Source organism: Thermobia domestica, chromosome 12 (genome assembly GCF_964235325.1).
Source record: "Thermobia domestica chromosome 12, izTheDome1.hap1.1, whole genome shotgun sequence".
NCBI classification, from domain to species: domain Eukaryota; kingdom Metazoa; phylum Arthropoda; class Insecta; order Zygentoma; family Lepismatidae; genus Thermobia; species Thermobia domestica.
Genome location: NC_137465.1, coordinates 149,580,563 through 149,724,741, shown reverse-complemented (window position 1 = coordinate 149,724,741; position 144,179 = coordinate 149,580,563). Strand labels below are relative to the sequence as shown.

General features: G+C 35.4%; 1 pseudogene across 1 annotated transcript; it reads left to right on the top strand.

Moving 5' to 3' along the window:
• Positions 1-39,210: 39,210 nt before the first annotated feature.
• On the top strand, positions 39,211-142,351 carry LOC145666731 (hexosaminidase D pseudogene; annotated as a pseudogene). Its single transcript, XR_014127810.1, has 2 exons — positions 39,211-39,457; positions 139,103-142,351. The product of XR_014127810.1 is annotated as a hexosaminidase D pseudogene (transcript).
• Positions 142,352-144,179: the final 1,828 nt, after the last annotated feature.

The window sequence follows — 144,179 nt, the reverse complement described above, 5'->3', positions numbered from 1 at the left end:
CGTCTAACAAGCCATCAATGAGGATTTTTAGTACAAATACGGAAGTACTAGCAAACTTCAAAGGTTCCATGCTTCTCGTCTCCTAGAATCGGTGCCCATGACTCTAGTCCCTAGTATTGTATCAGAGAAACAAATACGTCATAATAGGTTTTTTTTTTTTTTTTTTTTTTTTTACTTATGACTGAGCAAGCTTTCAAATGTCGGTATATGTTTATGGATTTTACATATCTACAATGGTGGACCCATGGGGAGGTCACCTCCCTCTCTCCTCAGATTCTTTTTCTTCTAAACTTAGTTGGTTCTGCGGCACACAGTCATATGTCTTCCTAACAACCCCTAAATATGGTAAAGACGTTGGCATCGTTGTAGAGGTTGCCTACTTTCTAAGTTACAGTTTTATATATATCGAGTGTTTTAAAAATTGCGCCCACGGACCACAGTGCCTTATTCTTCAGGTAAAATTAAAGTGAAAATGTTATATGATGTTATACTCTCCGGGCTCCCCTTCAGCTGCTACGGGGTATAACCAAACGGTTATAATAGTGATGCTATCTATTTTTTAAAATACTGACCCCCTCATCGCAAAATTTCGAATCACCTTGTATAACTTCTGTACATATTGCTAACGCTTACTGTATTAATCTTTATATTCTAAATATAAATCTTCGTTTCAATCTAAATACGGAAATTTTAGTAATTAGTAGGATTTCGAAATTTGTACATTATTATTTTTTTTTCAATTTATTAATTATTTCCTCATATGCCCTTGCCATATATGGGCATCTCAATTACGAAACCATGATTTATGCATTGAGTTTCAAGGTAAATCACATTTCAAGAACCAGATGTAAATTTCCTCGAATTATTTGCCAATATCGTATCAGATAGGATACTCATAAATTCCTCAACCCGATGAGATACCAATATTTTGACTAAAACCAGTTTGATCCAGTTTATATTATTTTTTTATCCGATTTTATTCCGCTACATGCGAAAATTCTGTTCTACGATTGGCAACTTGGCCTAACCTCAGTAGTTAGCGCATTACCGATAGCGTCTTTTTGCTTTGATGCTTCAGAGAAGCAGATGTATGCAGTTCATGCTCCTAAAATTTTGGACATAATAAAGGAATACGAAGAAACCAGGTAACGTAGATTTAACACAAATAAGAAATTAAATATCCAGTGACAATTTTGGACCAACAAATTTCAAGGATAAATACAGATTTGCAGCAGGAGCTCAATTAAAAATTTCAATATCTGCTGACTAGCCGCCATCTTTAGGGAGAGTAGCTATGGAGCAATAGGTGCTGGAAAGCAGTGAGAGTTTTATTCTATAAGTGATCGGTGAAACATTTTCGGAGATTCTAGCCCCTCGGTGAATCTTCCCTCCCTTTTTTCTGATTTATTTTTCTGATTTGTGAGGTAACCTAGGTTGTTAGTTAGCTTTGTGTCTTTGTGTGTTAGATAGGATAATGGCGGTACTTAGTTTGTTCTTTTGCGTTACGATAATGTTCAAAATGTACATGTAAAACCTTTCTTGGGGAGCTCCTTGCTCACTACACCGATAGGTCAATTAATTTATTTTTCGAGGGATCCTTTCACCTCAGGAAAGGACCCCGACTAAGTTTCGGAATGAATTTACTTTCAGAAAATGTGGAGTTTTGGAATACAAAGATTTGGATCTTTTAGTTCTTCCCTTTTCCCCACAAGAGCCAAAATAGTAAAAATGATTATTTAAGTTCAATAGTGAATTTACCCAATTAGTTCATGACACGTAGGTTTCCCTTTTTCGTGTGTAGATATATTCATGTGCATTTATATACATGTTGTAGTTAGTATTTCAGTGTGGATGTTGAGTAAAAGTGTGAAGATATGATTATTAGCAAAATACTTATATATTTAGTTCACAAAATTTTCATCTCTGTGTATAGAGTGCTTTACTGTGTGTGAATTTATATAGTTCTGAGAAATTTGGTAAAATTTCCCTTTTTTCCCCTTTCGGGAAAATGTGAATTTCTTCAATTTTCATACAATATGAACAACTAATTAATTGACTTTTCAACTAGGTATGGTTCATATCTCTGCTTTATTTACAACATGTATTATAGTCAGTTAAAGTGAATGTTAGGTCTCCACGAAAACTTTTGGCGTTGGAAATAGGCTATCCAATATGGCGGGCATAGTCACCAAACCCGATGCGGGATATTTTGGGACTTTTTCTGAATTACTGAATAGAGTATCATGATCATTTTAGGAAAGCTTTCGGATTGTTTTATTGTTTCTTCTCCATACAATGTTGTAGTAAAAATCCACAACTCAACTTTTCACTTCTCTGTTCTGAAAAATTTTCCAGAATTTCCCTTCTTTTCCCCTTTCGGGAGAGCGTAAATTTCTTCAATTTTCATACAATACGAACAACTAATTAAATATCTTTTCAAAGAGGTATAGTTCATATCTCTGCTGTGTTTAAAACTTGTATCGTATTATAGTCGGTTAAAGTGAATGCTAGATCTCCGCGAAAACGTTTGGCATTGGAAATAGGCTATCCAATATGGCGGCCATAGTGACCAAACCCGACGCGGGATTTTTTGGGGTTTTCCTCTGAGTTACTGAATAGAGTATCATGATCATTTTAAAAAAGGTTTCGGCTTTTTTTTTTTTTTTTTTTTTTTAATGTCCGGGTTTTGCCCTTTTTCGGTCTAATTGCATTGAACTATTGTTGCTTATACCTGATTTTTACTTAAGAACGAAAGTGAAGTTAAAACACCCATATTTATCCAAATAGTAGTTATTATTAACGTCGTTCAGTTAAGGTATATACATAAACCCGATATAGATGCTACTGATTTTGTGTTACAAATCTCGTATTAATCTACCGTAAATAGTAGTATGTGAATTCAAACTTTACGTTCATGCTTAACAGCGAACAGCTGATAGCTAGTAGTTTTAAGGGTGGATGTTAGTGATTGTTTTGAAATCGTAGTCGTCAATCCAGAAATTGTCTGTGTGTGTGTGTTGGTAATTTGTCTGTACCTGTAAGGATATATCGCAGTATGATCACAAAGTTAATACACTAAATTTTCCGTATTATTATGTAAATTGTAAATAATTATTAACAGTACGTTCCGTGAACAGGCAGTTATAGTCATGTTGTGGATTAAGAGTTCCTAATTGGTTGTCCTATAAAGAACCGACAATTACGAATCCTATGTAACATAGCTACGAGTAGTAGTTACTCAAATAAAGTGCATAAATAAGTGTGAAACGTATTGATGCGCTGAGCATTCATAAGTCTTAAGTTGATAGGTGTCTTGGGGATGTACCCCCTTAGATATATAAATAATTGTATAATGATTGAAGTGTTGATTGATTGTTGATATCTATATGATTTGTTACATTATTCGTTTTATATGTATTTGCAATAATATATTTCACTATTTTATTCTGTTTTGATGTAAAACTTGTATTTTGTAACTGAAGCTTGTGCTCATTGTCCAGAAGGCAGGGGTGGATCCAGGACCGACTTCTGGCAGGGCGGTAGGTTGTAATACTGCTACTTAGAGCAACTTTTAAAAGCTCCAAACTCTGGGATGGATTTTATTTATATATAAAATAAGAAATTTTCCTCCTAGATCGTCCCGTTCGCCGCTCCTGAATCCACCCTGCCTAAAGGCTATTCGCTCTTCTCAAATGTCCCTTTGTGTTCACTAGAGCATACATATCAGGAATAAATTAGAAATATTCACTAAAATTACATTATTCATTTTATTGTGTTATTTTTAAATTCATTATTGTGCTTTCTAAAAAGTAGCGCTTCTACAGCTTTTATAAACAATACACCCCTGTAAATAATATTTGAAATAGGAATTATGTCCAACAGAGTAGAATAAGACAAGATATCGAACTATTCACTAGATTATTCAAAATATGCCGAAGTACTCTAATTCTTCATTTTTCGAATGTATCAATTAGTGATGGTGGCTTTTAAAAAAGTTTTGAAAACTTTCTAAAAGCATTTTTTTAAATTTCTTTCTTTTTTCAAAACGACTTCGATTTTCTATTAAATTTTATTACTTCTTCCTTAACTTATTTGAAATGAATACTACAGAACAAAAAAAAAAAAAAAAAAAAAGATATCATCTTCGGTAAAAATGACAGTGGTTTCCGTGAAAATCCAAAACTCTTTGGGAAAAATCGAAAACAGTTTTGGTGGAAAATCGAACCTACATATTTTCGAAGAAAACCTAAACTAGTTTTGGTGGAAATCCGAACTGATTTTGAAGAAAACAGAAATATCGCTTTTTGTAGAAACCGGTTTCCAATTTTTATATTTAAAAAAACGTCTCTTCCCATCCCAAGTACCAATAGAGCTATAGTTTTACTAATGCTCGAATTTCTGACACATTACATACACATTTTTCTTGTAACTATAAAAAAATACGGTTTTTAGTACAATTAATGTATATTTGAATCATATTTTAGGTTTTGGTCATATTTGGTACAGAAGTGATATAAAAGCAGTGATGCCAACCTAAAACGTTATAAAATCCCGTTTCGAGAGGCAGAATTTCTCAATTTACTCTTGAATTTCCCATCCTCTACACAATTTATAAAATATGAAAAGTGAACCTACTGTATGTCATTCACTTTCTTCAATATATGAGTGAATTCAGACCTTCTATGTAAATCAAACAATTTATGAATAAGTAATTAGGTGAGAGAATTGAGAATGCTGACGAAAAGAATTACATTTTGTTGTTAGAATTTAGTATTTGCATCAAGTATTTGTGTCGCAATCTTCGATAGATCATAGTGAAAATAGTTTAGACAAACTCCATTCTTCAGTAATTTTGTGTGGAACAGTTTGGAAAATGGTTGTTTCTCGTTTGGTATTTTTCTATATACCAGAGTTGTTAAGTTCTATTTCGCTTATTTTTTGGGATTCTCAAGTGACTGTATATAGAAAGTGGGTGCATTCACTTTCATACTAGTGTGCATTTTACTTTACAATTATCAAGAATTTCACGTTTATTGAAGAATCATTAGTTCACTAACTACCCACAAAAAATTTTGCTTCCATCGATGAAGTAAATGTATGAAATATCCCATATATATTACCATTTTCTAAGAAAATTCCCTTTATCCCTATTTGAGAAATTAATGTAAAATAAATCTCACAAAATGGTATTTTCCGCACATATTAGCATCATTGCATAAAAGCATATTTTGGTTATATTTTTGGCGAATTTAACTTATTACTCACAAATATATTTGTCACTATTAGCAACGAGGAGAGAGCTATTCAATTTTGTATTTATAGAGAAAGCAATACGCTTCAGAGCTTAAGAATATTTACTCAAGACAAAATAAGTATATTTATTTTTATGGGTCATTCTGTGATATTATAGGTGATATTCTACTATTCTTAGGACATGAATGCAAGCATATTTTCAAAGATTTTAGGTCATAGAAGTCTGAGTTTAGAATCATTATCCCGTAGAAGATCATTAGTAAATGCAGTTACTTAGTAAAACAGTTTTCAGACTGTGAGGGACTTTTAGCAAAATACAAAGATGGCTAATGTATACATAAATATGTCGGTTCTACTTTGAATTTCAAAAAACTTACTTCTTCTTTTAGGATATTTTTCTTGCGAAACGAAAGTTTTTTGGGGGGCTCAGAAGAAAGAGGACGATGGTATTGATCCACTTTGATACATATAAAACCCCTTTCCGCCTCGCTCGCTTTTAATTTGGAAGCTACAATCTAGAAACAGTGGAATACAAATGGGAGAATTTCCGCACCGAAACGCAAAAACAGCTGCCTCTGATAGGAAGGGGTGAAGGGAGAAAGAGATCGCGTTTCTCAAACCTTTGACATAACGCGTCTTTCTCTCCGTTTGTGTGAGCTGCCGTAACGTCGCTTTGGAAACAAGGACGCTTGTGTTTGTGTGTAACAAACAAGAGAAAAAAAAGGACGAAGGAAAGCTACCTTTACAATGGCATCAAAGGGATCGAGTGCGTTTCATTTCGCCCTTGATGCACGCCTGGAGAGGAATGTTCTTGGTCTCAAATGGGAGTTTTACTGGAGCTTTCTTCTCTGACATGGCAGCGCTCCATGTAAGTTGATGATGGTACAGAGAGAGAAACAAAAATGTTCTGTAATACTACAATATTAAGGAAACGAAAACACTATTGGGTTTCTTTAAATAACAGAAAAAAGAAAAACAATGCAAGCTTCATCTGATATTACCTTTGACTTTCTGTTCTACAAGGTGATCCGTAATTGTAGGTATACCATACAGACGCTATTCAGATCAGGCAGAAATACTACTTCAGCGTTAGAAAGCGATCATAAATCTAATCTCTAATTGTTATTATTTTAGACCTTTAGAACTCAAATAATTCTATAATATAATTTAGAATTATATGAACCAAAGATGATTTATTTGAAGGTTAGTTTAGCGTACCTTTCAGCAGTGAGGCTATATGAGACGTGGGCCTACAGCTTAACGTGGAATTCGAACCGCAATCTCCCACGCCATCGCGTCCAAAGATGAGACATGTTACCAATTGATAGATCTCAGTGTCAGTGAGTGGAACAAAATGGCATGTGTTGTAACTCATGCGTAGTTTTCGAAAAAAAAATAGAAAAATTAATTATTTTGTAAATCTAAAAATTGATGCTGAACGAGAATCACGGCGCTTATTAAGAGTCTTCACTACAGTGTAATTAAACTACCGCTAATTTTAGAGTTTTTTCTGTGATATCTTCAAAACAAATAAAAATATTCTAAAAGCAGGAACGTAGTGAACCAGACAACGCGATTTTGGATGTGATACCGTTATCAAATTCATCTATCTGCTTTCCATTTGAAACTGTAGATAGATTTAGCATTGTTTGCGGATTCTGTAAATAGCGGCATACCAAAAGCAGATAGGTGAATTGTGGTAAAGATATCACATGCAACATCGTATTGTCTAGTGCACTACGCTTTTGCTTTTCGAATATTTTTTATTTCTTTTGAAGATATTACAGAAAAACTCTAAAATTAGCGGTAATTTAATTTCATGTAGTGAAGACCCTTAAGAATAGGCTGAAACTGTCATGTATACCCTAACGAAGCTCTTCATTATGACTCTAACAAAACGGACAGTACGTGGTAGAGTTAATGTGATATTACCCAAAATCATAATTAACTATGAAACTTTAATTTCTGTTTGTTAACTATTGTCAAAGAACAAAACATTTCGTCGCTTTATATAAGCCAATAGATCTCTCTCAAATATCGTGATTCACGAAACACACTGCTAGAGAGCCGTAGCCTGGGAGGACGAGCGTTTGCCCCAGGCACTGATAGGACGAGGCCGCCGAAAGAGCAAGAAAAAAGAAAAAGTGTTGGAAATGAATAAACGACGCGTCGCCCCGAAAAAGTATTGGCGAGCCATTAAATCAATATGTCAGTTTCCTTTTTTTTTTTTTTTTTTTTTTTTTTTTTTTTTTTTTTTTTTTTTTTTTGCTCGCTACGCTTGCAATCCAAACGTTTCAGTAAGTCAGAACAAGTTTTTACCTATTACTTAAAGAAAGTTATTATATATGATTTCTTAATGACGATGTGATATATACATGCAGGAGCATTTTCAGTCAGAAACGGTCAAACTCTGAAACACATATTTGGCGTTTTGATGGTGATGAGATCGGTTAGTTAATCCCTCTTCTCTGCCGAATCGGATTAATCATGACAGTGAGAACGAGTCGTCTCGTTTCGCCTAACCAAATTATCTGACACTTTTATGACGGATAAATGATAAGATTTGTGTCATCCATTTTAGGTGATCCTCGTTTGGCCTAATCCTCGTTACACCTAAAATGGCGGACAACAAGAAAAAATCGTGGAAATTCAATTAGAGGGAAATTATACGAGAAAATTCCCTAGTATATAAAGAATTAAGTAATGTAAAATATAAATTATTAAAATTGATATTATATTAACTATTTTCGAGGAGTTAGGATTACCTAAACTCCTTTATGTATTTACCATGTCCATGTATATATATATATATATATATCAATATGTTCTCTACCAATCCAAACGGTTTGTGGTATGGATTCCAAATCTTAAGAATAGATTACATCTCAGCTTCATTCTTCTATTGAAGCCAGGAGTAGTACAACTTCCGGTTTCAATATTAATTCCTAAATAATAAAAATCGTTAGAGATAGCGAGAAATCGTTTTTGATGAGAATTCTGTTTTCGATAAACAGGTTGCATGTCTCATATTCAGTGGCGTAGCAGCTGCCCGCAGTGCGGGAGGGGGCCCGAGGTATAGAGGGCCCCAAGTCTTGCGATAAATAAAGATTTAAATTAAAGAAGTAGAACTTCAACCTTACTTCCACCAAATAATTCCACTTGCAAATATTTGTTTGTATTTGTGTGTACATCGTGATTTCCAAGCCACAAAGACTTCTCGGTTTCGGAAAAAAAAAATCATCAACAAGTACGTTGAACTTTAGTTCAGTTTCGCAGCAGAAGAATGTTCTTTTGTTCCTCCCTCTTCAAGATTTTGGCCTTTGGGGCCCCCAACTGACTGTCGATTCGCTTTATGTACACATGTATTGCTAGCAGGCCATGATCAGTTAAAACTGTTGCACACTAAATTTGTTATAAATCACTTGAAAGCCGGCCTGATGAAAAGCCCGAATAACGGGCGAAAATCCCTCGAAAAATTACCCAAGTAATTATCCTTTCCATTCGGCAATCACTCTCTCCTTAGTTGTCAAACGGGTTGCATAACATGAGTTACACTCAATAACATCTTTCCCCTGTACAAATTTTACAATCTACCTCCCCTTGTAGGTTTGGCCGAAGGGCATATTATTATTGTCACCATAACTATCGGTTTTACAACTAGGGCCCCTTCTCTATACTTTGCGGGGGGGGGGAGGCGCAAAAGTGTGCTACGCCACTGCTCATATTATCACTCTATTGCTGCTGGAAGTTGCAAATATATTTCCGGTTTCAATATTGAATCTACATAATTTGGAAATCTACAGTAGTTTAACAATATGAAAAGAAACTCACATGTTTTGAATAGAAAATTAAGTAATATTATATTTCATATGAACGAGGAGTTTACATTAACATTTTATACAATGTGTAACTAAATAACTGATACAACACATGGCTTGGGAAATGACAACCTTTAGATAACAATATTCCAGATTTGGTCTATTGCAATGTTGGAAATAAATTATTGTATTTTATTTATTTAGTTTCATGTATGTATTGTGCCGGTCCTGTGCCATTAGTTGTAGCTCAGAATTATCTCTAAAATACTCATTAAATAAATGCAACAAGTTGGGGATAAAACTGATGCACAACACGGTACTTAACTGCAAAGTTATGATTGAATTTAAATAAAATTCAAATGTTTCTATTTTGAAAATGACTAGTTGTAGGAAAGGTAAAAGAAAGAGAAAGGTTTTAACTAAGAGATAAAGGAATGAGCACTAGCCTGATATTCCAGCGAGACTGGTGTCGTCCTGGTCATCTGAACGATGAATGTTTTTCTCTGGAGGAATTCTGAAAATGCTGGAATCAATCAACATCTGGATCTCTATCCTGATGATCTGCTAGGGGACGTCGAATTCTCTCTTGATGATGTGCCTTCTACGATGTACTTTTTCACCTTCATGTCACTACTCAGATGTCAAACTCAAATGCGTCTGCGACGATAAACTAACAGAATGGTACACGGGACACGGAGTCGGTCATCCTCCAATGGTGGGGTGTGCTTGCCTCCGACAATCCTGCACCTTCCTAAACTTCGTAGCGAATAACCCTTATCGATATGTCCTCTGTGGTTGTGTTTGGCTGTAAAGTCCTGAGTCTGGCATTCAGAGAACGGTGAAATACCAAGTTATGCGGAAGGGAATGTGGAAATCAAGAAGGAAACTAGTGTTTATTAACAATTTCAAAAGCGAGAATTAACAAATGTATGATTACAAAAGCTGTCTGGAAATGTACAACATTAATAAAAGTTTTTTTTTTATTCCGTTGGATTTTAAAGAATTCATAATACTGTCGAAGATAATCGTAAAAATATAATAATTGAATTTGGCGAATTAAGTTAAGAGTTCATCTCACAGTCATATCACGGCTACTTCACAGTATGACACTGTAAAAGGAAAGTGACATTTAGAAGGAATTTTGGGTGCCAACTACAATAAGAGATCAAAGTATAAATATTTTCATAATTTTGATTACTACACCGAACACCAGCAAACTTTAGCCCAGATAGCAAGCCAACTGAATAAGGGATTCAGTCGGATAATTAGTAGACAACATTCGCTTCACCGTATGGACATTCGCTCCACCGAAACTGACACCCCACGGGGTTACTTGTCATTGCGGTTAGTGTCTTACATTGGCAACAGAATGTCGTGACTGGACCTAAAAACAAGTAGCATGAAAAGATGAGTCTCGATTTCAACCTCATTATGCTGATGGTGATCTACAATTTGGCGCCAGCCCCACGAAATCGTGGATCCAGCATGTCAGGTTGGAACTGTACGAGATAATGGGTACTCCATGTTGATTTGGAGTGTTTTTCTGTAAGCAATGTTTTGGACCTTTGGTCCATGCACGATGCACCCCTATTGTATCGAAGTATGAAGATCTCCAGAGTCAACTACATTCTTTATTTATTTCTGTCATACGAGTGGAAATGGATTGTACCAGCAGGACAACCACCCTCGTAACAGATCCCGGTTGGCTACCACCAGTTTGGAGGAGTACTCCACTTCTTCCTGCTCAAATAACCAGCGAGAAGCCCGGAATTCAATTTCATTGTACATCAATGGGATGATCTGATCAGAAACTTATGCTATGGAAGTTCCCGGTAGTATGCGAAATGAGTGGAAATTCAACTCAAAAGTTGTAATTTCAAAAGTAATAATAAGAATTGGCATGTTTTCTTCTTTCTTCGTTAGTAACGCAATGTTTGGATTGTGGAATTATCCAAAGAGCAACTTGCCAGCGGAGCGATTTGTCACAAATCACTCATTTTGATCACAGTTGCCCATTGTTAAGTTATGAGCAAATTTAGGGATCTTTTGTCAGATCTAGCTCGAAATATTTACAAATTTCATATGAATTAAAATTAGAATAGAATCACAATAGGGTCTCTTATAATGCATTAACAGTTTCAAAAAAGCATTGAAACCGGAATGAAATCCTCTGAAAGATAAGCAAAACCTACAATAAAATAATTTTTGCATTCACATAAGGACGAAACAAATAGAAATATAAAATCCAAGTGATATTTCCATTTATACTCACACAAACTATATTTCCTTTAACATATCGATTAGCAGTACCATTTGACAATATCAGATATTTGGGAACAAACTGTAAACTAAAAGTTTGTCTTGAACAGCACTCATCTTTAAACGAAATTAATAACATGGTGGAACTTATTTTCTGTTTCCTCTCTCTCTCAAATATAGTCACTATACACGCTGTGTGGGAATTAATATTCTCAAAATGGAGCGGGAATTAGGAATTAGATTTCATGGGCTGTCGGCATCTAAGGCCATTTAGCCCGTCACGTATACGTCCATCAGCGAGCACATTATCCGAGAAAGGGAAGGAAGGAAGCGGCCTAGGACCATTATGTTAGGTACTATCCCGGCATTTGCTTGGTGTGAGTGAGGGAAACCCAGGAAAAATGTCACTCAAGATGGCTGGCCTGAAAAAGCTCTTACACTCTTTTCGACCGAATGTCCCCACCGAGAATTGAACCCGGGATCGTTCACAAAATGAAACACAATTGTCAAAACATTTTTCCGAAAGCAAATACTCGTATTATAAATTAGTTATGGGAGAACTAATTTGTATTTCTCAGTTCTTCACATAGTAGGGAATATTTTTTTGAAAAACTTTTCACCAGTTTTGTTTCCACGATGTTTTTTATAGTCCACCATTTTAGGCAAAACGAGGATCCTGATTTCGCCTGAAATGGCGGACACATATCTTTTATCTATCATAAAAGTGTCAGATAATTGGTTAGGCGAAACGACAATTAGGCCAAACGATGCAATACCCGGTGAGAATGAAGACATGAAAGTGACAAGGAAAGGACATGAACGTGTCATCCGCACATGCCAATCAACCTAGTCCATTCGATAAACATAACAAATGTGTTTATGCCCCCCCCCAAAAAAAATAAGTGCCATGGATAACGGAGTAAGTCCCTGGGGGAGCTCCTCCGTGGCTAAGCGGTTAGCGTACGCACCTTTGGCGTGGGAGACCCGGGTTCGATTCCCGGCGGGAGCTCAGGTGGTTCGGATTCCACGTTAATCAGTAGGTCCACGTCTCATATAGCCACGCTGCTGAAAGGGACGCTAAACTAAAATCAACAACAACAACAATAAGTCCTTGGGGCCTATTAACCCTGTTAGTATAAAGAAAATCGTAAACTTGCAGTGAAATAGCTATTGCATAAACACTGTTCATTGGAAAGTCATGGTTTATAGTTCTTTCTCTTCAGCATGAAACGCGCTTTCCAGAGGTGGGCCCATAACGTACTTGATCAGAGAAAATTGGGAGAATGTCGTGAAAATTCCCTCCAGAAATCCCTTCCAAGCTCCCATCAACTTTGATCCCGACTGGAGTAGCCCTGGGTTAAAACACAAAATTCAAATGTATCTCTAAAAATACTATAGAAGATAAGAAATGAGTGTACCAAGGTTTGTTTTCATAGGCGGAATATGTATGAGGGGAAAGGTTGTATATCAATACGCTCTGTACATACAAAACCGAACCTATGACCTGACCTATAAAGAGAACATAATATAAAAAATATATAAATGGAGTATTATTTATCCTGATATCAAGAATTATACCACATTCTCTGTAAAATGAAGCAAGAATTTCAATAGTTATCACGCATATTGTTCCATGACATGTGGAGAGGGAAATTGGGGACAAACTGCAAAAAATTCATCCAAAATAGTCCTATTGTGAAATTGTGCGTCCTCTGAAGCGACACCGAAGTCGGTAGGAGTCAGGGTGCGAATTACAGGACATTTTAAGGGGAGATAAAGTGCATACCCGAGAAAGTTAACATGGGAAGCTCAAAACTTATGGGAGACATCCAATTCTTCAGAGGGGAATTTCCCCCTCATCCCTGCTGGTAAGTCGCACACTGGTAGGAGTATACAATTAAAATATACCTTGAAAAATACTATGAGGTATACGGATAGGAAGTATATCCTTAAAACAAGGGAGAAGATTTAATATGAGACCGTAAGAACGGAATAGAGAACAAAAGGACATATCTGTTTGTGTTTCTTAAATATTTTATGAAAATTCACTGCTTTTGATAAAATATATTCATATTGGTAAAAGTAGGTGAAAATGTCCAATTAAAAATTAAAAAAAGAAAAAAAAGTTTTCGATCTATTCTTCAATGCACAGCATAGTATATACACACAATAGTGTATGCACAGCACAACACAGTATATTTTATTTATGCTTAACATCTGAAAAGACCAGAGTCTAGTTTCAATTTATAGAAAAGTTTACATAGCGAGAAAAAATGAAAAAGTTGTGGTCTGTTCTGTACACAAAAACTAAAAGTGTATGTTTCTTCTTAGTAGTGATTGTCCGTGAAACAAATGTTCCAGTCGGAGGCATTACGTCGAAAAGCAATTCAAGCGGAGAGGTCAAGCTAAAATAATTTTTATTCCGAAGACATAGCAGTGCATCTGGAACAGAGGGAAAGGTGCTTAGTGTATATGTGGCGGTTTTTTTCTTATTTATCTTTCTTTCATCCGAGAGCTAGTAGACCAAAGCTGAATACGGTTCTTAAACCCAAAGCGTCGATGGAGAATTTACGTGACCGAAACCTTTCATGGAACTTTGACGTCGACTAACCATGACTCTGGCGTGCAATAATCAATTCTTTTTTTTTTTTTTTTTTTTTTTTTAATGTTTTCTAAGGCTTCATTTTTACACTTCTCGTGTTGTTAGGAGTCCAGGTTATATATTTCCTTTGATATTGCTTGAACGAAATGGTTAATGGTCCAGTTCTGAAACTAAAACGGAAAATTTATGTTGCATTGTCGAAACAGAATAATGTTATTACGGTTATCAGTTGAAATGATTTCTTAAGTGTTTTATGTTTTACTCGTTCCGTATCATCGTCTATTTCAATTCAGATCAGCTTTGTTGTGTTCTTCGTTTTCTTCTAAAGTTTTTCCCACGAACTCATTTTAGCTTACTGAATAGCAAGACAGACTATGACCTCCGCAAGATAGATTATATGAATTGGCATTATTTGCTGCTGTTTGACAGGAGTCTCTCGTTCAAATCGACTTTATTCACAGAAACAAAGAATAGCAAAATGTTTTGCGTAACGTGAGTTTGTTCAAAATTACACTATTCGTCCGTTATTCATTTTGTCCTGGAATATCAAGGACAAGGCTACTATATATACGAGGGGCGTCCATTAAGTTATCTACCTAGGCAGGAAGGGCGGAGCATAATATCGCCTGACACGCACGCGAAGGTCAATGTGATGAACCCCGCTTCGCAATTTGAGGTCAGTCGGAGCAACCAGTGGCCGTGAACAGAGTTTTTGTGTTACGCCAAGTAGCGAATGTTTGTGTGACGCCCCAAATAATGGACTTGCAGAAGTTTGAGCACCACTCGGTCATCAAGTTTCTCACTAAAGAAGGGAAGGAACGAAAGGAGATCCACCCGCGACTCCGGGATGCAGCACCGCTGTTTTTTGTCGGACAACGAGGTCCAACACGCTGTTTCCCAGTGGTTTGCAGTTCATGACAAAGATTATTTTTTCTCTGAGATTTCTTCGCTGCCCACAAAGTGACGACGGTGCATAGGCCTTCCTTCCTGTCTAGGTAAATAACTTATTAGATGTCCCTCGTGTAACTACGGGTTCAACCGAATTCATCCGACTTGGATCACACTTTAGCATTCATCTACTAGATGGTAGACTTTGACCTAATATACAAGTGTACGAAATGTTGGAGTATGGAAATCGTAAAATTTTCGCATAATAATTTTAGTAAAGATTTGTTTTAAGAAATCAATGAAGGAAAAATATTATCCATAATTGGGAAAGTAATTACTAGTTTTAAAATAAAATTAATTCTTCTCACGATACTATGACATAAAATACATCTTAAATGTAATTTTGAATAGTATGTCGCTTAAAATAAGCTCCTGGCCCCTTACAGCTTCCGACCCACGTGTTAGCGCCTATTCTGATGATATACATCAGTAATTACGTACTGCACAAATGGGCGAATTCTGACGCCTGTCAGTGACTCACATTTTCATTCTTTAAAACAGCGTTTCTCAAACTGTTTTCAAGTAGGGACTATTTTTATTATTCAGAATTTTCTCCAGATTAGTTTTGCTTATGAGACAAAAAAAAATCTCTTCTCGTCTCGAAAATGAGACGAGAGTCGAGATGAGAAATACATTTTAAAATTCGAGGCAAGACAAGATATTTCATGAGTCTCGTGGACAACACTAGTTCACCAAATCGTATCAGATCTCAAACACTGTTTTGGTGTTGCATGATTCGTTGCGTAAGAACTATGAATTGTTAAAGTAATTGTATGAACAGAACGAAGAGCATTTATGAACGATTAAAGATACACAAGCCATTAGACAATAATAAATCTGGTTTAAATACTATATCACATCCTTCGCAAATCTCTCTTGACTCTGAAGTATTCTGACAACTCCTAGAACGGGGTAGAAATTCTGTACATTAATTTACGAAACGAGATCAGATAAAATCTAAATGACACGTGAAAGAATTATTCGGGAATCTAGACAAAATTGACGAGACGAGATAAAAAAAAAAAAAAAACATTATGTCTCATTTCGTCTCGTCCTGTCTCGTAAGCAACACTTATGGACTAGGGATGGCCAGAACCGGTTCCTAGTGGAACCGGTTTTCGGGTCTGAACGGATCCGGTTCTAGAAGATCCGGTTTTCGGATCCAGGTCTGGAACCGGTTTTTCGGATCCAGATCTAGAACCGGTTTTTCGGACCCAGGTCTAGAACCGGTTCTTCGGATCCAGGTCTGGAACCGGTTCTGAAACAGAACCGGTTCCTCGCGGAACCGGTTCCGCTGGAACCGAAACTTTGTGACCATCCCTTCGCTAAACCCGAGCTGCTGGCAAGCTGTGAACAGTATGCTAGATGAAATGGTGGAAGCGACAGGCAGGCGCCCAGGCGGCGGCAGCTTGTCTTATTTGGCTAAATAAACTGGGTAACTGGCAAACTCATTGGTTAAACAGGCAAACTGGCCAACTCATTTGGCTAAACACCCACTGGTGGAGCAAAGTTTTTTTTCTGGGGGCACAAGCGTGTCTGGGCGAGGAAGGCACAAGCGCATGGTCCTCTTTGCATTATTTTTGAAGGTGATCTTTATGCCTCATTTACGGGTCTTTGGGGGCTTTCGGATCCAGGTCTGGAACCGGTTCCTAAGATCCGGTTCTGGAACCGGGTTTTCAGATCCAGATCTGGAACCGGTTCCTAAGATCCGGTTCTGGAACCGTGTTTTCGGATCCAGGTATGGAACCGGTTCCTAAGATCCTGTTCTGGAACCGGGTTTTCGGATCCAGGTCCGGAACCGGTTCCAGAACCGGTTCTGAAAATCGGATCTCCAAGTACCGGTTCCTTGCGGAACCGGTTCCGCGGGAACCGGAACTTTGTGGCCATCCCTATTATGGACCACCTTACTCTTGACCTCTTTGAAAACATCTTTTTTTTTGGCGGGAAAATATGTTAATATCAGTATAGGGCTACCTGTATTTTTCACAATAGTATCAGTACCGGATTTACGTATGAGCTAAACAAGCTACAGCTTAGGGCCCTCATTTTCTGGGGGGAGGGGGCAAAAATTCATAAAAGAAAAGTGGATGTACATTTCCAAACTATAGGATAAAAACAAGTTATAGAATTTACATACATCAACAATATTGTGCGTTGTGTAGACCTCTATGATGTAAATAACGGGGACCCTCCTTCTAGCCTACTAACAGAAATATCATTAATTTGCTCATTTCTGCACATACGGTACTTACGTTCTTCATGGACTGGTTGCATGGCAACATATAATATACAGCTGCATACTGCAGTGCAAACAATTTGTCATTAACGTAGGATAGCTAGACATATATATAGGGTCCCATTACCTTCAATAGCTTAGGACGTCATCAAATCTAAAGACAGCACTGAATAACATTAATAAAAATATACTGTAATTTTACCTATATTGGATTAATAGAAGAAAAATTATTTTTTTAAAGATAATCATTATTTAATAATAATATATATTACTAACTTATTTAAAATGTATATTTGCTGATAGTAATTATAATACTTGTAAATTGGATATTTAGTGTAGGGCCACCATTTTACCAGATCAGAGAGTTCAGTTCATAAAACGAAAGCCATAAATGGCTATTTTGGGTATGATCTTAGTTTAACATCATTATTTACAGAATTTTTTCTTTCTTTACTGTTACATCGTGTGAAGATTTTCAAAATAAGAAATTTGTGGAAAGCGTTTTAAACGTTCTTCCTGTCCAATTCTAGCAACCCCAATAAGTGTTATACACATAGCTACAATGAAATTTTAGTTAATTTATAAAGAACTGAGGATCATGCTACAAGTAAAAAAGTGTCCACGCTTGGATAAATTTTCAGTTGCACTTTATATACTAACTAACCTTTGGCTGGCTAGGGGCTCCGACCCCAGACCCTCGCGTTTGCTCGGCCTAAGGCCTCGCATTTCTTACATATTAACCTTCGCATCAACAGTGAAGTTCGTGCATTTGCTCTTCATATTTCCTGAATTTGACCAGCTGGGGGCTTCGCCCCCACACCCCGGCCTTTGCTCGCCCTACGGCCTCGCACCTATTAAGCCCACAATTCCACTGAATTTTAGGTTTCTTTTCCTATTTCAACTATCTAAATGATAAGATTCTGTATCCCAAGAAAACGCCTATTTAAATAACATGGGAATTTCTTCTTTCCCCTTTAGACCCCTTAAAATTAAAAGTATTCACTTTTGGCAATTTTCCAGTAGGTTTGTCCCGGAAGGCTACAATCATGCCAACTTTCATCATTCTAATCCTGCCGGAAGTGTCCAAACATTTTGGAGTGTAGAAGACGTCCCATATAAATAACATGGAAAAGATTTTTCAGTATCCCATAAAACCGATAACGAAAATGTACAAGCATACCGAATTTTAAGTTTGTATTCCAATTCCAAGTACCTAAATTATGAGATTACAGGTCCTAAAAAAATAAATATATAAATAAATAAAAAATAAAATAAAAGCCCATTTAAATAACATGAGGAATTATTTCATCTCCCCTTTAGACAAACTAAAAATTAAAAATATTAACTTTTGGCAATTTTCCTGTCTGTTAGTTCCGGAAAGCTACAATTATACCAAGTTTCAACTTTTCACGTCAACCAGAAGTATCCTTTTAATTTATGTCAGTTCATGTAGTTTTATAGTTAGAATTGTACTCTTTAGGCTAAAGTAGACGGTGAAAGTGAATGATTGTAAATGATTGTAATGAAAGTGAATGATTGTAAAAAGAATTGATGCAATAAGAATATGGGAGGGGGGCAGGAGAACCCTATTAAACCTGTGGACAGGATGTTGTCCACCACAAACTCAAGTGACCTGAGATTGAACCAGGGCCTACTTTCATTAGAAAGGAACTCTCTACCACTAAGCCACCGTGCTCCGGATACTTCTTGAGTTATATTTAGACTCTTCCTCGTATGTCACTTTGTCTCCTTTGCAGATTGTGCTAGGGATAAGGATTGATACCTGCCGTTTAATCGGAACTTTAATTTTAGTTATGGATATCATTTATGCAAGACCTTATGCGCATAATGAACATTCGGCTAACGGCTTATCCCTGGGCTAAACGACGGATGCTACGAGAGAGACTCTTGTTGAAGGAGCTTAACATTCGTCCATGATGTTATCTTCGTCCGTGCCTACATTATTTTGGTTTCTTTAGCTAAATTCAATGTTTACTTAGATTTTACAAGCAGTTTCCTCACGGTAACATGGTTGGTCTCTGTTATGTTGGAAGAGCTTGAAATACCCTCGTGCTTTACTCTTATGCTATTAACATTTCTCCACTCCTTGACAGTGCCAGTGTCAGTATCACTTGAATTACGTTGCCTACAACAAAGGAAGGCCAATTACAACATCGGTTTGATTAGTTGGGTATAACTCGAATCACCAAAATACGTTCAAATTTCAATGTTCTTTCATAGTGAAACGAACCCAGGACCTATGCACCAAAGGCGTGCGGTCGACATTAGAGCAAAACCAAGTATAGCATTGAACACATGACAGAATTTCCTATCGAAGTGAGATTCATAATCTGTGGTGAGATTTAAAACGTGGGTTCCTGTCAGCACGGCATGGCTCGTCCTCAGGTTGCGGATCGAGAAGGCCTCTAGATATAGAGATTAGCTGCGAATATACTGAATAAGCAGTCGCGGACAGATGACTAGGAGTGGTCCTCCAGCTTGGGGGTTTGGGTAAGGCTAAAAACCTCATCCTGTAAAAAAAAAAAAAAAAGAAAAGAAAAGAAAAGAAAAAAAAACTTGTTCAGAAACATTTACAATGTAGCTATAATGGAAGAAAGTAGAAACGCTTTCAAAGTCTTGACTGGAAGACCAATCGGAAAATGACCATTAGAAAGACCTAGGCGCAGATGGGAGGACAATATTAAGATGGATTTCGCAGAGATAGGAATACAAAGTAGAAACTGGATCCAATTGGCTAATGATAGAAGTCAGTGGAGAGCTTATGTGAACGCGGCATTGAACCTACTGGTTCCATAGGCCATAAAGTTAGTTAGTTAGTTAGTTTAGTGGTGAAATTTAAAAATGCACTTAAATTCCAGATTAACTTCAAGATAATAGCCCTATTCCTTAGTGTCTATGAGCCTATTACAAATACAGGTTGGTGCAGTGAAATAGAAGTTTTGAATCTAGGATTATCAAGACTGTAGCGTCAATATTTGTTCGGAACAGATGAGACACCATTAAGAAGGTTTTGCCATTTAGTAATGACAAAACATTGGAGTTGTGTGCAAGGTGTGTTCACTTTAAAACATTTGACAAGAACTGTGATACTCCATGGGCTCCAAGATTCACTGAGCTCAGTGAGCACAGCGTTCTCCTGTAATGGTACCATATCTCAAAGACAAAGTCGGAGGCACATGTCTTGTAACTATCGCTGAACTGACAAGGGAGTTAGCGCAAGTTGCGATCGCAATTGCAGTTGAGTTGTGGTTTGTATGAATATCTTTGGGGTACTTAATACAAACATGTGTAAACTAAGTGCCATCGCAAATTACATTGTACTTACGACGACGCGATATTCCGCTCACAGTGGAATACCGAACATGATGTCGTGACGTAAGTAACTGTATTCATCGTAAACAGTGTTCCTCTAGCTAATGTATCTAGTAGATATATGCAGTGTATGCTATGGTGGATACTCGCCTTGCCGTCCTTGTCTGATTGTGTAGAACTTATAGATGATCCAAAACCTGACGAAAAGTTGTTACAAAGTGATGGAAGCCAGCCGTCTGCTTATGTGCCAAGCCCACCGAAGAGCAAGAAGCGGACTGATATATCTTTTGAAAAGGCAAAGGAGATTATTTCATTCCAAGATTCTCGGAAAACTAAGCGATTAAGCTTCAATACAGTACAGAAATGGTATCGTATGGTGCAAAACATACATCATCTACGATACCGACGTCACATGGTAGAGAGAGGGAAGGCAAGCCAGCTCTCAAAACTACACGTACCTGGCGATTATGTAGCTGAAAAATTCAGGTTAGCGGCGAGAACTGTTCCAGGCGCTAATGTTCACGACACCGATATTCGTGCGTGGGATTTGGAAAATGCCCGAGAAATAGAACTGACCCGATTCACTAGATCTATCCATGGGCATGGCTGAATTGCAAGGTTTAAACAAAGACACCGTCTTGCCTTACGGGCAATAACAAAATGTGTAACCACTAAAGCCTGGAATATAGATTATGACGCTCATGAAAGATGTGAAGCGTTTCGCAAGGAGAAAATTTCCTTAATGAACACTATATAACGTATTCAAATTTATAATACCGATCAAAGTAGTATACGGAAGGAACTTCACTCTGATTTCAAGGGAGAGAAGTCGGTAATAAGTTCGGTGCGGAGTGATTATTCGACAACTCATTCTTACACCATCAAACCCGTTACGTCGGCAAGTGGATACGTGATTCCAAAGATGCTGGTAATTTACAAGCAACCTAGAGGTCAGTTTGGAGTGCGAATAGTGCAACACATGCTGAAACTGCAAAATCTGGTTCAAGCTGCTTCGAAGTCCGGCCGAAACAAATCCTGACGCAATGCTTTCAAGATGTCTACATCTCATATGCTGCGAAGTTTTCTTCTGTTTGATTCACTCGGGACATATCGTGACAGGGCTCATATTGATGCTACCCGACCACAAAATATGGTGTATACAGTCAAGACCATCTCTCCTGGGTGCAGACTTTACATTCAGCCACTTGATGTGCTATTCTTCCGACAGTTCAAGGCGCTGCTGAAGCGGGTTGGAGATCAAATTATCCTTCACGACTATCAGTTCACATCATCGTAGAGGGATTCAATTTCGTTGATCATATGTATTCTACATAATCAGTTCTGTTCTCCAGTCTTCGCAGACTTTGTTCAGTACTCGTAGACTATAGGTGGATATGATGACTTCGAACCAGAAAAGTTTAGAACATAGCTCGAATGTATTTTTGATGTTCAAACGCAGTGCGACTGCAGTGCTTAATGCAGACATTCATGAGGTGTTCCTACTGTGATAAGCAACTCTGTTTCCGGCATTTTATACTCTGTGCTCATGTTCATCCTCGTAATCTTTTGCCCAAAGCTACCAACAACCATTTTTTGAACTCGGTGACCGAAGATGAGGATGATTCTAAAGTGCAGTGTAATTGTCGATGGCAAATATTGTGCGTATATTTGTACTGAACATGTAACCCTCTTACATGCATACCAAAACTTTGTTGCAATTGCGATCGCAACTTGCGCTAACTGCCTTGTGAGAAGGAAGATTGAAGAAGAAATCGCTTGCATTCCTCGAAACATGATATGCCGAGCAGTCTAGAGGTTTCAGTACGCTGAGATGGAACACATCATTCCGATGTTGTCGTCCAGAAATAAAGTCACACGTAACCGCGAAACTTAATGCCAATTTAAATGGCATACTCTGTACTGTATTTCCGTCTTTAAATTCGTTTTTCCTGTCTTTATTAGTGCAGTTTACATCCATTGAAATTTTTCAGTTTCCCTGCGCCATCCTGTACATACGTGGGGTCTTTATTCCTTTGATCCACTTACCGTTGAGTGGAATAAACAAAGTTTGGTACAGACATTAGTCCTTCTCTCCAATGTCCACACACTCTTCTAATCGCTTTATGCACTTGTGGAAACCTTGTTTGTAGAAGTCCGCATATTATTCCAGAATCCTTACTCAACCGCAGAAAACGTTTCATCGTATTTGATATGCTTTCCCTTCAAAAATGATTTCATGATGAGGAAGATGAAAGTCAGATGGTGCAAGGTCAGGGAAGTGCGGAAAATGGAGAAGGAGTTCATTCCTGCAGAATCATGCTTCTATCTGGGCGACATACGAGTTTAAACTGGAGCGTTGTCTTGAAGGATATGGACACCTTTGGTCAGCATTATACGCCTTTTGATTTTAATAGAATCCTGTAATATATGCAGCAGTAAAGAATAGTATGTCCCTGCAATTATGGTACCCCTTGCCAGGAAATCCATCATCACTACTTCATGCTGGTCCCAAACAATTTTCAGCATGACCTTTCCCGCTGATTGTTAGGCTTTCTTTGGAGTTGGTGACTAAGTATGGTTCCATTGCTTTGACTAAGTCTTAGTCTCTGGGTCATAATGATAGACCCATTTTTCACCTTGACTTATTAATCTGCCAAAAAAAAAAAAAAAGTCCTCCTGGTTTTCGTGGTACAGAGTCAAAAGTTCTTGGGAGAAAGTGACTCGTTTGTAATTTTGAAAAAAGTGTCAGTAGCCAGAAAACCCATTAAGTAGACATAGATTTGTAAATGCGCATGGATTGTTGTTTCCACATACCCCACAGTTATTTTGTCATCTTCAGCTAGTTGGCGAATATTTAAGCAGCTACCCTTCAAGATGGCAACTTTCCTTTGCTCAATGGTATTTTCCTCTTGTCCAATGGTGTTTTCATTAATGGTGGACTGAGGTTGCCTGTAATAAGAGACGTTTCTATAGAAACTTGACGAACTTGAAGATGCAAGTGATTCGCATCATATGATGGGGCTTCCTTTTCATAAGGCTCTTTCATCTCGATGTGTGGCCTCTCAATTTCAGAAACTTGGTCCCCGCTTGGAATTCAATTGAACACATCTTCACACTTTCGTTCAGTTTGGTGCCTGTAACACAGAAGATATTAGGAGTTAAAAATGAAATATTTGCCATAACTTAGAGAGATTTGCATCAATACAGCTGTAAAATTTCATTATTCTACAATAAGTACAAGTAGGTCAGGCGAAACCTTTGATGCATATCCCATATACTGTCCGATTTGCTCAATTGCGTTTCTTTACTATTATTATTATTTTAAATTTATGTATTACCACACTTTCGGACTACTCTTTTTATATTTAAAGAGAATGTCTGAAGTTAAGTTTTTCTCCATTCCGAAAGTGAGACCTTGAAAACATTTCATTCTTTGCAGTTGAGGGTATTGTGAATTCTAGATAAATACGTTGGATGAGCTTTTAAATGTTTTGAATAAGTCAGTGTCTTCTTCTGATTTGTGTTTCTGGGTTCATTTTTATAATAATATTCTGCTTCTTTCAAAAATCTAGAGTAGATATGAACATATTTACATTGTTCAGGACACTTGTCAGGAAATTCTGATTTCATATCCTAACTTCCAAGTAAGTATATACTTCCACTTTCCAATATAAGTTTGTCGCCTTTAATTCTTGTGATGCCCATAACTCATGATGTGGTAACATATCTCGAGACACCTTGTGCACCTGAAAAGAAAACGACAAATTATTATTTGTTGTTCGAAACAAATGTAGAAGGTTGGTGCAGGCAGATGTTGGTTCAAAGATCCACAACCTCATCAAGGTCTCCACCGTCTGTGAGGGCCTACTTTTGACTGGTGAGGGACATCAGATCATATGCACCATACAATCTTACGCCAGAGAACCAGACAGATTCTAGCAAATTCCTTGATATATCACTCAGCTTGCTTTAATGCCAAAGATTTTGCTGCGATACTTTATCAAGTAACTTGCTGGTGGATGATGATGAGATGAAGGGTGGGAAGAATTCTAACAAATTCCTTGGTATTTCACGACGCAAACCCCTTGGTATTCTTTCAATCCCAAAGGTTTTGCTGCGATACTCTACCAAAGAATTTGTTATTAAAAAATAAAAAGAGAAGGACAGTGAAGGTGAAATAAAGGCTGCTAATGTGTGTGTAGAGAAATGATGGTGATCAAGAAATAAGAAAATTTTCAAGAAAGTGTTCTATGTGAGTAATTAAGAAAATAGAAAGAAATGAATGAAATGTTGCTATGGTTATAAAAGAATATTATTGCAACAATTCTCTTTTTTTCCTAATGTTAAATATTCTTTTCTCATAATTGTTGATATATTTTTCCGTAATTGTCATCAATCAACTCAATGATTTAATTAAAACATGTTTGGAAGTTGGAACAATAGGTGGTTTATCTTGGTGTTAGTAGCAAAACCGAAGCAAACAACATCACTGAAACGGGCAAATTTATTTCGGTTCATGCCATTATTTTTCAACGAAAATGTCTTTTTATTTATGTCTTTGTGTTTGTAATTTATTCTTGTTGCAGTAAATCACGATTACACTTGTGCGACATGCGAGTTGTACCTCTTTAGATTTATGTTGGTGTTTTGTTCCTTTCGCCAAATATTTCTAATATTAAGGTGCTACCAAAAGTTTTCATGTAATTCTGCGAAACAGGAATTGGTGAACTTTGCAACGTTGCACACTGATAAGGTATTCTGAGAAACAGGATTCTGCAAAACAGAAAGTAACCGGAATAAATATAGCAAAAGAGGGATTAGTTTTTCACTCTTCAGTTGCTTTGCCTCAGGCAATCTGCTGACGAAATGCAACAAACGTCCAGTAAGAAGAAATTTACAAAATAAAAAACGCAAGTGCCGAGCGCAAAAAGTAAGTTTCATGAGTACTTCGAAGTTGTTCCGGAAAGTGGGGGAGCATTCCTGTGGGTTATGCAAACTATGCAAAAATAAATAAATAAATAAATAAATAAATAAAATGTCGAAGAATAAAGTGGCAATGAAAATGAAAAACAGAAACACTTCAGGACTGGAAAAACATCTTTTATCAGTGCATAAGAACGGAGCGCAGGAACTATTTGCATTCAAGCAGCAGCAAACTCAAAATATTGGAGATTTTTTATACCTGGTTTGATTATAATCGTTAGTATTTTAATTTTTTCTCTCTTGGCCAAAATTGCTAAACATATCATCATCATCGTAGCTATTCTGCTATTATTGGCAGGTCACTTGCTCCTACTGAGAAGCTTCGATGAACGGTGGTCCTTAGCTACTCACTTCGTCTTGTAGCAATTTTCTGTTTTAATTGCTTCCTTCAACTACAGTCTCTTTCACTCACTCACTCTCTTTCCTTCCACCATATTCTCTAGCATCTTCCTCAATAAAATTCCTCCTCAGCCAATGTCCCAATCCACTTCCTTTTCTTCATTACATCTAAAATTCTTCTTTTCTCCGCTATTGTTACTATTTCAAACACCTTTTCATTCGTTTTCCGTTCAACCCAGCTACATCTCTCCTTTTTTCTCCATGCTCACGTTTCAAAAGCTTCCATTTTTTCATCGCTTTTGCATAATGTCCATGTTTCTACCCCATAGAGTACATACTGGAATCAGTAAAACAAAATCTCAATATTTAATTGGAAGTTCCTTCAATGCAAAGACTAGCTAATCGAGGTTGAAAAAAAAAAAAGTTGACGCCTGTAGAGTATAAAAATAATTTTGCAATGCATAGTATTTCAGTAATCTGTGCCGTCTTGATTTTCTTCCATGCGTCTCAGGGGTAGCCTCCCCAGTTTAAAAACCAGTGTAATATTGGATCTGTTAAAAAGTATAAAAAGATTACGAAACGCTGTGATTTATCTGTCATTTTTTGAGGCATTGATTTGTTCAGCGTTCTAAAGTTAGTATTAAAAAGTGCAATTAGAAATGTATCCAAGCGTGGGCACTTTTTACTACTCGCATGATCGTTAGTTCTTTTAAACGAAATCCACTGCGCTTTCAGAACAGGTGTTGCTAACACTGTTGAACTTTCTAACTGAAACATTTTTCTCGTAAAACGTTAAACTTTTAGCTCTAGAAAACCCTCTGCGTCCACCGGTTTGCATTATTTTCTTTCCTATCGAATGACCTGATTTTAGTTGATTTTTGATTATTTTTTTTTTCAGGCTTTTCTCTTCAGATGCAGTAATTCAATATTTTGTTGTTATTATAATGGTGGAAACAAAAAGATGGAATGTATTGTTATCTCTACATTAAAATTAAAATATTTTGAAAAGGACCGAAAAAAAGCCGTGGAAAAAACTTCTTTTTTTAAAATAAATATTCTTAAAACGGTCCAGAATTTATTGAATTAGGTGAATCTGTATAATATCGTTTTCTGGAAAACATTAAATCCAAATAAAAAAATCTTGAAAATTTTTAGATGGGTGTAAATTTTTAGACTTTTGACCATTGGCTCATTATGAGAACAATAGAACGCATAATTAAACATGAACTGGACCTAAGGAAAATTTCTTCTAGCTGTTTTCCACGAATGCCTAATGACGTTCAAAAAGAGACGAAAGTTTGATCAAATGTTGCAAATTTGACATGCTTCAGAAGAGAGGGACGCAATTTGTTGAAAAATGTTGTGACAATGGATGGATCACATACTCCATTATTCAATCCAGAAACAGAAAGGCAGTTGATGTTGTGGAAATACACTGATTCACCCTCCCATTTAAAAAAGAAATCTTCAAGTGGAGTCCAACGAAAAGATCTGGAAATGCCCGGGAGTACTATTGTCCCATCCTGCTCCAAAGGTTATACAATTGCAGACGAATATTTTCATACCCTTTTGGATACAGAATTTTCGCCAAAATTGACTGAGAAACAACTACAAATAGCAAATTTCAATTTCATCCTCCACATGGACAACACATCGTCACACTGTGCTACTGGGTTGATCTTATTCTTGGCTGATCACGGTACTGAATTTCTGTCACACCTATCTTACTCATTAGATTTAGCCCCGTGTGACTTCTGATTCTTTCCAAATTTCTAGGATTCTCTTCGTCGACGCCATTTTGCCAGTAGATGATCCCTGGGAAGCTATTATCCAGTATCTGAGACATATCCTCAAAGGTGACTAAGCCATATGCTACGTAAAATGAACTGTGTGTCAATAAAAATTGAGAGTTTGTTGAGAAGTAGACACATACTATTTGTCTGTATTTCCTAATTCTTGGAATTTAGAACGAAACGGCACGTACTTTTGGTGTGTGCCTCGTATAATTTTTAATCTTAGCGGAGACTAATTTCACCGCTAAATCTTGATTGATTTTAATCCCCAAAACAACGAATTACGGAAAAGAGTCAAAGAAAATGTACGAGGGCTATTTTTTTCAACCTCCGATGGAGCATAGCACACATACACATACAAAGTGTGAATCACATTTTTTTTTAAAACCAAAAGTCAAGCACAATTACAGTTACTTCCTCACATAGTCATCATAAAGATTAAGGCATTTGTCATATCGATGAACGAGCTTTCCAATACTCTCTTCATAAACGGTTACTGCCAGCGTATGGAGATAGGTCTTCACAACATTTTAAAGTTGGTACGAAAGTGCTATCCTCCCACACCTTGTTTCAGTAGCCGAAAAAGATGAAAGTCACTAGGCGCTAGATCTGGGCTGTATGCCGGGTCTGGAACACTTCCCACTGAAACTGAGCAAGCAGCTGCCTGGTTACGTCAGCAGCTGCGGTTTCCCGATTACATCATGCCCCTTCTTTTGTTTTTGTATGGCTCGCCGCAGGTTACGTAATGTCTGGCAGTACACATTTGCAGTGATCGTAGTCCCTGGCTCCATAACTCCACAAGACCTATCTCCATACGCTGGAGCAACCGTTTATGAAGAGGGTATTGGAAAGCTCGTTCATCGATATGACAAATGCCTTAATCTATATGGTGACTATGAGGAAAAGTAACTGTAATTGTGCTTGACTTTTGGTAAACAACTGAGTTTGTGATTCACATTTTTGTGTGTGTGTATGTATGTTATGCTTCATCAGAGGTTGAAAAGACAGCTCTCGTACATTATATTGTATCAAACCGAATGAAGTTTAGAAAATTTATCGTTGAAATCTAAAAGAAATCGAAGGGAGGAGGCTAGGAGGGAAAATCCATTACTTTATTCTTCACTGATTTCCACTCCCTGTAGAAGTAATGATCGGGAAGCCTCAAATAAAATGAACGACATATTATGCCAAAATCAAATATTTATTACGAAAATTACCGTGGAACATATTTTTTTTAAACATAGCGGTAAGGTTAATTCACACTTTCATTTTTGGTAGATTTTAACACCATGTTTGGGGAGAGAATATTCACAATAGCATACAGAAAATAAACACTAAATTTTGCACAATCGATTTTTTGTGTGTGGTTTATATTGGTAAATTGTCTTGCAGATATAGTATGTAAAATTGTAATATGGGGTTGATTTTTACCTCCCTTATACTTCATGGACTGCAACACCAAACAATAGAGTCTTTTTTTTCTGCAAGTGGTAGGAAAGCATATACCGAGTTTCATCAAAATTGTATCGAAACGAAAAATCCCAGTCGAGCCGAATAGTAAAAGTTTGCCAACACCTGCTTCAATGAAGCATATACCAAACATGTATTAGGCTACATCGAATTTTTTGTTATCCATTAGCTTGTATTGTTTATCTCATCAATTTGACACGTGAGATTTCTGGTTATGGGATATAATAAAACAGCAAGTGTATACGAGTAAAGTTAGCGACATCAATGACCTCAAGGACCGGTATGGGATGTAACGGTGCGTGATGTATGAGATCCATTCTCCGCGAAATTTGTATATGGGTTTTAAATGGTACTGCTAATCACTATATATTTTTTTAAGTGTTAAACATAATGGCGAACAGATTGAGTCCGTCATAATAAATTTTCTATCACATTTGATGAATAGTAAATTATTAATATTTAAGTGGTAACATAATTTTGACTCACCCTGTATTTCGGTATAATTTTTCCTTTGTTTGGATGATGTTCCGATTGATGTTCAACATATTGGTGTAGTTGTTAAGAAATCAGGCCGCTTTTCATTCCTTTACACTGTAAGACATGAAGACACGGCGTGAAAATTGCTCCGAAGTGCTCGCATTGGCCCTTAAAAAGTGTAATGATGCTAGCTGAGAGTGACAGACGGTTATAAATTAAAAGTTATAGAGGGATAGCTGAGTGCTAAAATATAATTATAACCCATCACTAAGCTAAATGGCTGAAAGAGTTGAGCCTCGAAACCATTAAATGTCAGCATTTTTTTTTTTTTTTTTAATGGGAAGCCACATATTCCGCTGAAAAATAATGGAAACGTGCAATAGTAAGCTAAAAGTAACAGCTGACTGTAACAAAAATAAATACATCTCAACTTAAATGACTTATTTTGCGTGAAAAATTCAACATCTATTTGACAATAACACCTCAACACAATTAGCCAAAAGTAAGTCTGATTATTTTAGTGTAAATGTGATTGATTAATAAATGTTTTCTTTTTTGTGTTTCTATGTATTACGTATCTGGTAAATTTCAGCAGACGACAAGACTGTGAACTAATTTCGTTGTTTACATGTGACAGACATAATGGGGGCATTCAAAACACAAATATATCAAGTTCAATTACCAACGTTGTAAGAAAAAAAACAGATATAAAGTTTGTACGGTACGTTTAAGTACATGAAAAAGTTTACTCCCTTTTTAACATTATAAAAGAGCTATTTACAATATCTGAACATCAAGCTCTGAAAGGAGCTTTAGATGGAGATCTTAAAGATGAAATATATACAAAGGGTCAAAAAAGTGGACTTGATTCCTTGTGCAATGAACTGAGCCACATGGACTATTGTCAGAGATGTCTGAAATTTTCTTACACGTGCACAGTGGCGTAGGGAAGGGGGGCCCGGAGGGCCGCCCCCCCAAAGAGGTCCGACAATGTACTTAGGTACTTTGATGTTTGCAATGTTTTATATATTTTTATGTTTATATATTTTTTTGTTTGTAACTTTACTATATGTACTTATAACAGCACTTGCCCCCCCCCCCCAAACACACATCCTGGCTACGCTACTGCACGTGCATAATAAGTTTACGAAAAAAAATGAAAGGATAAGCTATATCTAACCAAATTGTTGTGAAAACAGTCCTGTGCATGCTTTAAGCAGTTTTAAATTGAATATGTACAATCATTTAATACGGAATCAAACCAAATATTCCAGTCTTGGGAAGTAACGTAACGTAATGTTTCCTAGTAACGCGTTACATTCTTTTCAAAGTAACTTAAACGGTAACGCGTTACAAATTTTTAAATAACGTACCTAGTTTGCGTTACTTTTTGTGTTACATTTCGGATGAGTAACTTCAATATAAGTATATTTTTTTGGGAAAAAATGTGTATTTCCTGTAAGCAAATTTCTCAGAATGGAGCCATGGAGCATGAACTATTATATGTCAGTGATCGACAATCAGCCACCGACCACAGAGGTACAGATAAGATTTTAGTGCCACTTGCTATTTTTGGAAGATGAGTACAGCTTCAGGGAAATCATCTGATGCAACCACCTGGAAGATTTTTGTCATAGATTTTGATAGTTCCAAATCAATACATTCAGTGAGTAAATTGCGAGTATAATGGTAGTCTAGTTTACTTTGGTTGTTGTAGTTTTTATAAAGATGGAGAACGAAAATATTTTACCTTTCGAACATTTGAAAACATACTTTTTCTTAAAAGCTAAGGGTGATAGTGGACAGAATTTAAGGGTAAAATGACTGAAGTGCCCCAGCGAGAAATATTTATCAACAGCCAGAAATTCATCCACAAATTTGAGGAAATATCGTGCTCTTAATGTAATTATATTAATACTTTCTTCAATACTTCATTCTTATGTAGTACTATTCTATTTATACTTACTTAGACTTTAAAACTTGCATTTTTTTGGGGAAAGAGTTTCAATTGCAACGAAGTAAGAAAAGAATATAAAATTTCATTTTTCTCAAGACATTAAATAAAGAAATGTATATTGAGTATAGGTGAAGTAGGAGGTTGATTCGTTATCATCACAATAATATATTGATTTTCTATGAACTCTTTCAACTCGAATAATTAGGTTTTAAATGAGTCAATGAAACGTAAAAACTTCGATATAAAAAAAAATTGTACTGTTTTACAGGATATGAATATCCTTATAAATCAATAATTAAAACTCATGGTTAATATAAATACTTTTTTTTTTACTTTTCAAAAACTTTTTTTTGTCAACAATCATATTTACACTATTCTACAGTAACTACAAATAGTGCAACACACACACTGTAAAAATCCTACACTTTTTGTACGAGTTAACTGCAATGACTTTTAATCACTTCTTTTACATGTATATATGTGTGCAACAGAAGTGCAAATTGTGTACTAAATGTGTGAGAAATGTGCAGAAATTTCCAAGGGTGCATGAACATTTCTCACACATTCGCACTTCACACTCCTCCTGTTGCACACATATATACATGTAAAAGAAGTGATGAAAGGTCGTTACAGTTTTCACGTACAAAAGGTGAACATTTTTTTTTTTTTTTTTACAGTGCATTATAATATAGCGCATTGTTTATACTTGCTATCTATATGTTTGATGTGTACTGTGGATATGACATAATTTACGATATACAGTAAGGAGTTAATATGAATAAATTGTGACTGATGAGCAGGCCTACTTTATTGCTAGAAAATAGTTTGCTGATGGTATGTGATATTGGAGTTCTTTCAGATCAGTTTGCATATCCTAGAGTTCAGTTAATTATGGAGTTTAGAACAACTAGCTTTGAAAAGCATGCATCAATTTTAGAGTTACTGGTAAGTTTTGATTCACCTTCAGTTCATGTGTTCTTATTTTATTACTTGTAGTTTAATGCTTCTCTATATTTTGTACTTTTAATTTTGCATAACATTATTATTATTATTATTATTATTATTATTATTATTATTATTATTATTATATAATTAGTTTAATAAATAATAATAATAAGCAAACTTTTTCTAATGCAGTGTAGCATATTTTAGTCAGTGTTAAATTATAAGAAAGTGTTAATATAGTTGTCAAGTAAGAACTTGTTCTTGCATGTACATAAAGAGATTCACAATAAAGTTCGCGAACCATATCAAATTTCCAATAAAGTTAGCATGAAAGAATATAGAAGCGCTGCTATTATCAACCTACACTTCGAAACATTTAAGATAATTGGGGAAAATCAGAATGTGCAATACTACTACTACTACTACTACTACTACTACTACTACTACTACTACTACTACTACTACTACTACTACTAATAATAATAATAATAATAATAATAATAATAAAGTGAAACCTCTACTAACAGACACCTCTATAAAGCGGACACCTCCCGTAACGGACACATTTTGTAATCCTCACTGTCATAGGAAAAATACATATTGGGAAACTCTCTAAAGCGGACACTCTCTAGTACGGACACGGACAGTCTTTTTTGTCGTTTATATGTATTATTTACCTCCGTATTACGGACACTTTCTCAAGAAATAAGTTGAAAAGTATTGTAAAAATACATTTTTAGTAATTCATACATGTGTCACCAAGAAAGCATTGGACAATATTTTGTCTCCTCAACTGTCTGCTCAGCAACCCAGACCCAACCTTTCTCTGTTTAACAACACTTTTATGTACTTTGTTTGCATTCCACTCCTACCCAACCTGTTTTAGACACAAAAGTGATTGACATTTGCCCGCCGTTTAAGATGACACGTTATTCAACTGTCCCGCTGAAATATCTAACCAAGAAGACAAGTTGGGTATTTCTTGCCCGTAGGTACGCATATTGTCTCAAAAACTACACTACTGGACTGCAATTAACCCACAAATTAAAGCGACATACTGAAAGCGTAGTAAGTAGTGATAAGTGTAAAGTCCAGAAAACTACAACATCTTATTTCCAAGTTCTACCTCGAACATAAGAGTATTGGATGGGGGAAGATGATGCAGGTACCGTAACATTTCGGTAATATTCGTCAATACATGATTCATGCAAAAACATCTTTTCTAATTGAATAGTATCGTGTTTACTAATTTACGTAACAAAATATTGAAACCTCTTTAAGACGGATACCTCTCTATAGCGGACAATTTTTGATTCCCCACGGCTGTCCGCTTTAGAGAGGTTTCACTGTAATAATAATACTGGTGCTAGTAGTAGTAGTAGTAGTAGGCAAAATTGATTTTATTTTTTACATAGTCTATTTATAACGACTCACCAAGGGTAGTCGTCAACCTGGTTCGTCTAAGTAAGATATACAAATATTGAGTGGTAGTATTTGTTTGCATGTAAAAATTATCTTTAATAATTATATAGCATTATTCTCACCTTTTCTATTAGAATGATAACGTCGATGAACGTTGCTAAAATGGTTTATTAGCTGATATACTTTATAATATATTTTCCTTCAAACTGTCAAGCACACAAACTTGCTGACTAGGTATCCATAAACATTTACATAGCAACAACTATCCCATAATAATATCTTACATATCTTAAAAACATTCTTCTTCTGTTATTATTAAATTAACATTCTATGAAGTATAGTGCATATGTATGAGCACTTTCTGCCCAAGGTACAGGTAATTATTAACCTATCCAAAGTATTTTGTTATATATTCGAACTTTCGGACCTAAAACTAACGCGTTAGTAACGCGTTACATTTTAAGGGAAAGTAAAGTAACTTGTAACGCGTTACATTTTTGCAAGTAATTTACCCAACACTGAAATATCCAACCATCTAGATGGATGCGAACTTAATTGCTCTGTATTAAAATAATAATAATGATAATAATCTACTATAAAAAAGTATCAAGATTAGTACTTCTAGTTCTCCAGCATTAATTAAGAAAGTATTAATATTAATATTAAGTAAATGTAATTAGTAAAGATTCCAAGAAAATACGAATAGTATATACATGTAATGTGTTCGTGGGTATGTCTGTATTGTAACTATTCCATATGTCTACAATATAGGAAATAAAAAGACAAAATTAAAAAAAAAAAAAACACGATCTGGTATAAATAATTGAGAGTCAGACTAATAATTAAAAAAAAAAATGCCCAACTTCAACTGCCGAAGGAAGAAAACGAAAAGAGTGAAGAGAAATATAATGAGAGAGATTAAAAATGCAGTAGCAACGGCAAAGAGAGCGCAAATGTAGGCGACATCACATAAAAAAAACTCTTGTCCTTCCACTCGTCTAGTGACCAGCCCTGGGTCGCTTTCGTGCACAGAATTCCGAACCCAATTGCCAATGGGAGAAATTAGAAATTTGAACTCATTACGGTGATTCGGATTCCTCCTTAAATTGTAGGTTTATATCTTACATACACTCGGTGCTAAAAAGGGACACCAATCTCTAGCCAATAACAACCAACACTTCTACAGTATAGGGTTTTTCTTCTTAATAGAATTTCACTAAAGATCCAAGTTCGATTCCCGTTGGAAACTCATATATTTCGAATCACATGTTAACTCGTAGGTTCACATCTATATAGCCTCGGTGTTACAAGGGACGCTTAGCTTCAAACAACCAAGAAATTCACTTGTTTATTTAAATGGTCATTGCGTTTTGTATGTTTGCTTTGTTTCAGTGAATAACAGCTTCTCAGTTATATAACCAATATACTTCAATATACATTTGTGTGATGTTCTTTTTCCGAACTGAACATCGACATTGGTGTGCAATGATTACATTATTTATCCACATACTTTTCAAATGTTTGCAAAAAAAAAAAAAAAAAAAAATCGCTCCCATGTAAATGTAATCTGGCATTGAAAATGCTAATGCATGGGTAACCGCAACTCACTGGAAGTGAAGAGCAACGGCACAGATTCAAACTCAATCTGTATGATGTGCGCATCTAATTTGCTAGTCTTTCTCATCCTCTCTTTTTCTCTTGCAAAGCACAATCCATTATACCTTATTAACAATTCCAGCTGGAGTTCAGTTTCCAGTATTAAGGAGCAGATTACCTTTTCACATTTCGCCCGAAACTCTAGATCCTACTTTCGGGCAGATTCTCCGCTTGAATTCCTAATAGAGTACGACTCGTGGGTTGAACGGATTCTGAATGTAAAATAAGGTTTCCCCGTCGGAAATCCAATCAGGAATCCTTTGTGGACCCATAGTCATTGAGTGTACTCACATAACAAAAGCGAAAAGACACACACAAGATTGTTCTCCTGATTTTGCCGAGTTAACGTCATTTTATAAGATCAAATGAGAAGAACACAAAAGAAAGAAAGAAAAAGGTACCGGTACCGACTCTTCCTAATATAATTTTCTTTATATCCGATTTCACTTTTTAGACATAGAACACATATGAAAATCTTCCAATAACTGTTTTCATTAGTTTTCATTAGAACTGATATATTATGAAGGCGCGTTTCCTCTGTGACGTTTGCTCGTCGAAAGATCGGCGGCATTCAAAAAAGCGTCATCCTTAGAAATACCACTATGTATTTGCCTCACCATTAGGAGTGTGTGTCGTCATTAAGAGAACAACAGTAGACACATTGATTGATTGATTTATTGATAGGGATTTAATGGTGACGTCAGCAACGGGGCTATTTGTTCCCGTCACGATATAAACACACATGCCGAAAATAAAAGTAAAAAAAAAATCAACATATCAAAATACTACTGAAAAAGAAAAGGAAATGAAATGAAATCTTTTAGGTTTACGTCCCACGAATATGCCGGCTAGGCTAAAGATGACCGTGATGATGATAAATGAATGAAATGGTGGAATGAAGGAACTGTGAGGAAACTGGAGAACCCCGAGGAAACCCATGCACATAGTGTTTGTCCAGTACAAAGTTCACTGGGTGCGAGCTGGGATCGATCCAGGGACCACATGCACCAGAGGTAAACACTCTACCACTGAGTCACTACGGCCTACTGCTGACAAAGAGAAGTAAAAAACGAAAGAGATAAAATAATGAATATAAGAGAATAATAAATATAAAACAATAAATAGTAAATATAAAACAACTGTAAGTAGTAAGATAGAAAAACACAAATAAATAGTGAACATAGAATAACAATAAATATTAATAATGATCACAATCGAGAAATACATAACTAACAATAAATAGTAAAAAACAATAAAAATCAGAATTAAAAAATATAATCCAGCAACAATAAATACACGAGGAAAAGGCTAAAAATCTCAAAAGAACGTGAGCAATGTTAGAAACGTGCACAAAAGAGAGGACACGCTCAACAATAGCAATATCATTGCCCAATGCACAATCAAGTGTAAGTGACAGTCCGTCATGCTCTCCGAGTTCTGAGTATTCAGGACATTCGACAAGAATGTGCCGAATACTCAATGGGAGAATACATTCCTCACAATACGGACCATTCAAACCACGCAGCAAATAATCATAAGTCAGATGAGACTGTCCCATACGTAAAAGCGTTAGGAGGACTTCGTCTCAACAATGAGAGCGAGCGGATGTATACCATTCTCGAAGGCATGGTTTAACTGCGTGAAGTTTATTTTCATTTGTTTGAACAGTGGACATGACCTGCTGTTTAACAGTGGGATAGGTTGGAATTACTGAGGTTTTTTTTTTCCTCAATTACATCTTGATCGCCCTCCACAGACACTAATTAACTGAAACATTCCTGTCGGAGATGCTTGTCCCCCTAAAAGAAAAAGAAAAAAATGAAAACATGTTTAGTGATTTAAAAAATAGTAAGTCTATTGTCAAATTCACTCAAAGAATTGAAACATTTGCTTTACATTAGCTAACCGAAGCAGGAACAAAGAGGTGCTAATATTTAAAAAAAAGAAAGAAAAAGAAAAGAAAGAAAGAAAGAAAGAAAGAAAGAAAAGAAACTTTTTCTGCCTCGGAAATTTTGGACTTCTTAAAATATTTCAGTTTTAGTAGGTAAAACTATCTCATTTTCATTAAAATAATTCAAGAATCAAATAAAATTGGTCATTCGATACGAATTCAAAAAGCCAAATTGTTGGACGCAGAAAGTTCTCTAGCTCAACGAATCGTTTGAAAAGCTACAAGATTAACGTCCAAAGACAAAAATGTTTAGCAAAAAGTTTAACAGTGTTAACAATAACTATTCTGAAAACATCATAGATTTCGTGAAACAAAATTAAAATTTAAAATTTATGAATAAGCTAAAATTTCAGTTTGCAATACATTTTCGGAGCTAAAGCACATTTATATAGGGGAATATGCAGAGTATACTTGAGATAGTTAAAGTTCAAAGGGAGGATGAAACTGAAAACGCTATGCATAAGTTTATTATTTCAAACATATTGATACGATATAAATACGATATAACACTGAACTAAGCATTAGTGGTTTAAACTTAGTATACTGAACTTCTATTATGTTCTAATAGAACATCTGAAACTCTGAATAAAGTGTTCCCAAATGAAAAATAATATATAAGCGAAATTTTGTACCAAAGCAAGATTTGTTTTGTATCTGTTATTTTGGGTAATAGTACATTTTTCTCCCTAGCTTGTGAGTTTGAATTTAGCAACCAATAGAACACATATGACAAGATGAATAACTTTTAAGCACTTTATAAGATGGGTAGGCAACAGAAGCGACGCCTGTGATATGTTGGATTGCATAACTTACTCTTCCTAGCAATCAATGCAAGGCTAGTTTGAAAATTAATCATGATAGAAATCCCGGATGAACATAGAACTCATAAGTACTGAATGTCTTAAAAGCACATTTTAAATGTAGTATCAACTACAGGAAAACATAGCTGGTACTTGAATAAGAAAATCATACAAATCTTCCTTCCAAGTGGTTTCAAAAGTCGACCTTTTATGAAAAAACTTCATCCCTCCATTTTTTTTTCTCAGCAAAATATAGATGTTATTTGTATTAATCTTAACAAATGCTTATCCTTCGACTTCTTGGCTCGAATGCTTTTACACAATAGCGTCATTTCGGATTTTACAAAGAGGGGGGCAGGGGAGCACAAGATTCTCCACCGACGTAAGATCTTCATGATTTCTATTAGAATATTAATATATAGTTTATTAAAAAGCCTGAGCCCTTAATTCAAACTCAGGAGGGGAATTGATTCCTTCCTCCCTTCCGCAAATGATGCCCCTGCTTTTATATCCTAAATCATGCTTATGTTTTCAAGTATTTAGTTCTATTTTGTTCCCCAAGTGTTTCGTGATGAATATGTGCTGAAACCCCAAAAAGTTTGTGAACCGCTCCACTAGATAATAATACTAAATGAACAGTTGCTGATAGAAAACGTATATGTTAAAAAATAAATAAATAAATAAATAAATTTAGAGTTGCGTACTCGTATGCCAGTATATTTCCCTTTTACTACATTGCTTTATTTTCTCCATTCTATGTTGTAAATTGTGAACTTGGAGCGCTCGTAGAAAGAGAGCAAAATAAATTGTAACGACTGTGAACTGAGGAAAGGAAGTGAAAAAGAGTGGGGTTAAAAATTTAGCTGGATGTTCGTTCGTTCGGGTTTTGCCTGCATCAACAGCGGATTGCTCTTCTTTGTAGTTGCATCTTGTCACAGTGCGTGGCGCTGGCATCGTTTATATTACAAGTTAATGCCACTGCAGAGTGCTAGTCGGTTTCGTCTGGGTTTCTCGCGAAGGAGCAACCGGTGCAGAGCGAAGAAGTGTTTCCACAACTGTATTTTGTTACTGTTCGTGCGTAAACATCTCATAAAAGATATTTGTCTCCTGAAACTTAACTAACAAGTGTGAGAAATTTTAACCAGATACTTTTAGAAGACAAACAAAGGATCAACGTTTCACAATGGACAAACGGAAATACAAGTTTAAGTGGTGGTATGTAATTACACTTTGTGTTAATTAATATATTAGTTTGAATAGTTTTAAAAGAAAGGAAAAACGGATGAGTCTTGTTTTTCTAATCATTAACCAATAAAAAGAAGATCGTAATTATGTTCAATCCTTAGTTTAACACCTAATATTTATGGTCTGTAGATTACACGTGAAAAGTCATAAGATAATGTGAGAAAAAATATAAAAATCCCGAAAAAGGACGCACGCATACGATATTGTTCATTGCAAATTTTCATACCTTATAATAGGATCTGTGATCATTTGGAAAGAATGCTGGTACACTATATGGTTTTCAGAATGTGTTACTATAACATTTATTTTTGCAAGAATTAAAGTATCACTGAATGGTAGGTGATTAACTCCAAAATATTAAAATAATGTCGTAGTTTTTTTTTAAAAAAAGAAAAAAGTGTGTTCGTTTGTTTTTTAAGAAGTGTATTTATTTTCGACCTATCACTAAATCGAAACTTTTTCTAAATTTTTGGAGTTACGATGATTCAATAATAGAGCGTTCACCGCTAGTGCTAGAAGTCTCTGGTTCAATGCCAGGCCATGTTAGTTTGTGGTGGACAACAGCGTGTCCGTGAGGTTTCTCTGGATTATCCCGTTTTCTCCCACATTATCATTCCACCAATTCTTTTATAGTCATTCATTTTCATTAACTACCCATCTCATTTGACCTACAGAGAATAATTGTAGGATGTAAAACTAAAAGAGATTTTATTTTATTTTATTTAAAATATAGAGATAAATTCCATGTTTGACAGTATTCACCAGACTTGCAGATTTGTATTATGGCTCCTTTCGCACATTTCAAACGTTGTTGTTAACAATAAAGCAAACGAGGTAAATTATAATTTATTTCTGCATTCTATCTTTTTTTCCAAATGTGAATGCAACTTAGAAGGAAATAACTAAACGATCCAAACTTTATTTTAATTGATTAAGCAACATCGAGTACTATGCAGGGTGGTTCTATTTTTATACTTTAGGGTTATAACTAAATGACAATTCCGAATATATATGAATATTACATTGGAGTTAACAGATACATAGGGTTAATGACAATTCTGTTAAGAAATAAAGGATTTATAGATCTCTAAAGATTTTGAGCGTACAAAAGAATTACAGGAAGAGGACTTTTTTCTTGATTTTAGTAGTACATTTCGAGTATACAATTATTATGAATACAAGATTGTGTTATCGACTCTCGATTGTGTTATCGGTGTTCAGAAACTACTTGATTTAAGAAGTGACGAACTCTGAACTAGAAAACGAAAGACAATTGTGTGCAAACGCAATGTGCTCACCATGCATCACTCAATTTAATACCCGTTACTTGTATGGCCATGTGGTACGTCAGAATTATAGTTTACTAAAGTAATTTTTACTAGTGCTTAACGTAGGCATTATGTTTCTTCTGTTTTCCTTGTCCAAATTATTCCTTTTATATTAGGGGAAAAAATGCATCTCAAAAACGATCATTTGTTGACTCTGCTATTTCTTGTCCGATACAAAATTTTGAGTTGTCCTTACCAGGTATTAAGGTACTTATCTTAATGTATCAAGTTGCTTGTTGCCTGATTACATTACTTTTTATTTCTTTCTGGATGTATACGTATTTAAGTAATTCACGTAAAACTATAAAGGTGAAGTTTGATTACTGTGGTTCTTCAGAGAACAATTTTTCATCGCTCGTAGATTATAGGGCCTTTTCAAGAGTTTTCAAATATACAATAATTTTGGCTAATAACAATCTTAACTTACAATATATTCATGCATCATAACTACGTATATCATTATTTATTCGTGAAACGCAGTGGTTCTCAAACTTTCCGATAATACGGACCCCCTGTTCATTCGGAAAGTGATCTGCGGACTCCCTTGCAATGCTATCTGAAATTGCACATGGTAAGTTATTAAAAATATACTAATTAGAATTACCACTGACAAGAAAAATAATTAAATAAGTATTTATTGCAAAGATACATGATTGTTTCTTAATGACCGTTTCAATTGAAAATGCAGTAACTTTCAAGACTGAAAATTTTATATATATATATATATATATATATATTCATGATATATATAAGGTTCAACTGTTTCCTTATTTTAGCCATTTTATGAGTTAATAAATGGGAAATTCAAACTTTGTATAAGTTGTCTCTCTTAAAAACTGAATTTTCGAAAGCATGAGATATGTGTCCAATGCATTTTAATGACGAGTTTATACTGTATACCGAGTTTTATCTTCCTAACTCGAGTAGGGTGGCCAGATTCTGACAAAGCGAAAAGTAGAACATAAATATGATAGTTTACTGCGTCGGTAATATGTATGTCCTTATTTCATTTAGCATTAACCTTAAGTTAATTATTCATTTTTGTTTTTTTAAAAATATATTCAACAAAAGTATTGAAGCAACTCAACATTACACCTGATGAAACCATTTAAAACAATTTGATGGAATAACATTGAAGAGTTACTTTAATGGAAAAGGAAACTTAAGTATGTTGAAACATAAAATTTTAATGAAACATGAAAATAATTGGTAACAGTTTAGAGATGGGGGGAAGAGGGGCAAAACTGGCAAAAAAAAAAAAAAAAAAAAGAGAGAATGATTTACACGAGAAGTGAGTGAATAGTGCTGACTGGCAATTGATGTTTGAGTAAAGGGTAATGAAAATGTTAACTAATTATCTGTAGATTACCGAGCTTGAACTTTATAGTGATTTATGTGGGAAAAGAATGTACAGTAAACTATTCGTAACGGAGACAGAAAGCAACGTGCCACGCAGGGCTCTAACTCGCCTTCATTCGCTAACAATCGCTCGGCAATACTATGTGAATTAAATATTGGTAACCTAACCTAACCTAATTTAACGTATGGAGCCATAAAACGATCGAATCTGAGTAGAATATCGCAAAAAAAAAAAAAAAAAAAAGTAGGTGAAAAAGCTCATCGCTAAACAAAGGCCAAATGAGGTAAATAATCTTTTGAAGAGTGCTGAAAATCACAATGGTCTATCATTCAGGAAAAGAGTGTATCTGATTAAAAATATTCTGAATAAAGAATGAAACATTGAAGTATTGCAAATAAGTTAACTCAGGACATTTTAAAAAAGAAGGATATTTCTCGATTTTCTATGCGTCGTCGCTACACGCAGAACAGCTCTTTGAAAAACAGTATTTTTCTGCAAAAATCAGTACGTCTGGTCACCCTAAACTTGAGGGGCGCCCTGAAATGCTTTACTTCGAAATCAAACATATAATAATTGAAATATTTGGAAGATTGAACATTCAACTACTACCAACAGCACGAGTGACTTTGGTTGCCTAAAAACAAAGTGAAAGGATACTGCAGTGATAGCTGAACAACCTTCTTCTTCATTTTGTTTATAGTACGTCAGACGCCAGCTTTCCTTAATCACACAGTAAATTGTCCTTTATTTTGTTCCTCAACACTTACTGTTCCCTTTCATTGCAATATTGGGAACAAACTTGAAATATACAAGCTTAATAATAATAATAATAATAATAAAATAATAATAATAATAATAATAATAATAATAAGAAGAAGAAGAAGAAGAAGAAGAAGAAGAAGAAGAAAATATGGAAATGTCGGAAAGTTACAGTAGGACCAATCAATATGTCACCTACTGGAATCGTCCCTAAAACTACTGTGACGCAACTTGAGCAGATAAACGCAAAACATCTTGTAACAAACCTCCAAAAATCGGTAATACTTGACATCTGTATTACCTATAGGAAGTTCATTGGAGAAGAAGAACTCTTCAAATAATCTGCACTTGCCAGAGACGAACTTCAGATTATTAGCTGAAACCGGTTTAAACCGAGATGCAGCCCCAATAATAATAATAAGATTGCGGCGTGCCAAAACGCTGACTGAATGTAAGAACTATGAGATTTTTTTCTTCTTTAAAAACCTACTTATGCGCAAGTAATTTAACGCTTTCAATTTTGTTTTTCTTTCCTGTAGAGTGTTAAGAAAGTTTTTTTTTTTTTAATTCTTAAATTTGTTTGTAAGATATGGTAATGAAATGATTTTGAAATTTTCGTAAACTTCCATACAAAAACTTTTTTTTTTTTTTTTTTTGTCTGGCAACAAAGACTATGTTCTTGTTGCCATGTAGCATTTCAAACTTTTAGAATGGAGTTCTTAAACGAATAAGGTCTCTGAAGATTCTTTCTCTCTCATTCTTTTTCTTTTTAGCATTTTAAAACCTTTTTTTGCTCACTTTAAATGACAAAACAAAACTTTTTTTTAAAAAATAATACTCGCGTGCTTCGGGTGCTTGTGCAAAGTCAAAAAAATATATTTTTGTGACAAAATTGAACTTAAAGTTTAAGCATATTCGTGGTTTCTTGAGATGTCAGAGAATGAACAAGTTCATAACGTCGGTGCTGCAAATCTGAGTATCATTATACCCCTATACACATCCACTGATAACTTAAAATTCAAAAATGAAGTTTTGTGAGCTAACGCCCTTTGCAGAAGCATTCGAGAATGACTAAAACTCGGCAGGTCGCACTTCCGTATAGCAAAGATCGTCGGTAAGCTGACATAACGACGTATCTAACTTTTTAAACGAAATTGAATTACGCCTACTTTCTGAGCCTCTAATAGCCTTAATCATCTAAGAAAACGACGAGTCTGAGTTGCAAACAACAATGAAAGTTTTCCTTATGAAAGCTACTGTCATAATACTTTGACAAACGTATAGAAAATCGATTTTCTTCTCTCATGAAAAGTTAAAAAATTTAGGTATGTCGTTACGTCAACCGACCGATGATGTATGTTAGTTTTGTTCATTTCATTAAAATAAATTTTTAAAATAGTGATTACATCCTAAAGTTTTTCGGGTTAGATCCGCAGTGAGATAGTAAGACTCGAATAAAACACCGAGTACGGTACTGATCCTATGTTACGCGACAGACCCTATTTTGTACCGTCTCGATGCAGATCTAGCACTAGATATTTTAACACACTAGATGAAACATATCTTGGTACCCCTGTTTTGATGATATTATATATATATATTTTTTTTATTTAAGAAAAAGAATAAAATTTTCTCCTGGCCTGACATAAGTTAAAGTCATTTCGATTTCGATCACGCTTGGTAAGCTTTAATACTTTTACAAAGCTTGTAATGATTGTTCGCCATATTAATAGTATAAACACCGGAAGAAAAAAAACCTGCGTCGCCCCTAAAGTTTGCCACCTAGCTGCCTCCCTAAAGTAGCTGCCTAGCTCGTCTATATGGACGAGCCGCTTTGCCTCGGTGTTTGATATGGCACTGTCAAAATAATTAAACCCTACAGTGATGTTACGGTTAAAATCGACGCTTGACCTTACGAACGGAAGGGTATTTACATTTTGTGCCTTTAACTTAGATTCTCAAGACATCCTCTTTAAGTTGAAAAAGTTCCAACTTGAATATGGCAAATAAGGGCCTAGCGGAATAAGCATGTGAAAACTGCCCCCAACCATATCTGCACCAAATTTACAGTATCGATTAATATTTATGAGAAACTTAGTTTCCAAAAGTTTCAGCCCCCAAGCGCTTTTGGAGGGGAGCTAGGAGGGGGGGAAGGAAAATTGAAATTATTTTTTTCTCTCCTGAACGGCTGAACCGATTTGCATGGAAAAAAAAAAGACGTTAGGTGTTCTCAACAAGAGAAAAGTCGGAAAATTTTGGGAGTTGAAAATTGAAGTCAAAAAATTTTTTGAAATTTTCAAAAAAAAAAAAAAAATGTGGAAGACTAACTGGAACACCCACAATTTTTTGCCAGTTTTGTCTTGAGAGGGTCCCTAACAACATATATGTTTTAAAATTTTGTTTGCAAGTGTACCTCATAGTGATAAAAGGCAAATGTACATGGGTCAGCATCTATGTCGTATACGTATGATACACACTGTACACCATTAGGATAACCAATACCTTTGAATGGGGGAGGGGAATGAAGTTGTTATAACATTGGAATCTTATGATAACAAGTATTTTTTTGTCTTAATGGTAATTAGTCTCTGAAGATGAAGGGGGTTCTCGACCCTGTTCGCACCTTCCTTGGCTACGCCACTGCTTTACATCAACTGAAATTATACACCCCGCACTTTCTGTTAATTTTGCATATAGTCAATGTTCTGTGATATATATAGATCTTTATTTAGTAATTGTTCTTGTTTTGTAACAGTTGGTTAATAATATGCCTGTTGTTAACAGGTGTTTATGTGTTTAGTTTGTTTCGATGGTATTACTATATTTGTGTGTTTAATATGATCAAATAAAGAATGAATTAAAAGAAATTAATCCTCATCACTGTTTTCGTCAACTACTGGAACAATTTCGGTTTTCGTGAACAGAACTGTTGGCTTCTGTTCTCACGTTTCTGCTATTGTGTATTATTTATCATATGCGAGATACTTATCGAAAATCATTCGACCAGCTGAAATACTAAGTAAAATGTTCACGAAAACCGAAATTGTTCCAGTAGTTTACAAAAACAGTGATGAGAATTAATTTCTTTTAATTCATTCTTTATTTGATCATAGTAAACCCAGTTACAAAACAAGAACAATTACTAAACAAAGATCGATATGTATCACAGAACATTGATTATGTGCAAAATTAATACAAAAATGCGGGAATGTATAATTTCAGTTGATGTACAGCAGTGGCGTAGCCAAGAGAGGTGCGAACAGGGTCGAGAACCCCATTCATCTTCAGAGACTAATTACCATTAAGACAAAAAATACTTGTTATCATAAGATTCCAATGTTATAACAACTTCATTCCCCCCCCCATTCAAAGGTATTGGTTATCCTAGTGGTGTACAGTGTATATTATATGTATACCACATAGATGCTGACCTATGTACATTTGCCCTTTTTTTTCACTATGAGGTACACTTGTAAACAAAATAAAAAATATATGTTGTTAGGGACCCTCTCAAGACAAAACTGAAAAAAATTGTGGGTGTCCCGTTTAGTCTTCCACTTTATTTATTTATTTATTTATTTATTTATTTATTTATTTATTTTTTTTTTGAAAATTAAAAAAAAAATTGACTTCAATTTTCAACCCCAAAAAATATATTCCGACTTTTCTCTTGTTGAGAACACCTAACGTCTTTTTTTTTTCATGCAAATCGGTTCAGCCGTTCAGGAGAGAAAAAAATAATTTCAATTTTCCTTCCCCCCTCCAAAAGCGCTTGGGGGGCTGAAACTTTTGGAATCTGAGTTTCTCATAAATGTTAATCGATACTGTAAATTTGGTGCAGATATGGTTGGGGGCAGTTTTCACATGCTTATTCCGCTAGGTCCTTTAGAGGTTTTGTCATTTCAAACATTACACCACAAAAGCCACTACGACGCATTGATGTCGGAAGCATCTGAAACGGAAAGTAACTATCACGTAGGTAAATCGAAAGCATGTAAAGAAGAGCAGTCACCACGTTGTAGTAGGTCGGCACTGAGTGTCAATTGATGGAGACACGGTGAGGGCACTCATGTCTAGTAAGAAGGGTCCATGGTTCGATTCCAGACCATGCGAATAAGTGATACGATGATTAGTTCCTTTCTCGCACATGTCAGTGAATATTTCGTCGATAGAACTCTTTGGTTTCATATAATGTGAATTTTTTAAAAGAAATTAAATATATATTTAGATTGCTGTAGAATTGACTTATTAAACTTCAGTTACAGTTAGGGATAATTAAGTTTTATTGCTAGGTAGATATGTAAAGTTGGCGTTTTATTATCTTGATAAGTTCTAAATGGTTACCTAGCGCAGCACTTTGCAAATAGTGTTGCTCATGAGGTGAGAAACAAATTGTCTCGTCTCGATTCTGAAAGAATTCTTTCTCCTCTCGTCTCGATTCTCGAGAAAGTTTGTCTCATCTCGTCACACCTTGTAAATTATGTACAAAACTTGTACCTTGATTCTTTTTGCTTAGTCTCATCTAGAATTTATCAGAGTCAGATAGATCCACGAAGCATGCGATAGAATATTATATAATATTTATTACTGGAACATGTGTAATTACTTACATATCTTTTAACGCGGATGATTACATTTTTTATGTGTTGACAATCACTTTATCAGTTTGAATCATCTATCAATAAAACAGTGTTTGATATCTAAAAGTTGGGAATAGTCGTGAAATTTTTCGTCTCGTCTCGTTTTCGAAACGGAAATCGAAGACAAGATGAGAAATTTTTCAATACTTCTAGTAGTCAGTACTTCTTCGCAAGATATATGTACAAGTCCACTAAAATAAGCTTTCTCGCGGTTAAATGGACAGAGAATAACTTAGGTGGTAAAGCGGGACGTTACAATCCATTCTGAGTAACAACCAAAGGATTTAATGAATATATAGTATGCATTATTAAATCGAGAGAACAGACAGAACATGCCTGTACGCTTGCATGAAAATTATACATAAATATTTATAATTTTATATGGAATTCTCTGAATAACTTAGGATGGGAAGATGATCTAAATATGGATTAGATCTCAAGTAAGTGCATAAAATAAATTCGGATGAAACAAGGTAGTCGCCAATGGTATGCTTTTATTTTTGTTTAGAAGTTTGCGCGTCGCTGTTAGAAGTATGCGTGTTACCGTTGAGAGAAGTCAAACAATAGTAAATACAATCTGCTATTTATCACTGTATTTTTGATACAAGTACAGTACATAAATAAATAATATGTTTCAGTAGAATACGAACTATCAATTACTATTGGCAATGAATGAGATATTTTATTTTTGATGATTTTCTCGAAAACTACGCATGATAATTTATTTCAAGCATCTCATTTTGTTTAATTCAATATGTCTATCAATTGATACGTATAACCTTTGGACAATATAATAGTTAAACAAAAAAATTAATATTTCAAAACTAACCATAATTTTTGAGCTATAATTTATTGACTATATTGTGTACTGTTGTGTTGCTAAACTCATAATGAAGAGCTGGATGAAATTATATTTTATCATCCGCTACTTAGTAAGTAACGTGGTTATCGTGCAATATACATTTTTAAATTGACAATAATGTGTTTTTTTCTTGCCTTTCTCGGGAACTTTGCATAAAGATTTATATTCACTCATATCATTTTATTAGTTCGGTTAGGTATGTGCATAATCTTTGGACATCTTTGTTTTTAGCTTATATCATCTTTGGACGTCTTTGTTTTTAGCGTGTATCTCATCATTGGATGTCTTTATTTTTAGCATATATCTCATCTTTGAACGTCTTTGTTCTTTTTAAGCACATATCTCATCTTTGGATGTCTTCATTTTTCTCTAAACGATAATAGTATTTATAAAATTTTATTTTAGTTAATTTTGTACTTTGTAAAATAATCTCCACATTCAGCGAAATATTATGAAATGATTAGTTTAACGTTACAGATAGTGTTCTTTATACTGTAGGATGATGAATGAAAGTAAAAATTATTACGGAAGAAATTGTGAAATGAAAATGTGTAAGCAAACGGAAGCTCGAAAAAGCCTCACAGAAATTATGTTATTCACCAAAACCTCACATAGCATTTTCAAACTTTTAATTTCGAATTGGTAATAGTATACAGTCGTAACTGTACATATAGATTTGGTTTCATATTCCTCTAAATCATTTAATTCTTTTGGTGACAAATACATTTTTTAGTTTAATTATAAAAATATGAATATCTAGTGACTCGGTTTCGATCAGCAACAAACAATTAGTTGTATTTATATTCTATTTCGAGGATCAAAAGAGCTGGTTGTTGCTCGATGTTTTTCTGTTAGAATGTAAACTGCAGAATCTTGAAACGAGACACTGGAATAAAATGCCTAGAGTATCACATGAATATTGAATAAATGGTACGGGAAACTGTTCTAAATTCGTTTCTTATTAAATCATGCCATACCATAGTTATTAGTTATTTTGAAATATGAACACAATTGCCTGAAAGCCGTTTTTGAGACAATTTTTGATAAACAAATTCAACCAAAGAGTTAATTATCCACGTGGTCTTCTTCAGGTAAAATGACTTATCTCATATCGTAGGATTGTTAGTTTTTTTTTTTTTTTTTTTTTTTAAGGAACTATGAACAAAGTCGCCTGGGTCGTTTTCGACAAAATTGAGGTTGATTCGAGACTCGTCTAACGAATTTGAAATTTTACGGGATAGTTTTACAGTTTTTGTTCACGTTTTACACATCATATTGTATAATTTAGATTGCTTGTGGTCCCATGTACTGTTGCAAATTACAAATGTAATGTATAAAACATAATATGGAGACTAAAATGGAAAAAAAGGAAAATAATCTCTCCTGTAAAATTTAAAATTTGCTATATGATCCCTTATCCACACTCACATCAACCATTCCATAATTCGATTAGAACTTGCCTCTAAGAGTAAATTACCCATTCGTTTTATTTTTATTACTTTTTAAAGAAAAAAAAATTATATAAATAAATGTACCATGTTATTAGTGATGATGCTGAGATATAAACAAAATCCTTAGAGGCATTTCTGATTTTCACTTTCATTCTCCAGTAAATTACCCTTACTTTCTGGGAGTATGAGTGAAAAATTAATGAATTCCACTGGAGAATCTTATAAAACTCTTAAGTTTAAAATTTGATCCAAACTCTATGCCTTATAGGCTAGTGTACATACTTTAGGACGGACAAACAGACGTCTAAAAATTATTTTTTCTACCATGCATTGCGGCTTTGAAACGTATAATACAGTCGAAATCTTCAATTCGATTTTCTTAGCGTTTACCATAATTTCTTCTCTCCTAGAGCAAAGAAAGAAAGAAAACTGAAAGATATGTTGAATTTAATATCCGACGGTTTGTGATCTTTACTATAAAGGAGATGGATGATTGGTTAATGTGAATTATTTTGAAAAATGTAGTGAAATGTGAATGTTGGAGGAAATGAAAGAACCGTGAAAACACCCTCAGAGACGATTTTGTCCCTCATTAACTTGTATTGCCTGGGATTGAATCAGAGATCTTTGGACTAGAAGTGACTGCCCGACCACTGTTCCATCAAGACTCCATACGAATACTGAAATATCAGTGTATTTACTATAACAGAACATGAATCTGAAGAAATTGTTGTGTATACTCTATTCATTTTCTATACAAACAACTAGAGATAGTGATAATTTGGTAGTTTCCATCCATTACATACAGAAAGAACTACACATTTATGCATTGTAAAATTATTGTGATAAACATTTTTATTTTCAGAACAACTATAATGTTTGTTCATCCAGTTAAGGCATAACAAAATAATATACTGTATATTAACAAAACCATTTGCACTATGACACAGCCAATATATTCTAAGGAGTTAAAAATATACAGAAAGCTAATATATTGGAAAAGAATGTTTACATTTTTAAAAAAATGAAATATCTCAGTTTTATGTCCCACGGTTGTGCCTTCTTGGTTAAAGTAGATGGATGATTAATTAAAGTGAATCAATACGGAAGAAACTGGTGGAATGAGAATGCAGGAGGATGGGTAAAATTTAAGACAATCTACGAACAAAATGTTGTCCACGACAAACTCACTAGGTTTGGGGTCGAACCAGAGATCCCTTATATCATAGGTGAAGGCTCTACTAATAAGCCATTCACCCTGGCTCCATTAGCATTTAAAGTTGTTAAAACCGTTAGCAGTTTTATTTTGTATTGAATATTTATAGTTTTCAGTTCGTCAAAAATAAACAGAATAAAATCTCTATAATATTCGTAGAAGAAGTGTTAAAAATAAGAACTTTCGTCTATTTCAGAATTAGTATTTACGTATGGCCAGATAGCCCCCACTTCAGAAAATTGAAACAATGACTAGGTCATTCGTTTGTACTACGTTTGTACCGTTTGTACCGAAAATATTTTTGTTTGTACCATTTTCCTTATAGGGTTTCTTGAGAGGTCAACTGGGGGGCTATCTTGGCGCTAGGGATGCGCACGAGACGAGTCGAGACAGGATTTTCGCGACAAAATTCGAGTCGAGACACGGCTCTTCCAATAGAGAAATATACATTTTTCGAGTCGAGACATCACTTTCACAGCACATTTTCGAGACGAGACAGCCACAAATCTTGTCTCGTGCGCATCCCTACTTGGCGCCAAGGTAGCCCTCCCGTATCGCAGCACAAAACATTGAAATACACCATTCGAAAGCAAATCGTTTGTACCGAAAAAAAGTTTTGTTTGTACCCTGATAGTTTACGAGAAAGAGGAGATGACATTTGGGGGGCTATCTTGACGCCAAGATAGCCCCCCCCCCCAGTTGACCTCTCAAGTAACCCTATAAGGAAAATGGTACAAACAAAAATATTTTCGGTACAAACGTAGTACAAACGAATGACCTAGTCATTGTTTCAATTTTTTAAAGTATGTGTGGGGCGGAGTATCTTGCCATACGTTTAGTATTTACAAGTAATTCTTTTTTCGCATGTTGTACTTCATTATCTTTTAATAGCACAGATATGTGATCACGATAATAAATGAATGGTTTTAAAACTGAATATTTAAAAATTACTTTGCGTGATTGCGTGTGTCACCTATCTGATTAAGGTGCTCAACACAAGAGTTTCATGCGTTTAGCAGTTGTAAAAGAAATTCTAATGTCGAAGAGCCTGTTTCTTGTAATATATTGTATGTACGTACAAATAAATTTTGCATAGTAATGGAGGACTAACAGTTCAATACTTATTAGTGAAGTTAGTGAAGTTAGTCTGTGTTATTTTGAGCAAAGGCAATGATGTTTATCAGGTTCTAAACTTATGAATATTTTATATGCTGAGGAAAAAGTATTGAATGAAACACAACTAATATTCAATATATCCATAGTAAAACATTTTTGTTATTCTAGTACTACGTGATCTGCTTGTAATAAAATAAATAGATATTTGCAATATTTACTATAAGTCCAGTAATTTTCAACTGAGTGCTCTGTGGCGTCACAGTCCTGTGCTCACATGCTCATTAAACCACACAGAACGAACAAGGAGCATGCACCAAATCTGTACATGAAAAATGCATTGGAGACAGGCAAAGAATAATGTTGATGGCTTTGCAGATACTCGTGAATCCACAATTACTAGTACACTACCAACACTTGTTTTATGCCACTCCCCTCCCCTTCCTCGATCCCTCCCCATACGTCATACATCAGCCAGTTGGAAAGGGCTGATCTAGTCGAATCTTAATAACAGGTATAGTATCGTAATTCTATTAATGAATAATGAATACCTAAATCATTATAAGTAGATTATTTAAAGAAAGACTAATCTAATTTTGTATACGGTACATCAGAAGAGTACTAGTCAAAAGATATCAAAGGTTTCCTTTCTCATCATTCTGCAAATGATCAAAAGTTCTTGAAGTCATGAAATCAGCGCTCGCGAGTTCGAAACTCATGCTCACTCGAACTCAACCTCACGAAATGAAAGTGATCTCGAAATGATATTGTTAGTGAGTGGGCAAGTGAAGGTAGTTCAAGCCAGTTCCGATTTTTTAAAAATACGTCCCTGCCAAATATCAGTAACTTCTGTGAAAAAAAAAAGTGTCGTGTTGATAAACGTTGCTGTACTTTTTCCTTAATGCTTAAGAAATAGTGTTTGGGATTGAAATAGGTTAACGATTGGATATTAATTCAAAATCCAACCCCAATACTTTCACTTAAATGGCATAATTAATATTTCATACTAATTCCTAATGTTTTTTCCTTCTGTTCACTACTTGTATTATACGAGGAGAAAGATTTGATTTAAATGAAAAAATCGATTTAAATAAAAAAAATCACAAAAATGTTTTTTTAATCATGATTTTTTCCACCCTGAATAAAATTATTTCTTCGTCAAATGTAATAGACATTTTAATGTTTCCCAATTTTGAATTTTGAACGATAAAATATTAAAAAATGTTCAGGGGTTTCTTCATCTAAACTCAAATTTAAAACACATAAGTCTAAATGTAAAGGTATACGTACTTATCTAAAAACAACTAAAACATACATTGGTGCATACAGCAGGTGACAGTGCGATATATTTTCCCTTAGAATTTCTACAATCAACTGTTTATTTATATCTTCCAGCACCGTTATATTAGTACTACGTTACAAGTAGTCTGTGTACAACTGTTAGTGGCATTTACGTCACTGTTAGCAGTATGGATGTCACCGTTAGGAATGCAATGTGATATACGGAAAACTGTTAGATGTCAGACATCCTGCAACGATATGATGTAACATCTAAGGGCAGTGCGTACGTAGCATATGGATAAACGTATAATCCATACTGATTTCTGTAGTAAGCAAGAGGATACCGTATATTTGTACAATATACCGCTGTCCGGAGAACGGATTTTTCTCAGTGTGATAGACCTCTATAGGCTATGTACTAATTTGTCTTAGCTAAGAAGAAATTAAAGCTTAAGAGTTGATTATAAACTATAGTTAATGCTCATCAACCATAATAGTAAGGTGGTGTAATCTTAATAGTCCCATGATGCAGAACTTGATGTGAGGATATACTTCAATATGAGTTTCACCTTACTGCGTGACTTAATTTTTGTTCAACATCAATTTTTAGGTTTACAAATTACGCATGAGTTTTTTCACTTATCCACATCATTTGGTTCAGCCCAATAAGATCTATAGGATGCTGTATGTCTCATTTTGGTCATTTTTTCCTGATAAACGATAATGATACAGTAGAATTTTTTAAAGCCAAGTTAAATATAAATTAAAAAAATATTTTTGCTGGTGTTAGATGTTGCCTCTTTGATTAAATACTTATTTATGTCACAATGTCACTTTCGTAGCTCAGATTATAGAATTCTGTTTAGTCATTGAATAACAGAACTTACGCTACCCATCTTTATTTCTTTTCTTGTCTGGTACACGAAAGAATTTCTTCTCGTACTGCACACAATTTTCCGTCTTAAGTTAATTATTCATTTGGAATAATCCGTCCTGCTTTGCCTACAAAGCATAAAATATATTCTTCGTTAAACTAAAGTAGTGACTTGCAGCCTGGGCAGCGTGAAACTACAGCAAGATGAAAGAGATATGGTCTAATAAAATATATGTTACATAGGTTAAAAATGATGAGAGATAATCACATATTTATTAATGCATATCCACACGTATAATACAGGGGTAATGGCGAAAGGCATAATGGAATTTACGGATTTATAACGGGAGGCTCCTGGTAAAATTTAACAATATTATTAGCTTATAACGAAAAAAAATGGAATATTCCATTGCATACTTAATGGAATAAAGACCTCCCTTAGTCTAAAAGTATCACTAGCTCTTAAATTTTAATTTCTATTAAACTAAAATATCGTACAAATATAATGTATATTAGTCAAGCTAAACAAAATAACATACTTAAAGACATATTCTTATGCGTAGTTTTCGAGAAAATTAAAAAAAACGAATTTTTGTGGGGCAAAAATTTATGTCGTAAGTTGCCAATAATTACTGACAGTTTATTTTGCTGGAATAAATTGTTATCTGTTTGCATGATGTATATGTAGCAAATTACACTGCTACCTAGAAGATTGTTATTTGCCTTTTCTTAACGATGACACGTTAGCAAGTAAGTAAGACACACATATTCTTTACACAAATACTACTTGCAAATATATATTGGAAACTTATGAACTGAAAATTCAACTTCCCTCCTATTGGTAAACTCAAATTAATTGAAATAAGATATTGAATGTTACATGATTATGTGCTGCAGGCTAACGGAGTTGGGTGATAAATGTAAATGATTGATCACGGAATAAGAAATTGAGAATAGATTTGGGTGGGAGAAGGGTGTAATCAAGGAATCCAGAGAAAACCGAAGTCCAACCTCACAAATTCACATGAGCTGACATCGAGTCAACGAACTTTTCTATCAGAAGTGAACAATATACCAGTAACTCATCGTACCCGGTACTAATTGAAAGTTTCTTTTAGCACTTCAGCTCCTTCTGAAAGAACAAAATCTAGCAGCCATAGGAACATAATAAAAATTAAATGAAATCTTCATCCCACTGTTATGCCGGCGTGGCTATACGAGATGGTGATGATGAGAAATGAATGAAATGGTGGAATGAAGAAAGTGGGAGGAAACGGAAGAACCTGAGAAAACCCACGCACACGGTGTTTGTCCACCACAAAGCTCACTTGGCGCGAGCTGAAATTGAACCAAAGACTCCATGCAGCAGAGGTGAACACTCTACCACTGAGCCGCCGCGGCCCCTTAGGAACCTAATAATCATATAGTAATTAGTTCTAGGCCGTACATATTGATTATTACGTACTCGATGGAAACAAAGACGTTAGATACTGAAAGAGAGAAAAGTGAAATGGCGCATTTCAAATACTACTTGACATTATTTTAAAGGAGTACTTAACGTTATTTTTATGTTTGAGTTCCTCTTTGGAATATGATACATCTATCTACTTTATTTATGACATAACGGAACGAAAGTGGATGATGGCTCTCAGTTTCGTCATCCATTTTCAACATCACTAGCTCATAAACAACACATAAAGGCGTGCATATGAAGTGCCTAAACTCATCTTGTATACATTAGAAGTCTGTCTGTGTGTATGTTTAAAATTAAGAGTTGTTTCAACGTCAATATAGGTATTTGAAGACCATAACTTCTGCGCAGGAAAAATCGTTTCAAAAATTAAAGTTTATATTTGTTTTTATATTTTTTGTGCTTAATAACTTCAATTTATTTTAGTTTGTCTGTCTTTTTTTATTACTTAGATAATATCCTGAACACATTAAACTTGTAATTTATGATAGATCTATTTCTACCAGAAACTTCCATAAGGAAATCAATGATTAATATAATAAATTATTTTAATACGTATCCATTTAACCTCCACTAGTACAGCTACATTAATGTATATGTCGCTTCCATTGAACTACTCTGCCATTTAAAAAAAAAAAAATACCCGAGATAAATATCGTTCCAAATGTTCATGATCTATTTTAAACCAAAGCTCTTAGGGTCTAATCCATACTAGAAGAGTCTTCATCCCGGCGAAATTAAAATACCGCTAATTTTACAGTAATTAGTGATATCTTCAAATAGATAAAAGATAATAGAAATGTGGAACAAGAGCGCCCTAGACAATATTATTTTACATAAGAAACCGTTATCACAACTCACTTATCTGCTTTTGATTTCGAGCCATTTTGAAAATCGGCATTTATTTTCGCGTTTCTAAACAGCTGAAAACGGAAAGCCACTAGGTGACTTGTGATAACGGTATTTCTCTCAAAATAATATTGTCTAGGGCGCTCTTGTTCCATATTTCAATTATCTTTTATCTATTTGAAGATATCACATAATTACTGTAAAATTAGCAGTATTTTAATTTCGCCGGGATGAAGACTCTTAAGGTCAAAGGAACCATTTTGAAAAATATATTTCAAACAGAAGTTTGTTACTTTATCGTGAACATTACGAATCCGCATTTAAAAATAATCACAATCCAGTGTAATAAGCAATTGATTTCCGGTTTGAATGTTACCACTTGCTGCTTATTCTTGGTAAGTGTGATTTGAAAGATCATATTCTTGTTTCGAGACTGTGTTCAACATGATCTGAATGAAAACCTTCATCATCCATATATGTAGAGGTAACATTGGCATATTTTATGAACCTCCATTGGACGACCTCTTCACAGTGGACGTTTTGAAAATATATCCATTAAATGTTATTTATTTAACTTACACTAAAATACAAATGCTGAGCAAAGCAACGTTTCATTATAAAATAATAAACTTATAAATGTGACAGTTTCGGATATCTAACATATCCTTCTTCAGATACTCGAAAATAAATGAAAATGCACACACACACACACACACACACACACACACAAATATATATATATATATATATATATATATATATATATATATATATATATATATATATATATATATATATATATATATATATATATATATATATATAGGTCTATAGTCATTGTTAAGAATTTTTAAATTCTTTTAACTGACATATATAACAGAAAACACGGACAATTCTGAACGCTGATTGGCTGATCAATAAAGAATCATCCAATCATAATAGAAGTTGATCAAATTGAAACTAAACGTTGCTTTGCTCAGCATTTGTATCTTAGTGAAAGTTATTGAATATAGCAAAGCTAGTATGAATCAGTTAGTTATTTATATAGTCGCTTTGATGCTGTCTACAGATGTCGCGCTCTCCCACAATAAACTAATAACTTATTTATAAATAAAATAAAGTACAATAATGATGTTAATATCTCTTTATCCACAATAAGTTATAATTCCTTTAAGAACAGCGCTATGTTATTGGGCAATGGAGTACGTGCAAGAAAATCATAACTTTTAGTTGAATAATTTCTCACTGATTCTTCACTCAGAAAAATGAAAACGTACAAAATGTAGACTCATTCCAATATTCAGAGGAATTCTTGTGGTATTTGTACGTAGAAAGGAATGTCTTAACCTCATATACCCCTTAAGTCAACCATGTGTTTAAAAAAATCGACATATCAAAAGTTTAGAGACTAGAATCTACCTTAACTATCCTTTAGTTCTTTGTTCGTTTGTTTGCTTGTTTCTGAAGTAATTGAAATTAATTTCACAAGGACAGTATATGGCGTACGTTCTCAAGTGAAATCATCTGATTTTCATCAAACTTCAGCACCGAGGCTATACGAGACGTTAAGGTGAAGTCCGAACCACACTGTAATACGTTCAATGTTCTCCAACCGGGAATCACACCTAGGGCCCAGTGTACCGAATACGCGATCGCACTAGCCACTAAACCAATGAGTATGACATATCCGTTACATTGTTCCAGCAGGTTTTTTTTTTCTTTTTGTCTCTGGCAATTCAAGTACTAATATGAGCAAAGTAGATTTTTAAAAATAAATTAAACAAACATAAAGGAATGAAACAAAATATTGCTATTGAATGAACAAGTTAGTGGACAGAGTTTGCAATACTTCTGTTTGTCATATCCAGTCACGTCTCACGTCACTTAAAAGGAAATGAAAGGTAGGGTAGAAAATATAGGGTCTAGCCTGATATATCTTCGAAACGAAAAAAAAAAATGTGCCATGATCTTTTTTGGAAAGAATTGAAGATCAGTTGAATAAAGAACAGTTCTTATCAGTTGATACTTGTTAGTTCAACACAAATGACAATTTTCGGGTTTCAGAGCTTTATACAGCCATTCTCGCAGTGGTGGAAACCTCTATTTTCTGCTGTTATCTGTATTCTGAAAATGATGTTAGTTATCACACACAAAAAATCTACGTAATGAGATATCTAACATCAAGTCTCCATTTGAATATGAAGACATGACCACAATACTCACGCACACTGCAAGTCTTGATGCGTCTTCCATCTCCTTATCTTGGTATGTAATATCACGAACAAAGTGAATTCCATTTCTGTCCAAATAATTCACTGTTTTATCAGCAGAAAGGGCAAGAAATTTCCAGAATTACAATGTTATGTCTGCAAAACAACTTTAGTGGTGGTCAAATGAAGATGCAATATGAATTAGAACTATTAATGAATTTCCGCTTTGTTTTATCCGGTGTGGTTGGTGTATGTTGTTTTTTGCCATCTAGTGGAAACATTGGCAACATTCCAAGCTAAGCTTCATTTGCGCGTATGAGAGTTTTGAAACATAAAGTAAAGGAGATGTATATAACCGTAACAAAATTATAACAGAAACAATGATATTCGTGTATCCAACATATAAAGTGGATATGTGGATATGCGTTGGTATCGACGGTTAAGCAAATTTCATTTGATAGCAACGTTTTACAATAATTCCATTTTTAATTAACCTTATTTTGCTCCATTAAAGAATTCTAATCAATTTGGTGAGAAAATATCGAACTTCGCATATTGAACGAATTTTGTGTACTATGTGGGTATCAGGGTGTGTAAAGCGAAATCAAAATTTTAAAGACACCAACGAATCCAGAAGGAGCGTTGAAGGCGGAATCTATCGAAATATGAAATCCAAGTTTGCATTAAAATAAAATGTGAAAAAACAGGAATAAATAGAATATTCTAACAAAAAAATCACAGATTTCGTCAGATTTTCGATAAGGAGAAGTTTCTTCTAATCGCGTTGAAAAACATATACATCTTACCTTTGGAGTCTCACAATCCATCCCTATCTCTTTCCTATGACATAAGAATATATATCCAGCTTGTTCATGAAAGGAAGAATCATATGTTCACTACTTTGAGGATTGTCGTGATCTCGCGATCAACCCAAGGAAGTAGAGCCAGAAATATTCATACTTTACACGTTTTAGTCTGAGCTTCCTCGTGATTGAGCAGTTAACGTAAGCCCTTTTGGGGTGGAAGTCCCGGGTTCGATTCCCAGCGGGAGCTCATGTGGTTCGGGTCTCACGTTAAGCTGAAAGGGACACTAAGCCCAAAATCAAATCAACAGGTTCTGATTTGGTTCTGAGCATGCTTGTGTCACACAGACTAGTTGTAATATAAAAATGGAATGAATAAACGCCACTATCACTTGGAATTAATAGTGCCTTCTTTATATATTATTAGGGATTGCCAGTTTGTCTCTAATCGAGAGATCTTAGAGTTTAAATAACTTTAAGATTATCAAGCAACTTAAATTTTCTGTGGTTTAGATGTACCATTACACGGAATAATTAGTTCATGTATTTGGAATCTTCTACGAGAGGATACCTTCTTTGATATCAAAGAACAACACTCGATTTTTAGTGAAATGTAAACTTTGAAACATCGTATATGTACTGAATAAGTTAATATCCTGTATTTCTGTGAATTTGTATTGTATATCCAACATTTTTATCAAACTTTTCAGGTATAAATCAACGAAAGTAAGTCTTTTAATCTAATTTATATCCAGGTCCATTGGCGAATCAACGATTTTTGTAGTTTTCTCATACACGTGTGTTTTCTGATATTACATATAGGAACTTTACAAGTGAGCTTATAAGGTCTTTCAATTTCAACAAAGTCATATTATACATACAAGTTTTTATGAGTATCATAATGATATACTAATGATCGATGTCATCTTCATTTCAATGACTTCTTTGCTATCTTGCAATCAAGGGTCCAGCTTAAGATGGTTATCTGCAAAAATGTTATAGGTATATTTAACAATACAAGCTACTTTAATCGTTTTAACTATTCATCAAGATAAGATTCCAGTGCAGTTGCACCACCGATTGTTACGGCTTTTATGTGAAAGATACCTGGTTTGATTTAAGGCCGTATAAGTATGTTTTGGGTAATATCGTGCCCGTGGGTTTTATTAAGGTTCTCCCGTCTCCTGATTCCTTCCAATTCTTTCATAATCGTTCACTTTCATTACTCATTTGTCTTCCTTAGCTTAAAGATAATAATAGTGGGATGCTAAATTAGAAATCTCATTTCATTTCTCACGCTTTTCAAAATACTACAGAGGTCAAAGAATAATACCAAAATTTGTCTGAGCAGTTTTTCTCTCGTAAATATAAGCGGATAGAGTAAATCACCAAATCAGTCATGACATCATACACTTTAATTGACGAATTGAGAAAGAACGTAGACCATCTAAAGAAACAAAGAAGACATAAAATTAGTTTATTAAGCTTAAGTAGAGTCTTACACTTTGTAGAAAATCACACAGATAAGTTAAACAAAGTAGTGTTACCGATGAGACGAGAATTTTTTTTCTTCTAGTCACTACAACAAGGCGAGAGACGAGAAGGGAAATTTCTCGAGTCCCGTGGGCAACACTAGCTCACACAAGTCTCAGATTTTGCACACTGTTTTTAGTGTTATATGATTCATAGTATAAAACCCATATATATATAAAATGGTTGTAGATCATAAAGAAGAGTATTAATCAACGATTAAGAATTTACAAAAAAAAGAATGCTTTTACCGATTTCCTCGAAAACTGCGCATAAGGATTTACACTGGGCCATATCATTTTGTTCAGCTTAATAAGATATATCGAGTGACATATGTATCAACTTTGGGTGTTTTTTTTTTTTTTTTGTTTAAAAACATCCCTCAAAAATACTTGTTGATACACGTGTATCTCCTATCGTTAAAAAATAAGTGTTCATATCAATCATGACGTGTTATGCTTACAGACAAACAGAAAGAGCAAAGAGTAAAGAAAACACACACACACATACATTAATTAGTTTACTGTCTTTCACTTACCAGAAAATGACACACTTAACTCACAAACAGTATTGCGTCATAGTTAGAACCACGTGTGTTACAAAGAATAGATACTATTTGCTTCTTAATAATGTATTTTTTGAACATTCAGTGCATAAATAAATAAGTACAATATTTATCAGTAGAGATAACACTACAATTTATTAATGACAACGACCGACATATTTTTAGTGCCGTAATCATTAATTTTTCTTTATTTTCTCGAATACTTCATATGGAAATTCTCTCCCCCCAACAATGTCGTTTTATTCAGCTTGATGTCTGTCACCTATCGGTTTCTCTATGTCTCATTGTTGCACAAGCTCCTAGTTAAACAAAATTTATAATTTTGGTGCTAATTACAATTTCGGGCTATATCTGATCAATCATACTCTGTAGTCTCATTGCTTGTGTTCATAGTGAAAACCTTGATAAGAGTACACTTATCATTAAAATGGATCACACGAAGTTAAATTGTACGAGGGCTGCTCTATATATTTCTGGCCTAATAATGAAAATACGAATATTTATCAACGAAAATGGTTTTATTGTTTTTCAAAATATTCTCCATCAAGATTTATACACTTTTGCATGCGCTCAAACCAATTTTCGAAGCACTTTTTCCACTCCGATTGAGACACCTCCAAAACATGGTTTTTGAATGCTTCAACAGCATTTTCTGGCGACGAAAATCGTTGACCACGCATTTTTTTCTTGATGTGTGGGAATAAAAAGAAGTCATTGGGTGCCAAGTCAGGGCTGTACGGCGGATGACCCATCACTTCGACGTTTTGGCCGGTCAAAAATGCGCTGGTTTGAGCCGATGTGTGAGAGCTCGCATTGTCATGGTGCACAATGATTCGTCTTCTCTTGTTCATTTTTCGAATTTCTCCGAAGACTTCAGGCAAACAAATGGTGGTGTACCACTCAGAATTGACCGTCCTACGTTGCTCAAGCGGAACAGTCGCCACATGACCAGTTATGCCGAAGAAACAGGCGACCATTTGCTTCGAAGTGCTTCTTCCACGAACAACTTTCGTTGGATTTGGCTCGTCTTGGAAGACCCACACGGTCGATTGCTGTTTTGTTTCGGGCTCATACGCATAGATCCATGATTCGTCACCTGTGACGATCTTATAAACGTCTTTTGAAGCACCGCGATCGTATTTTTTCAGCATTTCTTTACACCAATCCACACGAGCTTTCTTTTGAGCGATTGTCAAATTGTGCGGGATCCAACGAGAACAAACCTTTTTTACGGCCAGGTGTTCATGCAATATCGAATGTATGCTGGTGGAAGAAATGCCTAGGCATGCCTCTATCTCACGGTAAGTCACATGACGGTCTTGCATTATCAGTTCACGTACGGCATCGATGTTTTCTGGCACAACGGCTGTTTTTGGACGACCTTCACGGAATTCGTCTTTGAGCGAGCGTCGGCCACGATTGAATTCGTTGTACCAGTTTTTCACAGTGCTATAGGATGGTGCTTCGTCGCCATACAAAGATTTAAGTTCATCGATGCACTCTTGTCGTGATAATCCACGTCGAAAGTTGTGAAAAATGATCGCACGAAAATGTTCACGAGTTAATTCCATTTTTTTGCCAAGTTGATTTCTTCAAGTACCTGTAAAAGAAAAAAAAATTGTCGTAAGTCAAAAAGTTCTGAGTACATTTATGCTACAAAATGTCAAACTTTCCAATGGAAATGTCAGATTGCACCTGGCAACACTTAGTGTTGCCTAGGCCAGAAATATATATAGCAACCTACGTAATGAACTTTTTTAACAATAAGAAAAACATACACCCCTTAACCTAGACAACCAACAATGATTTGTTGCTGTACAGTTTGCATAGAAGTTAGGGAATATAGTGGATTTAAGCCGTACCGTACGTTACAGTCACTGTAACCCGTGAATATATTAACAAACTGATCCTAGATAATCGCTCTAGCTATCTCGTTCCGTTCAAGAGTTATTGTGTAATGTAATGAACGGACTACTAATTACAATCTTACAACCTTATAAGGCTCATTTAGTATGATCCTATTAATAACTAACAGTGATGTAACAAATTAATTCCAATACGTGGACAAAGGTAACAAAGCATTTTCATGGAAATGTAACAGAAGTGTACGCTCAGATGTTCCTGGTGGAACAGAGAAATGCGACTGACAACATTTTATGGATAAGAATTGGTATCTTAGACATATCTATTCTTACGTTCTGTTGAGTAGTGAAATATGTTGGTCAGGGTTCGTTCAGGCCAGGTCGACATACCTATCTACAGACCACTACGGAAAGAACCACGAGCGCCACCAATCAATAACATTTGTAACGTAATCTGTAGTTAACAGGCATGATTTTATTCTGTAACCTAATATAGATCGTGTCTTCGTCGAAAATAGAATTCGAAGTCAGAGTTTTCATTTTTTTAAAAAAGGTTAACATCTCATGATTATAGATTGAGCCTAAGGAAGATAGTGATAATGAGATGGATGATAGTGGTGGAATGAACAAACTGGGATAATCCTGAGAAAAGTTTCGTAGACATGTTTGTCCACCACAAAGCCTACTTGACAGATGTTTGGATCGAACCAGGAACACCATGCACCAGAGATGATCGTTTTGACAGCCACAGCGTCGTCAGAGTTGGCATGGTAGCTTAGTAACCTGACCCCATTGACTGGTAATCTCATTCACTTTCAATATACTTTGTCCTATAGAAATAACAAGAATTACAAATGGATTGGTTTAGAGGTGGCCTTTTTCGAAAAATATGTTTTTCGATTTTTGGAAATTTCATTTTTCGTTTTTTCGAAAAAAATCGTTTTTCGTTTTCTGAAAAAAATCGTTTTTCGTTTTTCGAAAAAAAAATTGTTTTTCGTTTTTCGAAAAAAAATTTGATTTTCATTTTTCGTTTTCGAAAAATTTATTTTTCGAAAAAGTATTTTTCGAAAAAATGTGGCCGTCCCTAGATTGGTTTGGCAGAGGACAGTGTCTAACGAAATAATTTTCCTGCTACGGTGATGAACTTTGCGCATTTCAAATCCATCGACGGGGGGACGGTGGCTCAGTGGTAGAGCGTTCACCTCTGGTGCTTGGGGTCCCGGGTTCGATCCCAGCCCCCGCCAAGTGAACTTTGTGGTGGACAAACACCGTGCTCGTGGGTTTTCTCGGGGTACTCCCGTTTCCTCCCACTTTCTTCATTCCACCATTTCACTCATCTCTCATTATCACCGTCTCCTTTAGCCTAACCGGCATAACCGTGGGACGTACAACTCAAAGATTTCATTTCATTTCATTTTTCAAATCCATCGAGCAAACTAGTTAATAGGTGGAGAAAAAAACTAGGAAATTGTTAACGATAGATAAGGTAAAAAGACCAATGCACACGTAAAAATAGTTATAAAGACGGATGATAAATAAAACAGTAGATATTATTTAGAAAGAGAATTATCCTGAGCGATATGATTGCAAAATATGAAGCTAAAGGAGAGAAATGAAAAAGTTAATACTTCATGGGACAAACCTGATTATATCGAGGACTGGCAGAGCCTGTAGTGGAAGACTTATTTTTATTTTACTTTTCTGCGCCCTACAGGAATAAATAAAGATGTCGAAGAAAATAAAGTTAAATGAGGCTTTATCCGAATTACCATATGTTTGTATTAGCGTGGTATTAGCTATACAGAACACAGAGGTTCTTAGAAATGGAATAGCTTCAACGAATTTGTGTGTTGTTGTATCTTCAGTCTTCTAGGAAAAGAGAAAAAAAAATATGGCACATTTTCTGAAGGAATAAAAAAGTTTTTTTAAAACTAAAAAAACAGAGAAACGTAGCACAGAAAGGTTTTCTGATGTCCCCAATAATCGTAAAACGGGTAACCATATTGTTCTTTGCTTCCTGTCAGAACAAGCCATTGTTGTGGTTTTGAACTGGGGGAACTCCCTACAGGCAGAAAGCAAAAGTAGATCCTGAATGGGAGTAACTGTCGTTAAGCGTCTAGTTTCGGGAACAAAATACTGTTATGAGTTTTGTAGAAGACTCTCAGCCCTACGGAACATTCGTTTCATTCTTGCCTTTCTCTCTCTCTCTCTCTCTAGTTATTTCACATTCAAGTTAGAGCTCTTCCCGTCTCCACTCTTCCAATAACATTGTTATCTCTGATTTCTCCTAACTTTATACTAAAAACAATTTAAAACTTTTAACGTGACATTGTCGTTATGGCTCCTTTGCAGAAGAATTCTTTCTGTAAATAAAATTTATGTAAATGCAGGTCATTCTTTCTTCCAATGGAGTGATTCGCTACTGAATAGAAAAAAAAAAGGAAAAGGGAAAAAGAAGATTGCTTGAATTTTTTCTTTTCTTTTTTTTTTTCTACCTGAGTGACACTCCAGTTACGGGTAAAGGAAAACCGAAATGAAATGAAATGAAATCTTTGAATTTTACGTCGCACGTTTCTGCCGGCTAGCTAAAGGAGACGGTGATGAGAAATGAATGAAATGGTGGAATGAAAAACGTGGAAGGAAACAGGAGAATCCCGAGGAAACCCACGCACATGGTGTTTGTGCACCACAAAGTTCACTTGGCGCGAGCTGGGATCGAACCATTGACCCCATGCACCAAAGGTGAACGCTCTACCACTGAGCTAAAGGAAAACTGTCTTACGGAAATTTCATACAGTAAGGTAAGTTAATAAATTTTCATACATGAAAAACATAGTCGCAAGTTAAAATCATGATAGATAGCAAATCCGTGAAGCCGTTTATGATTACTAGCAAATCCATGAAGTCTTAAAGCGTATACCCAAATATGTAGAAGAACCAGATGTTGAGAGGAAAATCGTTGTTGGTGATGTGCCACAGTAACAACATGTAGAATTTCATTGTCTCGTTTATGTTAATTGTGAAATTCCGACGAAATTATTGTTGGTGAACTATGCTTTATCGGAGAATAACACCAGGGCACGAAAGTTAAAATTTCTACTATACTAGTGCAAGAAACATTGATAGAATCTTACCGCGCCAAGTTATCTGCTGAAGGTAATGCGTAGGCAGTGCTGTAGTCCTAAAATTTTCAGAGGGTATACGCTGTTTTGTGATCATGTATGATTGTCATAAAAGACAGAATAAATTTTTAATGAACGATGTAAAACGCACATATTAATTCAATTAAAATATAAAGGATACAATATTACTGTTTTATAGTCTTAAAGCATTTCATGCTATTTTCTTGATGACACGTCTTACTTAAATCACCACTTCTCACGACTCCCATCAACCATTCACGGCATCATTCCATCCATTCCTGCTGGGTCCGCGCGTCTTAAAACCACAAATCCATTCATTGTAAACAGTCTATAGTAAGGTTGGCATCCAAAAAAAAAAAAAAGCAGTCCACATCCGAGGCTTATCTTTCTGCTGTGCTCGATGGTAGGTTTTAAACGCCGGATGATCGGCCTGGCATAACCCCCAATCTGAAGGACCAGTGGCTGCCTGCAGTTCCGAAGAACTGGGCGATGGGGGCGCCATATCCCGACGCCAGGTTATCATTGGAGTCATGGCCCAATTAAATTAATTATAAATGAAACAAAAGTAGAAAATACACTCTAATGAATAATACGCTTTGAAGCAGAAGGTACACTCTAATGACCAAGATTAAACAGAGGATATACGGCATGTGCCGCCGTGTACTCTCGACTACAACCCTGTGCGTAGGTCTGTTACAGATGATTCGGTGCGGACATGACTTGTTTTCAGGGAACATCGTCTACACAGTTGACCGAAAAACGTACATTTGCCGAGCTAACCGGTGTGTACTGATTGTAGGTGTCGCCTGTACACTATCCAGAATATTTTTTATCTTCTGGCGTCGTAGAGCTTGATCATCCTTGTGTAGATTTTTGTTTGGCAATCTATAGATATGCATATAAGTGGAGATGGACACTTATGAATGTTTTCCTACCAGATTAATAAAATTCCGAGAACCTTTCCTTTTACAAACGGTGAACTAGCACAGTATTGTCATCGTACATCTATTGCGTGTTTACTAATTTCCAATTTAACTATACTCAACACAACGTCTACTCGACAGGTGCAACTTACTGTGCACTTGTCGCCTGTATGACCTTCCCTTAGTTACAATCGATTATTTATGATCCACATAGCTACCTGGGAAGGTGAAAACAAGGACATTTGTTTTACAACCATTAATCCGAGCAATCCATATCTTTTACTACCACCCACATTCAGTCTTACCTTTGGAAGTTTTAATACCCTAAAAAGTAATTCGGCTTGACTTCCAAACTCACCCGACAACAGACCTCAATATGTCTACACGTGAGGCAAGCCCAGTAAGTAGATTTGCGACCTGCATTTTCGCAGGGACGTCATATTTTGCATACTTCCTGTAGGAGACAGTCACTCTCACTACCATGTCGATATTGCTTCAAATCTCGTAAACCAAGCATTTTCCGACACATGTTCGAATGCATGATTTTGCTTATCTATCCCTGATGAACACCCTGTATCTATCTACACACACACACACACACACACACACACACACACATATATATATATATATATATATATATATATATATATATATATATATATATATATATATATATATACAGGGTGTTAATGAACTATACCGACAAACTGTAAGAGGTGATTCTTCACATCAAAATAAGAGAAAAATTTCATATGTACCTATGGCGAAAAGTGCATAGTTTCAGAGCTCGTGCTGTCTAAAATTGCCAAAAAGCTAAATTTGAACATGCCCTATTTCGAATTTCAAAACCTGTGGACGGTGATCCTTATCAGCGTAAAGGAAGCCATGCATACCCAAGTTAAAAGTGTATATTTAATCAATTTTCTAAAGGTTTACAGGCTATTCTCTACAGAAGGTAATTCTCAGATATGCTCTCATTACAATTTTCAAATATACCATGATTTCAAGGACGGTCCAAAGTAGGCAGGAGGTAAGCCTTGACAACAATAGACATCCAATGCTTCGGAGGGAAGTTGGAAGTGTTAGGTACCGACAGCTCCATGTTTTATAGTGTTCGGAATAACGTGTGCTGCGTCGGTATTTCGTCACGGTATATTTCACGTTTTCCTCACTTATGAGCGTGAAAGAAAACATCGCAACATGCGTTTTCCCGAGTACCAGAGACCGTGCTGCTGACGATCCTTAACACTTCCAACATCAAGCCAAAGGATTCCGTGTTCACTGCTACCAAGACTTATCGTTTGCCTACTTTGGACCAATCATAAAGTCGGAGAATATCTCAAAATACGGTTGATGGCAAGTCTGGGAATTTCGCCCTGCAGACCCATTGAACATTAATGAAATTTGCATTTTTGGACTGCCTATGCATGACTTCCTTTATACAGATAAGAACCACCATTCGCAGTTTCTGGAATTCGAAATAGGGCCTCTTGAAATTTGGATTTTGGACCGCGATTTTGGAGAGCCCTAGCTCTGAATGTAAGGAATCACCTCTTACAATTTGTCGGTATAGTTCATTATATATATATATATATATATATATATATATATATATATATATATATATATATATATATATATATATATATATATATATATATATATATATATATATACAGGGTGGGCCATTTTAATTAATCCACGGAAATATCTGAAAAATGATAAAACATAGAAGAAATGTTTGAAGTAAACGTTATATATTGCTAAGGGGGAAAACCATTTCCGCCAAAAGTACCCCTCCCCACCCCCCGGAAATGGGGGTAACGGGGGGTAACTTTGAAATGTCAAATGGGAACATGGGTCGAGTAATACCTCGTTCGAAAGGTCTTGGAAAACTAAGTAACGCTGTACCAAAATTTGTTTCATATGGAGCACCAGTTTCAAAATGGCCGCCATGATATAGTTCGGAAACTCCAGTAGCCGTAGTATGAAAACCATGGGAGGTAAATGAATGGAACAAAATTGAAATACGTAAATATCATAGGGCATATCGAATGATGTGACCCCTGCGATCCCAGCGGCTTCCCTGAAGGGATCTTGTGAGCTAACTTCAAATTTCAATGTCCGACCGGACAACGGTTCGGGCGTACGCTTGACCTACCCAATGCTGTTTGGAAGGCAGACTTCAGGGATAGAGAATTAGTGCACTCAGTTAATGCGGATGGCCACAGTCAAGGGCGCCCATAAGGGGGGCAAGGGGGGCTCTCGCCCCCTAGAGGAAATTGTGCTTCGGAATATCGAAAACAATAGAATTTTTAGAATAGCTACAGCAAAATTTGAAACTATATTTGAAATGTCGCTTTCTCTTGCCTCCCTTGGAAACCACAACATGGGCGCCCTTGGCCACAGTTACATTTTGATTAACTATTAGCACTCATGTCATATTGTGAGCTTGAGGGACGAAACAGTGTGTATGTATATCCCCGAAATGCTTTCCTAATAACCAGCACGCATTACATAAAAGTTTCTATGGCGACGGAGTTACTTTCCAGCCCACTCACATACAGAGCACAGGAAAAGATTATTTTGCAGGACTTGGATATCTCTCTATACATTATGGTAATTTTACTCTAACATTTTTATCTCTGTTGTATCATTCTCGAGCCTTGGAACGCCTCCGTGATTTTCCTATTTAATTTTCGTTATTTTCATTTATCTCTACCCGTATTCATACTATGGGCACTAGACGTTTTCTTAGACACATTCACCATTTCTTGGCGATCATTTTGAAAACGGTGTCTCATGTCGAAAATTTTCTTACAGAAGCTGTTTCATATTCATTTGTCTATGTAACATGATGTTACTCGCTTCAAGTTGCTATTTGAAATTTTCAAGTTGGCACCGGATACCTTTCAGTGGAGTCACCCCGACAACACCTCTCGATGTGCCTTACGTCAGTTACCTACTCCAGTTTTTCTTCTGTTGATATATCTCCAATCGCTTTCATACTACGGATACTAAACCTTTTCTCTGACACTAATACTATGTTTCGGCGACCTTTTGAGAACACTGCCATTTCACCTGAATCGTTTTCTCCTGCAAGATGTATGATTTTGCAAGATTTATCGAACGAGGTACCACTCGGCTCATGTTACTATTTGAAATCTTGAAGTTAGCCCCAAGACCCCTTCAGGGAGGCCACTGGGATCACAGGGACCACACCATTCGATATGCCCTATGATATTTACGTATTTCAATTTTGTTCCATTCATTTACCTCCCATGGTTTTCATACTACGGCTACTGAAGTTTCCGAACTATATCATGGCGGCCATTTTGAAACTGGTGCTCCATATGAAACAAATTTTGGTACAGCGTTACTTAGTTTTCCAAGACCTTTCGAACGAGGTATTACTCGACCCATGTTCCCATTTGACATTTCAAAGTTACCCCCCGTTACCCCCATTTCCGGGGGGTGGGGAGGGGTACTTTTGGCGGAAATGGTTTTCCCCCTTAGCAATATATAACGTTTACTTCAAACATTTCTTCTATGTTTTATCATTTTTCAGATATTTCCGTGGATTAATTAAAATGGCCCACCCTGTATATATATATATATATTACTGCCATATTCATTCATATAATTAACCCTTATATAAAAAGAATTTGAGCATTTAGGGAGAAATAAACTAAAATTTAATTCTTCTAAATAATTCAGTTTAGTTATCTTTGATATTCGTATTTAAATTTCCAAAGAAAGTTTTTTGAGTTCAGTTGAGTTGATTTTGAGTTTAACGTCCCTTTGAGCAGCAAGGCTATATGGGACAGGGCCCACTGATTAATGTGGAATCCGAACTACATGAGCTCCAGCCGGGTCTCTCACGCCAAAGGCGCGTACGCTAATCGCTTAGCCACGAAGGAGCTCAGAAATTTTTTTGTATATTTTCTATTTTCTTTTAAAGAAAAGGTGCAATTGTAGCCTAAGACCATTATTAGAAAAATTGTACAACACAAAAAGTGTAAAATGATATTTCCGTAAAACCCAGGCAAAACCATATCCCGCAAAGAAGTTTTATTATTTATGTATTTATTTATCACAGAAGTGAACATGCTGTAATGATTTTCCCCTCATTGTACCTGGTAATTTCTACGCATGTTTTAGTTAAAGTCACTTTATCGTAGGTGTTATGAAATGTAGAAATCGTTTTCCTAGTAACAGAAGGTCACGACATCTTACCAATGAATTCTCATAACAGAGATTGCTATAAACGAATGCGAGAATACATTTGAACACAATAGGAAAGAATTTAAAAAAGGTACTTCATTAGTTATAGCAATAATACTGGTGCAAGTATTCTCTTTCAGCCTCTTGTATGCTAGTTGTTTTTATTTCTGAGAGTATATGTTTATCCATATAAAATAATATGAGTTATGTATCTGTGTGTCCTAGTTTCTAATTATTGAAATCGTATTTAAATGTGTGCCAGAATGACGCAAGACTGAGAAGCATCGCAATAATTATAATTTACGCCAAAATAAAACTGTTCTTTTCCCCTTTTTATAGTCCGGATATATATCACTGGAATAGACACAGTATTTCATGGTATTTGTAATGCATTTTTTATGTCTTGCTGGGGCTAATGAATCGTATAACCAGAAAGTTGTTAGCGAATCTGATTATGGTGACATTTACGACTATTTCTTTTTATACCGAAGTGTGGAAAAGGAAAGAAAAGCCATAGAATGCTTCATTGCTGCTGTTTATGTAGAAATTCGTTCACGTAAAAAAGTAGTTAACGTACGTACGGTGACGAATTATTTTTCTGCTGACAATTGAATGCTTTCATGTCCTGTGATGAGTGTTATAATCAATTCATATACAGGGTGTCCACATAAAACCTCCCTGATTACAAATATTAATTGCATGAAAACTATTAGTGTCAGAGAATAACTGTTTGCGGCATCTTGCATAGCAGCTCAAAAAGTTTTTTTTTTTTTTTTTTTTTTTTTTTTGTATATATGCAATTCTATATGGGCCTCGTTAGTAGCTCGCAGAATGTAAAGTCAATACTCAAACTCGCGCCATGTGTTGTGTAGCATGTCCGGTGTGATCGAGTTGATGGCTTCTTCAATTTTGTGGCGAAGAGCAGGAATATCACTACAGGTGTGGCATAGACTCTATCTTTGACAAAGCCCCGCAGGAAGAAACCAATAGGGATTATGTCGGGAGATGGCGGTGGCCAAGGAGTGAGTACATTGCCTCCAATTCATTGCTGTGGAAACGTTCGCTCTAAAGCCCTACGAACATCTAAACACCAGTAGGTGGGGTTGACGCCTGGTGGTCCCATTGGTACTTTCGTCTGAAGTTTCTTTGCACTGTAATTGGGATTTAGTCTCAGCCAACCACACCACACACTGCGTTCTCTCTTGTGCTGCTGTCATCTTTGTTCATGAATACCTGCAATAAATAACAAAAATTCATATAAACTTTGTTACTGAACACCTGCAACAATAACAACAATCAACAATCAACCACAAACAACTGTTTGAGTTGGAAACAAATACAGAAATTATGCTTATAAATACAGTAACCCGATTGAAGAGGTTAAAATTTGGAGAATACAATGGCTCCTGGAACGTAGATTACTGTGGGTACTAAATATTTTTTTTACTCTTATTCATAGCTGAAAAAAAATGAAGTTATCATGATCAACTACTGATATATCACTAACAAGATTATGACGTATGATTCAATCATATAGTAAATACAATGTCGTGTCCTGGAAATAAATCAGCGCCCGAGGCGAGAGTATACGACGGCGCCCCTGTACATATGAGATCGATAAACCAGCCGCGAAGCGCCACCGTAGTTGGCATGAAACGTAAGAAAAATTTCAAAAATAAATCCTCATTTTCCTTGATTTTGAGAACTTTTTATTGATTTTTCCTTCCATTTTATATATGTGCACATACGTTTTCTTTACATGAGAAACATTATAGGACTACTTCCTAAAGCAAGAAGAGAATTTAAGTACATAATCTAAAATATTCCAAGTAATTTTTCGTCTTTTTTCTTTCCTTCTTTTCTTTCTTCCTCCCGTATTTTGCGTCTCTTTACTTCGGCGCCCGGGACCCTCGACCTGCTCATCCGCCACTCCCCACGGCAGGGACGTAGCTAAGGGGGGGGCGGGGGGCACCGGCCTCCCCAAATCTTGGCTTGGCCCCCAAATATTTATTTAAAATTATATGTTACAAATTGTTTTTATCCAACAATAAATGAAACAAATACCCATAGTAAACTGAAATTATTCATATTTCTAAGAATTTTTTAAAAATCCATTTATAGGTATTTCTTAAACATTAAAAGTGAACGGTAATAACTTTTACACCGTCACCTTCGTTAACATTGCGAGGTTCTTCCAGCCCTTAGAGTGATTCCAGCCTTATAGTCGCCTTGAAGTACTAAGGCTAAAAAGCTATACGAATGCACTTTGTATAACCGACTAAGAAAAAAAATGAAAAGTTGATTCGACTCAAAGGCTAGGAGAATACTTCTCCCACATTGCTGGGTTTTGCAACATAGTATCTTATAGTATCTTTTAATTGTTTTACGAGAAGGTACTGAGTGTAGGTTTACTCTGGCGCTGGCAACAGTGGCTGAGCGGGAAAGAGTATATTTTCTTACTGAACGTGGAATCCACACTGTTAAGTTTGCTATGCATGTGTTCTTGAAATTAAGTTAAATATGGAGAGATTTATAAAATCTGGATATTTTATTTCACACGAAAAAAGTGATAAGCAATTGGTGAGTACCTTCAGTGAAACTGATAAGGTGCGTGTTGTTGCTTAGGAAAATATTCATTCGGACAGTGTTGATAAGGAAGGTGCTAGCATCTCACAGCAAAACATTCATGTGAATGACTGCTTTCAGAGGTCCAAAGAAACTGGAGATGTCCTGAATCTGCAAAACGATACATCTGGAAAAGAAATAACTCGTCGAGAGTGCTTAAAGCATATAGAAAAAGTAGTGGTGATTGTGATCCATTTGGGTCGATAGGGATTGGCTTTCCGAGGCAACGATGAAGATGAGAGCAGTTTAAATAAAGGGAATTTCTTGCAAACATTTGAGTTGTTACGACGTTTTGATTCTTTTTTATAGAATTATACAGCGCCAGGGAATATCACTTATGTATCCCCAGAAATTCCAAATGAAGTTATCTTGTGCTGCCGTGAGGAAATCATCAACGTCATTGTAAGTGCCGCTAGAAAATTCAGCGTTATGGCTATGAAACGCGAGATGTTAATGTTTCTGAACAAGTTAGTGTTTATGTGAGATATGTGAAAAATTCTAAACCGATAGAGCACTTTTTGAAATTTGTCAAACTTCGTAAGGTAAATGCTGAATACATATCGAAAACAATTATCGAAACTTTGGCTTCTGTACCGGTAGGTGTTAATAAGGACTCAAAATGCATTGGGCAAGCTTACGATGGGGCGAGCGTTATGAGAGGCCACATAGGTGGTGTGCAAAAGTAATTTCGAAAGTCTTATCCCCTCGCACTGAATATCCATTGCAATGCACATCAATTAAATTTATTGTAGAAGTGTGTTCGTTCGAACAAGTAAATACATTTTTTGATTTATTGCAGACTTTGCATAATTATTTCTACGTCGTAAAAGCTCATAGACGAATACAACAGGCTCAGACAGCGTTAGGTTTGGAGCAGTCCAGTATATCTGATTTTAGACATTCGTTGCGCTTCACATGTTTATTCACTGAATGCTATGAAAAAGAATGATGGAACTATAATCTTTGCATTAGAGGGAAAGGATGCTAAGAAGACTATTGAAGCTGAGGGTATTGCGAACAAACTGAAATCATTTGCCACTGTTTCATGCTTGATTGTTTTTAGTAAGATCTTGGGAATTACTAGTGGCCTGAATAATTTTCTACAAGGAGAAGGTATAACCCTAGCAAACGCCCAGCTACTTATTTGTTCGGTTGTTGAAGCCATAAAAGAACTTAGAACTAAGGAACATTCATTGCGTCTCTACACTGAAGCATAGGAGTTTGTCAAACAAAATGGTATAGAAAGTTTTAATCAACCAAAGAGCAGAGAAAAGCGAAATGATAGTAGTATAAAAGATTTTCTGGTTCCGGGTAGTATTCCGAAGAAAAGAACACAGGTTTATACTGAAGCGAATTTTCGTACAGAACTCCTATATCCAGTGGTTGAAAACATTGCGAACGAGTTTGACAGACGATTCTGTAAGGAAAATATATCTGTAATTCGTGGCATTCAAGTGTGTCATCCTAAATCAAAACTGTTCTTGATCAAGGAGGCAACGGAAGAGTCTGCTACGCAATTCGAAATAGATTTTCCTGAACATGAATTCATTGTTATAAAAAATTATGTAGAATCTGTTATGAAGGAGAAAGAAATTACAAATATCTCGGACCTGTATGGTGCTCTGTCCAAGCCAATTTTCCCCCAACTACGAATTTGGTGGAAATAGCCTTGACGCTACCTGTGTCATCAGCTTCTTGTGAGTGTTCTTTGAGCGTGCATAAAAGGTTCAAATCATATCTTAGTTGTAAGTCTGATTAGGATAGAACATCAGCGTTAGTCGCACTTGAAATAGAACAATAGATAGCCTCTAATCATGAAGAAGATAAAATTATTGATATATTCGCAAAGTCGTTGCATAGGCGTCACAGTTTGTGTTCAGCAAGTAATTTGTAAATACAATGTGGCAAAACGTTCTCAGATGATGCAAGAACAGCATTAAAGAAAATAGTGTTGTAATATTAGGCGAATATTTTACCAATTATTATTTTATTATATATGTACTTCGCTGATTAGATTTTTTTATGTTCACGGAAGTTCAAATAATTGTAGTAACCTCTTGGATTGATTTATGTTTGAGACGCACGGAAGACAACGATTTTGTAAACAATAAAATGTACTACACTGTAAACAATTACGGTCACATTTATTGACCGATTACCATCAATTCTGGCTGCCAACAGAATACCCTAAAATTTACGGTAATAGTATTTAAGTTATGATAATAGGGCATACATACGACCTTTTTGTGGCCTAACTTATAACTATAAATTTTACGGTAATACTGTAAATTTTAGGGTAACCGGTAGGCAGCCAGAATTGTCGGTAATCGGTCAGTAAATGTGACCGTAATTGTTTACAGTATAATATATGAAGAAAGTCTGGATCTTTGAAAAGTAACAGTAAAATATACGTCTCGATAGCCTGTGTGTTCAGTTTAGGTAGCCTCATAGAACTCATCGCATTTTTTGGGTAGTGAACGTCTGTTACTATATTATTTCTATTTTCTCAAGCTACAAAGTATATAAAGGTACAAAGCAAAAAGGTATGTATAAATGTACCAAAAAGTATTTGTATGAAGTATTGCGTTTTATAATGTCCTTGCATAAGTAAACATTATTAATACATAATTTTTAAATTATTGTTTCATTATCGCATTTCCCAAGAGAGGTTCACATTTCTAACCTCCGAAAGAGTAGTTAAAGTTTAATTTAGGGCAATCTATTGGTGAGTATTCCAAACGATATTTTCCGCGAATTATCCTGAGTACATTACAGTATATATATATATATATATATATATATATATATATATATATATATATATATATATATATATATATAATATGGGTTATTCCATTTGTAAATATGGCCCCCCAAACTCAGAACTCTGGCTACGTTCCTGCCCCACGGCACGACATTGAGTAAATATCAACTTTAGTTATTCACGTCATTTCCTAGCACTCTCAAAGCCTCAAAATATTAAGTTTCCAAAATTTAAGTTCGGATTCTCGTTTACACCTACATAATAACGCGAAATTTATTGAAAACTAGCTGTAGGCATCCTTAATTACCGGGTCTTAATTCAGAACCTGGATGAAATTATCAAGCAATTGTTGTTCCCGGTTTTAATTCAAGATCTGGATATGAAGAGAGCAAGAAGAATGTTAAAAGATTTTTTTCAACAACCATTACATTCCTGGGTATTTATCCTCTGCTGTTATGTAAGCCCGCAAAAGGATTAGGTGTTGTTGGTTTCATACAGGTCAGGCGTTCTTTGAAGTATCAAGAAATGTGCATATATTTTGGCATTCATTTTGATTCTCGCAAATTCCCTAGAAGCAAAAATTTAAAAAGCGGCTTCGTACGCAACTAGATATGATAGAGATCTATCTGCATACAATATTTAGTGAGTGTAGGTAAATTCTTTCTATGCTAAATACTGATAACAGAACACACACATTTATTATTATTATTATTATTATTATTATTATTATTATTATTAACAAAAATAATAATAATAATAATAATAATAATAATAATAATAATAATAATAATAATAATAATAATAATAAAGAGATGTAAGAAATTGGAAAACACAAAGAACTATCCAAAACCAGACGACATATTGCAATGTTATTTTTTTTACATGCTTTTATTTAACTCACAGATGGTTCATGTCCTCAATAGCTTGCAACGTTAATTAAACTCTTTCCCAACGTCATACAATGATGAAATTTTATACGACATAAGTCGGGATGGATCGTATGAGAGACAACATGTAAATAGTGAATGTATGAAATAGAATAAAATATAAATAAAATATGGGGGGCGCGGTGGCTCAGTGGTAGAGCGTTCACCTCCGGTGCTTGGGGTCCCTGGTTCGATCCCAGCTCGCGCCGTGTGGACTTTGTGGTGGACAAACACCGTGCTCGTGGGTTTTCTCGGGGTTCTCCCGTTTCCTCCCACTTTCTTCATTCCACCATTTCACTCATTTCTCATTATCACCGTCTCCTTTAGCCTAGCCGGCATAACCGTGGGACGTTAAACTTAAAGATTTCATTTCATTTCATTTCAAATAAAATATGATAGTATTTCATTATGATTATAAACTAGAAAATAAAATCATTTTAAAACATGTTTTTTTGTACTAAATGATAAAAAATAAAACAAATTGTCGTAAAAAGTAAAAATAACAAGCGCCAGATTATTACGTTAGATTTGAAGAATTTATGATGTGACTATTTATAAGAGCAATCTCCATGCCTTTCCTTTTATTCGAGCTTTTTTTTTTTTTTTTTACTGTTTAGTGTGATTCATTTGTTTTACTTTTTAGTACATAGAAAATCTTTTAAAAATAATTTATTTTATTTTATTTCTTATTTCAGTTACTTTTTTTAATCCTGCATAGGACACATTTTCTTTTCCTTTATTAAATCGCGAAATATAATTATTCAAAATGCTTCTTATTCCATAAATGATCTTGTTTGGATAAAGGCTATATCCATACCACACAAAGCTTATCAAACTGCACGACACAACAAGGATAAGCCTATATCCTTACAAACCAAGAGAGCACAAGAGAACAAAATCTGTAAAAAAGAAAAAAAAAAGTGTGATGAACACTAAAAGGAAAAACCTCTCTTGTAAAATTGCATATTTGTTACATAAATCCTTAACCAAATCAACTCTTCATTTATTTACGAGGGTGATTGGATAAGTTCTCGTAATGTCTCACTAATGGCAGTACAAAGTATACCATCTTTCATTATAACAACTTTGTATAATTGTCTCAATCAGTAAACAACAGCTGAAGTTAATGCTAAATCTTCTCTTGCAATTACGTTGCACGCGTATTTGTTTTTAGCGTGATAAATGACAAATTTTGAATACCTAACAATAGTTAAGTATTTGGTAAAGAAGAGTATAGAGGCAACAAAAATACAAAATGATACGAAAAATACTCCGGGGAACTTTGCTTCGTCATTTGCAACTGTTCCCCAAACAGACATATGAGTTTCAATACAATTGTGAAAACCTAGAAAATGATCCGCGAAGTTGATGACTAAACTGTGCCACTACATCTAACATCATTAAAAAAGTCAACCATAAAATGCCCCGACATCGCTGATTAACAAATATTCAAGTTTACAAATATTCCACATTTTGAATAAAGAAATTGTTCATGCAAGAACTAGCTGCAAGATGAGCTGTGAGAAACGTAACCTTTGATGAAACATGAGTATTACACTACCAAACGAAAGCACAATGAAAACAAGTGAAACATTTTGATTTTCCAACTCTTAAGAAGCCCATATTTGTGAAATATGCCTTAACGTTCGCCTTAGCATTCATGTGTTCAGGTTTTGGAGATGCAAAAAGAATCTTACTCACTAATTATATAGCTGGTAAAACTATCGGGTCAGCGCTGAATACTAACAATATATATATTAAATGGATAAGGCCGAATTTATAAAATTAAAATCATTTTGCACCGTGACAAGACTCATCCCATACAAGTGTCGTTCCAACAGACAAAATCAACGATTTGGGGTATGATTTGTTGCCACATCTGTCCTATTCATCAGCTTCACCAGTGCAGGAAATATTTGGAATGTTATATTCCAATTCATTAGAATTCCAATGTACTCTTACGATTGGCGCGTTCAGTATACAAAGGAATCAAGTCTACATTTTTTGGTCATTTTTTTACATACTTTATCTTTAAGATGTCTATCTGAACCTCCTTTCAGAGCTTAAAAGATTCATGCCCAGACATTGCAACTAATTATTCCGGTGTTAACTATTCCATGTACTTAACCGTACAAACTTGATGTCTCCTTTTCTCACAACCTTAAGTTGTGAGTTTAAGAATTATCTCATGCGCCTCATTTATCAGTCAGATTTGGCTCAATCAGAATTCCACTTTTTCCCGAAGCTGAAAAATTATATTCAGCTGGCAGGTTTCGATTATAGTTTCTCAGATGAATTAAAAGCTCAAATCATTAAAGGAAGAGTATTTGCAGTCCTGGAGAAATCTTGTTTCCTCAATGGCATAAAACTTTAGAACATCGTTGGGCCAAGTGTCAAGGGGAACTTAAAAAATAGACAACTTTCAAAGAGATAAATCAATATTTTGTACATTATTTCTAGTCCTTTTGAAATGACCTGTATATATGTTTTAAAAAAGTTACTAATTTAACTTATCCATTGCAACTTTAACTTGATTTCTTTCTTCTACAAGATGTTAATGAAATATACCGATGAACTGTAAGAGGTGATTACACACATCAAAAACAAAGAAAAAAGTTGGCATGCCGGAAAAAGTGCATAGTTTCGGAGCTTGGACTGTTCAAAACCTTTTTTTAAAAAATAAAATACATTGTAGTACGTGTTATTTCGAACACGAAGAACAATGGAGCTCACGGTCCATAATATTTCCGTCTTCCCACCTACACACTTCGTGTTCACTTCTGCCATGGCTTATTTTTTGCCTACTTGGTACTCATCTTCAAGTCCGAGTATATCTGGGAATTCTCTTGGGAGCATATCTTGGAATTATGTCCTGTGAGGAACTCCTTACAGGCCTACTGCATATTGCAGAAAATAACATATGTTGCATTCTATGTTTTCCACGCATTTCACCTAGCTCTGAAAGTACGTTTTCCTCCCACAGGTCCATATGAATCTTTCTTTTCTTACTTTGATGTGAAGAACTACCTCTTGCAATTTGTCGGTTTAATTCATTAACACCCTGTATACTGAAAGCCTTATGTATTTTCTACTCTCTTTGTGGAGTGTAGGAATTAACAAAATTGACAACCCCGAATTTAATTCAGGATATCATCTCAAAGTTTGGTTAATATTAACAACAGAAACATTTTAGTGCTGGTAGCTGCTGAGAGGAATTGAACCCTAAATATGTCAACGAACTTGTCATGACTACTCCATCTTGGTCGATAATATTTACTGCGTGAAGCAAATACGATTGTTTGTTAAAAGATAACAACGTGTTATACCTGGTTTCATTCAATTTGAAACATATGTCTTACTTCAAAGTACATACATGTTTTGTTAATTCTAAAAAAAATGAAGACTGAAAAGGAAAGAAAAAGTGTTCTATTATTAACTCACAGCTGTTTTGAATTTCATTTTAGAAGAATACTTACTGTAGATTCGGCGTCAAAGTTCAGAGAAGTTATAACCTCCCAATGACTGTCAAGAAACGTGGCTTAATAATGCAGTGAAGACTTATTTTTGTTAGCAGGGTTCAAGTGATTGACCCTGCGGGTAAGGTGATTGTTCTTCACTTGCGTCATCTTACACACTCAGTTGGCAGTGCAACGATGAGTATACTCTCTTCGATAGTTTATAAATATTTTCTCTGACGTGAAGATTTCCAGTAAATATTATCGTATTAGTCAGATTTCCAAACAGAACATGTTAAATATGCCACACTGTACAATGTACTGTACACACCAACAGGGACGTAGTAAGGGTCCGGATTCTCCCCCAAAATCCCGACATTTCTGTAAATTTAGTCTAATTTTAGGGATAATTTTACTAATTTTAATATAATTTATCCTCATGTTGAATTTGGACTCACCATAAAGCTTTGACCACCCCCTTCTTCCAAAATAAATTCCTGCGTACCAGTATATTATTGGAATTACTGCATCAAAAAATAATTTTGATTGTGTTGTAATCGAAAGACAGACTTGGTGTTATTTTAAAAGTTCTCTCTCCAAGAGTTCGTGAGCATGATATGCTAAATATTTAGAGTGCATCATAATCCATGTCTAGGACACGGGTGGACGATAATAGTCTCTGATTCAATACCTGTCCATGAGAATTTGTGATAGACAACATTGTATCCATGTATTCTTTCGGGATTATTCCTTTTCCTCCCACAATGTCAAGTCTTCCAGAATCATTCACCTTCGTTATTCACCCATCTTCTTTAGTCCAAAGGACATAACAGTGAAAAGTTAAACTAAAGGTTACATTTCATAACGGTTTCATTTCATTTCATGTCACGTTTCATAGGTCTTTATATATATATATATATATATATATATATATATATATATATATATATATACGCAATTCATCTTTGATATATCTCCAGAGGGATATATCTCCAAGCTATACGATCTTGGTGCCCAGGATTGAGCATTTTCTGTACATTTGCACACGCCATAATTGAAATACAATAATTGCCCTGGCATTTTTAGAGGAAAGAAGATGCAAATACGCCAAGATGTGCTGTATTCTTGTTCTGTAAGAACAGGATAAATTTTTGCATCGAATTTTATTTTTCGTTTTCCTGTGTCTTATTATTAGTATTATTGAGATCATAAATTCTGAAGACAATTATGATATATATTGTATATGTATTTATGTATACTTTAATGTACGTTTCCATATCTTATAGAGCTCATTCTTGGCTAAGCGTTCAGCGTACGCGCCTTTGGCGTGGGAGACCCGGGTTCGATTCCCGGCGGGAGCTCATGTGGTTTGGATTCCACGTTAATCAGTAGGTTCACGTCTCATATAGCCTCGCTGCTGAAAGGGACGCTAAACTTAAATTCAACTCAACTTCATATCTTAAGGCAACTATACCTATAAAACACGTTTTGCTGAGTATCCTAGACGTTATACAACCCAACTAACTCATATGTTTAGTAGGTTGCATATATTAGCAATCTGATTAAATAACAAAATTTGAAGCAACATTTAGAATGTTATTTGCCTATAATTTGAGTTTAAACGATCACACCCTAGAAGTTAGACTACCCAACAAACTTTTTTGTTTAATAGATTCCATATGTTCTAGGTATTTATCCATTAATCGACTTAAATAGCAAGTTTGGGGCCACGCATAATGTGTTGATCGTAAAATGATCCCTGGATTATTTATTTTAAATAATTCTGTGAAAGGTTAATAAGTCATTCAATGTTTCAAAGTTAATAGGAGACATCGGCCCTTATGCACATATAGTTAAGGTATTTTTTTTTTAATTAAACGCTGAAACGTTTGAAACATGTATTTCGAAACGCTTATTAAACTAGACCCTTTAATGAGTCTCTTTGAACATTTAAAAATTATATGTAAGCAGCTAGTGCAGAACAATCTTCCCTATATGCCAAATTCTATGATATAGTTTCTCAACCTGTGAAACACGTATCTGGTGCAGGGGCGGATCCAGGACGGACTTCTGGGGGGGGGCGGTCGGCGGTAATACTGCTACTTTTAAGAGCTCCAAACTTGTTATGGATGGGTTTATTTATATATAAAATAAGAAAGTTTCCTCTTGTGGGGGGGGGCGATCGCCCCGATCGCCCCCCTCTGGATCCGCCCCTGATCTGGTGGTACGTGAGCCCATGCTGGGTTGTACTTGTGATGCTACGCCAGTAAAGAAGGTTCATAATCCCTGGTCTATGAGATTGAGCTTAGATGACCGTAATGTTCATTTCACTGGCTCCCATCTCCCAACTCCCAACCAAGAGTAAAGATAATATACTTCGAACCAATATGGTACAATTCACGCATATAATGATATATTGCCATTCGGTCAAGTTTTATACCCAATATTTTAGTGTATTGGCTAACCAACGAATCACAGCTTATTGTGTTGGAAAATCGCCTCTAGTGTTAGACCTGTACGTGAAGTAAAGCTTCATAATAATAAAATAATATTTTCAAACGTTTAGATCAAGTCTATTCTCCAAGTTAACGAATCGTATTTCTGATGCTGAATTCTTCAGCTTCATCGATTGTACTGAGCCTGAATTAAAGCTTCCTGTACCTGAATTAAAGCTGCTTAATAATAAAATAATACTTTCAAACGTTTAGATCGAGTCTATTCTTCAAGTTAATGAATCGTATTTCCGATGCTGAATTCTTCAGCTTCATCGATTGTACTAAGCCCTATCATGTCATTTCTCTTCATAAAGACTCTTTCCTCTACACAAATTTTATTTACTCAAGATGTCAGACAATATGTCATATTTTGTTTGTTTAAAATTATAAGACAATTCGTTCTTTGGGCATTCAATAATTTACATACGAAATATGTACTCCTTGTAAAGCAATTAGATTCACGTATAGACCTACTGCTGTTAAAGAAAGAAAAAAAAAAAACTTGGACACCCACCTCTGTATCTTTGTTCGTAGGAGAATTATAACAAAGATATATGTTCTATGTCCTTTTAGAAAGACTTGCATGGGAGCTTATAGTTCTGTGTACTAAAACACACTATAATTGCTAGCAAAAGCTTATCTATTTTCTCAGCAGTTTTGGAACTGTTACATCAATTTAAATAGTTTTCAATAACGGCAAATGAGGGAAGTTGCAGTGGAATACAATACATTATTTATATTCAGTTAACGTCACACGATAATACTCCGAGGCTAAGGGGGACGATGATAATGATAATAATGGAAATGGTGAAAAGAAGAAAGTAGGAGGAAAATATAGAACTATGGGAAAACCCTCATTGGTGCGAATTGGATCGAATTAGGGATCCCACACACCAAAGGTAAGCGGTCTAGAATTAAAATTCTACCGCTACAAGCTAAGAAAAAAAAAAACTTATTTAATGCTCTAATTCATGTATATATACTGTATAATATCCAAAATCTTATGTCATTTTTATTGTCCTGATCTTTTATTGATGTGATTTCCCTCTAGAGGCGCCACTGATCGATTCTTTTAGAAAGAACGTAATTTTCTTTTATCAGTTCTTCCGAAATTTATTGATAAAAGAAATTTTACAGATGCAAAAGCACTCAAGATTCAGGATATTCAAGTTACTTCTTAAATGTGAGCGTACATTCTCCTAGTAAATGATATCCTGTACATTTACTTGAGCAAAAACTGAAGTACTTTTAATTTGTTTTTCAGCTGTAGAATCATATGATACGAATTTATTAAATTACGTTAAAGAGTAGTTTGGCAGCCTAATTCTTAATCAAAAATATTATCTATAATGATGACAAAGTTTTTATGTATATATTGATGATAATTGTACATAACTAGCAACCCTGATTTTTCCCCTATAATGTCTGGCGATAGACCCACAAATTATTTTTAACTATCTTTCTTCCTCTCTCGTTGCGAAATCGCAGACAGGTGGTGATGATAGCAAAAAGCAGAAAGAGAATCGAAAAATAGAATTTAAAAAAAATTAGAAGCAGAAAGCAGAAGGCAAAGAAGAAGCGTTTGCTGGCAAATTGTCAATGTAAATTACCCTCACATGTGGTTGTTACGTTTGTTCCTTATGATGATGACTCAGCCAGCCGAAAGAGCGAAGTCTCTGCTCTCTTTTCTTTTATATGCTACATTATTTTCGGCTAAGCTTTTATATATATATATATATATATATATATATATATATATATATATATATATATATATATATATATATATATATATATATATATATATTGCCGGTATTTCGTCAATACTTATCAAAATACAGATATACGTGCAGGAAAATAGCGAAACGAGATGATAGGGTTGGGACAGTTCTTTCATTTGAATTCTTGACCTAGTTCTTGTTAGACTTAACCGGGACGACAAAATGACTCAATTATACAGGGTGGCCTAAAAGTAGGTATACACCCCTGCATTGATCAAGTATAACATTTTAGTTTATGGATTTATTTGCTTCGGCTCTTCCGAGCTTAAGATGTAAGTAAAAACACATTAAGAACAATTATTACAGATAGGGATGCATTCGAGTCGAGTCGAGTCGAGATTTAAGCCTGTCTCGACTCGACTCGAGAAAATGTTGTCTCGACTCGTGTCTCGACTCGAAAATATGTTGCTGTCTCGACTCGTGTCTCGACTCGACAGTCTCTGTCTCGACTCGATTCGAATTCGACTCGAGACGTCTCGAAATTCGAGTCGAGACAAAATATATGAGTTAAAATATACACACACATCAGCCAGACCATTATGACTACCTACCTAATTGTTAGTATGTCCACCTTTTGGCACGAATAACAACGGCAACGCGTCTTGGCGTGTTCGCAATGTTCCTCGGTGGGTCGCTGGAGAGAGTTGGCACCACATATGCACACACAGGTCATCTAATTCCCGTAAATTCCGGGGAGGGGGTGATGCGCCCTCAGGTCACGTTCAATCACATCCCAGATGTGATCGATAGGGTTCAGATCCGGAGAGTTTGCACTTGGAACTCGCTCCTGTGTTCCTCGAACCACTCCATCACACTCCTGGCCTTGTGACATGGTGCATTATCTTGTCGAAAAATGCCACTACCGATGAGAAACATGGCCGTCATGAAGGGATGTACGTAGTCTGCAAGCAGCGTGTGACGCCTCGGTCGTCATGGTGCCTTCCTCGAGCTCCAATAGACACATGGATGCTCACCTGAATATTCCCCAGATAATAATTAAGCCGCAGCCAGTTTGTCTCCGCCCCCCAGTACAGATGTCAAGGAGCTGTTTCCTTGGAACACGACGGATTCGCACCCTCACATCGTCATGATGAAGATGATATCGGGATTCATCAGATAATGCAACGCTCTGCCATTGTGCCAAGCTCTAGTGGCGATGGTAACGTATTCATTTCAGTTGTAGTTGCCGATGTCGTGGTGTTAACATTCGCCATCGGTAGGAGTGTTCGGTGCACCGTGTGTTCAGACTAGTGTTGTAAAGGTCTGTGAAAAAGAAACAGAAATTTTGGGTAAAAAAAAGTTTTTTACGGTTTTCCCGAGCTGGGGAAAAAACGGAAAATTTGGGTATTATCAGAATCATCATTTTTGCTAATCACAGAATCATTTTAGTTAATATGTTAAATCAAACATATTTCATAGAGATATCTTCATTGTTGTATGTAAAATTCCGGAAATTTTGAAACCATTAGAAAAAAATCATTTGTTCGGAAATATTGGCAAAAACAGGAAAATATAGTTTAAAAACTATTTGTTGGCCTGATGCTAGTAATCTTACTTACTGTAACATGTCTGCAACATATACAGTGGGAAGTCGAAAATTCGAACTAATTGGGACCACAGGTAGTTCGGATTTTCAAATTGTTCGGATTTTCGAAAATGACCAAGAAAATGCCATTTAGGCTTACATATACTGTACGGTATGTTCTTCTATCGATACAGTGGTTATTCAGTACATACAGTAATTACAATACCGTACGTAAGGCTACTTACATTTAATGTTTCTGAAGAACCTGCTTGTACTCTAAATAACACTGTTCTTGTAAGTCACACTTAAAATTTATAGGCCTAATAAAAAAAATAAAAATAAAAATACATGACGAACAATTACATATAAATAAACTTTTGTAAAAACACTGACTTCACATAACGTCGATGGACACGATATTGTTTGTTTCTCGCGTTAAGACAAAATGTAAAAAGCTTCTAGGGACCGCGTTCGGATTTTTGACGTTAGGATTATCGACGTCCTACTATATATGCAATGTATTTCGCTAACGGAAAAATACTTAAAGCAACAGGTTTTAGTTCTACTTTACACACATATACCGCACAATTGAGTAAATTTGAGCAGCGAGAAATATATTAAGTGAAACTTCCGTTAGTTATTATTACAGACTAGCAGAATATCCGTTCGTCGCACGGGGAGAATACGTTTCATTTTGGACGCAAATGGCACTAAAACTGTCCCCAATGAAGTTGTGAAGCCCCAAAACTATGAATTTGACATTAATACCGATAATTTTCAATTATCTTTACATGTCACCATCTTACCTTAGAGTACTAATGGGGCTGAATTTGTGGATTTAAACGGCATCTTCTGTTCATCTCAGCGAGTATGGATTCGAGGCCATTTTCGATCATGTATGTATATATAGGTAGATATATATACATATACACACAGAGGCGGATCCAAGGGGGCTATCGCCCCCCTCTCTTCACACTCAAGTATACACTGCATAAAATGGGCTTCAATCCTGCTTTACACTAGATAAAACTGCTAACTATGGTTTAGCCCCTCCCTTGATCATATCCTGGATCCGCCACTATACTGTATATAATTCTCAAAAAAATTAGGGGTTCAGCTGAAACATCACACAAGACCTTAAGATAGTGTATGAATAAGCTTGTGTTTGACTCATATATATCTTACAAAAAGGAATGCTTTAAGATACACTAGAAAAATGGGGCACATACTGGTGTTGGGGCACGGAAAACCTTGTTCACATGGCTCATGACACAAGACGGTTATGTGTGTACCTCTCGAACTGCTCACAAACAGGCAAGGCAACAACACTGATTGTTCCTTAATATGTCATATGATCACTTCGAATAGCCAACAGAGCCTCGCACCTGCGTGGCATGGATTCAATCAGATTATCGATGAGTTCTTGGGGAATGTTGTGCCACTCATCCAGAAGAGCGACTTCCAGCTCTGGAATGGTTAATGGATTTACTGGCCTAGCGGCAATTCGTTGCCATGCATATTCCAGACATACTCAATTGGAATGAGATCCGGAGAGCATGCTAGCCACTTCATCCGAGCGATACCCTCAGCATCCAGCATCTCATCCACTAACCGAGCTCTGTGAGGACGAGTATTGTCATCCATGAAAAGGAACGAATCACCAATGGCACCAGCATAGGGAAGAGCAAGAGTTTTCATAATCTCATCCCTATATCTGAGAGCCGTCAAAGAGCCATTTCGGATGATGTGGAGCTCAGTACGCTCACTAATGCTGATTCCTGCCCACACCATCAGTCCACCACCATGATACTGGGATCTTTCTCGCACAAACATGGGATTCTGTCGTGTTCCACAATTTCTCCAGATGAAAACACGTCGATTATCAGGCTCCACACTGAATCGAGATTCGTCAGAGAACAAAACATTGCCCCATTCATTGCGTCCCAACCCACGATGTTCCTCTACCTTCGCTCTTCGATCAACACGGTGTCATGCAGTTAATGGGACACACACCATAGGCCTACGTGCGTAGAGACCACCTTCTCGAAGGCGATTGCGGACCGTTTGAGTGGATATTGTGCGTCCTGTTGTTGTTCGGAAGGCTTGCGGGAGCAGAGTTGTATTCTGACGCCGGTTTTGACGGGCTGTTAACAAGAGATAACGATCGTCTCTGGCTTTGGTTGCTAGTGGACGGCTCTGTCTTTGTCTTCTTCGAACACTTCAAGTTGTTTGTAATCGATTCCACAATCGGGAAATCACACTTTGTGCCACTCCTATGGCATGTGACACCTCCCGCTGTAACTGACCAGCTTCCAACCTGCCGACAGCTCGCCATGCCAACGATTCTGGCAAATCACGTTGTTGCGCAATTTCACTACGTAGATTTGTGACGCACTAAACACAATGAAAACAAAGGTATCCTGGAGCTGGAATGTATTGGCAGCGCCACACTACAAAATGATATCTGTTAGCGCCACGTCACTGATCACGTGCACAGATGTTTCAAACGGTTCGTTTGCACGTTGGGCCTTCAGGATTTTAATCTGAACTGGACAAGATACAGTGTTCTCACATTATTCGTAAGAAGTTTTACATGTGTTTTCATCTGATTCCCTAATATAGATAGATAGATAGATAGATAGATAGATAGATAGATAGATAGATAGATAGATAGATAGATAGATAGATAGATAGATAGATAGATAGATAGATAGATAGATAGATAGATAGATAGATAGATAGATAGATAGATAGATAGATAGATAGATAGATGTAGATATATATTAGATAAATATACCCATTCTTCGCATGGAAGTCAAGGCCTGTGGAAGTATTACCCTCATTTCCGCGACCGCGAAAACTATGGATCTGAGACTAAATCGATCATTTTGGATTACTTTTACATGTCTCGGTATATCCTCCCCTCCCCGCTGATTCTCGGTCCGCATACAATGGTAGCTGAATTTGCAAGTGATCACTAATGAAAGTGTCACCATTCGTCTCAGCGACAGCGAAAAGTATGGATTTGACACTAATATCGGTCATTTTGTATTACTTTTACATGTTACGGTATCCCCACTCCCCGCTGACTCCCGGCCCACATACAATGGTAGCTGAATTAGCAAGTGATCACTAATGAAAGTGTTACCATTCATCTCAGCGACTACGAAAACTATGGATTTGACACTAATATCGGTCATTGTGGATTACTTTTACATGTTTCGGTATCCCCACCCCCCGCTGACTCCCGGCCCACATACAATGGTAGCTGAATTAGCAAGTGATCACTAATGAAAGTGTCACCATTCATCTCAGCAACCGCGAAAACTATGGATTTGACACTAATATCGGTCATTTTGTATTACTTTTACATGTTTCGGTATCCCCCCCCCCGCTGACTCCCGGCCCACATACAATGGTAGCTGAATTAGCAAGTGATCACTAATGAAAGTGTCACCATTCATCTCAGCGACCGCAAAAACTATGGATTTGACACTAATATCGGTCATTGTGGATTACTTTTACATCTCTCGGTATATCCCCCCCCCTCCCGCTGATTCTCGGCCCGCATACAATGGTATCTGAATTTGCAAATATCGCTAATGGAAGTGTCACCATTATTCTCAGCGATCACGAAAACTATGGATTTGACACTAATATTGGTCATTTTGTATTACTTTTACATGTTTCGGTATCCCCGCCCCCGCTTACTCCCGGCCCGCATACAATGGTAGCTGAATTTGCAAGTGATCACTAATGAAAGTGTCACCATTCATCTCAGCAACCGCGAAAGTATGGATTTGACACTAATATCGGTCATTTTGGATTACTTTTACTTGTCTCGGTTTTCCCCCCTCCCCGCTGACTCCCGGCCCACATGCGATTGTAGCTGAATTTGCAAATCATCGCTAATGGAAGTGTCACTATTGATCTCAGAGACCGCGAAAACTATGGATTTGACACTAATATAGGTCATTGTGGATTACTTTTATATGTCTCGATATCTCAACTCCCCCTTCCCGTTGACCCCCGACCCGGTGCCGCATAGCATGAATTTGGAAGTTAATGCGATCGGAGTTTCACCATTGATTTCAGCGACCGCGAAAACTATGAATTCAACACTCATATCTGTTATTTTCTACTACTTTTACATGTCCCGGTAAACAACCCCTGAGACCCCCCTGGTTCGAATTTTGACAAAATCGTTTAACTCTGGTCTGGAGCCTGGACCAAGGTATTCGTGACTAAAATTTGGTAACTCTCGGTCAATTTGTCTGGTTCCCAAGCTGGTTCCGGTAAACGCCTCCCCATGAGACTCCCCTGGTTCGAAATTTGAAAACAACTTTTCGTCTTGATCTCGGGCCTAGGCCAAGGTACCCCTGACCAAAATTTGGTAACTCTCGGTCCACTCGTCTGGTCCCCAGGCCGCATACAGACAGACAAACTCACAAACAAACTGTTTATTTTATTTATATTAGACTAGATAGATTCTTCGAAATTATACCAGATTTTCATATTATCTTTCCGAACTAATTTTAAAGACCCGCTCCTACTTATCTTTATATGTATACAGTATATCTATATTTATATCTATATATGTATATAACAAACGCAGGAATTACCCCATAAATAACACTCCTGGAGGACCCCTTTCTCAAACACTTGTACAAACTTCAGTTTTCGTACCGGATGATTACCGAGACCTGGTGGGGAAAAAAAAAACTGCTTTTGCGTTCGAATTAAAAAAAATAGTTCTCCTCAGATTAGTATTCACTGATAATATTTTTATAAAATTTAAATTTGATGAGTAAATCAGTGGACTTTGAATACATCCACATCGTATCCACTGAGTTGCGAAATTGTGTACCTCCAAACATGAACGGCCGAAGGGGAACATCTTCAATGTTTGCTATATTAGTCTGGCATTTAATGTTCATGGTTTGTTATATTACGTATACATTTTCGTGAGCCAGGGAGGTTCATTCTTATCAAACACGGAGATTATGAAGGAGCAGATCTACTGTACAAAATATAATAAAAACATCTCTTTCGGATTTCTATTATCCCGCAGTCCAACCCCGAAAGGGAAACATAAGAGATAGGCTTTTTGTTTTTAAACAAGATAACGTGTCTAGCGAATGCTTTACATTGTGAAGATTATATTAGTGAAAATTAAACAATATAATTTTACAACTTAATATACATATTACTAAATGTTTAGCTCCCCGTTGCTATGTTGTTAGCGATGCGCCTTTCTCGAACGAGGTTTGATTCATGGTAGGAGCTCATGTGTTTCAAATCCGACATTAAACTGTACGTTCACGTCTTGTAGAGCTTTGCTCCTAAAAACGACGCTAAACTATAATCTAATTTAATATTATTAATATTAAAAAATAATGACTTATCAATGTGACGTCAATTTGGCAGTCATCAAATCCATTTTATACTTTCACTTAATCCAGTGGATATTAATATAACAATTACGAGACACACGCGCATATAAATACTCAGAAACAAGCACATACACACGTACACATACACAAATATGAACACTTCAAATCTATTTACATGTATTGGACTGCACTGCATCAAGTATCTTCTCATGTATCTGCATTTTCTGATTCATCCACAGATTTATTATTTGTACGCATCAATCATTTTAGCATTTTCGGGAAGGTTCAGGGTTCGTTCTTCATTTAAAGAGTCGGTTCTCTGTATTGGAAACAGAATGAGGAGAGGGTGGGGGAATTTATACTTTATAAATGGATAACATTTTAAGAAATATATACAAAACATGCCGCTTCCGATGCAGCACTAAAGCATTTCTTTTAGCGGTGTACTACTAGTGGTACCCTGGTGATAATACCCCCTCCCCTCTCAAGTTGTAAAGTGAGAAGGGACAGAAACATCCCAGACACTCAGGGTTCAGTTGACAATAATAAAACTATGGGTAAGTAAACATCTTGTGCAAAGTAACGTTTTGCTTATTTTTGAACATTTCTGTGAAATCAACAATACAACAGCGGAAATACTAACTGGTTTTATTACTCCAACCATCGCTTCAACAAGGGATAATTCCCAACGGTCAGTGTTCTCTTTCTCTTTGTCTGTCCTCGTTCTTATTCTCCACATCTTTAATGAAGTAGGGGGCGCCCAACCCCTCGACATTTGGACGTCTTTTCCTCTTGGTATCGCCACTTGTTGAAGACAATCACCACAGCACTCTTCGAACACCTGACAAGTCCTGCAGTTTCCGAAATTCTCGTGCCGAGTGTTTCTGAGCGAGTACTTTCTTCAAAATATTATTAAAAATTATAGAAAGATTTTCGAGACATTCGAGTCGAGTCGAGATTTTTACCAGCTGTCTCGACTCGACTCGAGTCTCGACTCGAAAATTCGAGTCGAGAAATACGTTTGTCTCGACTCGTCTCGAATTTTACAAAGAGTGTCTCGACTCGAGCGCATCCCTAATTACAGAAACTAAGTTTACCTGATGGATAACAATAAGAAATTATATAAAATGCAGTACGGTACTCTATACCTAGTTTTGGACCACTCTGTAGACTTCCAAACTATGATATGTATAAGTACTAAAACTCTTATAGACCGACTAAGTCTATCCATCGACAGGTATCAGAGCGAAAGAAAGCTATTAGATAATATGCAGTAGTTTCTGATATGGATTCAATTTTCCAAGAAAAGATTCCGTCTCCTTCCATAATTTTCCATTCAAGCCGAAAGTGGTATAGGCCTAAATCAAGTTTCTCTTCCGTTTCAACATTCATTACTATAGAGCAAAATTAATATCAGATAACAAGAAGCGGTTGTTTGGAATGCATTCAGCGTCCGAAGAGTAGATTTCATCTCCACTCTTAACCGGAAAGGAACAAATCTACTACCATTTCCGGTTTCAACATTAATGTTCATAGAGCGAAAGTGGTAGGTCTAATCATCATCAAAAGTATTCTACCATTATTGGCAGGTCACGTGCTGCAACTGAGAAGCTTCCATGATTCACAGTCTTCAGCTAAACTCTTCGTCTTCACGTACGATTTTTTTTTTTTTTGTTTTGATGTCGTCCATTAATCGTAGCCTTCTTCGGCCCCTCCCTCTCTTTCCTACCACCATATCCTCTTGCACGTTCCTCATTATACAATTCCTTCTCGGTCAAGTCCCAAACAGTTTCTGTTCATCTTCTCAGTAAATCTAGAAATTATTATTTTCTTCCCTACCATTTCTAACACCCTCTCATTCGTATTCCGCTTGACCCAACTAATGCTCTCCATTCTTCTCACGGATTTACAGATATTGCAAACAGTTTACAGGAAGCATCTACCGATGAAAGAACAAACATACCTGGTAATACTAAAAACTTATTTCAAGGAATGTGTGGCATATACTTCGTTTGAATGAAACAGGATATTGAAAGAAGCCACACTGATAACCATAAGAAGGTTGCAAATTACGAAAATGTACCACGTATTCTGTTGTTCGATACGTACGTGAGATGAATACGCAAATAAGGATGCCCGAGATGAGAGTTGACGAGGGTGTCTTGTCTCGGAAAATTCTCGTGAAAGTGATTATCATTTTCGGCAAATGTGTCTATTTCAATTAGGAGAGTTCTGTCTCGTCTCGTATATTGTCGCGAAAGTTCGGTCTAGTTTCGTCTTGTGTACAACTCTAAACAAAAGTACGAGTTTTGGTCTTTCGCGAAGAGGCGATATAGTAGCCAGAACAGGTCAAAGAAAGAATGAAATGTGCATAACAACAGAAGAATAGAGTACGAATTATGTTATTTTGCTATTCTAAAAACATTTCTCTTTTTTGTGACATGTCAAGCTGTAATAATAATAATAATAATAATAATAATAATAATAATAATAATAATAATAATAATAATAATAATAATAATAATAATAATAATACATTGTGGTGTGTAATATCCGTTTTCTGCACTTTGTACTCTGCGTGCACAACATTCTAATTTCTCTTAACTGACTCTGAGATTTATTGTATTATTACAGGGACGGATCAAGGCAAAATTTTCACCCGGGCTAAATTAATTTTTGGCGTCCCCTCTAGTCCTAGCCTAAACCTTACATTTTATTACAGTGATTTTAATATTTTAAAACCATTTTTCAAAAAGGGATATTAATACTCAAATACATGATATATGTATATTTAGTACTTAGAAATATACATATGGTATCAATTATATTATTATTATTATTATTATTATTATTATTATTATTATTATTATTATTATTATTATTATTATTATTATTATTATTATTATTATTATTATTATTATTTATGTACCGATATGTATAAACAAAAACAATGTTGAACAGCATTTATTGAATAGTACTATAGAATTTATTAAATACTATGTCATTAATTTTTACTTTTTGATTGTTATTGAAATCTTGTAGATCAAGTTATAAAACAATTGAAACTTTTAAAACACGGATCAGCTGATTGTTTAACTTTTCGTCGCACGTCGTGCGTAGAAAATTTAATTCAGCTAGTTACTGCATCACGTTGAGTTTCAGCTGACGTTTACAAATAGCTCAACGTTACCTGTGTGTTGCCACTTTGTACGTTGTTTTTATAATTCACGATTTAAGTAATAGTAATAATAATAATAATAATTTTAACGTGTGTGGTTTTGGCTCCAGTTAAAGTTGGCACCCCTACTCTGATCGGATCCGCCCAGATTGGCATCGGTCGAATTGCTTTTAATGAATTCAGATTTTATATTGGATAAATATAATGCGACATGTTTACTTCAGTTCATGCAAAAATTGCCTTTGTGTTTGTATTTGTCAAATAGTAATTCTATACTTGCCCCTTCATTCATTTTTTTTTTTTCTGAATAGGCCCTTATGATAAATACCACTTCAAAAGAGTAATGTATGTAACATACAATATCATTCATTGCCTGGGAAAAGTTTACAAAGAACATGGGCCGCTATAAACAATACCAACTACCCCTCCACTTTTTCTTCTACATGCCATTTGTCGATACAGCCCGCCACTAATACTATGACACTCTCTTCTTCCATGATGGAATGGAAAAAGATGTAATTGATGCTACTTAACAAGAATATAAACGAAAAAAGGTAGTAGAAAACAAATTATAAAATATACTCGTTTTTTTCGGCCCCTTCAGTGTGGTGCCCCACGTAGTCGCTCGAGTGGCGTGGCCCTTGGTTTGCTCCTGTGTAATTAGCATTGATGTGTGTCTAAAGGTTAATTTTGAAAATTTGATTTCATGCTACTATAATATAGCAACCTGAACGTAAAGCTATCTACGATTACTAGACCTAATAATAAACAAGTTCAATTTCAATATCTTTAGTAATGCTCTATACTATCCTCTACTAATGAACACCGAGTCGTGAAACAGTTCTAAATACTAATCAAACTACAAATATCCATAAACTACTAGACAAGAATTAATTTAAGCTCGAGAATCTTAAATTCGAAATATTTCTTTCGCAACAATACAGAAGTGAATCTCTGCTTGCTGCCTGAGTCATTACGTGTGTCATTGCTGTGCCTACATCCAGGGCCGGATTTAGCATTCTGGTGCCCCTAGGCCCAATAATTTTTTCCGCCCCCTAATCTGGTTAAAGTTACTTTCCTAAAAAAAACCTTTATTAAAAAATTATATAAGGCCTATATGTTAATTGCTTAAACACCACTTTACGATGCAATTTTATCATTGCAAGTTTTTTGAGGAATTTACTTGGTTCTGGGCTTAACAAAATACCGTTAATGTATTAACAAAAGATTGGTGAATAACTTTGGTTTTGTTCAATTTAGCCATTTGGGCAAATAAATAAAAAAAACTCTGTAGTAAAAAAATAAGTAAATAATTTTAAAAAAACAGCCAGTTCTCCCGTATTTGAGATCAATGTTGTAACGAAGTTGATGCATAATGCTGAAAAATAGTTTAACTTTACCAACAATTATTTGTTCCAATGAACTTCAAAATCAGAATGCTTTATTAGCCTGATTTTTTTTAATCAATTCAAAAAATTTGTTAAGTTATGGCTATTTATTTTTATGCAGTTTAGGTAGGATTTACTACAAGACAAGGGTTATCTCGTCTCGGAAAGATGCCATGAAACTGACGTGTTGTCTCCAAAACTGTATTTGTTTCTGTTGGAAGAGTTCTGTCTCGTCTCGTCTCGTCGGCAACTCTAACAGAAAGCCTTAAAATTTTAGAAAAGTGAATATGTCACCGCATTTGCAATTATCATAGGTATTTTTTTTAACTAATCTTAAATGTGTGATGAAACAAGAAAGCGGCGTACCTACATATCAATGGAGAAATTGTCAAAACATGGGACTCAGCATTATGTATTCAGTGCAAATAATGTCACAGAGATGATTAAAAAGGAAGAGGCCATTGCCAAAATTACACAAGGGAGTGCATTGAGTGTGAGGAATTCTTGTAAAAAGATCTTTGAAAAGAGAAGATGGGCGTACAATACAAATTTGAGGAAGTAGGATTGAATTGACTTGTCCAGGATCTAGCGAGATTTTCTTTTTCATCGGTGATAAACTGCCGGATTTCGTCTTGTCAGATTGTGCTGCATGAATTTTTTTTTTTTTAGTGAAAAACTGTGACAACCAGTGTGCTGTTGCTATATTTCCACAAAGAAGACATTTTAAAATACTTTTCTCATTCCTTCTCATGGCTTAGTATGTAAATGAACAACTTCTCTACTTTAATTGTCCTTGTTTCAGTATTAGCCGTGTTTTCCCAACTTACTTGTTCTATGTTTCACACGCCAATATGGAGGTTCATTTATATCATCTAAATATTCTTCTTTTTATGATTATTTGATTTTTTTTTTTTTTTTTTTTTTTTTTCGAGAGAGAGATTCTGCAGAGGAAGTGCTCCGGGGACAGGAAGAGAACACTCAAATCTAGCAACAATAATGTTTCCGCTTCAAATTGTAGATAATGGAATAATAAGTCTGTTTTTTTATTATTATTATTTCTTCTTTTTGTTAAATAAGAGAAAGAGGGAGAGAAAGACGTAAACTTTTGATGATCATTGACATTTAGGAGAAAAATAAAGCGCAAAAAGTCCGTGTTTCTGCGAGAAAGAAAGTTTCCTTCACCGTCATTTCTATCCCGTGAATTCAGTGGACAACGTAATAATTAATCACCCATTTGCGTGGTCTATTGTGGAGAAAGAAATAAGATCTCATTGGTCTGAATTAAATCTGAAAAGATCCCTTAAAAATTCAAATTAAAATCGACCATACTTGGTTTATTATTATATCATTCTTATCTTAGTGCGAAGAAAATATATCGTGTGTGGAGTAAAAGTGACTATTACAGTGATAATAGTTACTGAATGAATGATTATAATTTAATGAGGACGTCAACATCGTGGCTATTTGCCTCTGTCACGATAAAGAAATAATATTGTATTTAAATCAGGCTCTTCAGTCAATATTAAGGATTTTGTTATGTTAATTACAGGATTTATAGACTCTTTTTCTCTATCACAGCCCTTCATAATATGTAACGGCAGGGCGTTTATTAAATTTCCCATCCAATTTCATCCGCAATGAGGGGAAGTATATTAAAATTACTATAATTAATAATATTACTAATTATAATAATTAATTATAAATTACTATAATTAATTATAAATTACTATAATTAATAATAATTAATAATATTGTTTCTTCTTCTTCATACAAGGACCGCTCCTCTGGCAGCAGAGTGCAGTTGTACAGTCATTGCACTTCTGGCTTCGCCAGTCTGGCCAGATTGATTTATACAGGTGTATCTTGTCCCTAAAATTTTCATAGTGAGTGAATTTACTATGGTATTTGTGGGATAGATTCTCCAAGAAACCTTTCTCTTGATGGTGTGCATGGTAAATACTTCATGTTCGTAAGTGGTTGAAGTACTATTACTGTGAAAATAATTTAAGCAAGTGCAAGACCCTACCCTGTCGCACCAGTCTTTCTAAATTTCGCGTTGTATCGACACAAACTGGTCGAGAGTAATGCCCTGATCATAATTGACTATTTCATTCTATTTCATTTCTTTGTGTTTTCCTTTTATTTGGGATCACGATGCTGGAAAAGTCTCTCATTATATGCAACTTGGCATTGTTGCTACAACTACCAGTGGTGTGTAATATTATGTGCTGGTCCTGCTGATCCTGCTGCGATATGAGGGTTGGTAAGTGTGGAAATGATTGGTTTTTGGATACATTTATTCATGATCTGTTCTTACGTCAATATAATACGTTCAATACTCGCGGGGATAGTAACCTAGATTATGTTGTCTCCTCTTTAAATGAGATTGACAGAATTCCACGTGTGAACTTTTTTTCTGCTGAAAATGACTCATTGGATATTACATTTTGTCTCAACATACGAACTTCTAACATAAATTCTAGTCCTGCTAAACATGTTAATAGACTGTGGAAGAGAGCTCCATGGAATGATATCTGCCGTGCCTTAGATCTTTTTCCATGGTGTTAGTTGGAAAATGGTACCATCGATGATGCAACAGCAATTCTTACTTATACCTTTGTAGGTGCTGCCGAAAACCACAAAAGTCATCTAAATTCCCTTCCTGGTTTGATGCTGAGATTCGATCTGCTCTGAAAAACAAGAAGCTCGCGTGGTCACTCTGGAAACAACATCCAATTTACTTACTTACAATAGTTTCTCGCAAAGTCGTCGATACGCCAAGTTCCTATTTAGAAAAAAATACAATAGTTACATCTCCAACATTGCAACTTCGTTTTGTTCGAGACATAACAGCTTGTGGTCTCTCATTAATTCAAGGAGAAATAAAACTAGTATGCCCAATAACTTTTTACAGAAATTTCTCCACCTAGACGGTACCAAATTCTCTTCCTGCTCTTGAAGCTGTATATTTGCATTCCCTATCCTCGATTTCTACTTTGTCTGCTGAAGTCAAGTCACTATTGTTAGCTCTACCTGGCCATCGTGCTCTTGGACCCGACAATATTTATACAATCTTCCTTCGCAATACATCCTTGTCAATTGCTTATCCTGTGGCTTTTTTATTTAATAGATGTTTTACAGAAGGTTTTTTCCCCTTGGAAACAGTCTAACATTATTCCAATCAATAAAGCTGGCACTAAACTGATGTATGTTCATATAGACCCATTTCTCTTCTCTCTCCATTGTCAATTCTTTGCGACAAAATCATTGAGCACAGACTTTTTAAGTTCACATCCTCTTATTTGAACATTGCACAGCATGGCCTCCTGCAACAGAAATCATGCCTCACGAACCTATCAGAATTTCTTATTCATGCTATAAAATGTATTTCAGAAACTTCTGAACTGGATGTAATATATTTAGATTTCTCCCAAGCTTTCGACAAAATTGACACCCATCTGCTTCTTTACAAGCTATCCAACAGATTTAATCTTCATGACAAATTCCTGTCTCTACTAAAGGATTATTTTACTGATCGTATGCAAGATGTTGTTATACCAGATGCATCATACAAATTTGTCCCAATTCTTTCCGGAGTCTCCTCGGGTAGTGTTCTAGTGTTCTAGGACCACTGCTATTTCTTCTTTACATGGATGATCTCCCTTCCTTCCTGTCTTTACCATCTATGAACATTCTTCTCTTTGCTGATGATTGTAAAATTTTTCATAAAATCTCTACCATAGATGATGCCCTACGACTTCAACAAATTCTTACTAAACTTTCTGACTGGTGTGCGACTTGGAATTTAAAACTAAACCCTCAAAAATGTCGTACTCTTAGTATTTCTTTGAAGAAAAATAAAATTTATCACATTTATTGTATTACTCGTAATAACAATCCTATCGATAGAGTCGCGACACATAAAGATCTCGGAGTATTATTTGGTGAGAAACTAACATTTGCTGATCACATAACTTTTACTGTTAAGAGTGCTATGAGAATACTAGGTATTCTTTACAGATTTACTGAAATTCGAGATCTCAAATCACTCAGTATTTTCTTCAAAGCTTTTGTATCTCCTAAAATTGAATATTGCTCACCGATATGGAATATGGCCTGTGCTTCAAACTTATCCCGTTTTGAGTCTGTCCTTATTTTTTTCCTTGCCATTGTCAAACATTCTTTCACTGCGTAGTCTTAATAAAACAGAGCTCCTAAACAAACTCAATATTCAGACTCCACTGACTCGACGTATGGTGGCAGACTTGATGTTTCTTCATAAAATTATCAATGGGAAAATTAACTCCGAATTGTTGGTCTCCGTTCTCAATTTTCGCCTACTTTCTCGCCTTATTCGTAGTCATACGATACTTACATAACTCAGATTATCAATTATACAACGTTCCTTATATTTCATGCTGGCATCATTGTATAATAGTTTATTGTCAAATGTTGACATTTTTGACTCTGAAAATCATTTTAAAAACAAGTTAAAGTCTCTGTAAATATTGTATGTATATATGAATATATTTTTTGTAATTTTATATTTTGTATTTCTTTCCTTTCTTTTTTGTCATTACTTATATACGTTGTTACATTGTTTCAGTGTAAAATGGACATTGATTAGTATCTAAACATTTGTAAATAAATAAATAATATTATAGGGAACCATTTTTTAAACCTCAAAACAACTAGACTAGCAGAGATGGAAGTTTCTAAGTGCGGCAAGCGACCTGCCAATACTGATGATACCAGCTTTTTAAAAAACTTTTTATTAGGAAATTTTTCTGTTTGTTAGAACAAAGTCTTGCAACATAAATATCACCCACTTCCGGTAACAGAGCTCTGAAATTTCTTATAGATACGTAAGCCCGATGACATTACAATATTTTCAGTTTTCTGCGTATCGTTTTAATGTAAAATTAAATAAAATTAATCATTTAGAAATAATTAATATGGAGCGTCTGCTGCTTCTACAACCCAAAGCCTTCACAATTGGTTGCAGACGACTATAGAGCAAAGAATTGATTGTAGGATATTGAATAAGGAGTAAAAAGAAGACTATACTAAGGCTGGAAAGAATATATGATATCCATAGAATTGAGAAATTGAAACTAAAAACATTGAGTGATCCTCCTAAGATTGAGGAGTTACGCCCAAAACTTTCAGTCTTAGTTTCTTCGTTTATCCCACCAAAAAATAATTTTCTCCTCTTTTTAGTGCATTTTGCTTATTTTCTCCTTTTTAGTGCATTTTATTATTTTCTCCTTTTTAGTGCATTTTATTATTTTCTCCTTTTAGTACATTTTAATTAATTTCTATCTTTTAGTTTATTTAGTACTTTCACATTTTAGTGCATTTTATTTTCTCTTTTCAGTACATTTTTATTAATTTCTCCTCTTTTTTTAGCACATTTAATCCTTTTTAGTATATTTTATTATTTTCTCTTTTTTTAGCATATTTTTTATTTTCTCCTTTTTAGTATAATTTATTACTTTCTCCTTTTTACTGCATTTTATTATTTTCTTTTTGAATTTTTTATTTTTTCCTTTTAAGTACATGTAATCATTTTCACTTTTCAGCACATTTTGTTGTTTTCTTGTTTTCAGTACCGGTACATTTCATTATTTGCTTCTTTTTAGCGCACTCAATTATTTTCTCCTTTGTAGATTTTATTGTTTCCTCTTTTTAGTATACTTTATTGTTTTTCTTCTTTTTAGTACGTTATATTATTTTTTTCTTGTTTAGTGAATTGTGTCTCCTTTTCAGTACATTTTATAAAAGCATTGTTTTGAAAACTTTTCGCTCATTTACTTTTTGTCTGGGTATAAGAAATGACTTTCAAAAGGTCTCTCCTCCATGAAATAAGAAACACACAGCATCATATTAATTTCAGCAGATCGAGTAGGACACGTAGAATGAAAGAAAATCGTTGGCCTTATATCTTTATCTTTTTCTTTCTTTTCTTCGTGGCTGTAGAAAATGTGCAGAATCCTAAAGCTAGAGTATTAGGTTCCAGGCGTGTTCCAGAAGTCATCCATAGTTTATGAGCCTGGAAGATGGGAGAAGTTGTGGATGGTGACAGCCGCTTACAACGAACCCGGTTCAACTTCGAGAATGGAATGCCGACAACGCCAGCCAAAATAACGTTGAATATTGCATTGAGAAATCTCCGCAATCCGTTTCCACCCCTCCTCTTTCCCCGTTTCCCTTCTTTTCATCGTTGAATATAGGGTCGAATGTTTCTTTATTTCCACGACTGCAGAGAAACTCAGATGCTTTTGAGACTTTCTTTGGCTTCTCTCACCCTCCTTCTTCCAAGGGAAGTATTTCGAAGAAAAAAGAGAAAATATGAACATTTCTTAAATAATGTTGAAAGTTTTATGAAAATTACTCAATTTCGTTTGTAGCTGAAATGTATGAAGTTCTTGGTGACTTGCGGAAAAATCTGGGTTTTGGGAATAACAGTATTCTGAAAAATGGTATCTTCGCACACAAGCATATGGAAAAAGACGGAAATTTCCGGTTAGCACATTTTTCAATTTTGTAAGTACGGTTATTTTTTTCAGTTATCATAACTTACTTTTCTTTTGGGAATATAGTGTTCTGATAAAATACTCTCATCTCCACTGCGAAGGTCCCTAGTTCGGCTTCAGATTGTGGTAGTCAATATTTTGTTCATGAGTTTTTCGTTTTTTTCCCCCTAGTATCCATTTCAAGGAGTAAGGTTTCAACCTAGACTGTTCAGTACAACTCGGCTATTCATTAACAAATTACAGTATATTGAAATTGTTTTGTTAACGCTAATAGAAGTTTTCCATTCCTTGACAGGTCATTTCTAGTCATCTCATACTGCTCATATAATTTGTGGACTAAAACTTCTGTTAATCACCTATTTCAAGAACTCAAAGAGCATTTTAGCTGTAATCGTAAGGTATCAACAAATATTTATATCGTACTTAGAGAGGTCTTTAAAATTCGACACCCAAAGTTTCTATTTCAAGCATATTGACATGAGATAACGATAAGAAACAAACAAACAAAAAAAAAAAGTTCTGTAATAGACACTTTAGACTCTTCAAACAGAATATTTGACGTCTGCAGAAATATATTTCCCAAACGGAGAATGTAAAATGAAATGAAATTTCTAGTTCAGCGTTCTACGACAGTTCTACCCTTTAGATTAAAGATGGCGTATGATTAATAAATTGAATGAGAATCTCTTGTCGTCGCGAATTCTGCCGAGGAATTTGAAGCTTAAAATATACAAAACGATAATCGTGCCTGTTGTTTTGTATGGCTGCGAAACTTGGTCACTTACTCTGAGGGAAGAACATAGACTGAAAGTATTTGAGAACAGGATCCTGAGAAGAATATTCGGACCCAAGAGGAACGGGAATGGGGAATGGCGGAAACTTCATAACGAGGAACTACATAATTTATATGGTTTACCCAACATTGTTAGGGTCGTCAAATCTAGGAGGCTTAGGTGGGCAGGTCATGTAGCTAGAATGGAAGAAAGTAGAAACGCTTTCAAAGTCTTAACTGGAAGACCAATCGGAAAACAACCATTGAGAAGACCTAGGCGCAGATGGGAGGACAATATTAAGATGGATCTCGCAGAGATTGAAATACAAAGTAGAAACTGGATGCAGTTAGCTAAGGATAGAAGTCAGTGGAGAGCTTTTGTGAACGCGGCATTGAACCTCCGGGTTCCATAGGCCATAGAGTTAGTTAGTTATGAGTATCAGCAGGAAACGGTGTACCGAAACAAAAATGGCTTGCGTGGCTTTATGTTTGTTTCTGTATTCAACATACGGTTGTTTTTCCTTCTGCCCGCAGGTTTGAGTTTCGACAACCCAAGAATCACAAATAATAAAATGTCTTAACTTTCAATCACTGATAGTGTGTTTAGGTTGCCCAAACAATACTAATGATAAATAGCGGCGATAGGTTCCATAATATTATCTTCTTTTAGGCAAACAAGAGCATGGCAATTTCAGAAGCAAACAATATTATCAGCTAACTAAGATAGTTACCCTAGGATCGAAACTAGCCTTAAAGATGCTAGAGCTCGGGGGAAAAAAACTTTTAAAAAATAAGTTTCTGTGCTGCTCTTTTGACTGAGAAATTTTTGGGCTTTTTAAAAGTATTTAAAGTTCAATTGAGAGGTGATAGTACGTCCCACCTTGATTTTGCCATTACAACAGGAAAAAAAAAAAACGTTTAATTTCAGCATTCTGGAAACATTCAAGAATCAAAAGAAAGTGGTCATTCGATAGGAGGGAAGAAGTGCGAATCAGTGGATGCACTCTGGATTCAACGAATTGCTTACAGAGCTATCAGGTTAACGTTTTGCGACAAAAAGGTTTTACTCAAACGTTTAATAGCGTTAATAACGCTTCCGAAAATGTGGTAAATTTTCAGGAACAAAATTATCATTTAAAATTTACGAATAAACCACAACTTCATTATAACTATATATATAACATTTATTTAGGCTGCTTAAATTCGAGAGGGAAAGAACGTTTAATACACTATCCACAAATTTCTCTTTTTCAAAAATCTTGACTCGATATAACAGTAAAGAAAGTAGGAATTCTGTCAATAGTGTTATAAACCAACATCATACCCAAAATAGCAATTTATAGTATAAAGGTCTAAATCATATCAGATCTGTGCCATCTAAAAGTTTAATTCAAACTTCCGATTCTCGGCCAGTAAAGTGTTGAATTACAGTATTCAATGTATGGCTACATTGACTGCTTAGTCAAATAGTTAAAAGTGTCACTTTGTGTGTGAATGATTCTCTGATTGATCCTGGTAAGGAGTCCCATTTTTCGTCATTGACAGAGCATCGTGACGCCACATAGGAAGCAAATTGAATTCAAGAGTAGAAAAATCCGGCCATAGTAGCCAGATAAAACGGCGATGGAAGTGGTTGTCTTGACCACAGTACACCCTGAACAAGAACCGCTTGACAGACCTATGATTTTAAAGACATGGAGTTATTTATTCAAGGTATATTCCGTTATTCGCCTGGTGAAATTAAGTGAAACTTCAATCCCCCCCAATCAGGATGATCAGGAGCAGGACTCGAACACTATGTTGTAAGAAGGAGTTGATGGAGCTAAAATTTTCACAATAGCGTGATAGGCAGAAACACTGGAGATTATGAGCAGGATTAAAAATGCGAGATTGTGTTTGTATATTAGTATGATGTTTTAGTGAAGGTGTTTTTCTGAATTGACTTGTTTTACTTTTTTTTCCTGCGTATCCGATAAATTATTTTCGGAGTAACGGGCAGAGGATGAAGGAAAAATTCCTTTCTCGTCAAAATTTATCCCTGGCTTCTTTGTAGACTTTTTCGTCTCGTTGAGAGTATTTTTAGGTATTTTTTTTTAAATTTTGGGATTGTATTCCTTCTCTGAGCATCATCATTTACTTTTCTCTCTCCTTGCTCCAAATATTTTGTAAAAATCTTTACAGATTTTACACTTTACAGTGTCTAATAATTTCATCCCGGTTTGAAAACAAACCAGTTTGTAGAACTTGGTAAACCATATTTTCTCCTTGAATGAAGGTTAATTTGAACACTAATTGAAATGGTGCACAATAATTGTAAGGAACAATATTCTTAGCAGTACGATAAATAATTTCTAATTTTTTTTTAAAAAAAAGTTAGTAACATTCTGAAAATTTTACAAAATGAAAAAGCAAAACTCTCTTTTCTTTTACCAATTATAAAGATACGATAGAAACTGAAGTTTATTGTTTACATTTTACAGGCGCTTGCGATCTAGAAGCGCACACGAGTACCACCAAACACAAACAGTGTGTCCAAGATAATCCTTTCAGTTCAAAATCCTTCTATTTTTCCAAAATGAACTCCAAAGTTGATGATCTCGCCCACGCAGCTGAAGGAACCATGGTAATTCATACAGTGAAACGTTATCAGACATTTAGTTCCATGGATAGTACAATTGAGTTCCAAAAAACTATGTTCAAAGATTCTTCTGTGGTTGGACAAATGAGTTGTACGGGAACGAAAACAAAGGCCAATCAGAAGTTTCGCAATATTCTATAAACTTGATAATTGATACATTAGGAGGAAAATAATGTTTTAGAGTTGCAATTGATGGCTCTAATCATGGATCATTGAAGCTATTTCCTGTTTTGATCCAATATTTTTGACTACAAATCTGATGGCATTAAAATAGAACTAATTGATCTCAAAGCTGTTCCTAATGAAAGATCTTAAAATATTGCTTCCTATGGAATAGAAACCCTAAAAAAGGAAGGTATTGATCACAAATAATACTAACACAAACTTCGGAGAAATTAACAAAAGAGGTAGTAATATCTTTTTTAGCTTTTAAAAAGGATGGGTATCCTGCTCATATATTACATAATTATGTCCAACATGGTATCAATACTGGTTTGAGTATTGATATGAAATCCATAGTTTTGAAAATATTTAATTGTTTTTCTGCATGCACTGTTAGCAAAAGAATCTTAAAAGATTTTTGTGAATTCGTTGAAATCGAGTACAGACAACTATTGAACTAATCAAAATCAAAATAGCTCTCTTTGTTTACACGTGTAACTAGATTAATTGAAATATTCGCAGCTTTGAAGTCATACTTCGTATCTCAAGATAGTTTTCCTGTTGTAATTAAAGCCTTTTCTGAGAAGGAACTAAATGAAGCAAGTTGTGAAAGGAACATTCTCTCGTGTCTGTTTTTCATCATAATAATGTCAGTCTTAAAAGAGAACAAAATTCATTTGTAGAAGTTCTGTCTATTCTACAAAACAGTTTGAAAATTATTAAGGAAAGATAGTCATTGTTTCAAATCTTGAAATTAAAAGAAATAATAAAGCAAAAGAGTGAGAGAAAGGTTACGATTTAGAATGTAGGAAACTAGAGACAGAAACATCACACATATACATGTTATTTATCTCCTACGTTACGAAATTGATAACTCAGTATGAAGAATTTTGCGTTTTCAAAAGGATGAGGTTGAAAGTTGTTCCTACTTGGGAAGGTGTTGAGCAAACTATTGTTTATATAAATGACAAATTAGAAGAAGAAAAATCAATGACATTAAAGGTTTCGATCAGTTATGTAGTTTGAAGGTATTTTCAAATGCAGGGAATTTAGTAGATGATGAACAACTGTTATGTAATGACATTTGGTATAAGTATTTTTGTGAATTAAAAATTCATTTTTTTTAGAATTATTGAAAATTCTCTTTCTCTTTGATAAGTTACAATACTAGCACAGAAAGACAATTTTCTATTATTAATACTCAGTGGCCGAAGAAGAGAAATATGCTATCTGTAGAATCAGTCAAAAGTATTGCGTGCCTACGGTACAATTTCAAAGAGTATTTGTGTTCTCAATTGTATTATTTTCTTTTGAAAAACAAGAAGATGGTGGAGATTGGTGCATGTAGGAAATACGATAAACATACTCAAAGTGATTGTGATAGTAGTTAACCTGAGTATGTAATAAAGAGTTATATTTTTATTTTTTCCATAAATTAATAATTCATGCATAGATATCTTCAACTTCTAATTTTGTAATTTAGTTTTACATGGTTTGTCTTTAAATCCAAGCGAATGTAGAAAAAATCTAATGTATATATACTTCATATAAAAAATGTATTTCAAACATTACTATGTTTTATATCCATTATTCCATTAACTTAATAACGCGATTGTATGGTGAAGAATAACTAATAACAGCACGATATCTCTAGCTCATGTGGTCAAAGACGTTTCTCTCTTTTTTTTTTTCATATTGGCCATCTGGTCACCCTAATTCTTACCCAATACATGATCTCACTTCCTGAAACTGTTTGAAAATAATATTTTCTATATGTTTCCTCACTCTCTTAAATAATAATCATAATAGAAAAGGATAATTATAAAATAGTCAAAAGATGTTTAAAATTTTATGATTTTTGAAAAAAAAAAGATGATCTCAAAATTCTAGCTTCTATGGGAGATTTACTAGCAATTGTCCTTTTTTTTTCCTCATTAGCATTAACGAAATAAACTATGCCTTTAAAATATAGAACCATCACAACTTCCACTCAATTTCTGATTCTCGACAAAAGAAATAGTAACTAGAGCATAGATACTTTAGCCTGTTGTGATATCCTTGAGAATTAAATTAATTATAGTACCTGGTGATTTTATGTTTTAATTTTTGGCCAGGTTTAACTTTATATCATTGTTTAACTTTGCTCTTAGAATGTACCATTTTTTAGAGAAGTTCTTAATGAAAACCTGTCGAGTAACAGCCTGATTGGGATCTCCCCTCTGTAAAGCATCAAATTTAGCAGGCAGAACTATTTACATCTCAACGCCTCGCTTTATACCCTAACGTTTAGAAGAGAAACAGCCATATAAATTTAGTAACCCCCAGAGGAATGTCGGTTTGTTACAATGCAAAGGGTTTGAAGTAAAAACAAAAGCCAGCTGAAACATATTTTCTACGTTCTATTTTTAGTTAAACGGCAGAAGGTTTGGTGTTTTTTGTAGGGTTTGTTGTTTACTATAAGAAAAGGGTCCTAACCTACAGCTTCCGTTTTTCATCTTGTTAAAGATAAACATTCTGTTTTCGGCTTTCAATCTGTTTCCGCAGTATTTTGACAGAATTTCACATTGTTATTTATACTTAATGTATAGGAAAGGATCCCTGTGATGTATATGTTATCAAAGTAATTTAGAATAGGCTTGATGACATCAAACTTTCTTTCGGCAACATTTTGAGTCAACCAGGTAAAAAATTAATTCTTCATTCATATGTTCCTGCTCTATACCTTAAAGGAGAAAATCAGCAGAGCATAAATACTTCTCAGTTTTGTTCATTTGCTTGTTGTGACAAAATCTTCAATAAAAGAGTTTTTCACTGGTATCCTCAGCATATTGTTTTTGTTTCACAAATTTCGAATGTTGCAATGAGAAATGAATAAACTGTATAACAAGTTATTGGCCTGAAACGATCAGATATTTAGAGATATTTCTTCATGACAAGGTATTCAATTGCAACATTCCTTTTTATTTCATGAGAAGAAATGATTGGCCAAATATTACAACGATACGAAACTTACTGAGATTACTAACCAAATATTATATTGTAATGTAATACTTCCGTGTTATTAGAATTATGCTAAGTGAGCCTTAAAAGATTGTAATTAGTACGTGCATCCATCCATCCGTCCATCATTCAATATATAACTCTTGAGCGAAATAAAATGTTTGTATTCATTTTTTTAGAGATAGCTAGCGCAATTATCTGGGCCGAATTCGTCAATTCATTAACGTCTACATTGGTAACGATGACTTTAAAGTACTGTATAGGTTAGACTCCATTACTTTCCCTGACCTCTATACAACCTGCAAAGCAGCAAAGAATTGCTGGTTTTCTGTGATAAAAGAATATGCAACTTTTCTTAGTGCAAACAAATATTATCCTTTAGTTTCACGAAATCCTCTTTACTGTCTTCACCAGAGTTTATTTTATTTTAATTTTAGTGTTAGGCAAACATTTTCTTCAGCTTACTTAGATAAGAATATTTCTTCTGTGTTTCGTTTTTAATTACCATCATTTTTGTTTTTACACTTTTAGTTCTAAAGTTATTGTATTTTGCGTCCTATGTTATGAAAAACTGAGCCTACTATTAATATTTACTTCGTACCACTATGGGGTGTTGAATCCGCTTCAACTGGCGGGTGCACAGACCATCGTATACGTACAAGAATAGCCCTCAATGTTTAGCTGTTCCATACCACACTGTTTTGCCTCTATGAGATCTTGATTGCAGGATCATACGCCATTGGTCACTGCTTTAGACGTTATGATTAAACTTCTGTGTGGCAATATTTGTTTTCTTCGTTACTTGTGCAGTCAAAATTTTATTTTTATACGATTGATCTCTGTTAATCATCTTGCTTTGTAGCCTATAAAAGATCACAGTACCTTAATTTAATTGAATGAGAAGTCATTTTTTTCTTATACTGATGATACTGTGTATTGTAGACTCTCAAACTGTGTGAGTAAGTCTCTAATCTCTAACAAAATAAATATGATATTTTATAAGAATAGAGATGTTTTACGATGAAAACTTCAAAGGAAATATACATTATATTTCATCAAAATCGAATATTTTTTATAGATTTTTTTTTAAATCTCTGTGAGTGAAAAGTCTACCTCTTTGTTTCTCACTGCATTTAGCTCCATGCAGATAGGATGATTCGAAAGCCTCGATGAAAAATCAAAATCAAACATTTTTTTAAAACAAAAAGTATCGTGGAACATTTTTGTTGAAATGGAAGGTAAATTCATACTTTCATTCGCGGTAAATTTCAACCCCAATCTATGAATATAATTTGAATACCTATAAAAACTATACACCATGTTTTGCCAAAGTCGAACAATTCTTACGTAGCTCGTTCTCCAAATCGTGTATGCATATGTCAAAATTTGCAGTATAAAGTAGCTTTGACACCCTTTTTACCTTCATATACTTAATGGGTTGCAACACCAAACAATAGTATTATTTCGGAAGGCTGAAGAAAGGTAATGGCAAAATTAATCAAAATCAGATACCTTTCATGAAAGTTATCGTGGAACATGCTGACGAACAGATGAACAGACAGACACACAAATGTCAATCAAGTCGAATGGTAAAAGCTTATTGTAGTAGCTTCAATTATTCCTAGCACTGTATCTTATACCATTTTACTGAGAATGATAATTTTCAGGTTTCCGTATTTACTTTTGAACTTCAGTTTTAAAATACTAATCATCTTACCTCTGTGCTTTATGACACTGTGAAGTTGTATTAGGTAAGCGAGAAAAGAATTACGGTTACCATATCAAAATTATAGAATTTTATATACAATATTTTGAGAACAGCTTGCTTTTATAATTTTGACTCTATATTGATTGCAGGAACAGAATTATACCGTATTATAAATTTACAACGTTATTTCAACGGATTTACACGATTCACAGATCTTATGAAGAAAAAGTTATTTTTAAATGTTATCCGTCCATTCATTTGTCCCGATGTTAAACATACTTAGTCGCTTAGAGACCACTCGTTCAATGTAACCATATCAAATTTTAGAGTTAAGACTTTTGTAAGATTCTTCAGGAGGGGAGGATTCTAATTTTCTTCCTACTTCCCAAGAAAGTTTGCTAAAGGCTAAAAATAAAAATAAAAAAATCGATTTTCTCAAAACGGCTCTAACGACTTTGTCTACATTTCATACATCAGTATTTAATGAACGTTCCTATACTCTGGTGTAAGTCATTCCTCTGGGAAAATCCAGAAGGGGTAGTTTTCTCTAGGGATGAGTTTTTTAAAACCGTTTTGTCAAAAACGACTCAGACGATTTTGTTCAAATTTAATTAGTAACTTGATAATATGACACAACTTGTTTATCCTGAGGCGACTTTGTCCATGCTTCATAAATAAAGCATGTTGGCATACAAATAAACGTTTCAGTAGTAACTGCAGCATAATGTGATTTAGTTTAAGAAATTCAAGGGAAAAATTTAGAGCGGCGAACTTTTATTAAAAGGCAAAACAAATAAAAGCTGAATAAATGGCAGAAAATTCAAAGGCAATTTAAATGTCTGCCGAACACGACGAAAAATTAATAGAAAGAAGAGAATGCCTGGCAGAAGCCGAGTGGGTGTCGCCAACTCTAGGAAGAATACTTGGACAAGATGTAATAGATCGAAGCACAGTGAGCGAAATTTATTGTATAGTGTTCGGAGCATTATTCGGTGCACAATACTGTAAATAGAATTGAATAATTTAAGATTAGTTTTCAACGTGTATTTGTGAAAGGAGTTTGAATTCAGACCCCACAATCTCACTTGCGTACCAGCCTGGACGTTACTATAACTTAAAATGCAAATAAAATTTAATCAAAGGAAATATTTATATTTACTAATCTCTGTTACAAGTCCGGTAATATATCAGTATCTTCATCAGGTACATTATCTAATTATAGTATAACTGATGAATGCAAAGTTATCTATCTAATAAGATTAATTATTTAATAGATAATGTGTATGATATTTATCTATAATTATCTATCTAATCATATAAATTATCTGATAGATAATGTGTCTGATGAAGGTAATGATACATTTCCGAAACTGTAATACAAATTACTAATTACATAAGTATTTGCTTTTATAAAGTTTTAAAATTTATTTAAGTTGCACGTAAATTAGTTCCAAAAGTAGAATGAGCAGAAACGAGATAATGCACTGTTTTTGAATCGCACAAATATAGGAAAGAAAAGCCGGAAAGCTGGTGTTGGTATCAGCAACCAAGATTAAACTTTTGACCTGAAAAGCCTTAAAAAAGAAGAATGAAAAACAACAAAAAACAGAATTATCTTCTGGACAAATTCTATAGATTCCACTTACTCGTTATATATGTATATACTACATTCTATAGCTCTTTTCTACATTTACATTTAGTTTTTCTGTAGTACATGGGAGAAAAAAAGAAGTAATTTAAAATCAGACAATGGCGATTTCTCTCTCTTGTTGCACAGTTAATTGTGTACCTCCCTTGCATTTATATATATACAAAAAAAAATATATTGTGGGTGCGTCCCTTGTGTTCGCTGGTGCTATTATTGTATATGATAGTCCCCTATGGAGTGTGTTCCGCTCATTTCTTTCTGTAAGGGGAAATGTACCATTACGACCGTAAGTGAAAAGAGAAATATAGCCCATTACCTGGATATTTTTATATTCCTAGAAGCGAAACGGAAAGGGATGCTGGGCGATACTATCTTCTCCGCGATATGAGATGAATAGGTGTGTTTTCTGTTACATTTGGTCTATCTACATTCTCAGTTCAACGGCTTCCTAAATCAAATGTGACCTCATTAAATATATTAGTTAGTGTTGGTGGAAAAACAAAGGTTTAGTTTTAAATTTGATTTACGTATTAACAGATTAACTTGGTTTGTATGTTCTACTTCTTCCTCTTGCAGATATATTTATTTTTATTCTCAGTAATCAGGTTTTTTTTTCTTTTTCTAAGTTAAGATATAATATTGAAAAAGATACTATGCTTGATGTGCATTAGTATTGAAGATGGCTCAAATTCACTTAAAGGGATGTTTATTAATAACAAATGGACTTTGTTTCTAGGTGTTGTTAAACTTGTTTAGTATTACATTTTAAAATTTTAACTAACTCTAACATCTCTACTGGCTATAACAAGACAATTCTCCAATAGATTTATTTATTTACTAGCAGAAGTGCCCGGGGTTTCCACAGACTGAATAGTAGTAACCTAAACTAGTTAAACCTAAATTAGTAAACTAGTAAACCTAGTAAACCAGTTTGGACGGTCTAACTTGAGAGGCTTCCGAGATACTCTGTAATTTTTAACCTCTAAAACATGTGACCCTCCTCAATCTCTCCTCGGGTCCAAATTTAATAATAATAATAATAATAACTAAACTAATCAACTGGAACATGCACTGTTAAAAATACTTTCTTAAATTTGAGAAACCATTTCTTATCTGTGCACCGAGAATATATTTTCTTAGAAACAAGAGTTTGAAACTCTCATTAATGAGAAATGAAAAAAAGTAGATGAGATTTTATAAAGCGAAACGAGAAAATATAATGTTACTTTCCTTACGAATGAGAATTGTCAAATCTCATTTCTAAGAAAATATTGTCTCGGTGCACAGATAAGAAACAGTTTCTCAAATTTAAGAAATTATTTTTAACAGTGTGTAATACATAATGCATAGGCGAAAGCAACGCGTCCAGATAAGGCAGAATTCACCACAGACTATGAATCACACGAATAGAAACAGAACCACTAAAGAGTAACCGGACTACATGGAATCTTTAAGACTCACCTAGAAGACATTATGGCTGATAAACGACAATCGAACGCCTAGCTCTGAAAAGCTGAAATCTTTCCTGAAACAGCTGGATTTATGATGGCCATCCAGGACAGAATGATTCCGACCCGAAATTACTAATCTAAACTATACTGCTGGTGCAACAGCCCTTAGGGGGCCAGGCACTACCAGCCGTCTTATGGTGATCATTCCTTTGGGTTGATGTGTAGTCAGCACGTCGGATCCATTAGTTGTTAATGTTGGGTTTCCACCAAGTAGTTCCCCAATTGTCCTCACGACGCTGAGTGGACGCCGCAAGGTGGGTGGGTGAGTACAAACGGTCACTCAGCTTTCCTATAACCGGACTCAACACTGCTTGATTTTGCAGATATCAGAGAAACGGCATTCCAATGCAGCTAGGTGGTTGAACTCGAAACTCCTGCTGGATGAAAAATACAGACCAATTTTACAAGCACCATCTGGAATTTGTTGATAGAATGAGTGCAAGTCCGTTTTGAGCACTGAGGCCATATAACACGTGATCCTATGGCTTAATGCAAGATATGAAGCATATATGCTTCCACAGGAAATTGTTCTCGGGCCTCTCAAATAAAACTTCACATCGGAAAACAAAACGAAAGATATGTAAGCGAAATTTTCTGCGATTACACTTAACTTGATGTTAAGGTAATTGCACGGTATAAAAAATGAAAAAATGCCTGATTACATTGATTCAATTGAGGCAGTGAATACAGAAAATAAAGAAAGCCTCATAATCACTTTCTTGAAGCCGAAAACAAGATAAAAGAACTCAAAACCTAGGCTAGACATTCACTAAGTGATGTGTTTGCCATATTGCTTTTGTACGAGGCGCATCCAGAAAGTAAGTTTCCCACGCGTCCCATAGCTAGGAAACCGTATGTTGCGCGAAGCGACTGTATATACATGAGAGAGTAAGGTTCTAACATGGCGCATGCGCCAGCAGAACTTCCCTACTTCTCTCAGTAGCGTCGTGGCAGTGATTCAAGATTGGCGTTCCTATTCCAGCTCCCGCCACATGTGAAGTGCGAGCAGTGAGAAAGTTTTGGAATGCACAGGGCATAGCACTGATTGAAATCCATCGTCAGCTGTATCGTTGTAAAAATGTCAATGTTGACCCTGTGCGCCTTGCTTTGTGCTCTAGGATCAGTTGCTTCAACACAAAACTTCTTGATCAACAGGCACTCCGTGACAGTGGTGTGCAATACGGAGCGGAAAATCTGCAGAAACTGCTTGCTCATGGCGTTAGGCCCATGGACCTGACACAGCTAACGATGGATTTCGATTGGTGCTATGCCCTGTGCATTCAAAAACTTTATCACTGCTCGCACTTCCCACGCGGCGGGAGATGAAATAGGAACGTCCATTTTCAACCACTGCCACGACGCTACTGAGAGTACTAGGGAAGTTCCGCTAGTGCATGTGCTATGCTAGGACCTTACTCTCTCACGTACAAGTAGTCGCTTCGCGCAACATACCATTTCCTAGCTATGGGACACGTGGGAAACTTACTTTCTGGATGCGCCTCGTACCTGTTTTGTGATAGGGTCTAAGTTAAAATCATGTATATCACCAACAGGGGTGTTTTTACGTGTATAATTTCGGAGTGTGAGAGTCGATTTGAATTCACCTTTGGGTGGGTATTTTTGGAAAATTTTCAATCTTCATAAGTAATCAGTAATATATTTATATAACATGAAACTGACGTATCACATCATGGACAGTGTTTCTTTCAGAGACAATGTTCCGGGGAGCACACTTAGTATTTAGGGGGGGGGAGAGTCACTGCTAATAATATTCTATTTATTCTTATATTATAGACGTATTATTTTGGTCTCCTCTGGGGGTCACTCTCAGAGCTCAAGGGGGCAGTGCCCCCCAAAAAACAAACCTGGAAGAAACACTGATCATCGACTACAATAAATAAAAAAAAAAAAAATTAAACAGTCCGCTATCCAGTCAAATAGATTTAATTCTCTGTGTTGGGTAGACTGCGCTTAACACAAGATAGTTGTTTGGGATTATAGGCCTATATGGAAATTCACTGGTCTGTATAATTTTACTCCACTATGAGCATATAATCACTAACTTATGACAACGCGTATATGAAAACGAGCTGGGAGCCGCGGTGCGTCAGTGGTAGAGCGATCATGGGGTCCCTTGATCGATTCCAGCTCTCGCTAAGTAAACTTGTAATAATAATAATAATAATGTAAATTCAACGTACTGCTTGTTTAAATTATTAATATAATGATGGATTGTCTATGCAAAACAATAGTCAAAAACTATTTGATTAATTGAGACTGAAGGAAAAGTACTAAACCCTAGCAAAGAAAAAAAATATACACACATACACTTTGAAAGTGAGGCTTTTGACCGGGGAAATGGCTTTTTAGTTGAGTGATGCGATCAATATACAATACATAAGTTCACATATCCCTTATTCTTTAATTCTTATGTCGGAATTTGCTACCTTGTTATTCAAGTAGTAACTGAACAACCTCACAATCCTGGGTTAACAGTAGATTAGTGGTAGAGCATTCACCTCTCGTGCGTGAGCTTCAACCAGCTCGCGCCAAGCTGGGCTTTCTGGTGAATAAACATCATGTATATGGGTTTTCTGAAGATTTCCTTCCACTTTCTTCATTCCATCATTTTAATCATTATCATCATCATCACCATCTCCCTGAGCCTGGGAGCATAATCGTGATACTTTAAACTAAGAAAAAATCGGGTAAACACCAGAAATGTGTGCCTATATGCATGAATGTGCACTAACCATTCTAGAACTTTATGTATTTAATTGTAATTCATATTTTGTATTCCTTTTATTAACCTACAATAGCACGATATAAATAGCATGATATAAAACTAAACAAATAAATTTTGAATAGAAAGAATTCAAAATCCCTGTTTGTATGAATAATAACCACCACTGATATTTTCCGTATGAACACATACAGACAGAAAAATCCATACGAAGTACTACTTTATATTTCAAAGCCTTTGAGATTAGCTGGCAACAAAACGGGAAGCACACAATTTGGAACACTCGCTCACTGAGTTTACTGTGTATGAACCCTTGGACCATGTGCTAACTCCCAACACGCCACATGCAGAATGTATGTGTCACCTTTACAAATCAGGAAGTCAGCTTCATGCGAGAAGCGAGGGCAGGGAAAACGGATACTTGCATGTCACGCTGTCAGGGATAAAGACCCAAATGGAATGCAGCACACAAAAGTTCATAGCAAGCAATCTACAGAGGAGCAGATTCTCGAGTCACAAGAACAGGTGAATCTTTGTAACATGTATTGTGATATATATTCAAAGAAGACTGTTATTTGTGTGTTTTTTACGTGTAACGTAATGATCTTGAAACAATTCTGCGGTAAAGTGAATTAGATCTGCAAGATAGCTTATTACTTCTTATTGATTGATATTGCGCCTGATGTGTAAGCAATTTATTTTATATGAAAGTTAGAATGGTTGCAGGCATCACAGGATATGGAGAACATTCATTTTGTGACTTGTTTGAAAATGAAAATAAGATCTTTGACTTTTACGTCCCACAGTCATGCCGGTTAGGCTAAAGGAGACGGAGATGATGAGAAATGAATGAAATAGTGGAATGAAGAAAGTGGGAGGAAACAGGAGAACCCCGAGGAAACCCACGCACCCGGTGTTTGTCCATCATAAAGTTCACTTGGCGCAAGCTGGGATCGAACCGGGGACCCTACACACCAAAGATGAGCACTCTATCACTTTTTACTAAACTTCGTAACTTATATTCTACTTCAACCACTTTTCAAGACTACTAGACACGACAGGGACAGAAACAGAAACATCGAGGACAGTTAAAATTTCATCCTTGCTCTTCAGAGGGACTCGAACCACCAATAGGCTTCACCTCACGATCATCAGCCTAACGCCTCAGACCGCTCGGCTACACCCACCTGCTTCACTGAGTAACTGCGGCCCGTAACTTGTTTCAAATTTAATTTCACATACACTAAAAGAGAATTTAGACTCACAATAAATATGGATTGTTGGTTGGCTGTCTCCGAAGTCTGAAGAAGGTTTACAATAGTGATGCTATATGCTCATGTGTGCTCATGTTTAATGTGAATTCCTAATATGAGCTCCTATCAGTGAACCCACTCTTCTACGCCCATAAATAAAAAGCATATTTCGGATATTACAACTGATTAGGACTTTGATAGTTTTGTATATTTTTTTTATTTATTTAGTCTTATTTTACATAGCGAAGTTAAGGCTAATCATGCCTTGTCTCCCACTTAATCATGCAATGATCAGGATTAATATTACAATAACAAGTATTTTATAAAATAATAATTTAAATAACACATGTACATATTACAGATGCAAAAATTATTTTGCATAATCCAATATGTATAAAATTTGATTTTCTACGTACAAATGTTGTTTGATTACAATTATTTGGTACAAATGTTAAACAAATGTTGAATAGTCAACGTGAAGTTCTCCTATAATCTCTCGAGTTGTTATGCGTAGATCCTTTTACTAATGATGACCTTCATTTCTTGATCCTCAACCGCAGAAGTACGACCACGACCCTCCTCATCTTGAAGGCTCTCATCTCCTTGACAAAACTTTTGGAACTACTGTTGAGGTGTACGTTCACTGATTATTCTCTAGCCGAATACGATTGATATTGCAAGCAGTTTCTGCAATTTTACGTCCGAATTAGGACTCGAACAATATATATGCCTCTCCTCAGCGTTTTGTGATGAATTGCAAGCCTGACTCTGCTAACCAAGAAAAGAAAACGAAAAATATAATATGTAAAATCAAATATACTTATCGCTTCACTGTATTTCAATACTAGGGCATTTTTAACCAACAATATTCAATCCGGTGGTTAAGTTTCAGCAGCATATGTTTTGGACTAACTATTTCCAAGTTTAGAGTGGTTTTATATGGAACTGAAAGATCTTTTCCATATTATTTATATGAGACATCTTTCTACACCCCAAATGTTTAGGCACTTCCGGCAGCATTAGATGATGAAATTTCGCATGATTGTAGCCTTTCGGGACTAACCCACAGGAAAATTGCCAAAATGAATATTTTTAGTTTTTAAGGGGTCTAAAGGGTAGATGAAGAAATTTCCATGTTATTTAAATCGGCGTTTTCTTGGGATACAAAATCTTATCTGTTAGATAGTTGAAATATGAGAAGAAACTTGAAATTTGGTAGAATTGTGGGTTTAAGAGATGCGAAGCCGTAGGCCGGGTAAAAGCGGGGGTCTGGGGGCGGAGCCCCTAGCTAGCCAGAGACTAGTATATATATTTATTTATATATGTATGCTAGCCGAAGACTAGTATATATATATATATATATATATATATATATATATATATATATATATATATATATATATATATATATATGCATATGCAGGGCGCAAAATTTCAAAGTCAGGCGTACTCGCCAATCCAAAAATGATGGTCGCCAGTATCTCTCAACGTACAAATTATGAGAGGCCCTCCACCCACCAAGGCCTTTGGTTTGACAAACAAAGAGATTACATCAGGGCATAAAATTTCAAAAGCAGACAATTAGATTCAGAACAATCAATATTGAATTGGACAATTCATATACATGTTAAAAATATCTTATATCTTTGGATTAAGGGTGGGAGAGGAGTGGCGAATTACAACGTTGTGAAGACCTCCATTTTCGTTGTGAAGACTTTACATTTCGTGTTTTCTCTCACTCAATGACAATTACTTTCGTGCGAAAGAGAAACTGCGCAGCCCTATGAGTTTAGGCAGGAATCATTCCTACTAAACAGTGGTCGCCAGCTCTAAATTCCTAGTCGCCAAAGGCGACCTCGCGACCGGAAATTTTGCGCCCTATGCATATGTATATGGATATAATATACAGCAAATAAAATAAAGAGTTTGTTTGTATGTCTGTCTCTCTGTGTGTCTGTGTGCGGTCTGGGGACCAGACGAGTGGACCGAGAGTTACCAAATTTTGGTCCAGGCCTCAGACCAAGACGAGGCGCTTCTTCTTCTTCTTTTTTTTTTCAAAATTAGAACCAGGGGTCTCGGGGGGAGCCTTTACTGGGACATGTAAAAATAATCCAAAATGACTGATATTAGTTTTCGTGGTCGTTGAGATGAATGATGATACTTCCACAGGCGTTGACTTCCAAATACATACCCAAATATATATAAAGGATGTATGTGTGCATTTCATCATAACTCTGGAATCTATGGAGAAATGTTAACCAAATATGGTATACATCCTGTACTTACTGTCTGGAAAAGAATACTGTAAGACCTCCTGAAAGAAAAAAAGGGGGAGATATAAAAATGATCGAAAATGACCAATATTAGTGACGAATCCATAGTTTTCGGAATTCATGAGATAATTGGTGACAATTCCGAGTCCCTTTAAGTTCAATTTCAACCTCTCAGTGAGGGTAGGCCCTCTAGCACAGTTACGAGGAGTAGGACGGGTGACGTATAAAAATTAACGAAAACGATCGGTGTAAGTGTCGAATCCATAGTTTTTAAGGTTTCCTAAGTTAATTGGTGACAGTTTTGGTGCTCTTTAAGTCCAAGATCATCTCCCAGTTGGGGTATGACTGCCTTAGCATACCTAGGGGAAGGGAAAGGGAAGATCATAAAATGATCGAAAACAACTGATATTAGTATCGAATTTATAGTTGGTTAAATAAATAGTGTCACTCCCGATTTAAGCTTTTTATTTCCGATTTAAACCCTCATTAGCATCAAGGGGGAGGGAAGGGAGGAAATGATTACACCTAAAAATATCGGATACGACTGATATTAGTGTCGAATCATTAGTTTTCCGAGTCTCTGAAATGAATAGTGATGCTTCTAATGCCGTTTTAAGTCCAAATTCATCCCATCTGCGAGGATGGGATGGGAGAGGTGAAAAATAAAAATGTTAAAAATGACTCAGGTTTGTGTAGAATTCATAGTTTTCCGGGTTTGTAAAATGTCAAATCCGTTTGAAATTATTTTTGGAACATAGTACCCAATTTAAGCCTTTTTTCTCAATTGTATAGATTTGATTAAGGCCGCATGCTGTTTGGATAGTGTGTTCCAATATTTATGCCAAAAGTAGAGCATCTTGTGGATTTTTATCATTACGCTTTTATTGAAATAAATATTCTAAGGTGGAAGGAGATTCAAATATTTCCCATAAACCTATTCTCTTCGTGCGAAGAGCAAGCATTTCAGCTAGTATACTGTACTTTAAAAGTTACATGAACAATTGAGACTTCTTACAAAGCCGAATTTCCTAAAAAGTATTGCGAAGTTCTTCATCTTGTGTACGTTTACTGACGATTTCTTTTTGCTTTTTGTACTTGACTGGAGGAGATTTATCTTTCTTTTAGATTATTCTTCACTAATATATAAATTCGTTGAGGCTTTCGTGGTTTGTTACACATATTTCTAAACATATCTACAGTGTGGCTTGTTAAAGTGAGTTCAAGGAAAGATCGTTGTCAATTATTGTTATACAACGAGGATATCTGAAATTCGCATTAGCATGAAGCTTTGCTAGTAAACAATGACAAACTAGGCAATTATACGGTGTGTTAAAAGTCAAGGTTCAATATAAAAGGGTATAATCTCAAAGCTTCGTTTTGGTGCAGTTAAATATATATCTAAGTCATGCACAATTCAAAACAAAAATTATTCTCTCATGTTCTTTTATGTTGGAGTACATACAGGTACAATCAAATTATCCATGATGTAAACTGTGTTGTGCATCACCCGCTATGTAGCTCAACAAGAAAGAATTTGCTTTATTATTATACTGAATTAAAATCATTATTCGTGCAAAATACTTTTAAGACCAGTGCATCGGTGAGGACTACAAAGATATCTGAAGAGGTCTTGTGAAAATAGACATGTCGCAGAATGCTAAAATGAAAACAATCAATTCATAACCATGACTAATGGGACTACGAAATTTATTGTTTCTTTAATCTTCTAGTGCTAAGACTAATTCCAATGTTTTAAATGTGCTTCTCGTGATGCTTAATGGTTGTTTAGATATAAGAGTATTTGTTACATATTTTAGCATTTTTCTTTGTTGTCTGGATTTACGTCTATAGATGCTGTATAAATTTGCATTTTAGGTCAAGTTCAGGTCATAGTCCATGTTATGTTCATGATTAATTCATTTCTTTTAAATGCCTTGCTAAACTTTTTTTTTAAGAGAGGTACAGTATTTTCTCAACAAAAAGTAAGCTAAAATTGGCTTTAAAAAGAAATAATGTAGACCCAATACGAATACATGGTCTGAGATTGTTAAGAACTTAAATCTTCATTCTAAACGATAATTGGATTTTTGTACGGCCAGTAGAAATAGTCTGTGAGTCGAAATTGGTTTCCCGATGAGAAACGCTTCTGAGCACGATATTTGTGGAGACCGGTACAGTAATGTGTAAAATGGTCAATCCACAGGAATAATTAAGTTAAACTGTGTATTCATTTCAAATTCTGTGTTTTAGAGAAGAAAACGACTTGATTCAGCTCAGAGAATGTGGCATGAGCTGAAGACTCTTGTTTGAAAAAAAAAAAATACTAGCATAAATATAAATAAGATCGATGAATTTTTATGGGAATGTACATGTTCTAGCGTATGAGCATACACTGGCGTAACCAATGATGATAGTGCAGCGGTATCATTGCTGGAATGTGAAGACCGCTCCCTTCACATTTTTTTTTATTTTAATGAAATATATAAGATTTTTTGAAAGGAACAGTTACAGCATTTAAATCTAGCTTGTATTATATTTGTTTATATAAGGGCTATTTTTTTTAAATGAAGAATATCCAAAATGTAAAAAGTGACCCACGTATTATCTGCAAAATGCTATTTACATGACTTAACAATTCTTTTCAAGGACTACCGTATAACGTATAAATTTGGGTGCCAACAATTATGCGTCACAAACTGCACACCCAAATATCAGGTGTATAAGAAAATATTTTGAAACGGTTATTGTTTTATTTAATAACGTTTTATAATTATTACCTGGCTTTCTATATTTTCGATATCCTTCAATGTTTGTATTTTCGTTTATAATAATAATAATAATAATAATAATAATAATAATAATAATAATAATAATAATAATAATAATAATAATAATAATAGTATTATATTATTGTATGAGGTGAAATTAGCGAAGAGCCGTAAGAGACTCCAGATCCTCCACTTGATAACAATCACGGGAACGTTAGCTAACGGCACACCCACAGGGGACCCACTGGATCCGGACGTCCTCTCCCCCAAATTTCCTAACACAACATATATTTGTGCACTTTCTTAATAAACCTATACTTGATTCAGTGGTGCCCACCCCCCTCATGCCCATGACGCACCCCCCCCCCCTTCAATTGTCTATCCGTAGGTGTTCTTCCATGAAAAAAAAATCTTTTCGGTTAAATTTTTACACTCCCTCAAACATATTTATATAGATTTTTACCCCCCAAAATATTTCAATGACGCAGTTTGCGTCATACCCCCCCCCTTGTGGGCACCCCTGCTTGATTAACGGGGAATTGATTGATGTAACAAGAACATTTAATTTTACACTTCATCTGTATTCTTTCTCTTCTAAAAACAATCTAGTTCTATCATTTTTTTCCTGAAAATATAGGTGGAAATATTTTAGAATTACTTATCTGGCACAGAATAATATCCGTTCAATACTACATAGACGTAATGGCTTTGTAGTCTTGATCCCCCCCCCCTCCAACAAACATTTCTGGCTGCGCACCTGACTATTAAGCGTATATTTCTATTACGTTAAGCTCTAGAAACACTTAAGTTCACGTACTACCATGGCTCTTGCGCTCAATTTTGGTACGCTACACGTGCGGTCGCAAGTTCAAACCCTACTTGGAATGAAACGACTTGATTAAAAAAATCCCAAGTATTAGTTCTTCGTACCAGTTTGCGTCCTCCGTAGTCATAATCCGTCGTTACATTAAAATGTAATGTGGAAAATCATACGAAATCACACACTTATTCCTAATAACAAACCAAACTTACTTCATGGACACACACACACACTTCTTAAAAAAAAAAAAAAAAATCCGTATCATTGTTTCATGATATTGTTTTTATTGTAATTTCCCAAGCGAGTAAACAGGTTCTATGCTTGAGATACATACATGCATTCCATAGAAATTTAATATGTTGATTTTTTTCACATTGTTTTTATAAGTATGACCTGTTAAATATAAAACATGTTTCGCGAAATGAAAGAAAAAAATAAACTTTTATCTTTCATGATTGTGTTCTCTGAAAGTTTTTGTTATTACTATTATTATTTCAAAACTTAAAAATTACTTTCTTGCATGCTTCATGGCAAATAGTTGCTTTATTTAATTATACTACGTTCATGCGACTTCCTTTTCGCTACCATAATACTTTTAGTAACGTGTACAGGCACGTGTACACGGAATATTGTTAGATCAATGATAATAATTATATATATAAAAGAAATAATCAGGCTTTCCTTGCTAGACTGTTTATTTCTATTCCTTTTTCTTTTAAATTCAAAAGTTAATGTTGGAAAAAGAATGCTTAAAAATAATAAAGTACATGCAAAAAATAAGAACACGCTAATTTTGGTTTTCTAGACAGCATTGGGTTAGCACTTGATTTGTGTTGGTTCTCAGTTGTTCCATGATGCTGGCGCAACACTAAGAGTTCTGTGACCTCACTGGAAATCTAAATCGGGAGAATTTGCTTCAAAAGTTTGTGAGCAAACTATTTGACCTCGTGGAGCCTCCATTAGAGAAAAATAGGTTAATTGTACTGAACTTTGCTCTGCTAATACGCAGACTTCTGGATTCGAAATCATTTGATCTGGGCTTGGGGTGAAGAACGTTGTGCCCATGCGTTTTCTTGAGGTAGTCCCACACCTCCCATTCTCGAATCATGCATCTTAAGTTCTTATGGTTCTTGATTCATAAACGAGAGATCCCGTGTTCGGATTCCATGGCTAGCGGTTCGATTTTTCTCTCAATCTCATTAGCTTTTAAATATAGAAAGTTAGTGTTGGTCAGAAGATGAGAATCAATTTTGTAGAAGTTCCGTCTCGTCTCGATTCTCGAAATATTTTTTGTCATTTTGTCTCGATTATCGGAAAGACAGTGACGCCCATTCTACTTATAAATAAAATTATTTTTTATCATTCACTTGTATTACTATCGTCCATCTCCTTTAGCATGTAAACTAGAGCATAACTATACCACATTTAACGAAATATATTATTATTATTATTATTATTATTATTATTATTATTATTATTATTATTATTATTATTATTATTATTATTATTATTAAACATTCAAATTATAATGGTAGAGGGAGATAAGTATCAAATCAGTGGCGGCTCTTAAGGGAAATCACATTTCTATACAAATAAATATTTAAATGCTACGAGCTAAATGAAATTAGTACACATTTTGTCGTTACACGCTGTATACAATAATTAGTACAAATATTTTAAGTTTTTTTTTCCCTCAGCTGGTAACAATAAAATTTTAATTTTCACTGATGTGGCTTTCGACAAAGCCGCCCTGTATCAAATAGATAAATTTTACCATATATAATAATAATAATAATAATAATAATAATAATTATTATTATTATTATTATTATTATTATTATTATTATTATTATTATTATTACTTTACCTTGGTTTAAGCCGGTTTCAGGTTAGTAATCTGATGGCCGTCTCTGGCTAGTGCAGATTATTTGAAGATTTCTTGTTCTCCAAAGAATTTTTTGACTATATAACAGGATTTAGTATTACTCATTTTCGTAGATTTGTTAGATGTTTTGCATTTATCTGTTCAAGTTGTGTCACAGTACTTAGGGACAATTACTGTAGTTAAAATAATGATTAGTAGAATTTCTGTACTTTTCTGACATTTCAATAACTTTTTGATTCCATCAGCCAGATCTTTATATTTGCTTATTTTTGTACTAAATGCTGTACTTATGTTATGAGTCAATGGTACTGGTACATCTATGAGGGTTATTTCTTGGTCTATTTATTGATAATAGTGACATCGGGTCTGTTTGTAGGTAACGTTACATCTGTTCTGATTTCATAATCACAGTAGAGTTTGTATTTAATCATTTTCAAATACTGCACTTGCCTGGTATTTGTAGTGTGGCTTGGTATCGGTGAGCAACTCCATGTTATGTGTCAAAAACTGGTGAATACTTTTTGTTATAGTTGTGCAAGGTAGTTGTCTCTATTTAGATAGTCTGTGGGAGCCATGATGACCCTGTGATGTGTTCAATTGTTTCTAATGTGTCATCGCATTTTCTGCACTTTTCATCCAATATTCTTACTTCAATATTTATTATTATTATTATTATTATTATTATTATTATTATTATTATTATTATTATTATTATTATTATTATTATTATTATTATTATTATTATTATATAATCTGGGTTTTAATCATGCGTAATTCTGTGAAGATGAACTAAATGAGGACGAGAATCATTGGTGATGTGAAGACACACGGGAATCTTTTTAACAGATCTAGAAGGAAAAGAAATATATATATATGTATTACGTTAAATAACAATGAGAAGTCATTGGTTTGCATCACTGATAGAAACTGATAAATATAATTTATGCTTTAAAGGGATATTTATCAGAAGTTCACACGAGAAGCATGTTGCTTGTACACATGGCACTTTTAAAGACTTAGTTGGTCGTGAAAACGGCTGATCTTATTTAAGATCGATACAAGTGGCCAATTTCGTGAGAATCTTAACAAAAGCTCCCGGTGGGGAAATTATCCAGAAGTGCAGGGAACTTTTTAGCCACTTCTCCCAGTTAACCTTTTGTTTCCTTCTTCCTCAAAAGTCTTAAGAGAAACTTCTCCTTTCCCAATTTCATCTCTCGTTCGTTCAGTCTTCTCTTGCGAGAGACATGGTAGATGTGTGAGAGAGTCATGCCCTTCCCTTCGAGTGGAAGAGCGTTTCCGATCCATTTGACAGCGGAGCATGGAAGTAGGACCTTGGGAGTTGTTACGCTCTCCTGATCGACAATTGAGAACAGTGTTGCCACCTTCTAATACTTAAACTACATGTTGTTTTTTAACAAGATACTTATACAATTGTGATCATAAGTAGAGTTTTCGGCAATATTTTTTGTACAAATTAGTAATTTTGTCCAGGCAAGATCTAGGTGATTGATTAGCAGGTTTTGTTTCGTAATTGAGAGGTGCCTATTTCGTGCCTAGTAGACAAGCATCTTGGTTTCTTTCAAGGGTACTTTCTCAATCCCACTAAGCAAATTTTGGAGTGGCATCTTTACATATATTGTCGGATTTTCACCCTCAAAAGTTATATTGTTTCCCATTAGTATTACATCTAACAATCAATGAAATCCTACACTATACCTGGGTATTTTTAAATAAATAAATAATTATATAGCCCTGACTTAATATAATCATATATGTTTTTTTTTTTTTTTTTCATTTTAAAGAAAACCATATGGACTAGCTTTGAGTATTCGGAAGAAATTACTAGGAAAGGGAGTCCTTCTTACTAAGCAATACTATTGATATATTTTGGCCCAAGGGTTAAGGTAAAATTGTTTTCACGCTTTTTATTTTTATTTATTTATTTCGAAATATTGAAATTGTGAGTGAAGCAAATCCATTTTGTTAAAACTCAAATCGTTAGTGGCTCATTGGTAGAGCGCTCATCTTTGGTGGTACAGTAGGGGTGTCATCTAGGGCTCCTGGAAATATCAATTGCCACCCCACCCCCATGAGTTTGACATTTGTATAAATATTATATTCATAATATAATAATATATCAATGAAAAACCTGAAAATATACTGACATCTAGGATTTTGCCCCCAAGCAAAACCCGAAATGATGCTGCTGTGTGAGAGGTCCCTGGTTCCACCCCAGGCTAAGTGAGCGTATGGCTAACAACATCTTGTCTGTGAGTTTTCTCTGTATTCTCCCATTTTCTCACACATTCTCATTCCATCAATTCCTTCACAATCATTCATTTTCATTAATCATCCGGTTTCTTTTGGGGCCTAAATTGGGGCACGGTCTCTTAGTAGTAGAGCGCTTTCCTGCGGTGCGTGGGGTCCTGGGTTCGATTCCCGTCCAAGTAAATTTGTGGTGGACAACATCGTGTCTGTGGGTTTTATTGGAGTATTCCTGTTACCTTAATCATCGGCTCCTTTAGCTTAAAGGACATAATCGTAGGATACTAATGTAATAATTTTACTTCATGTTCATTTTCTAAATCAGCAATGGAAAGAAAGAATTTTCGTACATCAGTATTTTAGAAGCAAAATCTATACTATTTTGTGCTTTTCACCTCACTGTGAGCACTTATGGTAGAAACCTTGATCAGAATTTCCCTCCTCAAACGCCTGAAAATCCCTTTTTCATTCAAAGTTTCCCTAAATCTTAACATACATATATTACTCAAATTTCCTCTTCTTAAAACGCCAATGGAAGAGGAGAACATAGAATTAAAACAACAAAGAGATTAAGTTTATATATATATATATATATATATATATATATATATATATATATATATATTTTTTTTTTGTGATAAGACCCATACACAGCTACCATTATTTCACTTAATTCACTAAAGTTTGTCACTAGACACACTAAACACAATATCGAGGGAAATTAACCTATTGCGAATTTAAAGGTGATAATAAGAAGTAACACTCATTGTACTACTATGCTCTATACAATTTCAAGAGAGGAGTATGACCTGATCTCAAGTGCTGTGTAACTTAACCGATTGCATGTCATGTGCTGCAGGTATCGCCTGTGTTCTTGCAAATAGAATGAAGTATACGCTACAAAATACATACACTGGTAAAGAGAGGTCAAATTTCCGTACATTTTACTAAATTTTCTTGAACCCCCCCCTTTTTTTTTTTTTTTTTTTTTTTTTGCTGAAATCTTTTACGTGAAATTTTCATACACTGTGGGAATTTTCCTGCAACCTATCACTATTGATATGAGATGAATGATACGAAAATTTACACAACTAAGCATTCGTGGCCACGGTAGTATGGTAGCAGAGTACTCACCTCTGGTGCACAGGATCCTTGATTCAATCCCAGTCCTTGCCAACTGAACTTTGTGTGCAATCGCGAGAGATAGTATTTGTCTGCAGTCACTTGTTGATTACTTTGATATAAAAATACTTTGTAATTCTGACTAAATATTTCTGTAAGTAAAAGAGGACATAGGTTACCTTTAAGATATGGGAAACTGAATTCTATTCGGCTTACTACTCTGAAGTATTGAGTAAAGGAACCTTCAGTGGCGTATTTAATGGGGGTCTTCTGGCCTTAACCTTCTGAATTTGTATTTACTATTTTAAATTATATGAAATATCTTGCAGAATTTTCACATTTCTAGCGATAAAGTTAGCAAAGCATCGCCTGAAACAAAATCCTAAATGCGCCACTGGGAATTGTGTAGGTGGATATGACTATGAACAACACTCTACCGAAAACATATGTGGTTCAAATTTACTATTACTTCTGTTTCAATATTTATTTCCGCAGAGCAAAATGACAAATGCTATCAAGATGCGTTTTTTTTTTTTTTGCAATGGTTTCACCGTCCCAAGAATAGGTCTCGTCTCCTTCCTTAGCTCTCTATTTAAACCGGAAGTGGTTGAAATAAACTTTTGATTTCAGCCTTTATCGCCATAGAACAAAAATAGTAAGGGATAAGGAGTAATAATTTATTGATGTGATTTCAGTGTCCGAGGAACAGGTTCGGTATTTGATCTTATTACTCTACTGTAATCAGTAGTTATAGATGCACTACTCCAAGTTTAAGTATTTAATTCACATAGTTTGGAAGTCATAGTTTTCACTCTGTTAAACGATACTCACTTGGTATTATTATCACCGTCTCCCTTAGCATCTAAGTATAATCTTGTGACGTTAAACTAAACAATAATAATAATAATAATAATAATAATAATAATAATAATAATAATAATAATAATAATAATAATAATAATAATAATAACTGATTAAGACGTGATAAAATGGCTTTACCTTTGGTTTGAGGGGTCCTGGTACGATCCCACATCATGTGTGTATTGGTAGATATAATCGTGTTACTTATGGCTTTTTCCACTCTTTTCTATTATTTTGGTTACACTAAACTGCATCGTAAATACATATTATCTTTTATTTATTCTGTAGTCTATTGAACGGAGCATAAACATATTGCTTCATCTTTTTATTATCATGCTAATAAATTGTGCCTTTACTACGACTTTCGAAATGTGAAGCTAAGAAACGTTGTTTATACCAAAATGTTATTCTTTTAACTTTTATTTTTGTAAATATTCAAGGCTATATAGTATTTCTTTATAAACAAATCTCTTTCTGTCTTGACTTACGTAATATTGAATACCGTTTACTGTTATTTTCAAGATACGGAAGCAGAACTAATGCAAAAAAATACCTCTGTTGCTAAAGATGCAGCATCACAATTTGCAAAAAATTTCCATATTAAGGCTTTAGTTTTTATTAGTATTGTAAAGTGCCACTAGGAGGCGTTAGTGCGCTCAGTTTCTTCTTGGCACGTTTCAACACAGTCCCTCTTCATTCTTTTTTAATTCTTTTCTTTTCCTTCCTTTTTGTCTTTCGTATTTCCGCCCTGTTCTCTCTTTTTCTATTTTTCTTCTAAGCGAATACAGTGTTTCCTCGTATTCCTTCTCTCTCTCTCTCTCTCTCTCTCTCCCTCCCACAAAACATACATCTTCGTTGACGTCGCCTGAAAAAATTTACAGCCTTTTTGCTTCCTAAGTTTCTTTTTCGTTCTTCCCGAATGAAGTTAAAATCCCAGAGAACTCTCATCTTTGTTTCTAACTTATTATTTCATTTTTTGCTCATTCGAATCCTCGATTCTCATGGAGTGACTGAAGCAGAAGTAATAAATATTGCGCCGATATTAAATTAAAAAAATATATAGGGGATCAAAAATGAAGCAGAATTATATCAGATGTTCTAAAATGACATGAACCACAAGAAACTATTCTTCAATCAAAATAAAGCGAAAAATGTTGTGTATAAAGTACACCCCTGGGGCCTTTTTCACATGCAACAAGCAACCAAAAGTAACAGTGTTTGACCATGTGGCAACGTTGAAGATAAATTTTGGACCATTAGCATTGATCTTCGAATCCATCAAGTAGTTATATCGATTCTTTACAGATGGCAGTTAAAGCAGGTGGTAGTTGGCCCCATTTATTGGCGTCGGTAAAAGTTATGTGCGTGAATAGAAATACATAGTTCGCTTACTAAGAGAGGAGTATGTATATTGTAATGTCCCACGTGGTGTTGTCTATAAACAACTCTTCACACTAATCTTTACAAACACCACCACATGGTTTTGCAAGAAGATTCTACACACCAGCTGGATCCACTATCACCTGCAGACGACGGGCTTCTGGCTCCTCCCACGGAGCAGCAGCGCCACCGCCACCCGAGAACCTCTATAAATTTGGTGGACGACGGCAAATCTGTACCAGTTGTCTGGTGCCCCTCCTATTGTTTGCATCGGGACATTAGGAGTAACCTAACCCCAGGCCTCTAGTCTGCTTCGGGACTACGCCTTTCCTATCTCCTGGCCTAGCATGCTTCGAGGCTTTGTCGGGAATTCCAAACTCAGCCGCTTAGCATGCTTCGAGGCTCTGTGGCCACCTAACCAACCCACTGCTTGCATCCGAGCTTTAGATCCATAACGCCACTCTGCTTAGTCTGCTTCGGGGCTCTGTAGAGATCCTGTCTGCGACCTCTCGGTCAAAGACCACCTATATCTAACCCTGCAAACTTAGAGAAATTATCTGTATAGTATTTTTGTAAAATACTTTTTATAGTGGAATTTTTATAATAAAAGCCGGTTGTGGGAGTCGATTCCGGACGCTCTTTTTATTAACGCTCTACCTACAACCCATATGGGACAGAGTTTTACAATATACAGAAATTGAGATGTGAATTTTCCTGGAGTATGATTTTGACATTTACAAATGTTAATAGATAGAATTAGTATCTATCAGCTATACTTGCCATCTGGCAAAGAATCGATGTAATTGCCGCTTGAAAGAGGCCCCGCAGGGATATCATATTTCTCTATAATAGTTTCTTATGGTCTTAAGGTGCCGTTTTTAGAATGCCCGATACATATATAAAACTTCTAGAGGGGTTTCGTGGTTATGCTTTTAGACTAATAAATAGGATAAATTGAGAGAATATGGGTAGTTTCGTAAGTAAAACTTAAAAAAAAAAAACGGACTAGTTTCAGTGAAAAATGAATCAAAAACTAAGTATAAAGAGCATGAAATCCCAATAAAGTGGTATAGAAATGTCTTGATTAAACCCCAAAGAAATGATATAAAAATGCAGATATGGTACTCCAACTTGCCCGCCACTGTTGCAGTTTATGAATTATATATGTAATCCTTGGGTTCTTTGGTGGAACTCTAGAGACAGAGTTCAAGGAACTATTTACACTATCATCTTTCCGACAAAGGAACCATACACATACAATGTTGTTTAAAAAAATGACCACCCTTTCTTCTATTAAAGACTTTCTAATCATAACATAGTGTCAAGATTTTTATTACTAGTAATGATCGTCGCAACGAAGTCTACGAGCGATAATGAAAATAATCTGTTTCGCACAAATCTTTCTATAAACAAGTGCTTACTACAAAACTTTTGAAAGTGGAGTAGACTCCTAAATTATTTTTCAACACGACTGTACATTGTATAAATATATTATATATATATACCCTTTGATATGTACATAAATAATTTTAAGTATTACGGGTGGATCCAGAACGCACTCCTGTGGAGGACGGTGGATCCAGGACGCACTCCTCAGTTTTCTCTCTCACCAGACTTTTGGAGTACCTGTACCGCAGGAGGGAGCGAACGATCCTTCGCTCCCCCTTCCTGGATCCTTCTGTGTTAAGTACAGTGTAATTTCATTATTCCATTGTTATTTTATATATTATGCACTTTATGTCTCTTCTGATTTAGGTTCTGTAATTTATTAAATAAAACTTAATATAGATTAATTTTGATACAAGAACTTACGCTCTAAATGAGTTGATTTATAACCATATTATTCCACTGGTGGCTCTATTGTACCAAGAAGTACTATATACAGTGACTATAATTATGCAGATATAGACCTATAGTAACCACGAAGACTCGTGAAGTCTGGGCTCTACACCAATCATATTATTTATAAAACTTTTTTCCCACACGTGTCTTCGGTACGTGTGGAAGAATTCGGTACGACTTCTAGAGCTGTCTTCCGAACGCACACTTCGAGAGAACGTGAAGCAACAGAAATGCACGAATAACGTTACCAAACTTACAAGGAAGGGTCACGTAGTAGCTCCGCTGAGACCTGAACGAGACAATTGTATTTCCAGTTGATATGTTATAACTAGACGAATCCAAAGTTATACGTGCCACCGGGCAGGATGTACGTTAGAACATACTTTGTAATGTAAAAGCTACAAAAACTTACCTGGCAGAATAGTTTGGACCGAGTTATTTGTTCGGAAACGGTTGGGTAAATGGAAAACTCGGAAAACACGTATCCCATCATTGTCAAGGACAAACTTTTTGGGGTAAAAAACTGATTCAGGGTCCCTCACAATCCTAGACGGGGTCAAATTCAAAATTTTCAAATGACAAGGAGGATTAAGTAGCACGTCGTTTGAAAGCTGTTGTAAAATGAAAGAAAATGGATTAAGTCTCGATTCTCTACGACAACCCTGTGCAAAATGGTGGCAGTTCAAAATGTAAACAGAAATTTAATTGAAAAGTCCATGGCCATCCCTATAAATCGGAAACGGTGAGACAACTGTGAAAACAGGAAAGGAAGTGTGGCATTGTTTTCGAAGTACAACGATTTATAAGTTAAAACGTCTCGTCCCAGGGCTCCCACAGGCTCCCTGGTGGAGTCCAACTAAAAATTTTCAAATGTCAAGGGAGGTTAAGTAGCCAGGGCCGGATTTAGCATTTTGGCGCCCCTAGGCCCAATAATTTTTTCCGCCCCCTAGTCTGGTTAAAGTTACTTTCCTAAAAACCTTTATTAAAAAATTATATCAGGCCCATATGTTAATTGCTTAAACACCACTCCTCGGTGCAATTTTATCATTGCAAGTTTTTTGAGGAATTTACTTGGTACTGGGCTTAACAAAATACCGTTAATGTATTAACAAAAGATTGGTGAACTTTACCAACAATTATTTCTTCCAATGAACTTCAAAATCAGAGTGCTTTATTAGCCTGATTCTTTTTAATCAATTCAAAAAATATTTTAAGTTATGGCTATTTATTTTTATTTCTATATATTTTTTAATTTTTTTCTCTCGGCCGTGCGCCCCCTGGGAGCTTGCGCCCATAGGCCCGGGCCTACCGGGCCTATTGGGAAATCCGGCCCTGTAAGTAGCACATCGTTTGAAAGCTGTTGTGAAATGAAAGAAGATGGAACAAGTCTCGACTTTTTATGACAACCCTGTGCAAAATGGCGGTGGGTCAAAATGTAAACAACTGAAAATCTATGGCCACCTTGAATCCAAGATGACCGCTTAAAACCTACATCGAAAATATAGGCACCAAACTGCTGAAGCTAGGAAAACCAAATTTGTCATTAATGTTGATGAGTAGGTGACGGAAAGATGCGAAATGTTTAAAAAATCAGCATCTTGAGATCAAAATGCCTCACTATGTATCCAACGCATGTCCAGCTCAAACCACTGATGTTGGAGAAACGAAATGTGATATTTACGTTTATGGTTAATAATAGATATCCACAAAATATCAAAAACTATCATCCGTTATCCAATATGGCTGCCAGCGTGAAAAATGAGTTTGTATATAAATATGCTATTTCTTGGAATATTGTGAACAAACCAACGAAGTTACCAACGAAGTTTGGCGCAGCTCAATGTACTGAAATGACTTACACGTGGTTTGGTACTGCTCGCCAATCTTGTAAATGAATGTTTTTGTATATTTTGTATTCCATGAAATATTGCGATCAAACCAACAAATTGCAAACAAATGCAATCATCACGAATACGTTACAATTGAGCTCCCAACCTGACTGGTGGAGCAAGTCCTTTATATATGAACTACGTATGACAGAATTTGAAAAATACCCGAAGGTATTAAACTTTTGTTCAGCGGTATGAATAGAAAGTTAGAGTTGTGTGTTCATGTAAATGATATCAAGAGAACCATGACGAACGTGCATTAGAAACAAAAATATATGTGTGTTGTTACGGAATGAAATAATAGTTGAAGTGAATCGAATTCAATTGTTCTTTAGTCTTCCTATTGTTTCTAAATACGTAATAGAATGACATAGGTTATAAACGGCCATCTTGGATTCAAGGTAGCCATAGATTTTCAATCAAGCTTTTGTTTACATTTTGACTCGCCACCATTTTGCACAGGGTTGTCGTAGAAAGTCGAGACTTGCTCCATCTTCTTTCATTTAACAACTTTCAAGCGATGTCCTACTTAACTCCTTTTACGATTTGAAAGAATTTAGTTGGACCCCACCTGAGCCCCATGCCACACTTTCTTTCCTGTTTCCACATTTCCCTCACCGTTTCCAACTTATAAGGGTGGCCATGGACTTTTCAATTTTTTGTTTACACTTTGACCTGCCGCCATTTTGAACAGGGTTGTCGTAGAGAGTCGAGACTTTTTAATCCATTTTCTTTCATTTTACAACAGCTTTTAAACGATGTGCTACTTAACTCCCTTGTCATTTGAAAATCTTGAGTTGGACCCCGTCTGAGACCCTGCGGAGGACCCTGGGGCAAACTTTTTTTTATCCCAAAAAGTGTGTCCTTGAAATGATGGGATATGTGCTCTCCGAGCTTTTCATTTACCCAATCGTTTCCGAACAAATGACTCAGTTCAAACTATTCTGACAGCTTTGTAGCTTTCACATTACAAAATATGGTGTAACTCACGATATTCCTCGCGGTGGCACGTATAACTTTGGGATTCATCTAGTTTCAACATATCAAATGCAAACACAATTGTCTCGTTCTGATCTCAGCGGAGCCACTTCTTGACTCTCCCTTGTTAGAAGACATGGCGAACGAGCGACAAAAAAGGAAGCACGTAAAGAACTATAATACGAACACTAACAATTATTAGAATTAAACTGTAACAGTATTAATAGCAGAAATATAAAACAATAGCACAAAAATAAACAAAAGATAACCCCATCAGGAAGTCGCGGTCGGAAAGAGGAATTGCCGCCGTCGATGGTGGCGGGCCGCCGGAGGCAGCCGGCACTCGTCCGCGGCGGCACGACGATCTTCTTGTTCAAAATTGCCGAGCGGTCGAAAATTGTAAAATAAAATGCCCTTTGCCGACTCTTTGCCGACTCCTTATGCCTGCCTCTTTTCGACGGCGGCGCCGGCGCATTTACTGCGCCTTTACGGCTGTTTACGACTGCTCGGGAAGACAACTTTCTGACGGCGACGCCGGCGCATTTAATGCTCATTTCCGGCTGTTTGCCGACTGCTCGGCAAGGCAACTATTCGTCGCGGTCGCAAATCGCGCTGAAAGACGCCGGCATCCGGCGCTGGCAATCCGACCGCGGCATCTGGTGGGCATGGACAAATTGTCCGACTGTAGGCGGCAGAATCCTGATGGGGAACTTTGTGGTAATCTGACAACACTATACTCTTGGCAGATGTTATCCGTACAGCGCGAGAGACAACACTGGCAAAATTCCATGAATGGAGGTTGACGACCGAAACACCCCTTGCTCTCTATTGGATGCTGAAATTGATAAATCCAGGTCAAGCTTCACGAATCCGTGCGATCACTATAGTCAGTCCCTGAAATTTTGAAACCACGATTGTTAACTCAATTCTTTCTACGCAGTATTAACGGCATTGTTGCCCACGAGTCAAAATTTGAGGCTAGGGCTGCGCGCGATACGAGACAAGATAGTAACAAAATTCGAGTCGAGACACAGTTCTTTCAATAGAAAAATATGCATTTTTCGAGTCGAGACAGCCTCAAATCTTGTCTCGTGCGCATCCCTATTTGAGGCTTTCTCACCCCGAATAGGTGTTGCAAAAGTGTTCTCGAAAAGTAATTTTATATGTTTTTATTGAAAGAGCTCTCTCTCAGTCCGCCCAATCTCTTAAGCAATACCGTATGCGTGAGTTTTCTCGGCGTTCTTCCGTTCCATCCCACATTCTTCATTTTACCATTATTATATGTATCATCGTTACTTTCCTTAGCCTCGATGCATCGCATGGGACGTTAAACTAATATCTATCTAGTTAAACTAATATCTAATGGCTTAATTTTATTATTGCCCGAGAATATATGTATAGAATATAAAATGATATTGAAATATATTATACTTGCCTAATAAAAAAAATATTTTTAATTTACCGGAATTCTATTCTGATTATTTTAGTAAATTTGTTTTTTAATGCTGTGTTTTTATCATGAAATCTTTACTCATTTTATTTTATTTTTTTTATTTCTTTACAGGTTTTATGGTTTCATGTGTTCCTCCATTACCATTACCACGGTTCAAGATTGAAAATCCTACGATGATGACAACTGACTTTTACCGAGCAGCTGCGCAACAACAGATTTCACCTAAATTGGAATACAAATTGATGTTGGTTCCAATACCTGTAGAAAGATGATGTCAGAGAGTTATGCACTGAAAGAAAATTAAGAATTGCTGTATTAGTGAAGTTCTTACGTATTTGTGTACATATTGAATTCGTTTGAAGTGGGATGTTATTAGCAGAAGGTACTAATTCAACAATTTTAAAATACTAATATTTGTGACAAATAAGCCTATTCGTGCGAATACTTACTTATTTAAACATTTTAAATTTAATTAAAGATTACTAATTTCGTAATGTAACTATGCAGTGAAATGTGCTATTGTATTATGTAATTTACACCTATGGTGGAACACAGTTCACTAATATAAGCTACAATACCTTATAACAATGAGACTTCAAAAGTATAACATAATTGATCTATTAATATCTGAATAATTGTTAAATAAAGTTATATGTTATCAGAAAATGTATTGGTATCAAGTCTTGAACAAAAAATGTATACAGCTGTACGTTCACATGATATAAATCATATATAGCTTTAATTTGCATTATTAGATAAAATTCGTGAATACTATGTGCTAATATCAACGTATTGAGTAAAATGGATTAGAGTGAATCACATTTCGCCATTTTACCTACATCAACGTTCGTATTTTGTAAGTTTAGTATTAAAATACTTTGATGCTTACCAACAGCGTGATTGGTGCTTATCGCTGATTAAAGTCAAACTTGCGATACTTTACTCTTCTGAAAAGGTATGCTATGTACAGTATTTATTAGAAATGTATTTGTGAATTTTAAACCAATTTAGTAATTTAAGTTAAATCTGTAACTTTTGAGAGATGTGTTAAGTATTTCTATACTTAACAATGGCTGTATTGTTACCGTACGTTAGGAAGCTTCGTTACCAAAGATTAGCTCTGGTCAGCATCGTAGCTATCATCTCATTTTTTATACTGAATGTTCTTCTCTTGGATAGTAATATAATTCCAACTTTGTCAAAGCAACACAAGTTCAATGATTCCTACTGGTTACCGGTTAACTCTTCAGCTAACAAAAGACTGCTGTACCCTTTCCACGTGAAAGAAACTGCGGGGAGAGTGGAAAGAATTGGTCGTTTAGTAGGGGGGACAGGTTTTCTATTTAGTGGATCTAATGGTCTTCAGTCAGATGGTAAAAGAAATGAGAATTCTCAGGAGGAATATGAACTATCTGATTTTGAAAGGGCACTTCCAAAACTCAGGGTTGTACATTTAGATCTTAAAGGTGCTCCTCCGAAACTTAGTTTCCTCAGGGGTTTCTTTTCACTAATATCTGCTGCTGGTGCTAATGTTCTTCTAATTGAATACGAAGATATGTTTCCGTATGATGGCATTTTGAAAAATATTTCTGCAGGCAATGCGTACAGCAAAGAGGATATACGGACTATTTTGAAGTGGGCCAAAGAAAATAGTTTGAGTGTTATTCCCCTTGTGCAAACATTTGGACACCTTGAATTTATCTTAAAGTTGGAAGAATTCAAACACCTTCGAGAAATGACTATGTTTCCACAGGAAATATGTCCTTCAAATCCAGAAGGTTTCCAGTTGATTAAAGAGATGATACGGCAAGTAATGGCTCTCCACAACGAATCCCAGTATCTCCACATTGGGTGTGATGAAGTATTCCATCTAGCTGCTTGTTCTAAGTGTTACGATCGCCTACGAGAACTCAATCGTGACCGAGCACCTAATGATGAACGTAAAGATGGGAGGTACATATTTATGGACCATGTACGGAAAGTCGCGACCCATGTGAAGAATGAGTATCATATCCAGCCTCTAGTGTGGGATGATATGTTTCGACAAACGTTTCGAAGAGAGTTGCAGGAGTCTGGATTAGGCAAGTTGGTAGAACCTGTAGTGTGGGTTTACATTGAGGATATAACACGGCTAGTTCCTCCATATATCTGGCAAATGTACTCTGAAGTATTCCCAAATATTTGGGTTGCTAGTGCGTTTAAAGGTGCATTTGGAGAGACAGCTTTTATTCCTGATATTAAGCGTCACTTCGACAATCACGTGGGTTGGCTTGACCTCATGAAGCAAGAAGTGAGAAGAGTTAAAAATTTTCGAGGCATCGTGTTGACAGGTTGGTCACGTTATGACCATTTTGCAGTATTATGTGAACTCCTTCCTCCTTCAATTCCATCGTTACTCTTGAATCTTCTTTTTGTGTCATCCCGTGGTGACATGGAGAAAGCTTTTGATGATTGGACAGAGCTTTTGTCGTGTCCGAAAACTTTCCCCAAAGTAACAAGAGAGAAGCTTCTCGTTGACCAATATCAGTGGTTATTACAAAGTTGTTCTTTCCCTGGGAACAACCTCTTCTCTGTCATGCGAAAGTATTCATCTTACAAATTCGAAGTTGAGTCCTTAGTTCAAGACCTGACAGAGAACCAAGGATGGATGACACCTTACAATGTCAAACATCAGTACTCAAGTCCTTGGCGAGTTGCTGAAGGTCTGAAGAAGCAGCCTTTCCTCTTAAGTATGTTAAGAGACTTTCGAAACAGTACTGAAAGAATATTGACTCAGTATTATGATATTCATACTGCCAATGAGTGGTTAGAACAAAAGATTGATCCACTTATTGACAAAATCCTTCGTCTGCAAGACATTGCCCAAGCTCTAATGAGCAAAACCACATGGCCTAAAAGGCCGTTGGATTGAACATATTACAATAGATTGTACAATGCTTTGTAAATTTTCTTTCTGAGCGTGATTTTTTTTGTATGTACTATATGAGTATTCATAAGAAATCACAAAATGTTTTTTTGTAAATTAACATGTAGATGCCAGAATCTTAAATTATGAAGAATGTGGTGAATGAGTGTAACAGAATGTTCTGATTACTGAGTGTAATTAAATGTTGTAGTACCTGACAACTGTGATAGATACAAGTATTGTTTTTATAGAGTATTCTGAAAACAAAATCTGTGAAAAATGAGCATTGCAAAGAGATAGATTCAATCCTCAAATGAACAATAACTATATTTACTTGTTCTTGATAAAATATTAAGTTATAAACTTCATCTTTCAACTTAAGTTATACTGTTATCAATAATGTAAGAACAATTTTGTTATCAACAGACATTTAATAAAGGATAAAAAATAAAACATATCCCTCTATTATTTTTCTCATGCACGATTAAGATTACACTAGTTTTCTTTTTAGTAAAATGTGAGACATTGGTAATTTGCTAAACCATTTACACTATCAGATATATATGCCAGCTGCCAGGTGGGTATTTTTTTATCGTACATTTTTGAATAAAAACTTATGTTATCAATTATGTGCAAATTCTCATTGCTTATCATTAATTAACCTAAAACACTCCTGTTGCAGTAATTTTAAGACAACAGCGTTGCCACGGGCCGCGTTTCTGCCCAAAAACACCCATTTTACGGACTTACATTAAATAGTATTTTAGAATGGCAACACTGCATCAACTTTGTCACGTTTTCGCACCAATGGATGGAATGTTGATGCATACTGTACATATACACAGGGATTCAACCACAGGAAATCAGTTTTCTGCAACTGAATATTGGTTTTCCTCATTCTGTACATTTTTTATTTTACACTTTCGGTACTTTCTTTCGTCACTACATAAAAGTGCTACAAATTCCAACATTGATCATGATCTCCATAGAATACGTTTACATTTTTTTAAAGTCTCATGTCTTTATCGTTCTTGCTTCAAAAGATACACGCAATCAAACTTTGGGTTGCGCAACTTTACGGACACACTATATATATTCGGTTCCGTGCATGTAGCGCCCGTAGATTTAGCGCCCAGTGTTTATGGCTCACAGAAGGAATTTTCTATTGATCTTATCTCATAATCAGGGATGTCCAGTTCATTTTACCACTCTTTCCACAGGTCGTTAATTCCTGTTATTTTCTTACATCCATGTTCAGTGTACTTAGCGTCCACTAAGTAAAACTGTTATGAGGAGGGAGAGAGAGAGAGACACACACAGAGAGAGAGAGCAGCCGATAGCACTGATTATGACGCTTCAATGAATCATCACCTCCGGGGGAGAGGGTGACACGCAGACAGGCTTGCAATAATCGGAGTTAGACGGCAGTAAAACATCATAGTGTTCTTCTTGCCTCCATTAAGTTGTGTGATATTCCTGCTGTTTAATTTTGCTTTTCTCGAAACAACATAAATATGGCATAGCACTATGTTGTCCCAAGCCCTTAATGACCCCCGATATATATAATCATTTTATGTATATATGGAATAACATATAATTTTCAATAAATATTTGGAGAGAGAAGACAAGCTTTGGGAGGACCGTGCCCCCTATATATTGTGTGTGTGTGTGCCTGTACTCAGTTCATCATTTTATTTGTATTTGGTATCGTCTAACTTAACAATACAGGTTTTCTTTCTTCACTTGGTTCAGGAATTGAAAGAAAAGGGTTTTGATCTGGTGACAGAAGTTTGGAGATATAAAAATGTTAAGTCTGGTCTCTGTAAATTAAGAAGAGAAACTTTAGGTACAGATCAAAATCCTGCAGCAAGTTTGGACATGAGTTTTCCGGACGAACTTTTAAGTCTACCTGATTGCGGTAATTTTCTTGTAGTGGACGACGTTTTTGAAGATCAAAGAATATTAATATTTGCGGTTGAGGACGCCAGTATACTGCTGAATCGTTTTTTTTTTTTTTTTTTTTTTTTAATGGATGGAACTTTCAGTAACTGCTCCCAACAATTTCAACAATTATATTCCATCCATGTGGAGCTAGATACTACTAACGAAGTAAACAGCATTCTCCCCGTTGTATTCGCGTTACTACCAAGCAAAACCGAATTAATATATAGGAGATTCTTCAATTTGCTCAAGAGATGGACTCCAGAGTGAAGTCTTCAGCTTTTAAAAATTGATTTTGAAGCGGTTGTAAAAAAGGTTCTTAATGATCTCGTCCCACAAACA